Source organism: Castor canadensis, chromosome 2 (genome assembly GCF_047511655.1).
Source record: "Castor canadensis chromosome 2, mCasCan1.hap1v2, whole genome shotgun sequence".
Classification (NCBI taxonomy): Eukaryota; Metazoa; Chordata; class Mammalia; order Rodentia; family Castoridae; genus Castor; species Castor canadensis.
Window position 1 is genome coordinate 37091698 of NC_133387.1, and position 121896 is coordinate 37213593.

General features: G+C 37.5%; 1 protein-coding gene and 1 pseudogene across 1 annotated transcript; both read right to left on the bottom strand.

The window, feature by feature from the left end:
* Positions 1-56367: 56367 nt before the first annotated feature.
* LOC141420307 (ubiquitin-conjugating enzyme E2 C pseudogene) lies at positions 56368-67479 on the bottom strand (annotated as a pseudogene).
* A 145-nt stretch (positions 67480-67624) lies between these two features.
* On the bottom strand, positions 67625-106686 carry Tes (testin LIM domain protein). The gene is made up of 7 exons (XM_020168952.2): positions 106453-106686; positions 83950-84035; positions 73349-73601; positions 72142-72477; positions 70858-71073; positions 70338-70496; positions 67625-68877 (listed from the first exon to the last, which is right to left on the bottom strand). Exons 1-7 carry the CDS (start codon positions 106477-106479, stop codon positions 68689-68691), a joined length of 1266 nt encoding a protein of 421 aa, XP_020024541.2. The 5' UTR covers positions 106480-106686; the 3' UTR covers positions 67625-68688.
* Between the last annotated feature and the right edge of the window lie 15210 nt (positions 106687-121896).

Here is a 121896-nt window from a genome sequence, read left to right on the forward strand (position 1 = left end):
TGGTGGGAATGTAAGCTAGTACAACCACTATGGAAAACAGTGTGGAGGCTTCTTAAAAATCTAAACAGAGATCTGCCATATGATCCAGAAATACCATGCTTAGGGATATACTCAAGAAATGTAAGTCAGGTTATAACAAAGGCACCTGTACACCCATGTTTGTTGCAGCATTATTCACAATAGCCAAGCTATGGAAACAGCCAAGCTACACTACTACTGATGAATGGATTAAGAAAATGTGGTACTTATATACAATAGAATTTTATTCAGCCACAAAGAAGAATGAATTTTGTTGTTTGCAGGTGAATGGATTATCTTAAGTGAAGTTAGCCAGGTTCAGAAGGCCAAAAGCCACATGTTTTCTCTTGTATGTGGAATATAGACCTAGTACAAATGCAGCAATATTAGGAAAAATAGGTCATGCTAAGGGGAGGTCACATACGAGAGGGGGAGGGTAAAACAAGGAAGTTAAGATAAATATGATTGATGTCTCTATACAAGAATGAATATAGAATTTTTAAACTGGTTGAAACAACCATAAGAAAGGGACAAAAGTAGAAAGAAGAAAAATAGAGGAGATGAAGCAAAGTGGGTTGTGATACATATATACATGGAAGTGCCATGAGGAAATTCCCTGTGCAAACAAACCAAAAATATCATTTCTTTTTTCTTTCTGTTGCAAAATCAGAGAACAGGAGGACAGAACAGGTCTTGCTTAGGGAGTTTTGATAATAGTGGGAGGGGGGAGGAGGTGGGGAAAAGGTGTAAGAGGATGAATATAGTGCAAATACTGTGTACCATGAATGTAAATGGAAAAAAAGATTCTTTTGAAAGTATTCCAGGAATGAGGGTTGGAGAGGATAAAGGAGAATGGTGGAGGGAGAAAATTCAAGTTTGATGTATTTTAAGAATCTTTGGAAATGACACAATGTTCCCCTACCCAGCACAACAGCAAAATTTAAAAAAATTCTGTATTCATTCTTGTTTAGGAAGTACATTAACCATATCCACCTTCTTAACTTCCATCACCCTCCCCTTCTTGTATGTGACCTCCCTCAGGGTGACCTGTTTTTTTTTTTAATAGATAATATTGCTGTCTTTGCATTAGGTCTATATTCCGTATATGAGAGAAAACATGACTTTTGGCCGTGGGGACCTGGCTAACTTCACTTAAGATAATGTTCTCCAGTTCCATCAATTTACCTGCAAATGACAAAATTTTATTCTTTGTGGCTGAATAAAATTCCATTGTGTACAAATACCACATTTTCTTGATCCATTCATCAGCAGTGGGGCATCTTGGCTGTTTCCATAACTTGGCTATTGTAAATAGTGCTGCAACACACATGGGTGTGCAGGTGCCTCTGAATATCCTGAGGGATATTCCTTTGGGTATATCCCTAGGTGTGGTATTCCTGGATCATATGGCAGATCTATGTTTAGTTTTTTAAGAAGCCTCCATACTGTTTTCCATAGTGGTTGTACTAGCCTACATTCCCACCAGCAGTGTATGAGGGTTCCTTTTTCTCCACATCCTTGCCAACATTTGTTCTATTTGGCTGTTTTTGCAGGTGATACTGTAATGTCATTCATGTCTTAAATATCTTTTAACAAAATTTGACTTGAGGCATGGCTCAAGTGGTAGAGCATCTGCCTAGCCAGTGTGAGGCTCTAAGGTCAACTTCTAGGTTGCTAATAAAAATCAATAAAAAAATTTTAGAATAATTGTCTTAAAATTGAACTTAGCTGTCTTTTCTGATACAATCAACTTATTTCTTTCCCTTTGTTTTTCAATTTGTATTACCTTTGACAGTCTCAAATATCCTACATTGACTTCTGGGTCAATAGAAGAGCTGAGAATTAACTATTGTAAAAAATATATTTCTTCTAAAATCATTTAATAATTTGGAGATGTCACTCATTTACTTGATAAGTGTTGTTGAGTGCCTACTTGTGTTACATACTATGCTACATGCTAGAGAGACAGTATCAGACAAAACAGAGTTCATACTTTCAGGGAGCTTCCATGCTGGTGGGAAGAGACAGATGATAAGTATTGTGACAGATTTCAATATGAAGGAAAATGAGGTAGAAAATACATGACAGGAGCAATGGGAATGGCTGCTATTTTAAATAGAGTGATCTGAGACAGTCTCTTTGAGAAGGTAACCTTAGCGCAGATACCTACAAGAAATGCGGAATTTATTATCTGGGAATAAATCAAAGGGGTGTTTTAGGAAATAAGTGGTCAATTTTGCTAGATCTGAAGAAATATAGGGAGAGAAGTAAGATTAAGTTCAGAGTGATAGTCAAGGCCAAGATTGTTTCAGGCCTTCCAATCAGACAACCAGTAGTGAATCTCAATGACATGGGAAATGCTTAGGGGATTTTGTATGGAAGAGTAATATGATCTGATTTATGTCTTTGAAGGATTGTTCTGCATTGTATTGGAAAAATAAGACTATAAGGAGTAAGGGTAGAATCAAGGAGATTAATTAAAAAGCTTTTGCAAATAATTCAGGTATCAGAGGACTTGCAAGAATTAGGTGGTAGTAATATATTTTGAACCAATTAAGTTGGTAAATTTAACAGGGTTCTCTAACAAATTGGATGTGTAAAACAAGAGAGATGTGGAATAAAAGAGGTCATGGAGAGCTTCAAGAAATGTAGTCTGAGCAAGATGAATAGAGTTGCAATCTATCAGGAAAGGAAAGAGGGTAACCATAAGGAGGATTAGGGTTGGGTAGCTTGGGGAGAATCAAGACAGGTTAAATTGAAATATTAATCAAGCACCCATGTAGACATGTTGGGTAAACATTGAGGTGTATGGTAGCATGACCTATTTTAATGTTGAATAGTAAATTGTATATTTGAACACTTGTGAAGTAAATAATTTGAGTTTGGGTTTTTTTGCTGCCAAGAAGCTATTTTCTCCACATTCAAAGGCCTTGTTGTACACAGAATCTGGGTAATCTAGAAGACAATTGATTGGTTTACTTAAATCATCATAGGTTCATTCTATGTCGAGCATGACTACAATCTTTCCCTTTATATAAATAAAATTCAACTTTGTTGATGGGGAAATAGCTCTCCATGGAAAACTTTTGTTTTTAGAATAGTCCTATGGAAGTCATATATTGTTACTGACCAAAACCTACTTCTATGTATACAGCTAAGCTATCTTTACCATCCTCCTTTGCTATGTAAATGAATTCTAGCCAATTAAATGTGAGATATAGGTAAGTATGTAGCTGCCAGGGCAAACCATATAAATTATTCTCATAATCCCATATGCATTTCTTTTCCCATGTGCCAATTAGATGTAGAAGATCTGTGGCTTAATGGAAGAATAGAGCAATGATGCTGGGCTTGATGGTTCATGACTGTATTGACTGTATTCCCAGTTATTCAGGAGGCAGTCATAGGAGTATCCCAGTCTGAGACTAGACCAAGCAAAAATATTAGGCCCTATCTGAAAAATGAAAGGACTGGGGCATGGCTCAAGTAGTAGAGTGCTTGCTTGGCAAGCGCAAGGCCCTGAAAAAAAGAAGAGAGCAAAAAGATGGAAGGTCCCTGGATAACCACAGTAAGAATAAACTTTCATTATGTTAAAACAATGATTTTTTTCTTTATTATTTGTTACAGTAGTTTGACTCATTTGTTTTTGTCTATTTCAAAGACCCTATTTTACCCATACCATTTCAATTGTTTAGAACCTCCTCTCCCCTATTATTTATTTGGCAAATTTGTACTTCTTTTTCAGAGTAAATATAATTTACTAAGAGAGATATTGCCTATTCTACAAATGTGTCCTGATTACACCTGCTATGTGTTCATTGATTTTATAATTTCTAATTACACAGCTATACTAGAGATTATCTGTTTAATGTCTTATCTCCCCCAACTACCATACTCACATATCATATCAGCTTTGTTAGTCACAATATCTAGAGCATCAGTCTTAACTTTTTCCCTAACTTCTGGTGCAGCATCCTCAGATTCCAAATGCAACAATTCCTTTCGTAAATTTTACCTTTCTCATAGATTCAGCCACTCTCAATCCAAACTCATCAACTAGACTTGAATGATTCAGCTCAGGCTTAGCTGGAGTCTTGTTTTCCTTAGTATAAATATTCTCCAATGATCAGGAGATAATTCCCACACAATCCTTAACATTTTTTCTCTTTTGCTTCTCTGATGAAAGCAGTCACCAAGTTTGTATGTCTGCCTTTTCTCTTATCTCCATTTATTTTTTATTTGACTGCATGCCTTCTAGATATGGTCATCTCAAACATGGCATTATCAGTGTTTGGGGCTGCACAGCTCTTTGTCCTAGAGGACTGTTCTGTGCATTGTAGGACACTTAGCAGCATCCCCAGCTTTTACCTAGCAGATATCAGCGACATCCAGAGTTGTGAAAACTAAAAATGTCTGCAAACATTAGCAAATGACTTCTGGAAAGCTAAATCACCATCAGCTGAGAGCCATTGTTCTAGAACAGAAGCTTACTTATTCTGATCCAAGTACATCACATGACTTCTTGATTAGTCTTACTTCTTGCAGGCATTTCCATCTCACCCTCAGTCACTCAATGTATTTATTATTAAATATGTATTGTATGCTATGGGATATCATAAGAAGCCTGAATGACAGTCTCTGCTTTCAGGGAGTCTTTCATAGAGTATGTGCACTAGCTAAAGATCTCACAGAAGCTCCTCGTTCTTCCTAGAGTTTAATGTATTAACCATGTCACTTAACTCAAAATTTTTCAGTGGTGTTACAGCTCCCTAAAACTTACTTTGTAATTCTCAGTTGGCCTTCCCTGCAGTGACCCCAGTATCAAACTTTCAAATGAATGCTCCTAACTTTTCAGCACATTTCCTACCAGTGTGCTTGTACCTGAAAATGTGCTCTTGTCTTTACTAGCCCTAGCCTTCTGCCCATCCTTCTTGACCCAAGTCAAACCCTAATTCCTATACTTTCTTCCTTTAGGGACTTTTTTTTTGTAACCACTATTCATTTTGTTAGCATTTACTGGTCATGATATTGACTTGGCACTTATCTTGACTTACCCTACATTATGTGTTACCAGTTCCTATTCACATATCATCCCAATTACATTATAAATGCAGAAGCCAGAGTAAAATATAAACCTTTTTTGGTCTGAATCCCCTATCACGCTTATTGATTAACAGGTAGAGCTTCAGTGTGGATTGCTATATTATTATTTTTAAAACACCCACATATGTCAGCAGATACTCCATGTCAATGTCACATATATTGAGAAATTTAGCAGCATTTGTAGTTTTAATCCCAGTTTATAATACAGGCATAGAAAGAGGGAATGTAGAGAAAAAGAAAACATCCCACCCTGGAGCCTGGGAATGTTTTGAGTTTGACATCACAATTATTATCAGGGGAAAATGAATTTTTCTTAAAGTGTGAATTCAAAATTCCATGGGCTCTTGCCAGGCAGGGGCAGACTTTGGTTCAGCTGCAATAATTGTGTTAGAGCCAAACTGTGTTAGCTAAGATAAGAGACCATAGAACCTAAATATACAATTTAGAAAAAGCAGATTTTTTAAAAAGGAAAAGTGTGAGGTACCCAAGAAGTCGCATTCACTGTCAGAAAGAAGTTTAGTGCTCTGATAAACTGAAATCTCACCTGACTCTGTGTGATAGAAGATCACAAATTATTTCAAAAGCTATAGCCTTCATAGTAAGTCATTAATCAAAACCTCCAAAGGGATGTTCAGAGAAACAGTTATCTTTACTTTAAAAATTAAATTTTATGTTTAAGTTTATACCTGAATATCAGACTTTTAAAAATGTGCACTCATTTCTCATATTTTTGTGAAGGGCAATTTTTTCTTGTTAGTAAGGAGATGGGGAGAAATAGTAGTTCTTAAAATAATGTTAAGAAGATTAGTAGATACACTTAAAGTAATTTCGAAGGAAAATGTATGGGGACTGAAACTAAGACTTAGCCATTATTCCCCTTGCTTCCAACCTCCTTTTTATGTCCTTCCAGTGAGATTAGTTACCTAATTAGATTCTGAGAAGGAAATCTTACTTTTCCTTGTCTTGACTTTCCCACCCATCACAGGGAGCTGTTTGTTTCATAGCTACTGTTAAACAAAAATTATGGGAGTCCATCGTGCTGGGCTAAGCTTCTGTACTAGGTCCCAACAGACCAGAGCAGACCAAAACAAATCACTCACGTTAAATGCCACATAATCAGACTAAAACTTTAAGAAAACTACTAGATCTCAAAACAGAACAATTTCCCAAGAAAACAGGAATGTTCAATGTACCTGAGTCAGCATAATAAAGAAATTGCTTCTAATTTAACCTTTATTAAAAAAGAAATGTAAAGTAACCTGATAATGAGTTTTTTTCTTACTGTTCAGTTTTCATTTTCCTACCTTACAAATCCTACCATTCAGCTGTTGTCTAGTGGGGCTGTCATTCTACATTGTAGAATGCAGGCTGCCCTGATTAATTAATATTGAAGAACAGTCAAATAAATCTATAACTAAATTTTTTATAATTTTGTCTTTTGACATCACTGTGGATTGGAAAGAAAGCCTTCTACACAATGGATTTTAATGAATTTGGGGAATTTGATGAAAAACATCAAATGGCTCTGTATATTATTATTTTGTAATTTGCCAAGAGTGTCAGAGAAAAGTCCATGTCTGCCCATTCATTCATCACCCACAAATCAAAGGAAGCTTCTTAAATGCCTAGCTATGGGTGTAACAAAGGGTGAGGGTACGATTCAATTGCTTACATTGAGAAGAGTACACTGTGTACTATCTGTGATCATTCCAGACCTTCGAAAGTTTTAAAGCACAACAAAGTGCTTTCAGTTTGGATCTGTTGCTGGTAGTATTGAGGTAAACAAGTTTGTCCCATTAGTTGTTTACTGTTAGCCCCAAATATAGTAGTTTACCTAATCCCTGTTTGGTTTTGTGATTAATGGACTTAGAAATATGAAAGTCATGTTTACAGCAGATTTTTTTTATCCTTCTCACACTTTCTCTTACTGCCCGCTTTGATTGTTCAATCACCTCTGCTTTTGATCTGGTCTACTTCTACTAATTCAACACCTGGTAACCCAGGGTGGTCTGCTTGAAGTCTGAATCATTCAACAAGTACTTATCGAGCAACCACAAAAAGCCAGATGCTGGACTGGTTACTAAGGGCGCAGAATTCAATAGTCCTATGAGAACTGCCTTCCATGAGCATAGCCCCAGTGACTTAAGGAACTGCCATTTGTCCCACATCAAGACCCTCCCATCATTTCTTACTGTCACCACTCTGAGAACTAAGTCTCTAAGTCTCTAATCACAATGGACCTTGGGGACATTCAAACCACACCCAAACCATAACACACATGAAGACTGAAATAGTAAGGAAACTAGAAGAACCTCAGTGAAGGCCATGATTGAGAATTTCAATCTTCAGAAAGAAGCAAAACTGGAGGATGGAAATAGGATGGAAACGTGGGTATGGAAAAGGAGAATTTATAGAACTAAAACAAATGCAGTAATATTATTGGATATGGGTCACACACTAAGGGGGGAATGTGCATGGAGGAATAGGGAAAGGGAAGGAAACTAAAACTTGAATGTGGTTGATGTGCTCACTGTAGAGGAGCAACTATGTAATCTTAAACTGGCAGAGGCCACTATGGGAAGGGGACCAGTAAGTAGTGAAGATGTCTTGTAGAGATGAACCAGTGTGTGTTGTAATACACATGTGCATGGAATCAATGCTAGGAATCTCTCTGTATAGCTGTATTTATCTCAAACTAGCAAAAATGCTGTGTCTTTCTTATTATCTCAAGTTTTCTCTTCAACAAAATTGGAAAACGAGGGCAGAGCAGGTTCTTCCCAGAAATGGGGGGTAAGGAGAGTATAGGTGGCCCAAACAATGTATACACACATAAGTAAATGTAAAAATGATAATAATAATAAAAAAAATGCAAAGCAATGGGGAAAAATTTGAGGAATAATCCTATGGTTTCAATTTTCAGATTTTTCCTATCAGATCCTTTGCTTCTTTGTATTCTGAGCTCTTTTAGGGGGGCTTAGAAGAAAATAACAATTAAGACATGAAAATGCAACTACAGGTTTCTATTTATGTTTCTAAGCATTGGAGAAACTCCATATTTCACGGAATTAACTTGGCAAATTTCCTTACTGCACATGAAATCTGTTCCTAGAAATACTACTGCTTACTCCAGGTGGCTCTCTTTAGTTACTAATGTAGAAACCGGGCAAGTTGCTCAACATTTCTCCTCTATTTCTTTATCTAAAATAGGAATAAAAATGTTATCCCTATTGTACGGTTTCTGTGATTGGGTTAAGTGCAATGATATATGTAACCTGGTGTTTACCAGTGCTTTGCACTTAGTTAAGCACCACATGCATGCCAATCATTATTGGTAGCAGGATTGTTAACATCGTTTTAAGAATGCAGTCTACTTCCACTGCCATTTCTTCACATCTTTGCTATTTCTGAATACTTGGTGTCTCCCAGCTTCCTACAGCTAATGAGACACCTAGGTCAGGTCTCTTTCATAGCATTCATACTCTCAAATTATCTTTTTTGTTATCACTTCACCCTTGTTCATTCTATCAACTCCATCCACAATGCTTTTTACTGACATTTTAATTAGATACTAGGATGGCAACAATCCACTTAAACTAGTTCACATTAAAGCTTGAATATCTAAATTGTTCAGTAATTTTGACCTCTTTCAAATAATACTTCAGAAAGATATAAAGAAAAAAGTAGAAGTAAAAGTACAAATGTATAAATTCAGAAAGTATAAAAGAAGTTAATATGGAAAGAAAAAAGAAAGAATGAACTATTTCTGGAAGATTTTCAAGAAATAATAGAAGACTGGAAAAGAGTACATCAGAATATTGTAAAAATAAATTGAAATACATTTATGGGATTGTTTTGCAGTAGTGTTTGATTTGTACTCTGTGAGTGCTGCAATGTACTGAATCAGTACATTTAACGGGTCTTGAGACTTACTATTTTAATTCCAAAACTTACAAAATAAAGTGGGGAGGAGGATCGGACTCTCATATTTTCATGCAAGCCTTTCTAAATTGCCAAATGTGTGGGATGAAGGTATATAGTAGAAAGATGAAATATGCAGGCCTACCAGAACTGGAATTAAATTGTGATTCTGACATTTATTTGCTATATTACCTTAGGCACTTAAATTTTTTGACCCTCAATTCCTTTCTTTAAAATAGTGACAATATTGCGTACTCCCTGTTGTACATTTATTAATATTTTAGAATTTTACTATGAATTTGACAAACTTCACAGAAGTTATCTGCCATCATTCAAGTAATAATCAACTATCATAGTATTGGAAGTAGATATATTTGATAATTTGTTAGACTCTAGTTAGCCCATATACAATGTCACAATATCTACCTTCTGAAACCCCATGATGCCTGGTGAATTTTGTGTCTAATACAGTCCTCGAAATGTAGTATATTTAATAAATGCTTGCTAATTTATGAATATTGACCCAATGATTTCTTTATTGACAAGTAGCATCTATTATCTAGTATCTTTGTAGGTAAGGACTTTTTTTTAACCATAAAAGTTTTAGTGACAATGAATAAAAGTAAAATTTGTAGTATTATGATAAAATGAAAGTTAAAATGTTTTAAAGCTTTTCCTTTTTACTTTTCTGGCTCTGTGGGTTGCAAAAAACCTAAACTTATGAATTGTACAAGGGAGAATTTTCTCAACCTTGTATAGCCTGTCTTTTGGGATCTCTTTGTCTCTCTAGGCAGTTCCCTTGAGTGGAGCTTTAAAAACTTCCTAACTAGGCTTAGGGGAAACTCAATATCTTTGCCTCCTCCTTGGAAAGTACAGCTTGCACCCAATGCTCTGATTTCCCTTTATTTACAGAAAGTGACAGCCATTGTCATTAGAAACCTCCAAGGAAGCCTCAGACATTATTGATTGTAGAATACCTGCAAAGGTCTTGCTGTGATTCTCTGAAAGCCTTTCTCTTCTGACGGAGGTGATAGGAAACCCTTCTTCATAGTTGGAAGAGGTAAAAGGAAGTGGAGACACTAGTTGATTTAACTTCTCCAGTCTCTTTGTTCCTGAAGTTGATGGTCATTTCCTCTGAGGTAAGGGGTGCAAATGAATGTTATCCTTAAGGGATTCTATACTCCCTTCTTTCAGCAATGAAGGTATGTCACTACCAGGGAAACACTCACCTTCAGGCTCATACACTTTGAAGATAGTGTTAAGAATCCAAAGTGATAAATACAAAATTAGGAATGAATGTGCATATTTATTTAGAGGGTAAAAAGAAATCAGAACTTCTTATAAATTTTAAAAAGCTTACATATACCATAAACCTCACAAAAAAATTAAAAACGTTTTTTATTAATTAACTACTTGAAATACCTCTGAAATGCTCTTTTCCTTCTGATTTTTACCTGCATATTCTTTTATTTCATGGTATGCCAGTGATTTACAATGTAGAAATGTCCTTTTCAGTAGATATAGTAGGAAGATAGTTCAATTTTTGCTCTGACATGCTTAATTAAAGTTTTGTCTTTAATTTAGAAGTTTTTCCACCTTCCTATTGGAACTGCTATATAAACTTCTGGAATCATAAAATTTGGGAAAATCACTATTAAGAGTCTTTCATATGAGCTGTAAGATTTCAGGATGTTTCAAGTTTTCTGGTGCAGTGACTAATATTCAATACTCTTTTCACTGACAATATTCATTGTCTAGGGAAGGCCCTATGCAAGTGAGGGGCACTGAAGTTTAATTTTCATTAATTTGCAGTAAATACTACTGATGTTAGAAGATCTGCTTCTTTCATGATTTGCTTTGTTTCTTAAATGGGCATAAGATTTATTACTCAGGCACTTTAAGAAATGATGTAGTCAAGCTTCTGTAGGCCTATTTGTGTGGTAATGCTGGTTCAGAAACTAATAGGGACCACGTTAGTATTTTGAATTATTTTATTAAACATTTCTTGTTTTTAATTTAGTGAGCTTAGCATATATTTGCGTATCTATAGTTAGTAGAATAGATTCATAACTTCATTATGCCTGCTTACTTTATACTTTAGTGGGGAATTTGCAGACAGAGAGAGAAATATGTGCCCTTGGAAGCCTTTCAGAAAACTTCTCATGGAAGTGCTCACAATAGTTCCCGGTAGAAATTTCACGTAACATTAACTTGATGATTTCCCATATTATGATACCTTTTTTCTGGTGTTTTATTTAAAATTGATAGAGATAAGGTAGAGACAGAAATATTGGCTATCCTTCCCTTTTTCATTTTGCTTAGCCTAATATTTTTTAGTGCTGTCTTATTGTTTTCTAATCTTATGCAAAGTTCCTGAGTGGATTTGTTTGAAATCCGTCAAATGGGTCTTTCACAGTATGATTCATTTTAATTTTAGCTCATCGCAAAAATGTTTTCATTAATAATGGCAACTTTCTTTGAAATCTATACACTGAAAACACTGAATAAAATGTGTTCAGAGACATTGTTAGGCAAATAATAGATTATTTAAGAATGTCCCCCTGACTTTTGCCAAACCAGAGAATAGTGATTGTGGGTTTTGAAAAGCTCTCAGAAATAGTTGGTGGAAGTGATAATTGGCACAGCCTTTGTGTAGTTGCCAGGATTTCTTCACCAAAACACAGAACATATTTAATAAAAATATGTTGACAAAATAACCACAATAACAATAGACAGTGTATGACATGAGAAGTTTTTTGATATGATGCATATAATATCTTACATGAAAATAAAGGCTTTAGGGTTTTTCATGATTTTTTCTTTTAACATTTTTTTTTTTTAAACTACAGCCAAGAGTTGTATTATAAATAATTGAAAGTTTAAGGGTCACTTTTTCTCACTTAATCCTTAATTGGTTTTTGACTCTTACTCTACAGGTAATCCATAAAATCACACATTCTTTACATTTTTTATGATAATTAAAGCAACAATGAACCAGACTTTAGTAAAATCTAATTCAGCTGATTCTACTGTGCTCAAATAATTATTTCCATGACTCCAAAAGAAGTAAGCATCAGGCCCGAAGACCAAACCTTGCCATGAGAAGAAGTTGGAATTCCTTTAATCACAACAAATAAATTTGAAGTTCTCCAGTAAAGAGAGCAGGATACAGTGAATTTTTTTTTAATCAGAGATCATCTTTTTTTTCTCAGAAATTGTAGAAATTTTATGAGTTTGTTTAATATTTGAGATAATTCATTGACTATTTGAATGGTTTAATAGCCCTTATTTGATGCCAATGCAACCTTATTGTGTAGATTTAGCATCACTTTGTTTTCATAAGATAAAAAGAAAAAAATGGGGGTACAATTATGCTTTTAAAATTTTTTGATTAAAGATTGTAAGACTTTAAAAATTGAAACTATTTCTTACAAACACTTTAAACTGTGAAAGATGAAAGCTAAACAAAGAACAACACAGGTATGAAGCATGTATTTATTTAAAAAGAAAAAGGTCTATAAAACACTACCATGTAGGTGCACAGAGTGGCGGGGTGAGCTACTCAGTGTGGTGTGCTGGAGAGCAGCAGGGTGCAGATCTTTGTGACTATGACCCAGAGGGTCAGTGTGAGTGAGGTCCTTCTTGCAAGACACTAACATGGGTATACAGTGGAACCAACGCTTACTCTCTACCTGGATGTCAGGGGCAGAGATGGCAGGGAGAAAATGGGCACACAGCCTTTCTTTTTCCCAACACCTAACTTAGCAGCAAAAGTTAAAAATTCCTATCAGCAACTCAGCAAGAAAATAATACAACTTCTTCCCATAAAAATTGGAAAGCAATGATCCAAGAGAGAGTTAAAAGAAAAAAAAATCTTCATTTAAAATATTATGTCACACCTCTATCCTAAACAGCAAATGGCTTCTCATATTCCTCCAAGTGTCTTTCTGGGCTCTCTCTGTCCTGGCTTCCACTGCCTCTGATAACCTCAATGCCCACCAATATTCCCCTACCTCCTTACCAGTCATGTTGGCCTCTCAACTCAGAACACTTACACCACGTGACTTAAGTAGGTTTTGTTACTCATTTGTAATTGTCTTGTTCCTACTAGAAGGTAGTATTCATGGGCTCCGCACTTTATGTATTTTGTTTACTCCTATAAGCTGAAAGAGGTGCATGACACACAATTGACAATAAAAAATAGACATGTTGAATGAGTCAGTGCATTCCAGTGTGGCAAGAGTTATAGCCTGATCCTATCCTTCAGGAAAAATTCTTTGCAAATATTGTAAGTTCAGAAAGCTATGACATTCTTCACCAAAGTCTTTCACAGGGAGAAAGGTGGATAGGGTATGCTTGGAAGGTCAACAGAAAACACCTTTGATTGCATCCATGAAATGAGGATGCCAAGGGGAAATTTAGAGGAGTAGAATGTACCCCTGGCTTGTGTGCAGGGGAACTACTTTTATTCTCTGAAATACTTTAATCGTATTTCAGAATGAAAACAAAGATGTGGCTTCACTTAAGCCTACACTTCCTGTCCTTCCTAAGCCTCAATACACAGAAAATGGGAAGAAATTGATACCCAGTTTTCTAAATTAGACCCAATGCATCCTACAAAGAGATGGGGAAGAAAACTCTCAGACAGATTTTACCATACTCCAGTTCTTCTGTTAAGAATGACCAAGATGTAGAAATGTGACCTATCAATCAATCTGTAGATAGACTGAAATATAGATGAGGACCACGGCAAGCAAAAGACAAAATGATGAACTCAATCTGCAGCAGATAACTTCATGTTAGTGCCTTAAGTTTATTTTTAGAAACTTGCAAAATATGAATTAAAAAATAAACATGACATATCACAATAGATTAATAGTACAAGGAAGTTTGCTAAGCTAAATAAACAGTTTTTTAACCATAATGCTATGGCATAATGAATAAAGTAGAAAAAGAAAAACCAAAAATATAGACTATTGGAAATCTAAATTCTGGTACAATGGAAAAATTTAGATAACCACAATGTGCACAGGGATTAAAACAATTAGAGAGAGGCCAGATGTGGTGGCTCAGGTGTGTAATTCCAGCTACTTGGGAGGCAGAGATTGGAGAAACACAGTTGGAAACCAGAACAGGAAAAAAGTTAGTAAGACCCCATCTCAATCAAAAAGCCAGACATGGTGGTATGTGCCTGTGATCCCAGCTGTTCAGGAGACTGCAGGTAGGAGGGCTGCAGTCTGAGGCCCACCTGGGCAAAAAAAATGACCAGTTTTCAGTTATTTGAAAAATAACTGAAGCAAAAAGGATTCAAGTATGATTCAAGCAATAGAGCAACTGCCTAGGAAGTGTGAAGCCTTGAGTTCAAAACTCAGTACCATCAAAAAATCCCTAAAAAACAAAAACAGAAACAAAAAACCACATGATTAGAGAGGCTGGGAATGGTGGTTTATATCTGTAATCCCAACTACTTAGGAGGTATAGATTGGGAGGATCTTGATTGGGGGCCAGTCTAGGCAAAAAAGTTTGTGAGAACCCATCTCAACAAACAAGCATTGTTTTTTTTTTTTTTTTCAGTACTGGGGCTTGAACTCAGGGTTTTCACCTTGAGCTACTCCACCAACCCTTTTTTTTTTTTTTTTTGTGATAGGATCTTATAAACTATTTGCCCAGGCTGGCTTTGAACTGTGATCCTCCTGATCTCTGCTTCCTGAGTAGCTAGGATTACAGGCGAGATCCACTGGTGCCTGGCTTAACAAACAAGCTTGATGTGGTGGTGCATGTGAGCAATCCAAGCTACACAGAAAGCATAAATAGGAGGATTGAGGTCTGCAGCTGGCCTGGGCAAAGACATGAGTCCTGATCTGAAAAATAACTAAAGCAAAAAGGGCTAGAAATATGGCTCAAGTGATAGAGCATCTGCCTAGCAAGCATGAGGCCCAGAATTAAAAATCCTCAGTACAAAACAAAACAGCAACAACAACAAAACCAGTACAGCTGTCCCTAGAGATACCTGTTTATAGCACATCCATGTTTTGCATAGTTTGGTTATCAGAATAGCCAAACTATGGAATCAGTCTAGGTGTGTATCAACTGAGGAATGCATAAGAAAATGTGGTATATATACACAGTTGGGTATTTTTCAGCCATATGGAAGAATGAAATAATGTCATTTGCAAGAAAATGGATGAAGATCATCATGTTATGTGAAATAAGCCATAAGTGGAAACTAGGCATAAAAGAAGGGGGATCTATAAGAGTTGGCAACTAACAGGAAGGGGGAGGGTAAAAGGAGAGGTTGAAGAAGGGTCAATAAAATCAAAGTACTTCAGACACACAAATGAATGTAGAATAATAATAATAAAATCCATTAAAATTATTTAAAAGGGCAAGAGAAAATAAGAAAGAATCATAGGGAATGTGAATTTCATCAAAGTACATTATATGCATGTACGGAAATATAATGAAACCCCTTTGTACAATATGCTAATTTGAAAGAGAGAGAGAAAGAAAGAAAAGAGAAGAAAGAAAGAAAGAAAAGCACTAGCCAGTCATGGTGGCTCACATCTGTAACTCCAGCTACTTGGGAGGCAGAAGTCAGGAGAATCACAAGACCCCATCTAAATCATAAGGTAGGTATAGTGGCACACACCTGTAAAAATGGATCACAGTCCAAGGTAGGCCCTGGGCAAAGACTCAGGACCCTATCTGGTAATAACTAAAACAAAGGGCTGGGGGTGTACCTCAAGTGGTAGGATCACTTTCCTAGCAATCACATGGCCCTGAGTTTAAACCCCATAACCACCAAAAAAAAAAAAAAAAAGTTTGGAGAAAAGATGATAGGCATGGAGGATAAACAAATGATATTCAGTATAAAGGTTCTGTGTGTCACTAAAGCAGAAATGTCAACAAAGGGATAGAAAGAGGAAAATTTCCTCTGAAATGAAGAATGAACTCTGCAGAGCATGAAAAAATATTTAAAAAGAATAACTAATAGTTAGACTACATATGTTACATGAAATAATTAAACTTCAAGAAACATGAAAACTCCATGGACATCAAGAAAACAAAGGAAATTGAGGCAAGAGCAGGAATCAGGAGTGCGTTTATCTTCTCTACAGTAACATTCCATTCCAGTAGCAAGAGGAGTTAAGTCTCTGAGGTCAGAGACTTTAACCAGAAATTTTATACTCTCCCAAGATATTATTCATGTAATTTTTACAAATAACAGGCAAATTATCAAACATGGGAAGATGCAGGTAAGATAGAAACCATGAGTCTTTGAAAAAACCTACATGACACATCTTAATGAAGTGAGAAGTTAATTCTTTGAAACAATTCATAGTAAACCCTGGGTATCTGTGAGTCTCTGGTTCCAAGAAGATCATGGTGGAGGAAAAATCCATGCATGCTTATATGCAGAGAGTTCAGTGCTGTACTGCAGATACTGATTCATTTTTCCTGTAATGCAGCCCAACTTTTGCTAAAAACATGCCACCTTTTAACAAATCTAAATAATCACTTTATCATTACAATTATGCACATTTACTGTAACCTTGCTTTTGGTCACTGTTTGCTTTTTTGGGAGGCAGACTTTCACAAAGTGAATAGCAGGGAAGCACTCTGCAGATCTCGCAATGATTTAAACACCCTTGACAACAGAGGGACTGACTGTAAGAGTTTCTCCACGTCAACTGAGCAGGGTAATGCATGTGGAAATTTAGTATTTTTGTTATTGAAACAAGAATTCTGATTTTTCTTTTTACTCTTTTTTGACCACCTTAGTCAAAATCATGCATAATAAATCTGTGAATAAGGCAGGCTTACTATAATCTATTTCTCAGAAACATACCTTAACTAGAAGCCTGCTTCAATACCAGACAAAGGCATCTCTAATTGTATGAATAAAGCAAATACCTGCCTCTGTCCTGCACTTGTGGTTATCTTTAGCAAGTCCTTCTGTGACACATTGAGCACCAGCTGACCTCAACAAATGCTTTTAAAGTTGAAATTTATTAAATAACTAGAATACAAGTTGTTTTATGTATTTCAGCAATAAATTTGCAAATGTAGCAGACTTAAAACTGGTTGTACTAATGTTAAAAGATAGTCAATATTTTACTTGTGGAACCAAGTTCTGAAAAATTATCCAGATTTAAAGGAAGGTACTGTAAGGCAGTACCTTGCAAGGTAAGAGGTACTATTGTAGCAGGGAGGAGGGGGGATGACATATCAGGGAGATAAAACTTAAAGAATGTGGATGTAAGGAAAGTCACATAGCACTGAGGGTGAAATAGCCAATAGAGATGCATACAATCATATATGGGTTAAACTTTGCTTCTTGATTCTGTAACCTGCTTGCAAGGGTATGTAAGGCAAAGTCCCTTTGTTCTCGGGGCTCAGCCTTTGGATTGGAATCTGCAGAGCTGCTGCCAGCACATTAATAAATATTGCTTCCTGAAAAGCCTCAGTGTCCCATTTTCCTGCTTGAATATCCTGCAACATTCCTGGTGGCTTGTCTGGGATTCGAAGACAGTATTTTCACCTCCTTGTCAGTGCGACTTGGCATCACCAGCCCATTAGGAGAACATCCTGCTAGGCACCAGCAGACCTGTTGATCCAACAGAACTATTTGCCTCTCCCAGTGTACCAGAAAGCAAATCTTGGTTGCACAAAGGAACCCAGAGAACTGGGAGCCCTGCCATTCAGACTGGTAAGAACCTAGGTTCAAACAATATGCCTGCCTTTAGGAGGCAGAAGGGGAGACTGATCACCTCCCAGAGACACTCAAGTACTCCAATCAAGGGTGAAACCACATCTCTCAGGTTCAGGGAGTGGGGTGGAAATGTGTGAGCATATATGTGCATGTGTTTAAGAGTCTGAGACGTGACCTGGCTATGAAACAAGTGTGGAGTCCCAATCTGTGGGTCTGTGGCAAACTCATATGGTCTAGGGAGAGCCCTAACAGGGCCTCTGGTCCGGGGATTGTACGGACACACTACAGCTAAGAATTGCCTAAGTCCCCACAAGGGGAGCAGCCAGAGAGGGACAAAGTGAGGATCCTGTGTAGATGCAGTTCCTGGCCAGGTGAACCATGTCCAGGTCACCAATAAGGGGCACAGCTCATTGGTTTTCCCTGTGTGTCGGAGAGGAGGACCCTTTACCTCTCCTCCAAACCCTCTACCCCTCCATGTCTGTCTTGACATCTGGTAATGGGAAAAAAAGGGGAAAAATCAGAATAAGAAACACCCCCTTGGAGTGCATGGGTAAACACTTTAAAAAGGGATTGAGTGAAGACTATGGAGTTAAGTGAACCCCTACCAAGCTTAAAGCCCTTTGTGAAGTAGATTGGCCTGCTTTTGGTGTAGGGCCCCTAGAAGAGTCACTAGACAAACTGTAGTTAATGAAGTTTATAGGGTAATTGTGGGGAAGCCTGGGCACTCAGATCAGTTTCCCTATATTGATTGCTGGCAAGATGCTGTCCTCAGCTGACCCACATGGCTAAGATGGTCGCAACTTCCAAGAATAAGGAGAAAACAAAGGAGCCTGTACTGGCCGAGGAACCTGAGGAAATACCACCACCCTATGTGGCACTTTATCCACCTCTGCCACCAGTGCCCAGTTCCACACCCCCACCCCCAACATTGGATGGGGAAGCTTGAGGGACAATTACACCTCTAAAATCTGGCCCAAAAGCCTCTGGGGCCTCAGCTCCCCTGAGTCCTATGGACCCCATACCCACTCTGAGTCTGTCAGTTCTCACCCCACATCCTCCATTCAATCAAGAATATCCAATTAGTCCTGGTGGGTACCCTTCCTCTCTTCAGACTCCCACTGCCCTGCAGATGCCCCTGAGGGAGGTCCAAGGACCTATATATTATGACCAGGATGGTCAAATACAAGGAGGAAGGTGAACATTCATCTACCAGCCCTTTACCATTGCAGATCTCCTAAACTGGAAACATCATACTCCCTCCTTCACAGAAAAGCCTCAGATTCTGATTGATTTAGTAGAGTCCACCAACCCACCTAGACAGACTACCAACAGTTCCTTCTGACTCTATTTAATACTGAAGAGTGACACCATATAACGTTGGCAGCTCTAAAGTGGTTGGAAGATCATGCCCTGAGGGCACTCTAAATGCCCAAGCATACACTCAAACTCAATTCCATGAAGGGGACACCCACTGGGACCCTAATGATGACCAAGACTACCAATGCCTTGAATGAGATCAGGAAGCATTATTGGGAGGCATGAAGGAAGGAGGGAAAAAGGCCATGAGAAAAACATCAGAGGTCCTCCAAAGGCCAGACAAGAGTCCCAGGCAGTTCGATGAGCGTTTGTGTGCAGCTTTCCATTTGTACACCCCTTTGATCTAGAAGCCACTGAAAACCAGCAGATGATTAATGCTGCTTTTGTTAGCCAGGCCCAGGGGACATAAAGCAAAAATCGCAGAAACTGGAGGGGTTCACTAGAATGAATGCCAGCCAGCTTCTGGAGGTGGCCACAAAAGTTGGTGTCAATTGAGATCAGGAGGCAAAACAGGAGGCTGACAGGAAGATGAAAAAAAAAGATAGACCTCCTTGCAGCAGCCCTTGTTGAACAGTCAAGTGGGCCCTGGTGGGCTCCTCCAGGCAGGGCAGAGGCAGACGCAGAGGCAGAGGCAATCACTGTGGATGGCAACCAGTGCCCCTGGGACTCCCTCACCCCAGGGAGGAACTAGGATGAAATCAGTGTGCCTACTGTTATCAGGAAGGGCACTGGGAAAATGAATGTCCCAGACCAGAGGCAGAAGCCAAATTGTTGAGGGTAGGTATCAGCCCACCCATGGGGAGGCCAGCCCCTGGGAGGAAACCATCATTGGGCAGGTAGCCCTGGAGAACTATGAGGACGACTAGGAGAGACCAGGTTCTATTCTACTGGGTCCCCAGGAGCCTATGGTCTGAATAAGGGTAGGGGGCCCACCCACTGACCTCATGGTGGACACGGGCACAGAACATTAAGTTGTGAGCCAACTAGTGGGCTCCCCTTCACAAAAGCATACAACTATCATTGGGGCTACAGGAGACCAGGTCTACCACCCCTTCTTAGTGTCCAGACAATGCAGTCTTGGGAGTCATAAAGTAAGGCATAAATTCCTTTACCTCCCTGATTGCCTGGTGGGCTTCATAGGCAGCGACTTATGCAAACTGAGGGCACAGATAACTTTTGATTCAGGTGGCAGCAGCATTGAAGTTAAGAGGACCTGGCACAAAGACTCTAATCCTCACGGTCACACAAGAAGAGGAATGGCAGCCTTGTGTGCCCCTGAGGGAAGGGCTCCTGAGATCCTGAGATTCCCTTCAAGATTTCAGGTGTATGGGATGAAGATAACCCCCAGGTCTGGCCCAAAACATACTCCCAGTATTGGTGAAACTAAAGCCAGGAACCACCCCTGTCAGCCAAAAGCAGTACTTCATTCCCTGCAAGGCCCAGGTAGGAATTCAAAAACACTTTGACAGACTCCTAAAATAGGGGCTCTCTGACTTTGGCAGTCATCCTGAAACAGCCCCTTATTACCAGTCCAGAAACCAGGGATTTTAGGCCATTTCAGGACCTCCAACAGTAAATTCAGCAACTGTCACTTTGCACCCTGTAGTTCCAGATCCTTACATGCTTTTAGGCTTTGTCCCATCTGAGGCAAAGTTTTTTACTTGCCTAGATCTTAAGGACACATTTTTCTGCATCCACCTAGCACCACAGAGTCAGTCTATCTTTGCCTTCCACTGGGAAAACCCCAATACTGGAGAAAAGTGGCAACTAACCTACTCGATTGCCACAAGGTTTCAAAAACTCCCCCACTATCTTTGCAACTGCCTGGGCATTCAACCTCAAAGCTTTGTCAGCCAACCAGCACAGCTGCACACTCCTCCAGTACATAGATATACATAGATGAGCTCCTGCTGGCTGGACCAACTCAGGAGGACTGTATGGAAGGGACTTGCTCCCTTCTTTCTCTTTTATGGGAGGCAGGATACAAAGTCTCTTGGAAAAAGGCCCAGATTTGCCCAAACACCATCAAATACCTCAGCTTTCATCTATTGCAGGGATAGCACAGGCTAGGCCCTGAGAGGAAACAAGCTGTCTGTTCCTTTCCAGCCCCCAAGACCCACCAGAAAATCAGAGAGCTTTTGGGAGCCACAGGTTTCTGCTGGATCTGGATCTTTAACTACTCCCTCTTAGCCAAACCCCTCTACAAAGCCACAAATGGGGAAGAATGAAAACCCTTAATATGGAGAAAGGAACAGGAAAAAGCCTTTAGAGGAATCAAGAAAGCACTCACAAATGCCCTTGCTCTAGGCCTGTCAGATGTGATAAAGCCCTTTTTCATGTATGTCCATGAGCAAAAGGGAGCAGCTGTTGGAGTCCTGACTTAGCTACTAGGCTCCTGGCATTGTCCGATGGCTTGGTTGTCCAAACAGTTTGAAGCCACTGCCTGAGGCTGGCCACCTTTTTATGTGTCCTAACAGTCACTGCTGCCCTGGTGGCTGAGGCAGACAAGTTTGCCCTGGGACAAGAACTCACTGTCCGAGTTCCCCTCTCTGTCCTAAGTCTCATGGAATATAAGGGAAATTATTGGCTGACCAATTCTCAGATGGTCAAATACCAGAGTATGCTATGTGAAAACCTACACATCCAACTAGAGGTTGTTAAGACTCTAAACCTGGCCACCCTATTGCTGGTTGATTCAGGCTCCCCAGGGCATAACTGCTTAGAGGTTATGGATGAGGTTTTCTCGAGCCAGCCAGATCTAACAGATCACCCTACTGGACATCCAGACATTGAATATTTCACAGATAGCAACAGCTTTGTCCAGGACCACATGTGCTTTGCTGGGTATGTGGTGGTAACTCTGGACTCAGTCATTGAAGCCCTCTCACTGCTGGTTGGATCTTCTGCACAAAAGGCTGAACTTGTCACCCTCATATGGGCACTCCAGCTCATGGCAGGGGTACACGTAAACATCTACACTGACTCCAAATATGCCTTTACAACCATTCACATCCATGGGGCCCTATATAAGAAGAGGGGCCTCATTAACTTGGGAGGAAAAAGTATCAAGTATAAGCAGGAAATCCTCAAACTGCTAGATGCTGTATGGGCCCCTAAATGGGTGGAAGTTACACACTGATGAGGACACCAAATGGGAGATTCAATTGTTCGGGTAAACTGGAAAGCTGAGAGGGAAGCCAAACAAGCAGCTCTCATGAGGCAGCCAGCCCCAACTGCCCTGATCACTGCCTTGTTCCCCTGGCCCTTAACTGAATGGGACCCAAAGTACACACCGCAAGAACAGGCCTGGTTTAAGAATGAGGAGAAAAATTTTCTACCAGATGGATGGTGGAAGTTTGCTGATGGCTGCATTGCCATCCCTGAGTCACTGGCTCCTACATTTGTCAAGCAGTTCCACGAAGGAACTCATTCAGGGCAAACAGTCCTTGAGACCACCCTGGCCCAGTACTTTTTTGTCCCCAAACTCTCCAGCATAAGAAAGGCAGTATGGGAAAGATGTAGCCTATATGCCAAAAACAACACCCAGCAAGGGCCAAGGGCATCTCCCCAGGTGCAGAGTGTTGGTGGAACTCCTCTTAAAAACTTGATTGTGGACTTCACTAAAATACCATGAGCTTGAGGATACAAATATCTATTTGGTGTTCATCTGAACTTTCTCAAGATGGGTGGAAGCCTTCCCCATGCAGACTAAAAAGACTCAAGAGGTGGCCAGATGTCTGCTAAAGGAAATCAACCCTCAGTTTGGAATACCTGTGTCTATTGGATTGGATAATGGGCTAGCTTTTGTGGCCAAAGTGGTACAGCTGATGGCTAAGGGCTTAGAGATCACCTGGAAGTTGCATACAGCCTACCGTCCCCAGAGTTCAGGAAAAGTGGAACATATAAATAGAACTCTAAAATCACAGTTGAGAAAAACTATGTCAGGAGACCCATCTGCTGTGGGATCAATTACTACCCATAGCATTACTGAGGATTAGGTCTAGTCCTATGAAGTGGACAAGGATTTTACCTTTTGAAGTCCTTTATGGACACCAACCCCCCTTAATCAAGGGCATATAGGGGTAACTCAAAGAAATAGGGGACCTCACTTTGAGATAGCAGATACAGGCCCTTGGGTTGACTCTTCAAAAATTAATGACTGGGTCTGGTAGAGACAGACTTCCTGTTAGCCTGACAACTCCCACACACACTTACAGGCCAGGGGATGCCATCTGGGTAAAGAAATGGAATGTCCAACCATTAAAACTCCATTGGAGGAGCCCTCTTGTTGTTATTTTGTCTACCCCCACCACAGTTAAGGTAGTGGAGATCGTTCCCTGGATCCACCACAGCCAAGTGAAGCCAGCTTCTATCAAGTGAGAGTGCATCTCTGAACCAACTTCACCATGCAAGATCACCCTTCAGAACACCTGCACCCTTCCTCAGCAGGACCCTACTTCCTAGAAAACAACAGGGGCCCACAAACAATGGGGCAACAACTCTGCTCTAGTAACTCTGGAAGCACAGCAGAAGGTTGAAGTGTTATCTTCTTCCCCATTCAGGGATGGGTCTTTTCCATATTTTCCTATTATTAAACTTAATCAGTCTCTTGCTTGGGAACCCCCAGATCTCAAACTGTGACCTATGTATGCATACTATCCAGGTAGGAAGTATAGTCACCAGGACTTTGCTTTTCCATACTTACTATTCCTGTGCAGGCACTGTCATCGGGTCATGCACTTACAACCATACCACCTATTCATTGTGTTCTGATGGTAGTCAGCATGCCTGCTTCAACCCTAACTACTGCCCTCAAGAGCAGAGGCTGGAAGTCCTAAGCTTTCACAGCACTGGAGACCTCATTAACTATACCAGGGTTAGTGACCCTAACAAACCTGTACGTATATGCTGCAATAGCTAAAAATACCACTATGTGGGGCCACTATGGAGGCCTAGGCTATGCATCTTATGAGCAGCTCTACTGCCCTTATTGGAACTGTGTGGTATGGGCAACTTGGCAGAGAAAGGGGGCTACTACTCCTCTCCAGAAAGGGGAAGAAACCTCTAACTGAGCTCTTCCTCACGTTCAGATTCTTCAAGTTTTATCTCCCTGCTGTCATTCCCCCCGCCCACTACATTATACCCAGCTTTGATGCTTGAACATGCCTAGGGTCAAAGAGTATCATCTTGATTTAGGGGTCTGTATTTCCACAGCATCATTACATGGGAGGCTGTTTTCATGTCTATAGTGGTCTCCATAATGGTTCTAATTGACTGTAATATCAAGGGAACCAAGAAGGGCAATATTAAACATACTCCTGAGATAAGAATCATTGCCCCTACTAGAGTCTTGAATCTACCCAAGGCAGAGAATCAACCTCCAAACAGGTCATTGGGATTCCAGCCTTTTCAACTTTGGACGGGGACATGGGCAATCTTTCTCATTTTGTCTGTGATTTTTTTTTTGTGACCTTTTCTTTATCATCAATCTGTAAGCAGCAGTTGCTTAGGTTAAATTTTTCACAAACTCCTTCCTCAGAAGCAAGCAGGTAGTCTAGAGCTAAGTGGTTTTGATAGATAGCATCATGCACTTAGTGCTTTGTTCTGCCAGCAAATTGAGAGTTCTTGTGGTTTCATTAGCTAAAATTTGAACAGCCTGTAGCCTGATGATGAGGTTAAGCTACAAATCAGGATGTGATAGCCCCAGGATCCATCTTCTGCCCAAGTGGGAGGACCATAATACTGGATGATTCGCTTGGGAGGCCATTTGTTATCTTTCCAGTTGCCACTTTGTAAGGCACTCTGCTTTTGTCTACTTAACTTCTCTTTATATATGGAAAACTCCCAGCTTTTCAGCTTGTCTGAGGGGGAGCAAGAAGAAGGATGGCTTGATTGTGCCCAATATGCAAGACCCAAACCAGCTACTGGGTAGCACCATATAAGTTGCTTCCCACAGATCCAATATAGCCCCCAATCTGTGTTTGTGGTAAGATTGTTTTAAGCTTTCCAGAGATTAGAGAAGTTGGCTAGTGTGTGGGGCTGGAGATCTGTGTGGTTTTTGCTCCATACCCTTGGGTCTTTTGGGTGGTGCCATTGTAAAACTTTTGTCCTAAACAATTTAAGTCCCCCACAAGGGTGGAGAACTGGCCTTTTGGGCTAGAAATACAGTAATTTCCAATAATGGAAGTTTTTAGATGTCTTTCCTGTGTTTTGGGAAAGTGGTCTTATTAAAGGGCTCCCATGGGTCCAGCTCCTTTGCTTCCCCTGGCCAGGGGTGTCCTATGTTGGTTCCTCCACAAACATAGCATGAAGTGACATTCAGTGTCTGGGCTATAGACTCAGCTAGTGAGAAGAATAAATTTTTGGTCTTGACAGATATAGGAAACTCACTTTTCATTTCTTCATAAAAGAAACAGAAGACTGGTAAGAAGAACTCTAATGGGTAATTGTGATGAGCCTAAAGTGTAGCAGAGTACCAGGGTCAAGACCCTTTCCATTAATTAAAATGCTAATTGCTTGCCCAATTCCCCAATTGGGTTTACTGAGATTGAAAATGGTAAAATTTTCAGGGTTACAAGTGCTAAGAGTGCAGTATAGCCTCACATAGCACAGAGGGTGAAATAGCCAATAGACCCACATACAATCACATATGGGTTAAATTTTGCTACCTGCTTCTGTAACCTGCTTGCAAGGGTATGTAAGGCAAAGTCCTTTTGGTTTCGGGGCTCAGTGTTTGGATGGAAATCCGCTGAGCCACTGCCGGCACTCTAATAAATATTGCTTCCTGAAAAGTCTTGGTGTCTCATTTCCCTGCTTAAATATCCTGCAACACTATATCTTAATTTTGATTTACAGAACTCTTACTTTCTAAATTCTAACACAGATTCTAAGAAAAATAAAACACTAAAATAGCAGCAACTTGGAAATCACAAAGTAGACATTTGGGAAAGTAGTTCTCAGACAGTTTTATCTGCAACTTTCTTAGGTATATTTTTATAATTATCTCCATTTTCTTTTCCTCTTTTTATTCACCTCTCCCAAAGATCACAAACTGTACCACCTTTATATAAAGAAAATAAACTACTGTTATGCTTGCATTGCCAGATTCTTGACTTTACAGATTTCATATATTAGATAAGTGGTCAAGGAGCCATCCTGACCTTCTCCCAGCTACCAAGTCACACCCTGGAACTCAGCCTTGTGGGTCTCCATCACTCACTTAGCCATTGTCCATAAAACCCTGTTTGTATACCAAACTCTGAATTAGTCTGACCACAGGTCCACAGCTGAAGACTGCTTAATTGGAGAGGAAGTGAGAATAAGATCACTGTCTACATTCAGTTTCTACATGTATTTTACTGGCAGCTTATTTACCATAGTCTTAATTGTCTGTTTTTTTATCACCTAAAATTAACAAAGTTAAAGAAAATAAATACAACATTTGATGAACTCATTTCAAATTCCTACTCTGTAAAAATACACTCCAATGTACTTTCTTTAACTTTCTATGTAATTTAGTGAGGTGGATATTGCCTAATTGTTTATAGTAGGAAATTGGGGCAAAGTGGGGTTAGAGGACTTGCTTAAGGACGTGAAGCATATAAATGGGACTCATACTTTGATCCCAAACCTCCTCTCTTTAATTTCACCCTATAGAAGTGGCAGCCAATGCCCCACAAAGAATAACCAAATGCCATGTTTCTCAGCCCTGTCCACTGAGGACTCATGGGCAACCAGAGAATTTGGCATATATTATCAATTTCTTGGCCTCATCACAAGGGGCCTGATTTAATTGGTTGGGGAGGGCAAAGGAAAGACAAATGATGAGTCTAATATCTAGGCAGAGTGAAAACTCAATGATCTATTATTTCTTATACTTACTAAGTTCAACTGTTTTAAAAACAAATAAATCCAGGATCACTAAGGGCTGCATATAACTAGTCCTTTGGTGTGATAAGCACCTCTACAGTCCAGGCTTGTATGATTTTTTTCAAAGCCTCTACTTGTAAAAGCCCAGACGTTTCTTTGGCAGCTTAACTGTTCCTGGAATGCGACCTTGGAGTTTCTACATAACTCATTAATAGCTAGAATATGACCCAGAAACAAATTGTAACACACTGTATTAAAACACACTGTATTTTATTTTAGTTCAAAAATATTTACTCTAAATTTTAAGAACCAAATGAAGAAAGTGACCCTTCAAATCCTGTCTAGCACCAAGGTTCAGATCTTTATAGCAAGTGCGGGAGTTAGGGGTATCTCCAGAACTAAGGATCACTGAGAATTGAGCAAAGTGAGGGTGAAATCCTTGGTAATGACACAGGTACTGTGTTAGAATGGGTCTTGTCATTGCACAAGATGTGGCGGTCATGGAGGAATTCTCCTGGGCTTCCTGGATGCCAGCATTAAAGATAGTCGAGAACAAAGTCACACTGTCTAAGCTACACTGAATAAGACTTATGAGCCAACAGGAAAGCTGTTCACAGAGCATTTATAGAATTAGAAGAGAGGAAAACTCATGGATTATTAAATAAAATCTGCTCACTTTACAGAAGAGAAAAAAAGACCAGAAGAGAAAAGTGACTTGTAGTACGTGCAAACTGAGTCTAGGGTGCTAGTCTTCAAGTTCAGTGAACTTTTATCCCCCTACACCCATGGGCAATGTTTGCACATAGCCAAGTCTTTCATTTGCCTCATATTCAAGTTTTCTTGTTCTTACATTGTTTTCTTCACCAGCTGATTCTTAAGGTGTTGAAATCTCAGTCCCATGCATTGGGAAAAAACTACATTGAATAAAAGCATAACCATAAACTAATGGGCTCTTTTCTGAGCTTACAATGTGCATGACCTTGTTGGGTTTTACTCACACTCTTTTAGGGGGGAATCAATATCCCCTGAGTTATTTCTAACAGAACTAAAGTTCTAGAGGAAAGGACTGGTGTTTCTGTGTGAACAATTTGTTCTTTCAACGATCTCCCCAAGAGTTTCTGGAATGTGAAGACTGCTTTCCTCTGAAGAAACCGCTGGCCTACATACTTTTATTACAAAAAAATTGTTACAAGGGATACTGCTGTAACAAGCAATGTAAGAACTTGGACTACTTCCTACTTATCTTTCTGTCTGTACTTTACCCACATGCCTGAGGAGAGAGGTACAGTTTTGGAGACAGCTTCTGGGCTCATTAAAATAAATAAATCAAGTAAATTAACAAATAAGTATGTTGAAGAATAGACATTAAATTGTAAACCAAGTGCTTCCATAATGGGCTCTTTTCAGTTGCATGGCTTTCTTTGAAAATGTCCTTTATTTCTAATTCTTTGTACATTTTCATTTTAACACTTGTATTCAATCAAGTCACTTATTTTCTTTTGTATCATTTTGCTTTTCCAACATTTTTCTCTATTACTGGGTTGTTTGCATTGATAATATGACTTTCAACTTATTTTGGTCTCTAAGGGAGACTGGGAATGAGCAGACTATCAACAACCCCTTCAAACTTGGAGGAGTTGAGAAAGCATAAGTCTTAGGGTCCAACATATCTGTGTTCCACTCTACTTCAAACTCAATGGAAGAAACATGATATTTTCACTTACCATCAGACATTATGTTCTGCTTCCCTACATTATAATCACGTTACAGCCCCTATCATTTAATTTGAATGGATCATTTTTGTGAAGAACACATGAGCCCCTGGTTTATTGTTTTTATTTGAGGTGAGAATAATGGTGTTCTAGTTCAATATAGAATAGAATTGTGTTCTATTCCCCCTCCAAAAAAATGAGAAGGAAACATCAGAAAGAAAAGTAGGAGATGCATTTATTTTTATAATTTATTCTCTTTTTAAATTTAATTGAAGAAAATATATACAAAGAATAGTACATACGTTGCAAGTGTACAGTTCCATGAATTTTCACAAGCTGATCTCTCCTGTGCAACCAGCCCCCAGATCAAGATAAAAAAACATCATTAATTCATCAAGAGTCCAGAACCCTCTTGTAAGCCTGTGTGTTCTAAGGGATACCACTGTCCTGCTTTCCAATACCATAAACAGATTTGCACTTTATATAAATGGAATCATTCAGTGTGTATTCTCTTGTGCCAAGCTTCTTTCGCCCAGCATTTATGTCGAGTTTTACATTTTTATGCTGTTAGTTTGCTTTCTTTTGGTACTATAGCAATCCACTCTGTGGACATAGTCATAGTATTAAAAATTTTAAAGAAAACATAATGTTTGCAGGTTTGAATCCATTTTTGACTACCAATCTTTACTGGCTAGAAAGTTGGAAAATATTTTCATGCTTAATCTATATCCTATTTCTTTTGATTGGTTTTACTTTAGGTTTTCTCCTTGTCTTCTATGTTCACATTTGACTGTTTTTGTGTGTGTGTATAACTTACAGGTATTGTTTCTTTAAAGGTTTTGTTGGCTCATGAGAAAAATCCAATCATAGTTCCCTTCTTGTTTTCCTTGGTCATTCTGTCTTGAATTCCTCTGTTATTATGGACACACACACACACACACATACACACACACACAATTCTCATGCTTTTATAATACTTCTAACTTTTATGCCAGTGTAAACTAGAGGGGATTTATAGGACTGTTAATGGAACTTATTGAAAAATGTATTATGCATTTCTTATTTATATTTTATGAAAATACTGCAAAGTATTAGTGAAGAAGTTGAATATTACATTCAATAAAGCTGCAAACCACTGCAATTTAAAAATATAGAAAGTTGAGTTTGCTTTGGTGAACCAATTTTTTTTTTTTTTGCTGTCATGTTTTTATGCCCATAATGGTCATACACTTCCTTCTGTTCAAGTCTTTTAAAATTATTTATTTTTTAATTTTTATGATATCATTGTAGTACTGGGGGTATTTTGTGACATTTACAAAAGTATAATATATCTTAGTTAAATTCACCCCTTCCATTTTCCTTTATTCCCCTTTCACCTCCTTCATTCTTAGAATAGTTTTAACAAGCCTCATTTTTCCATTTTCGTACACGAGTACATAATATATCTACCATATTTACCCTTCCTCACCTCTTCCTTATATCCTCCCCTCTCCCACTAGCACCAACCCTCAGACAGGACTTGTTAGGTCTTATTAATGATGATATCTGCAAACTCTTGACAATCATTACCACCAAGACACTGTTTGCATACGTAATAGAAATTAAAACCTCTAAAATATAACAGATAAAATAATGTTTGAAAATTTTAGCAGCTTTTGTCTTTTTTTCACTAACAACTATGATATTTAAATTTTCTTTGAGAGACTGTTTTTATATCAGTATTTCAAAAAAATAACAAAGCACTATTTTAGTAGTGGAGGACCTACTATGTAGCCAGCATGTATGATCATTTAAAAGGGCACTGAACTGAAAATAGAAAGAAACATCAATGCACATGAAGCCAGAAATGTGGCACCACTGGCAGAAGCAACCCCTTTCTTAGCATTACCCTCAATCCCTGCTCCTAAGGTCATCTTAAGCTGAGTACCAAATCCTTTAAAATGTCATGGTCCCTGAATTGCACTGAATTGTGGCCCCCAAAAGACAGGACCATGGCCTAGTGATTACAACTGGGAATGTTGCCTTGTTAGAAAATAATGTGATTAAATTAAGTATTGTGAGATGAGTAGATCATCCTGGGTTATCTGGGTGGGCCCTAAATTCAATGACAAATGTCTTGATAAGAAATACACAGGGTTCATGTCTTAGTCAGTTCAGGCTGCTATAACTGAATATATAGATGAGGTGGAATATAAACAACAGGAATTCATTTCTTATGATTCTGGAGGTTGGAAGTCTGAGATTGGGGTGCCAGGATGGTCCATTTTCAAGATGCAGACTGCCAAATTCTTGTATCCTCACATGGCTAAATATGAGTCAGCTAGCTTCCCAGCCCTTTCTTAGAAGAACACTAATCTCATTCATGAGCGCTCCACCCTAATGACTTAATTACCTCTCAAAGAGTCCACCTCTTAATGTCCTCACATTGTCTTCATGTATATTGATGTTTCTTTCTGTTCTAAGTCCATGTGCCCTTGTAAATCATATCCATGCTGGCTACATGGTAGCTTCTCCAATGTGCAGGCTTATGCTAAAAGAGAGCTTTGTTACTATTTTGACATATTGATAAAAGTTTTGGGAAGAATACACACATTCAATCTGTAATTGCAAGCTTGACAGAATAAGAGGAGGTGATGTAACCTTGGAGGCAAGAGCTGGAGTGATACAGCCACAAGGCCACAGTGAAGGAATGCCAACAGCTGCCAAGAAGCTAGAAGGGGCAAAATTCTCCTTTAGAGCTTCCACTGGAAATGCAGCCCTTGCTGACACCTTGATGTCAGACTTCTGGTTTGTTGTTTTAAGTCACCAAGTTTGTGGCAATTTGTTACAGCAGAACAGGAAGTAAACACAAGACCCCCATCTACAGTGCGCAGCGGGTATGTGGGTACTGGTTATTGCATCCCATCTGAGCAGTGTCAGGAGTAGAACTCACAGGACTCCCTGCCTGAGTGGCACATTGAGCTATGTGCTAAGGAGGCCCATATGAGGCTCTGATGTTCCTGGCCTTGCCAGCAGCCCAGGGCTGAGGGAGACAGTGTATTTCAGGACATCTACTCAGTCCCTCTGGATGTAAACACTTTCATCACATCAGGTTGCAACTAGCATTGAGCTCCTTCCTCTGACTGTGATTTAATCTCACTGGCTTACTGTCTGTTGCAAAGGCAAATTATTCTTTATTAAAAATATCCATAGTTTTGGTAGAAAAAATATAAATTCATGGTAAATTAGTACTGAGAACATCACCCATCAGAAAATATTTCCAACTTTTATTTTGGTTTTACTGAAAGCATTCCTTAAGCATAATGTAAACAACCCTGAAGAAGTAAAAGAGTGGTAGAAACCCTTCACTCTTTTTTCTGTTTGTGTTTGGAACTATCCTAAATTCATGTATTAGTCTATTGGAGTTGCTTATTTTCTTTATCTATTTCTTTCTTTTCTTTCCTTCCTCCTTTCCTCCCTTCCTTCCTTCCTTTTTTTTTTTCCTTTTGCTGTGCTGGGGATCAAACTTAGAGTTTTGTGCTTGCTAGGCAAGCACTCTACCACTGAGCTATGTCCCCAGGCCTGGGATTCATTTTTAGTAAATCCCTGACACAATTACTGTTGAGAGATAATAAAAGCTATGAGAAATTTTCTTTAACACACTGAGATCAGTTTGCTATGACTCCTTCCTCTGCAAACTCAGTTAATATTCCTTGCCTTTGTGTGTCAAATCTGAGCATGATCTCAGAGTTTTTGTCTTCTAAATCTACTGAAAAAAGAAATAACTGGATATTCCAATATTATTTGAAGAAGGATTTTGTTTTGTTCAGAGAGATCATGTCTACCATCCAAGAGGGTGGTCTTCAGTAATCTGAACAGAAGATAGACTTAAGTTGCTGTTAATTTTCTTAAAACAGCTATATTTTAAGTGATTTCTGTTATGTCAACAAATGGATAAATCAAAAGACAGTTTTCTAAAGAAGTATAAATGGCCAAGAAATATAAGAAGATATATTTAACATCATTAGCCATCAGGGAAATGCAGATCAAACCTACGAGATTCTATTTCATCCCAATCAGAATGGTTGTCATCAAGAAAATAAACAATAAATGCTAGTGAAGATGTGGGGAAAAGATTGGTGGGAATGTAAATTAGTGCAGCCACAATGGAATTCAGTATGGAGGTTGCTCAGAAAACTAAAACTAGAACTACGCTGTGATCCTGCTATATCACTCCTGAGCATATAACTGAAGGAATGTAAGTCAACATATAATAGAGACAACTGTATACCCATGTTTATTGTGGCACTATTCACAATAGCCAAGCTATGGAAACAGCCTAGGTGCCCATCGATGGATGAATGAATAATGGAAATATGGTATATTTATCCAATGGAATTTTATCCAGCCATAAAGAAGAATGAAATTAAGTTGTATTCAGGAAAATGGATGTAACTGAATGTTAATTGAAATAAGTCAGACTCAGAGAGACAAGTATCACATGTTTTCTCTTATTTGCATAATCTAGATTTTAAAAATAAGACTTGAAAGTAAAAGGGCAACCACTTGGGAGGAGGAAAGGACTCAGTGGGGGTGGGGGACAACAAGAGAAGGTAATGGAAGGGTGAATATGATTTTGATTATTATACACATGTATGAAAATGTTACGGTGAAGCTTATTGAAATGTCCAAAAGGGGGCAAGAAGTAAAAGAAAAAAAGAAAAATTATTTTGGTAGTTTATATTGCAAAGTATTGTATAAGGAAAAAAAGTACTGTTCAAAGGAGACTATGGTGGTTTTCTTAAAGTATTTGCAGACTGTGTATCCTGAGCATTTTGATACATTATGTAAAGCAGAATTATCTCACCCACAAAGGAGCTGAAATTGGGCTTTGTGACCATGTTGAAATACTTACATACTATGCCGTATTCATGCACAACCATGGCTGTTCCTAACCTCTGGTTATAATCTTAAGGAATTGGGACAGGGGTTTTCCTAGGATGACCAATGGTCATAATTTATTGAAAAAAATAATGCAAACAAAATACTAAAATAGATATTTTGAAAATTTGCAATTAGTTACAGACTAGCTTTTAGTGCTTTTGAACTATAGTGATGGTCTTCCTGTCCTGTGGCAGAGAGGGAGAAAGGTAAGGTCCCCTTTTTCTAGACCAGAGTATGGTAATGTTGAACAGAACACAGGTCGGGCATGAGCAGTGCCACATTCACTTGGGAAGCTTCTGGGGTGATAGTAGAAGTGACAGCAGGCATGCCAGCAGCACAGTGGCCATTTGTCCCAGAACTGCCACATATGAACAGTACTGATGGAGTCCTCTCCTCCAAGAAATACTGTCTGGATTGTGCTTGGGAAGTATCAGGCCTGACCTTTTGGGTATAAGTAGGCCCTGCAGCATCTTATGATCCTGGAGGAAGTCAGCAGTCTGGTTTATCTAGGAAGGTGGACTTGCTGTTCTCTTGCCCAATTTCTGTGATACGTAATGTGACCAAAGCTCAAAATATCATCATTACTTCATTTTATAGGTAAATAAACAATGCTCAGAAAGGAACAGTACCTTGTCCAAGATCCAAGTTTATAAAGAGCAGAGTTAGAATCAAACACAGGCAGTCTGGCTAGACACTCAGCTTGTAATTTGATTAGCATTTAAACCCAGTAAGGAAGAACTGCTCTGCTTTTATTCCAACAATTGCTCCAAGAAGTGGAAATAAACTGTGTATGAGATATTTATGTGTTAGTGTGAGTTAGTATCATTGGGTGACAGGAGGCTATTTATGACATTTTATAACAAACAAGAGTCAAGCAAGAATATCTAACATTTGACCTTGGAAAAGTTGAAACTTACTATGTACACAAGACTGAGACAATATTTATTTCTACGAAAATATTTTGAGTCTGTTCATTATTATGCCCTGAGTTTTGGAAAATCCAATGTTTACTTAACCTAGCTGGTATAATCTATTTGGGCATTAATGTTCTCCATTTTACAATGAAATTAGTTTTCGGCAAAAGGGAAGTCTTTACTAAGGCAAATGTTGCTTTCACTATAGTGTTGTTTTTCTTAACCAAACTAGTATCCAAGTTGGCCCCTGAGACACAAGGTCTTGTAGATCATGAAGTTTAAGAAGGTTAAAGACATGCGACTGATTTTTCTTGAGGACTTAGTTGAAGCCTCAACTAATGTGTTACAATTTTCAATTAATTTTTGAGAACATACACAAATTTTTCTTCATAACCATTACTGTTTATAGCTCATTTGTGACTATCTGTAAAATCCACTGAGGATTGATTATTTAATATACTTGAATTTCTCTTTTTAAACAATTATAAATAATTTATGTAGGTTTTATATATATTTTATGAAGCCCAAGCTTAGATTATAAGCTTGCTCTGGAAACTAGTTTGAGTGATGAGAAAAGCTGTTAATTAAAAACATCACCAAGTAGAGAGAATATCTGTTACAAAGAGATTTTTCAAATTGCCGGACACCAATATCCCTTCTTTCAAGAACCCCAGGAATGTCTCTACCAGACAAATCTTCTTGGATGTGACATTGGCATTTTGATGAAATGTGTCTGAAGCAGAACTCATCATGTTCTTTTCTCAAACCCCCTTCCTTTCAGGCCTGTGAGTTCCATTTGTTCACCAAGCACTGCAGCTAAAAACCAAGAATCATCATTGATTTATATTTGGTACCTGTTGACTTTGTTGCAATAAATTCCTACAAGTGAAATTGCTGAGTTTTTTTTTTTTTTTTTACTTTTTATTTTGAAATAAGTTCAGCTTACTGAAAAGCTGCAAAAAAGAACAAAAATTTTCTGTGTGCCCTTCATCCAAATTGGTTGCCAATTTCTAACATTTCTCATATTCACTTTATTATTTTTTCTCTCTCTCTAATGCTTGAACCACTCCTCCAGCCCTCTCTCTTTCTGTCTCTCTTTCTCTCTCTATATATATGCATATATATGTATGCATATGATATACATAATCTTAATGGATCATAAAAATACATGTTATATGCTTATACATTTGTAATTTTTTCCATTTATTTGAGAGGATGTTATAGACCTCATATTCCTTTTCTCTTAAATATTTTGGTGCTACTTTCTAAGAATAAGAATATTCTCTTGCATAATTACAGTAAAATTCTCACAGTCTTTTTTTGTGTTTCATCTTTTTATTTTTTATCATTTTCACATTTACTCACATATGTACACATTGATTGGGTCACCTCCACCCACCACCCTGCCAGCCCCCCAACACATCGCTTCCAGGCAGAACCTGTTCTGCCCTCTTCTTCCCTGTTTTGTTGAAGAGAAAACATAAGAGATAATAAGAAAGGCAGTGTTTTTGTTAGTTTGAGATAAAGATAGCTACACAGAGAGATTTCTAGTGTTGCTTCCATGAACATGTGTATTGCAACCCACATTGATTCATCTCTATCAGACCTCTTTGCTACTTCCTGGTCTTCTTTCCATAGAGGCATCAGCCAATTTAAGATTACTATATTCACTCCTCTACATTGAGCACATCAACCACATTCAAGTTTTAGGTTTCCTTCCCTTTCCCTATTCCTCCCGTGCACATTCTCCCTTTAGTGTTTAAGCATGTTCAATAATATTACTGCATTTGTTTTAGGTCTGTAATCTGCATATGAGGGAGAACATGCAGTTTTTGGCCTTCTGAGCCTGGCTAACTTTGCCTAAGAGGATGTTCTCCAGTTCCATTGATTTACTTGCGAATGACAAAATTTCATTCTTCCTGGTGGCTGAATGAAATGCCATTGTGTATAAATTTCTTAATTCATTCATCAGTAGTGGGACATCAAGGCTGTTTCCATAGCTTGGCTTTAGTGAATAGTGCTGCAATAAACATGGGTGTGAGGTGTTTTTGTAATAACCTCAGTTGCATTCCTTTGGGTACATCCCTAGGAGTGGTATTGCTGGATTATATGGCAGATCTATGTTTAGTTTTTTTTTTTATTTTGTTATTTATTGTTGAAATTCAGGTTTAAAACTAAGATTTCCAAAATCTCATACAGAAATTCTAAAGCTGCCTGAGAGTAGAAATATAGGAAGACTTCCATTTTCTTCATAGTACTTGAAATTTTATGATTCTCATCTGGGAGATAAGGTAAAGAAATTAACTATTTTGGAAAGATCTGTAGCTTTGTAAAATGAAGGCATTACCAGATTTTTCTTGAAATTATTGGTATATTAAGAACTAAGACATCCTGTGTTTCTTTATATACTACATTTCATCAAATCTAACATGTTATAGATTATAAGATGAAATTATCTTTCATATTAATAAAAAAGAAACATGCCTAAGATAACATGAAGCTGGGATATCAAAGGATTTGCTCCTAAATACAAGATTTACTGAGAAACAACCTACCACACAGAGATGGCAAAGTGGCTGGATGTAGTGGCTCACATCTGTGGTCCTAGCTAGTTGGAGGTGGAGGCTGGAAAGAATCACAGTTCGAGGCTAGCCCAGACAAAAAGTTAGCAAGACCCCATCTTAACCAGTAAAAGCTAGGTGTGGTGGTGTGTGCCTGTTTTCCTAGCTACAGGCTTAGCATGAATAGAAGGATTGTAGTCCAGGCCAGCCTGGGCATAAATGCACAACCTTAATCAGAAAATTAACCTAAAGCAAATAGGACTGGAGGAAAGGCTTAAGTGGTAAAGCATCTGCCTAGTAAGCAGGAGGTCCTGAGTTCAAACTTAAGTACTGCCAAAAAAAGAGAGAGAGACCAAGAAAGATTGCTTCATTTCGGCACTGAGTAGGATATTAGAAGAAAAAATTTCCCCTGAGAATATAAAGTCCACAATGGTTTTCCAGTAGGTTTACAGTCTGAATTATCAGTATGGTCCTCAGAAGCATCAAACAGAAATTTCTTTTTTTTTTCTCTTTGACATTACTGGGGTTTGAACTCAGGGATTTGTACTTGCTAGGCAGAAGCTGTACTCCTTGAGCCATGCCCCCAGCCCTTTTTGCTTTAGTTTTTTTTTTTTTATTATTATTTTATTATTCATATGTGCATACAAGGCTTGGGTCATTTCTCCCCCTTGCCCCCACCCCCTCCCTTACCACCCACTCTGCCCCCTCCCTCTATCCCCCACCCCCTCAATACCCAGCAGAAACTATTTTGCCCTTATTTCTAATTTTGTTGTAGAGAGAGTATAAGTAATAATAGGAAGGAACAAGGGTTTTTGCTGGTTGAGATAAGGATAGCTATATAGGGCGTTGACTCACATTAATTTCCTGTGCGTGTGTGTTACCTTCTAGGTTAATTCTTTTTGATCTAACCTTTTATCTAGTTCCTGGTCCCCTTTTCCTATTGGCCTCAGTTGCTTTTAAGCTATCTGCTTTATTTTCTCTGCATTAAGGGCAACAAATGCTAGCTAATTTTTTAGGTGTCTTACCTATCCTCACCCCTCCCTTGTGTGCTCTCGCTTTTATCGTGCTCAAAGTCCAATCCCATTGTTGTATTTGCCCTTGATCTAATGTCCACATATGAGGGAGAACATACGATTTTTGTTCTTTTGGGCCAGGCTAACCTCACTCAGAATGATGTTCTCCAATTCCATCCATTTACCAGCGAATGATAACATTTCGTTCTTCTTCATGGCTGCATAAAATTCCATTGTGGATAGATACCACATTTTCTTAATCCATTCGTCAGTGGTGGGGCATCTTGGCTGTTTCCATAACTTGGCTATTGTGAATAGTGCCACAATAAACATGGGTGTGCAGGTGCCTCTGGAGTAACCTGTGTCACAGTCTTTTGGGTATATCCCCAAGAGTGGTATTGCTGGATCAAATGGTAGATCAATGTTTAGCTTTTTAAGTAGCGTCCAAATTTTTTTCCAGAGTGGTTGTACTAGTTTACATTCCCACCAACAGTGTAAGAGGGTTCCTTTTTCCCCGCATCCTCGCCAACACCTGTTGTTGGTGGTGTTGCTAATGATGACTGTTCTAACAGGGGTGAGGTGGAATCTTAGTGTGGTTTTAATTTGCATTTCCTTTATTGCTAGAGATGGTGAGCATTTTTTCGTGTGTTTTTTGGCCATTTGAATTTCTTCTTTTGAGAAAGTTCTGTTTAGTTCACTTGACCATTTCTTTATTGGTTCATTAGTAGTTTTGGGAGAATTTAGTTTTTTTGAGCTTCCTGTATATTCTGGTTATCAGTCCTTTGTCTGATGTATAGCTAGCAAAGATTTTCTCGCACTCTGTGGGTTGTCTCTTCAATTTAGAAATCATTACTTTTGTTGTGCAGAAGCTTTTTAAATTTCATGTAGTCCCATTTGTCCATCTTTTGTCTTAGTTGCTGGACTACTTGAGTTCTATTGAGGAAGTCTTTGCCTACACCTATTGCTTCTAGAGTATTCCCTGCTCTTTCCTGTATTAACTGCAGTGTTTTGGGTCTGATAGTAAAGTCCTTAATCCACTTTTTGTGTTGATACTAGTATAGGGTGATAGACATTGATCTAGTTCCAGTTTTCTGCAGCAGATAACCACTTTTCCCAGCAACATTTGTTGAAGAGGTTGTCTTTTTTCCATCATGTGTTTTTGGTGACTTTGTCAAAAATAAGGTGGGCATAGGTGTGTGGATTCATATTTGGGTCCTCTATTCCATTACACTGGTCTTCATATCTGTTTATGTGTCAGTACCATGCTGTTTTTATTGCTATGGCTATGTAGTATAGTTTGAAGTTGGGTATTGTGATACCTCTAGGATTGCCCTTTTTGCTGAGTATTGCCTTGGTTGTTTGCAGTCTTTTGTGTTTCCAAAGGAACTTTAGAGTAGATTTTTCAATCTCTGTGATGAATGTCATTGGGATTTTGATGAGAATTGCATTAAATGTGTAGATTGCTTTTGGGCGTATAGACATTTTTTCAATGTTGATTCTGCCAATCCATGAGTATGGGCCATCTCTCCATCTTCTGTAGTCTTCTTTGATCTCTTTCTTCAGTGGTTTGTAGTTCTCCTTGTAGAGGTCATTTACATCCTGTGTTAAGTTTATTCCTAGGTATTTGATTTTTTTGAGGCCATTGTAAATGGAATTGTTTTCCTATATTCTTTCTCAATTTGTTCATTATTGGTGTATAGAAAGCCAACTGATTTTTGTAAGTTGATTTTGTATTCTACTACATTGCTGAAGGTGTTTATGGTATCTAAGAGTTTTTGGGTAGACTTTTTTGGGTCTTTGAGGCACAGGATCATGTCATCTGTAAACAGGGATACTTTGACTATTTCTTTATCTATTTGTATTCCTTTTATTTCTTCTTCTTTGTCTATTGCTCTGGCTAGGAATTCCAGTACTATGTTGAATAGGAGTGGGGAGAGTGGGCATCCTTGTCTCATTCCTGACATTAGGGGGAAATGGTTTCAGTTTTTCCCTATTAAGTATGATGTTGGCTTTAGGTTTGTCATATATAGACTTTATAATGTTGAGGTACAGTCCTTTTATTTCTAGTTTTCTTAGAGCTTTTATCATGAAGTGGTGTTGAATCTTATCAAAGGCTTTTTCTGCATCTATTGAGATGATCAAGTAGTTTTTGTCTTTGCTTCTATTAATGTGCTATATTACATTTATTGATTTGCATATGTTTAACCATCTCTGTATCCCTGGGATGAAGCTGACTTGGTCATGGTGAATGATCTTTCTGATATGTTGTTGGATTTGGTTTCCCATTATTTTATTGAGGATTTTGGGAGATTGGCCCATAGTTCTCCTTTTTGGATGTGTCCTTGTCCGGTTTGGGGACAAGTGTAATATTGGCTTCATAGAGTAAGTTAGGCAGTGTTCCTTCCCTTTCTATTTCATGGAAAAGTTTAAGGAGTTTGGTATTAGCTCTTGTTTAAAGGTCTGGTAGAATTCAGCAGAGAATCTGTCAGGTCCTGAACTTTTTTTTTGGGGAGACTCTATTGCTGCTTCAATTTCATTATGTGTTATAGATCTGTTTAGGTGATTAATATTCTTTTGGTTCAGTTTTGGATGGTCTTAAGTATCTAGAAATTTGTCCATTTCTTCAAGATTTTCCAGTTTTTTGGAATATGGGTTCTTAAAGTAGTCTCCTATGATTACTTGGATTTCTTTGGTGTTTGTTATCTCCCCTTTTTCATTTCTGATTTTACTAATTTGGGTCTTTTCCCTCCTCATTTTAGTCAGATTTACCAGGGGCTTGACAATCTGTTTATTTTTTCAATTAACCAGCTTTTTGCTTCATTGATTCTTTGTATTGTTTTTTTGGTCTGTATTTTGTTAATTTCCACCATTACTTTTATTATTTCTCTCCTGCTTGTTTTAGGTTTGCTTGTTCTTATTTTTCTAGGAGTTTGTGATGTAGCATTGGGTCATTTATTTGCGATCTTACTATCCTTTTAATATGTGCACTCCTGGTTGTAAACTTTCCTCTTAGGACTGCCTTTGCTGTGTCCCATATGTTCTGGTAGGTGATGTTTTCATTTTCATTAACTTCCAGAAACCTTTTGATTTCCTCTCTTATTTTTTCTATGACCCACTGATGGTTGAACAATGTGTTATTCAGCCTCCAATTATTTGTGAATTTTCTGCTGTTGTTTTTGTTGTTGAATTCTAGTTTTAATGCACTGTGATCAGATAGAATGCAGGGGTTATTTCTATTTTCTTATTTTTGCTGAGGCTTGCTTTATGCCCTAAGATATGATTTATTTTGGAGAAAGTTTCATGGACTACTGAGAAGAATGTATGTTGTGCTCTTGTTGGATGAAATATTCTGTAGACATCAGTTAGGTCCATTTGATCTATGCTGTCATTTAGTTATAGGATTTTTTGTTTGGATGACCTATCTCTTGGTGATAGAGGGGTATTAAAGTGTGTCCCACTACCACTGTGCTGGAGTCTATATGTACTTTTAAGTCCTTTAGTGTATGTTTGAGGAAATTGGGTGCACTGACATTGGGCACATATAGATTGGTAATTGTTATTTCCTTTTGATGTATTACCCCTTTTATTAGTATATAGTGTCCTTCTTTGTCTCGTTTGACCAATATGAGTTTGACATCTACTTTGTCTGATATAAGTATTGCTACACTTGCCTGTTTTGGGGGGCCATTGGCTTGGTAGATCCTCCAACCTTTCACCCTAAGCCAGTGTTTATTTTTGTCAAAAGATGGGTCTGTTGTAAACAACAGATTGTCAGATCTTCTTTTTTAACACAGCTCCCCACATAGTGTCTTTTGATGGGGGAGTTGAGTTCATTGACATTCAGTATTAATATTGATAGGTATGTGGTGATTCCTGCAATTTAGTTTAAGGATTTGATTGTATGTAGCCAAATCAACACTACTCTCTGATTCCTTGTCTTTTTTTCTCCTGAGGTTTGATACATTCCATCCTCTTGTGGTTTTGTTTGCTTTCAATTCTGTTGCAGAATTCCTTGTAGAATCTTCTGTAGTGGTGGCTTGGTGATCATATATTGTGTTAGTTTCAGTTTATCATGGAAGAATTTTATTGCTCCATCAATTTTGAATGATAGTTTTCCTGGGTAGAGTATCCTAGAGCTGAAATTATTTTCATTCAGCGCCTGAAATACAGCACACCATGCCCCTCTTGCTTTTAAGGTTTCCATTGAGAAATCTGTTATTTTGATGGGTTTACATTTATGTTATTTGTTTTTCCTCTCTTACAGCCTTCAATATTCTTGCTCTGTTTCTGTGCTTGTAGCTTTAATGATAATATGCCATGGGGATGTTCTATTTTGATCAAGTCTGTTTGGTGTTCTGGAGGCTTCCTGTATCTGAATGAGCAAAAGTTTCTCAAGATTTGTGAAATTTCTGTTATTATTTTATTGAACATATTATGTATACATTTGGCATGAACCTCTTCTCCTTCTCCAATGCCAATGATTCTCAGGTTTGGTCTTTTGATGGAGTCGCTGAATTCTTACATTTTCCTTTCACAGCTCTTGAGTTGTTTGACTAAGATCTCTTTTTTTTTTTTTGTCTTTAATTTATATCCTATCTTGAGCTCTGAGATTCTGTCTTACATTTGCTCTAGTCTGTTGGAGTGGCCTTCCATTGTGTTTTTTTGTTTGACTAAAGGGACTTTTTATTTCCAGGATTTCTGTTTTGACTCTTTTTTTCTGAGGTTTTCTATATCTTTGTTCAACTCCTCTTTTATATTTTGTGTTGTCATCTTTAATTAATATGTCTCTCTTTTAATAGTGTCCTTCATTTCACTTTGGTGTTTGTTGAAGTTCTCTCAGAGTTCATTTATTTGTTTTATATCTTTATTTTTGGTGTCTTGAAATTTCTTGAGTGCATCTGGTACATTCTGGTGAACCATGTCTAGTATTTCTCAGTGATTTTTTTCCAAGATTCCTTCTCTGAGGGTTTTTTTGTGGGCACCACTGGGCTCCTTAGTGACTTTTAACATTGTTTTGTTGAGGTCAGGAACTGGGTATCCATTTTCTTCATTTCCCTCTGAACCCTGTATTGAATTGTTTTTTTGAGGAGAGTGGTTTCCATCCCTTCTTCTTCTTCACATCACCCTACTTAATGCTGTGCAAGTATGTTCTTGATAGGCTAGTTGGTGGTTTTAATTACTTGTTTTCTTTACCTTGACTTGAATTTTGTGTGTGACTGACTTGGTTATTAGCTAGGTTGATGTTCTCTTTTGTCCTTGTCCTGGACAAGGACAAATTCATTAGCAGTAACAAATTCACAGGTTCAATGCAAGACCAGTTGTTTACATGTTATACAGAAAATCCCTTGGTGATAATATCTATAAACAGTGCGAGTTGGGAGGGGTAATGGTTATTAGGCTAGATATAGAAATTTGGGGAATTGGTAAATGTGGCACTAAAAGGGGGGGTGGGAAAAGTGACTGGTGGTGGGGGAAGAGTTATGGGGGCTGCTGAGTTTTGTGTGTGTTTGGGTGTATTTCTGTTGTTGTAGTGGAGGGTGCTCTGTCAGGGATTACAGGGGCTGGGTTGTGTACAGTTGGTACAGTAGGCTAGTCAGAGGGTGGTGAGTATTTAGCAGGAAGGGATAGTGTGGTGACAGGTTGGAGAAGGATAGGAGGGAGAGGTGAAGACAGGGAGAGAGTGGATGAGAGTGATGAGAAGGGGCAGAAAGAGTATTTGGGAGGGAGAACAATGGGTTGTAGCATAAGAAAAGGAGGGAAAGTGAAGGGGGTAAGAATAGGATTAAGAAAATAGTGATGATGAAGTTAATAATACAGAAAACACACACAAACACAACAAAAACACAAGGTACAGGAACAACAAAAAGTTCAGTCTTTGATAAAAGGTCTGGAGTTATTCCTTAGTCATCCAATCTTGGTATTGGTATACAAACAGGAGCTCTGGTGTGGTCTTACCAGGTGAGACTGGCTTGTGAGTAGTCTTTGGTTCCTGCAGTCAAAAGGGTTAGTTGCAATTGGGAGGTGAGGTTGTTCTGCCAGTTCATTCAGCGTGGTCTGAGCTGTTGTTCCTTTCACTGGGCAGCAGCTGAATTGCCCTTCAGTTGCAACTCTGTTTGGTCAGCTCCTTCCCCAGCAAGGTGGGGCAAGTCAGTTTTTAATACTGCCCTCTGTCCCATGAGATCAGCTCCAGGATCCACCTCCTGCCCTGCTTTGGAGGTTGCCTCCACTCTTAGTCTTATGCCTCTCCAGACCTCTGTGTGGTGTTAGTGGCTTGTCGCCCCACCCCCACTCTCAGCCTTTGTTGCTTTACCCTTTTCATTCACTGAGAGTTTGGTAATGAAAACATGGCTCCTTGCCCTACCCCCATTCTCTGGTACAGGTTCAGTGTTTTACCCCCACCTCTGCTGTAGGGGTTAGATTACAGTTTGCTGCTTAGGCTTTTCAGTTTTGCTGGGAGGGGGTTCCGTCTGCCCAAGAGCTGAACTGGATTATGTTCCCAAGGGGTGGGAAGGGGATTCATACGTGGTACATGATGCTCACCTGTTCATTCTGCAGATTCATGCAGCTTTGGAACTGGCTGGTGGGGAGAAATGGCACAGCATAGGGAGGCTTTCCATGGGTTAGGGGTCCAGGATGTTGCAGTGTTTGATTCTGATTGATGCTCTGTCTCCTGCTTGTTGGGAGGGGGAAAAAAATGACAAGGGGGCATTTTTTCCAGCACAGGACATGCCTTACTGGCTGTGTCATGCAGGACTTTCACAGCTGTTAGGTGCAATTACAGGCTAATTTAAGGGTCTTTCAATTTATGTGCACCTAATGTGATGGTGCACCAAGTGTAGCTCTGACATCTTATGGTGGTTCCTGGAGTCATGGAGCTTAGGATTTCTGCTTCCCTACCACCCACCATCTAGGATCCTCCTCTCACAGTCTAAAGAATTAACATTGATACAGTGCTATGTAATTCATAGTACCTATTCAAATTATTCCAATGGTCTCTTTTATGTCTTTTATAGCATATGTTTTGTTGACTCAAGATGTAATGAAGAATCACACTTGCATTTAGTGTTCCTATCTTTTTGGTCTGTCTTATTCTGAGATGGCTCTTTGACCTTTCTTGGCTTTTATGACATTGATTATTTTTGAGAATATATCCATTGATCTTTGAAGAACATTTTTCAGGTTAATTTCCATTTATTCTTTATAGGTCATGATGCATTAGTGGTGTCCTGTCTTTATTCATCACATAAGAAGTCCCTTGATGTTAATTTGTCTCATTTTTGATGTTGTTACCTTTGATCTCTTGGTTAATTCATCATTTACTTTTCTCGTCCTCATTCCCTTATTTCCTCTCCATGTCAAGTAGTCTCTTGGTGCTGTTAATTCTGAAAATCTACCTACTTCAGACTTCTCCATTCCCATGGACTTTGCTTAGATAATTGCTTCCCAACTTAGTCTCATTTACAATCCCACTTTCATGCAAATCTGGGTATGAATCTCACTGACTTCCAGTGATTAACACATTGAAGTAATTGCTTATAGTAATATTTCCAAATTACCTTGTGTGCAACACTAGCTCTTTAAAATAACCTGTGCAAAAAATTTCCTTTGTCAAATAAACATGATAAATTCTATCTTTACTACCATTCTTGTATAGTCATATATATTAACATATTGAAGACTTAGAAATTATGCATACAAAAAAATTCCACATTTTCAGGCATACTTGAACAAGAAACCTTTTGGTCTTCAGTTGACTATAAATAAGAAGATAAGTGGTCTATGGAGTCAGGGAAACATGGGAGAGTAGAAGATTTTACCATTTGATTTCATGAAGGAGAAGAGTTAGGAAAACAAAAGAGAGACTATATTCTGAAGGAAGAGAGGAAAGGCATCAGGAACCTTGAAGAAGGGACTTGATTGCTGAAAATCACAGAGAAAGAGAAGGGCAACAGAATAAAGTAGGAAATAGCCTTCATCCACAACTCCTTCTCCCTGGGGTAGGGGATGTCAAAGCTACCTAGGTGAGAGTGACAGACCTAACTGTGGGACAAGCCCACACCTCCCACAAACTTTAAACCCAGTGCAGGAATTTGATGCAACAGTGACTTCCCTTTCATGACAGGCTAGCATCAGAAAAGAAAAACATTTTTTTCACTTTCCATATTACAGAGAGATGCTTTTATTTTGGAGAGATGCCATTGTGAGAGAGGGCATACTGTTTAAGACTGAGATACTCTGAGTACTTGCAAACAAGGAAAAACTTACAGCTCAGTAGGCCTTGGGATACTCTGCCACAATATCTCAGTTGGAGAAAGCTACAAAAGGTGGTCAAAGAGAGGAAGAGGGTCTGACATAGACTGGTTAAGAGGTTTCAGCAGTGAGGAGTTTGGAGGTCAAGAGTGGTAGCTCTGCCCTTCCTGGCAAAATCAAGCTCCATTGACTGAGGATCAATGAAGAAACAGCACCAAGCATGTGGCTGCTGGAGAGCTTGGCTTCCAGGAGCTGCCTCTTGGTTGTGGCAGTTTGCAGCCAAGTGGGGCTGAGATCTTTGAGCTCATTATTTTGAGATCACATGATTTCTCCCATTCCTCTTCTGTCCACAGAGTGGGGAACTGTTGGGTGGGTTCAGAAAAAACTGAGACTGGCTTTAGGGAGCAGGTAGCTAGTTGTGTGTGTTTGCTGCCAGGGAATAGCAATTTTTCCCATCCTTGTCCCTCCTGTAGGGTGGTGAACTGCTGGGCAGTGTCTGAAAACCTTAGGAAAAGCACCAAAGTCCCTCAGTTCTGCACCACCAAAGAAGAATTCAGTGCTCTGTTTGCTCCCCCTGACTATCTGGTCATTCAGAGGACACCTCTAGGTTGGATGCTTGCTGCTCCTGGGGGCACAAACTGGGGTGGGGGACAGTCTATGCAGTAAGTGGGAACCTACTTGATCCATAAGCTACAAAGTTCCTTGTGAGCAGCATTGGTTCCCAGTACACAAAGAAGCAAAGCCTCTAAGGTAAAAGAAGCACAAAAGCAGACAATTGACCAGTCCTGCCTTTCAACTTACATGTAGCACCAACCCATACATTTGGAACTTCAAGAGATCCCACTTCCTTTTCCTCTGAGTGGCGGTGAGGATCAGTCCTGGTGCACTGAGTACATGGGTAAATGTTTGACTACTGAGCTACACTCCCAGTAATATGGTGAGAAACTATGCTTTAACCCTGCCACTAAACAGTCCTATTCAGACACTGAGAATACTTAAATTGAAAGACTACAGGTGATTAAAACTTCCAACCAATGACTAGGTCTCAGATTCACAAATCTTAATGTAGAAACACAAGTGATATGTAAAATTAAGGCAACATGAATTCTTGAAAAGTCAACTCTGCAGTAACAAACACTAGCAAAAATGTGGATGAAATCTCAAAGAATTTTTTTTTTAATGATCAAGCATCTCAGTCCAATACTGGGTAAAGAGGGACTATATGAGCTACAGTTGAAATTATTTAGCCCATGTATAGAGAGGATTATTTTGTGGGATGTTCAGCTAAATGGATGAATCAAGACTGATTTCTTTACACAAATCTATGAGCTTTCCACACTTTGGAGATGTACTATAAAACTTAGATGATAAAATATTTTCTGATGTCAATTAAATATCATTTCCAATCTATAAACATTCACTGCAGCTAGAGATAGTGAGTTCAGCTAAAGGATAACTTAGTTTAGCACTGTGAGAGGTGTGATGAATTTTGTATGAAAAGTATGAAACCTAGAAAAGTTATATCTGTAACTATCCCTAAACCTAAAATTGTATATAATTCTGGTACTGAGAGGAGAAAAAGCTTATTGTCAACAATTTGGAAAATAAAAACATATCTTCCAAAATGAAAATATATATATTTTTTGCTGCTTTCCATGCATCTTTGTACTTATTTTGAACAAAAACAATCATTGTTTTGTATCATATTTGCTTCACCTTAAAGCACTGTCATTAAATTTTTTCTGAAAATATGAATAAAAGAATGATGAATGAAATTAACAATGATGTGAATAAATACCTGAATGAATTCCAAGTAAACAAAAATAAAGAGCTGAATGAAATAAAGAAGACAGTGCAGAACATGAAAGAGTAATTCAATAAAGAAACAAAATCCTGCAACATTAAATTGGAATACTAGAAATGGAAAGCTCAATGAGACAAATTTAAAAAGTCAGTTAAAATCTCACTAGAAGGGTGGATTAAATTGAAGATGGAGAGTTTGAAGATAATATAGAGGAATCAAAACATTCAAACAAAGATAAAAGGGAAAAAAGTATTAGTGCAATATGCCAGACTTCTGGGACACCATTAGAAGACTAAACTTACAAATCATGCACATAGAAGGAGAACAGGTATAAGCTAAATGCATAGAAAACATATTCAATAAAATAACAGCAGAAAATTTCTCACTTCTTGAGAAAGAGATGGCCATCCAGGTGTAGGATGATTTTAGGACATGAAACAGACAAGACTAGAAAAGAATCTCTCTAAGGCATATTATAGTTAAAACACTAAGTATACAAAACAAGGAAAGAATATTGAAAACTACAAGAGAGAAACACCAAGTCACATATAAAGGCAAACCCATCAGAGTAATAGCAGATTCGTCAACAGGAACTTTTAAAAACAAGGAGGCCATAGAATAATGTATTTCAAAGCTAGAACAAAAACAATTGTCAACTTTGATTACTGTATCCAGTAAAGGTATCCTTTATAATTGAAGGAGAAATAAAAACCTTCTGTCATGAGCAAAAATTAAAGGAATTCATGACCACTAACCTAGCACTACAGAATCTTACCCACAGAAGAGGAAAATAAATGTAACCATGAAAATACAGGAAAGAATAAATCTTTTTAGGTAAGTAGATAAGCAAATGAAGATCAGGAAAGAATTAAACACTACAGAAACAACAAAATGACAGGAAAATATAAAACACCTAATGTTAATGGGCTCAATTCTCTAATCAAAAGACAGATTGGAGGACTGAATTTAAAAACAATAACCATTTGTTACCTAAATTAAACACACCCCCCCCTGGCAAAGACACAGGTTTAAAGTGAAAGAATGGAAAATGATACTCTAGGCAAATGGAGCACAAAAGCAAGCAGCAGTGGCTATTCTCACATCTGACAAAGAAGATTTCAAATAAAAACTAGTCAGAAGAGACAAAAACAGTCACAGTCACTTCATATTAATAAGGAGATCAATGTGACAGTTGTAAATACATCTGCACTGACCATCAGCACATCCAATTTACTAAAAAACTACTAGTGGACATAAAAACATAGACAGACCACAACACACAATAACACAACAATAATGGAAGATGTCAATAACCCACTCTCACAAAATGATAGGTCATCCAGACAAAAAAGTCAACAAAGAAATGTCAGAATTAAACAAACTACAGATCAAATGGCCATCACATACATCTACATTCCACCCAACAGCTGCAGAATATACATTTTCCTCAGCAGCCCATGGAACTTTATCAAAACAGATCATATTTTATGATATAAAGCAAGCCTTAACAAATACAAGAAAATTGAAATACCTTCCTGTATTTTACCTGGCCAAAATGGAATGAAACTAGAAATCAACAGCAAAAGAAACTATAGAAAATATTCAAACATACAGAGACTGAAAAAAAAATTTTTTTGAACAATCAATGGGTCGGTCATCAAAGAAAATAAGGTAGAAAATAAAAGTATTTAGTCAAGTCAAAATGAAAACACAAATTACTAGAACTTTTGGGAAACAGCAAAGAGTGCAGAAAGGATAGTTTACATTAAATACTCAGAGTGATCTCAAATGAATCACATTATAATGCAGCTCAAGCTCTTAGAAAAAAAAAAAAACAAGCCCAACCCCAAAGCAGTAGATGGAAAGAAGTAATAAAGATTAGGGCAGAAATAAATGAAAGAGATAATGTAAAAATACAAAAAAAATCAATAAAACAAAGAGTTGGTTCTTTGAAACATAAACAAGATTGACAAACCCTTGGCCAAACTCACCAAAAGAAAGAGAGAAGACACAAATTAATAAAATTAGAATAGAAAGGAGGATAACACAAAAAATGGCAACAAAATTCAGAGGATCATCAGGGAATACATTGAAAACATATCTTAATAAACTGGAAAATATAGAGAAATGGATGAATGTCTAGATACCTATGACCTACTGAAAATGAAGTAAGAAAATATAAACCACTTAACTAGACCTATAATGAACAATGACATTTAAGTAGTAGTAAAGAGTATTCCAACAAAGAAAAGCACAGGACCAGATGGTTTCACTGCTGAATTCTATCAGACTTTTAAGAAAGAACTAACATCAATGCTCTTCAAACTATTCCATAACACTGAAAGGGAAGTAATGTTACCAAATTCATTCTACAAAGCCCTGATACCAAAACCAGATAAAGACACACACAAAAAAGAAAATTATAGAAAAATTTCCTTGATGAATATAGATGCAAAAGTTCTCAATAAAATATATGCAAACTGAATTTACCAACACATTAATGATATACCATGATACAGTTAGTTTCATTAAAGAGATGCAAGGATGGCTCAATATATATAAATCAATAAATATAATACAGCATATAAGTAGAATAAAGGACAAAAATAATATGATTATCTCCATAGATACAGAAACAAACCTATGACAAAATTCAGCATCCCTTCATGATAAAAATCTCTGAAGAAAGTTGGAATAGAAGGAATGTACACTAAATGGGGAAAATATCCTCTAAAATCAGAACGAGACAAGAGTGTATACTCTTTCCACTCTTATTCAAGTACAGTGCTTGAATTCCTCTCAGGAAAATAAGGCAAGAAAAATAATTAAGTTATCCTTATGGTCCTATATTTAAAACACCACCAAAACACTTAGCTCTGATAAACACTTTTGGAAAAATATCAGGATACAAATTTAACATGTACAAATCTGTACCTTTTCTATATGTCAACAATGAACAGGCTGAGAAAGAAATCAGGAAAACAATGCCATTCACAATAGCCTTAAAAAGTACCTAGACATAACCAAAACTTTTTAAGACCTCTATTGTGAAAATTATAAAACACTGAATAAGAAATTGGAGAAGACGTCAAAAGATAGACCTATGTTCAATGGACTGGCAGAATTAGTATTGTGAAAATAGCTATACTACTGAAAGCAAACTAGATCCAACGCAATTTCCATCAAACTTCCAATGTCTTTCTTCACAGAAACAGACAAATCAATCTTAAAATTCATGTGAGAGCATAAAAGACCCTGAATAGCCAAAGCAATTACAACAAAAAAAGCAATGCCGGAGGTATCATGATACCTACTTTCAAATTATACTAGAGCCACAGTAAAGAGAAAGAAACAAACAAAACCCCACTAGCACAAAAACAGCCATGTAGACAAATGGAATAGAAAGAACGGGAAATAAATCCACACAACTACAGCAATCTGAATTTTAACAAAGTTGCCAAAAACACATTGGAGAAAAGAGAGAAAACAGTGCGGAGAAAGCTGCATGTATGGAAGTAAGATAATAAACCTCTTCTTCATAGACAGCCATCTTTTCACTCAATGTCATATGGTAGAGTGATGAAAAGTCTCTCTTGGGCCTCCTTTACAAGAGCACTAATGCTCTTTCTGAGGGTCCCACCTCTATAACCTACTCACTTCCTGAAGGCCTCACCTGTTCATACCATTACCTTGGGGGTGAGGATTTTAACATAAGAATTTGGGGAGGATATAAACATTCAGACCACATCCATGATAATGACTTATTTGCATGTCTGCCTCTTCCCCCACATGCTAAACATCTTAAATTCTTGAGCTTCTTACATACCTTGTAAATATCACTGCATTTGATAAGCTATGAGTGTTGACTGGTGAAAAAATGAATAAGCACAGACATCAGGTACTCTGAGACTACTGAGACTGTTAACTGATGAATTTATTGATACCAGTTATACCTGGTGTGACTATATCAGATTATTGATACTAGAGGGATTTTTGTATCACGCCAAACTTATAAATATATAAAAATAGGTTATTTTCATGTCCTTTTTCTAATACCACTCACCCATGCTTAAGAATATGTGTCATAAGTTGGTTAAGTAATATACCTGACATTTTTCTTCCATTTCAATTACTTTGTGAGATTCAAGAATTAAGAATGTATGATTACTTCATTGCTTAGGAACCAGAGAAGACTTTGTGGCATATGTACATTCTACATTTCTGAAACGTGATTAATTCTAACTTGGGAGAATACGTGAGCTTCATACATTAAGCTTTTAGGACAAATTTCAAGCTTATTGTCACACATTTTCTTGTTTTTCTGCTCATTCAAAAATACCTTTCATTGAATTTTAAATTTTTCATATATTTGAGTATTTTATTAGATACAAAAAGGAAAAACGTAGCATTTCATTAATGCAGCATATCTAATTTCTCTGAAATAAAATTTAGTGCTTGACAGCTAGTTTTAATTTGTTTTGCATATTACTGATAACCAAATCCATACTTTCAACTTAGTGTAAACAGGTAAAGAACACAGTAGGAAACAATGTTCTCATGACAATTCCATGACTTTTATAAACAGACCTTATCTTGTAATGTTTTTTAGCTTTGTGACTAAAGATGTGATTTGTCTGACATTTTTGTTCGTTCAGAGAACTGACGGAAGCCTTTGCCTAGGGCACCTGTGTATTCTCAAGGGCGTGTCTTTCCAGCTCAGCTCATCACAGCACTGATGACTTTTATTACCTTTGCAGGAAAGCTGGGTCCTAAAAATCTAAAAGGGTCAAGATATAGAAAGGGTCAGAAGCCTCAAAGCTTGAGCATGTAATTCAGTTCCTGTCCCTGTGGAGACAATATTATGGGAGCAAACTTTCCTGTAGCAGGAGAGACACTTCTTTTTTCCGTATTGCACTCCAATTTCTTGAGAATGTGTTTGAAGTCAAATGCTGAACTAAATTTTAGATTTCTGTCTTCTATTTCAAATACATTCCATACAGATTATGGCACAAGATTAGGGCATATTACCCAACCTCCCTGCCCACTATGATTCATAAGGAAACCCCTTTTACTGGCTGCCAACAAATCAAGAGCTTGAGAGACCAGGATTTGAGGGAGCACAGAGTTAGAGTGAACTTGGACCAGGCAGAAAGACAACATGCATTCCAGGTTGGCAAAAAGACATAGTTTACAATTGCAAGACAAGGTGGAGCTGTTAGAGCCAAAGAACAGTTAAGAAGGCTGATAAATACTTAACAAATGAGGCCAAAAAGTATACAATTAATCTCTTTCTCTCTCCGTCTCTCTCTCTCTTCTCTAATGAAGTATTAACTGTCAGTGTGCCAAAGTCCATTATCCATTGTTAATGGGCAAGCCATTTAAATATCTCTGTGATTGCATAGTACTAATGCAACACTCCAATCACAGCTAACCTTGTAATGTAGAAGTTTGTGGTGGCTTGAAGCAGCATTACCATACAAGGCAGCTTTGAATTCCTCACGGTAACCTTTTATTACTGTTTTTAAGTTTCCCAAGCACTGCCAAACATCTTGAACTTTGTGGAATGATTATAAACTTCATAAAGATAAACCTTTGGTTCCACTTTGAAATTCTGTTAAAGAATGCCAAAATTGTAATAAAATTGCATTTCTTTCAAAAATTAAAGACTAGGAATACCTTTTGATTATTTAACCATAGGAAAGATTTGTTGGCATCATCGACAATTGATAATCAGGCATCACTGCAACAGCCATGTTGATTTTCAGATTAAAAAACAAATTACACAACTCCCAAATAATGCTCCTACTGAAATGCAGGCCATGTGCAGATGTTTGCAGATTCCTTGGATGTTTAGAAAGCTACCCTTTTAAAGCCTCCAAAGCATTTGTTAGAAACTCTTGGTAATGTAAGTATGTTTCCTTTGGCACCTAAGCAGAGTGTTTTTTGCTTTCAGCCCAAAATCTGATGGATTTGGTTGAGAAGCAGAGGGTTTTATCTCTACTAGGCTAGCCCAGTGCTGTGGCTGGCTCCATGGCTCGAAATTCAGTCCATGGTGAGCAAATCTTGAAGGAGAGAAGAGCTTCCTGTGAAGCTTCCTGTGAACATGCAAAAGCATGTTTCAGTGAAAGAGTAAAACGCAAAAGGTACTACTTTTGTGTGGTTCTGACATAGTGAGCATCCAGTTTATATGGAAGAGAAAAAGGCACATAATACAGTGTAGCAGTTTGAGGACAGTGAATGGAGGTTTAAACTTTGGGGCCTGATTGTCAGGGTAGGAATTGTAGTCCTTTTGCTTCCTAGCTTTGTGACTTTGGCCCACTGTCATCAGCTACTTTATTGATAGAAGAATGTAATACAAGTATCTCAAAGGGTTTTTTTGAGGATTAAGTGATTACAGCTAAAACTGTCTAGAGATTCTGCTTAGAAGAACATTAAAGCAGTTTTTAAAGGGAAAAAATGACTAAAATGAACTTTATTCAAAAAGAAGTTTCAAGCCAAGGCAATACTCAGTCAAAAGAACAATGTAGGAGGTATCACAATACCTGACTTCAAACTATATTACAAAGCAATAACAATAAAAACAGCATGGTACTGGCACAAAAACAGACATGAAGACCAGTGGAACAGAATAGAGGACCCAGATATGAAGCCACACAGCTATAACCAACTTGTCTTTGACAAAAGAGCTAAAAATATACGATGGAGAAATAGCAGCCTCTTCAACAAAAACTGCTGGGAAAACTGGTTAGCAGTCTGCAAAAAACTGAAACTAGATCCATGTATATCACCCTATACCAAGATTAACTCAAAATGGATCAAGGATCTTAATATCAGACCCCAAACTCTTAAGTTCATACAGGAAAGAGTAGGAAATACTCTGGAGTTAGTAGGTATAGGTAAGAACTTTCTCAATGAAACCCCAGCAGCACAGCAACTAAGAGATAGCATAGATAAATGGGATCTCATAAAGCTAAAAAGCTTCTGTTCATCAAAAGAAATGGTCTCTAAACTGAAGAGAACACCCACAGAGTGGGAGAAAATATTTGCCAATTATACATCAGACAAAGGACTGATAACCAGAATATACAGGGAACTTAAAAAACTAAATTCTCCCAAAACTAATGAACCAATAAAGAAATGGGCAAGTGAACTAAACAGAACTTTCTCAAAAGAAGAAATTCAAATGGCCAGAAAACACATGAAAAAATGCTCACCATCTCTAGCAATAAAGGAAATGCAAATTAAAACCACGCTAAGATTCCACCTCACCCCTGTTAGAATAGCCATCATCAGCAACACCGCCAACAACAGGTGTTGGCGAGGATGCGGGAAAAAAGGAACCCTCTTACACTGTTGGTGGGAATGTAAACTAGTACAACCACTCTGGAAAAAAATTTGGAGGCTACTTAAAAAGCTGGACATCGATCTACCATTTGATCCAGTAATACCACTCTTGGGGATATACCCAAAAGACTGTTACTCCAGAGGCACCTGCACATCCATGTTTATTGCGGCACTATTCACAATAGCCAAGTTATGGAAACAGCCAAGATGCCCCAGCACAGACGAATGGATTAAGAAAATGTGGTATCTATACACAATGGAATTCTATGCAGCCATGAAGAAGAACGAAATGTTATCATTCGCTGGTAAATGGATGGAACTGGAGAACATCATTCTGAGTGAGGTTAGCCTGGCCCAAAAGACCAAAAATCGTATGTTCTCCCTCATATGTGGACATTAGATCAAGGGCAAACACAACAAGGGGATTGGACTATGAGCACATGATAAACGCGAGAGCACACAAGGGAGGGGTGAGGATAGGTAAGACACCTAAAAAACTAGCTAGCATTTGTTGCCCTTAATGCAGAGAAACTAAAGCAGATACCTTAAAAGCAACTGAGGCCAATAGGAAAAGGGGACCAGGAACTAGAAAAAAGGTTAGATCAAAAAGAATTAACCTAGAAGGTAACACCCACGCACAGGAAATCAATGTGAGTCAATGCCCTGTATAGCTATCCTTATCTCAACCAGCAAAACCCCTTGTTCCTTCCTATTAATGCTTATACTGTCTCTACAACAAAATTAGAGATAAGGGGAAAATAGTTTCTGCTGGGTATTGAGGGGGGGGGAGCGGGAGGGGGTGGAGTGGGTGGTAAGGGAGGGGGTGGGGGCAGGGGGGAGAAATGAACCAAGCCTTGTATGCACATATGAATAATAAAAGAAAAAAAAAAAAGAAGTTTCAAGCCAGATATGGTGGTACACATCTATAATCCCAGCACTCAGGAGGCTGAGGGAGGACAATTAAGAGTTTGAGGTCAGCCTGGGCTACATCTTGAGACCCTGTCTGAGAAAAAAAAAGTTTTAGTCAGTCAGTCAAATTTGCTTTCATATTATAACACTTATTTCAATACACACACACACACACACACACACACACACATACATACACATACACACACAAAAAAGGAGGTCATTCTAATATTCTTAACTCTCCCTTTGATAAAATCCATAGCAGGAGAGTAGTCAGTCAAAGGCTCTATTATTATCCTCCAAAGATCTTTTGGATGGAGATAAGTAATGCTGGGTTCATTTTATAAGAAGCAAGACTCATCCTTACCCTTCCATGAGATAATGAATCTTCTCTCTGGGATGCAGCCCCTGTGAGGCAGGGACTACATCTGCCAGGCTTGCCATTTCATGTTGCCATGAGAGTGGACAGATGGGAATGCTTAAAACTACATAGGGTATGTCTTGATGGCAAATATGGTGCACAGTGTCATGTGATGGAAAATCAGTTTAGAGTGAAAGTACTGCATGTTGATGCGATCCTGTGTTTTCCTCCAGCTCCCCTCTTCCCCACTCCCATTTCACATCCATTAGCAGAACTTGAGTTGGAATAAGGAAAGAGACAATGTGTATGGAAAAAATAATAATGTATTATAAGCATTTGTCAAGCAGGGTGGCCAATAAACTTGCCTACTCACTTAAAGTTCACTCTTTTAAATGCTTAAGTACTTCGAAAGTATCATCCCTAAATTATAGTGCTTATGACTAAAAGGAAATAATTTGTTTGAACATTTGATTAAAAAATGGTAAGAAATAATGTAAATTACTAATTATGATTTTGATCACATACTAATTATTGACAAACTTCAGGAATAATCACTAGATTTTTATTTCTGCTATTGTGTTCATTACAGTGGCTTCCTGGTTTGTTTTAAAATGCCTATCTTTTATGAGATACAAGACTGTGAACTTAAAGGCAAGCCCTACTCTGTATGAAACTGTATGTTGATGGTATTTGGGAGCTCATGTGTAATTAATTCCTTAAATAAATACCCACTATGACATAGAACGAGGAGAATGAGAAAGTTAGACTCCAGATGATGAATGACAAGGTTCTAAAAGAATGTGGGGCCAGAGCTAGAGGCATAGTATAAGTGGTAGATGATAGAGTACTTGCCTAGCATGTGCAAGGCTCTGGGTTCAATCCTAGTGACACACACACACACCCCAGGAATATGTGGGGCCAGAAATATTCTCATGGGTATTTTTGAAAATGTAATATGCCATATCCCATATGAGGCAAAGCCCACAGATGCTGAGCAGTGAGTGGCAGGGTTCAAGCTCCAATCCAGTTCTTAGGAGTCAGTGATGCACTTTTGCCACTGCACTGCCACCATGGGGAGCCAAACCTTCATGTAAGTATCCCACTTGTATAAAGAGATGGTGCTCAATGAAATATGTTTTCTTCCTTCAGTTGTTAAGTGGCAACTAAACATAATTATGAGGTCTCCTGGCAAATGTGTATTTTAAACTGAGAACATTAATATGAGAAAAATACAACAAAATTCCAATTTTGCCCTGAACAATTGTTAAGATCTTTTTAACAATTTCAGACTTAGGGAAAAAATACAAGCCATAGGAGAAAGAATTTTCTTACTGTTCACCCAGATTCCTAACATTTCTTCTCTATGTTACTTTTCCTAACATATCTGTGAATAAATTGCAGGTATGATGTTCCATTACTCACAAATACTTCAATGTATACCTCTAAAAGCAGGGTTATTCTCTATGCAACCACAGCAGAAAGCAATATGAAAATGATGCTTTCATAGCATATATGGACCTTACTATGCATTACGATTTAAGTCAACAAATACTAGAAGAGAATAAAATTTTCTTCAGAAAGAGCAGCAAGTCAATACATTTTCTCTTGTCTTTTCACAAATAGAAAGTGCTGGTGGTCAAAGGAGTTACTACTACCCTGGATGGGACTATGCCACTTTGGATACAGGTTTTTAAAAAATGAACGAAAATAATTTAAGATTTTTTTCTCTGTATCAGTTTGCTTTTGTTAATGATTTTCTTCTCTGTCAATAAGATGGGGCTCTAAGAATTCTATCCTTTCTTTTGTACTTTTTCGGGGGGGGTTTGGCAATATTGGTATATTGGGTATTGAACTCAGGCTTCATGCTTGCTAGGCAAGCACTTTACCACTTGAGGTCTACCACCTTTTGTTAGTTTTTTTTCATATAGAGTCCGTGCTTTTGCCCATGATATCCTTGGACCATTGTGATCCTGCTACCAGCGCCTCCTAAGTAGCTGGGGTTATAGATGTGCACCACCAGGCCTGCTCTTCCTCCCTCATCCTCTCTTTTTCTTTCTTTCTTTCTTTCTTTTTCTGTCTTTCCTTCTTTCTTCCTTTCTTTTCTCTCTCTTTCTTCCTTCCTTTCTTTGCTCTCTTTCTCACAACCTCCCTTTCTGTCTCCTTCCCCTCCCTCCTTCCCTCCTTCCTTCCTTCCTTCTTTCCTTTTTTGAGACAGGGTTTCACTGCTACCCTTGCAAGTCTCAACTCACAATCTTCCTGCTGTGCTTCACGAGTAGCTGGGATTACAAGTGTGCACCACAATGCCTACCAGTCTCAAATTATATTGTTGCAGTGCTTCTGTTTATCCATCCGCTCATCTAGGAAAACAGCGACAATGACCTCTTTCCAGTCATGACGATGCATACCTGCAAACCCAGTTAGTCAGGAGGCAGAGATTGGGAAGATCATGGTTTGAGAACAGTCTCTAAGAAGTTAGCAAGATCTTTGCTGCATCCAACAAGCTGGTATGGTGGCATGCACCTGTAATTCCAGCTATATGAGAGGCATAAGTATGGAGATCATAGACTGAGGTTGTCCCCAAGCCAAAAAAAAAAAAAATAAAAAATACCTCACAAGACCCCCATCTGAAAAATACTTAAACCAAAAAGAGGCTGGGGGCATAGGCCAAGTAGAGCACCTTCTTAGCAAGTGTGAGGCCCTAAGTTCAAAACTCCAGTGATAAAGAAAATTATCTCTTCTATTAGAGAAGATTTTTCAGTATTATAGTCACTTAAGAATAATTTCCACCATCTTCTCTCTGAGACAGGCCTTTATTTCCTTCATGCTCTTTCACCTGCCTGTCTCCTTCATGACACTATGAAGAACTCAGAACAGAGGCCTTGCTTTATTGACTCAGGTTCCCCAGCATCACAACAGAACCCCTGGCCTAATTAAGGAACATTTGTAGAATGAATAAATGATCTACTTTATTAATCTACAGTAGTTAGGGATGGCTAATTTTCATGATAGATAACCTGAATATCTGTGCTTAAAACAACGTATGAACATCTCTTGCTCACCTCATGCTGTGCTAACAGTGTAGAGGAAAGATGCTCCTTTATTTCTTGGCACCACCAGCTTCTGGGGACTCTTGAGTTGTAATGTTCAAGCCTTACTTCTGACCATGTTTACTGGCAAAAACTCTAACAGAAATCAACACAACTGCAATGGATGCTGGGAAATATGAGTGCACTGGAAATAAGTTTAGTGATCATCTGGCATGCTATTCTTCTAATTATCCACTTATTTTCATTTATAAGAGTTGTCCTGTAAGTATCTTTCTGTCCCCACCTCCCTTCTTCCAACTGTGTGTACCGCTCAAACCTTATCTGGTAAATTTTTTGTTGTATATGACTATCCCTGGAGTAGTTTGTCCATGTGAGAGACAACTGGAAATAATCAATTTTCTTTCTTGGCTATTTGTAATTGGAACCACGTGGCTAGAGAATCTTTATATGATGGAATTTGTAACATGTGAACTCAGAAATTTTAGGGCACCTGTCTTTCTAATCATGTGTACTGAGGGCAGATAGGAAATGCCTACAGAGAAAGAAACATGGAGAGAGTTTTAATAAGCATTGTTGAAGGCAATGTAATATTCCTATGCTCAAGTACAGCAACAATATTAGAAAACTAACAGTAAAGATTGAGCTCTTTCTGAGTACACAGAATGGCTTCCAAACCTTGTAGAGCAAGGAAGAGCCATGCATTAGCTTTTTGGAGATACTTACAAGTAATAGAGGTGTGGAAGAATCCATCAGCTTCAAGAAACTACAAGCATTTGGGTATGATTAGAGGACAATGTGTATGTACAGAAGTTATAGGAGAAGAGGCTATATTACTGTTAGATTCTCGCCATAGAAATGCCATCTTAGTTCTGCCCTCTGGCAGAAGAGTAGAAAATGGATCAGAACAATGTTTCTCAAACTGTGGACCTAGAGCATCAGCATCTCCTGGGAGCTTGTTAGGATCCAAATCCTCAAGTCATACCAAAGAACTACTGAATCAGAAAGTCAGAGAAGTGGGATCTAGTCATCTGTATTTAACAAGCCCTCAAGGTAACTATGATGCATACTAAACTTTGAGAATCATTGAATTGGAACAAGGGTGACAGACAGGAAGACCTGAGAGAAATTTTTTTATTGTTGTGCTGGATGGGGGTACACTGTAGTATTTACAAAAGTTCTTACAATATAGCAAATATATCATACTTGAGTTCATCCCCTCCACCATTCTCCTTTATCCTCCCTCCCCTCATTCCTGGAATAGTTTCAACAGGTATCATTTATAATTTATCTGGTAAGATATGACAAGGTTATGAAATGAAGTGTTGGTTATGGTCATGGAGAGGTAGATAAAGACAGATTCAAATAATTAATTGTTTCAGATGGCCAGGTAATCAGATGGCAAGGACACTAAGGAATAAGTTATCATTTTTGAGAGGGGGAGAAGAGTAGTTCTTGATAAAGAAAATAACAATGACCTATGACTTGAAAATGGAGCAACAAGAGATGATGGGAAGGAGGAGCAAGTCCAGCAAAGTCTAGTAACCAGATACCTCAAAGATATCACCCTGTTCTCTTGTTCTGATTCCACATCATTGCTGGTGCTTAAGAAAGATGTTCCCAAATGATGTGCCTGACTCATCTCACAAGCCAATAGAACCCTCAGGCTTCAGAATTATACATAGATGGTTGTAAGAACACTTTCTAGGTGAAGACTCTGAATCTAAAAAATTACTCACTATGGCTGTCTTTGCTACTTGCCAACTCAACAGCCAAATCTTCTTCCTACATCAGAAAGTTAATTTTGCTGTGGGTGGCTATTTGAATGTAAGCTATGATTGGCTACAGCAACCACAGCCACTCTGTTTTCTTTTCCCTTTGATGGGTTTGGGCATGTGACCTAGTTCTAGCAAAAGAAATGGAAGGGTGGGTAAGATTTTCTCCTTGTCTTCTCTTTTCTCCTGTATTACTTCTGATCCGTCACATGAAGGAGTAGTGCTCAAATGAAGGGACAAACCCGAACAGGCAGAGGCAGATTAAAATGAACATGTCTGAGCCAAATCTAGACTAGCCTACAGTTTGTCTTTAAGCCTCTCTTGGCTATGTTTTTAGTTACTCATTGCCTAAGCATTCTTGATTACTCACATTTCTCTAGGAAACTACTAGGACTAACTTCAGCACACCTCTCAGTCCTATTTACTTCATCAGGTGTCTAGTTTACAGCCTCATTTGGAAACCTAATATCCATTCTGCTTTGTGATTCTCCTTATCTGACCCTCTCCCTTCCCAAACTAACTCTGCCTTTATATCCTCTGATATCCAACTGCTGTGATTGCAAACTCCCTTGTACTCAAAACCTCTTCGTCTCTTTGCTGAAACTGATACCTGGGTATCCCTGAAGTCTCTGTTGTTCTGTGTTTCTAAAAATTATTTTTATTAGTGCATAATAATTGTACAAGTGAGAGAGGTTTCATGGTGATAGTTTCATACATGCACATAATCTACTTTGATTATATTTATCCCCTCTATTACTATCCCCTTCCTCTCAACAGTTCCCTTTTTAATTTTCTTGCAATTTTCAAAAAATGGGTTTCATTATCATTTTTGAACTTTCAAGTAGAGGGTGGTTATTTTTTTTCTCCCATGTAGGCATTCCACAGTTCCTGTGAGGTGTGTGTCTTCTTCATTCTTTATTGTTATTTCCACTAGTTTCTTTTTGTTTCCTAACAATCACAGCTATTTGAAGTATACTACATTGTGTTTGACTTCACCATCCATTTCTACCTTTAGTTCCCTTCTTCTATCAAACTCCAGGCATTCCTTCACATTCTTTGGTAACACTAGCCCCTACCTCATTCTTCCTTGCTTTCCATGTTCTTTAAAAGAACAACAAAAAAACCCAAATGTATTTATTTAATATACTTCACAAGGGCTCAACTAGAGACTTAATTAAAAAACACAGAAAAATAAGAGATAAAACCAACACAACAGCTCAAGATATAGAGTCCTATACCAAAATCAGGAAGGGACAGACTGTCTAAGGTAAAAATAGATGACACAAGGAAAGATAACCCAGGTTAAGGCTCTGGGCTGGAGACTTGCCTTGAGTAGGTTTCTTGAGGGTGCTTCATAAAAGCTGTGGGTTTTTTCTATAGCTTGGCAGCATGTGTGTTCAAAGGGCTGTCCATCCTAGTAGGCTTGAATGGAAAGTAGCATAGTCCTGACATCATACAGAGCAGACTTCTTGTCCTTGAAGATGTTCAGGCAGATGTTACACTGGGGATCCATTCTGGGGTGACAGCGGAGAGGGAGAAATGTTACCATGGTGTGTTGTAAGAATAGCCACTAAGGAAAGTTTATACACAGGTTTCCATATACTGTACCAGCTGCTCCACGGTTGATCCAGGGTTGATCTACCCACTTCTAAAGATTGTCTGACTGGAGGAAAGCAGATATTCCTTTGTCACCAGATATTAGGATGTCATCAACTACTGCTATAACCTCTTGCCTACAGGACCCTGGTGGCAGGGTCCCTATTATTAGTCTTGATGACTCAGCATATTCATTGATATCCACCCAATACTTGGACTCATTATTTTCTAGACTCCTTAGATCCAACATTTTTTCCTCCATCTTACTCAGCTGTAACTGAAGTGAAGGAAATCCATGGGACTTGGCTAGAAGGTATCCGTTTAGACTCCTAAACCCAGTCTCCTCTGAACTAAACCATGGCGATTTCATAGTCAACATTTCTGGAGAAATTGACTCCTATATCTGCATTCAAATAATGGCTGATGGTGGTAATAACTGGGAACAAGTTGCTTTTGTTATTGTCTGAAGGTCAAGATATCCTGACAAGTATCACTGAAGAAAAAAATCAATAGCAGCCTTTATAAATGTCATTCAAAATGCCATTTGAAACAAGTATAAAAGGTTAATTGACATTTTGAGTATTTCAAAATACATTATCAGATTAAATAGAAGCTACAATGATATGTTCCCCATGAAAGGACAAAATAGCCAAAACTATTTAAACATCTGGTAAACAAGTGAAAATAGATTCTATTAATCAGGCCAGAATGTCAGGTTGTGTGTTCAAATACCCACATACCTCAGTGCAGTGCATCCTTTTCATATACATGAACATTCAAAAACATCATCACAGCTGTCATCGAGTACTTAAAGAGGTCAAGAAGGGGCAGAGAGTATCTGGTAAGAAATAGTGGTAAAGTGGTTTTTTATGGAGACATTGATGGAGTCATAAGGTTTCTAAGGAATTAAGTAAATACCCAGAAGACAAGTTCAGATATGCCAGCACATCTTGAGACAAACGCTTAGTCTTAGGTGGCGGTGTCTCTTGGTAACCATAGAAATTGCTTAAGCATGAGTCAATAATGAATTGCCTTTGGTGAAATTGGGTTGAAATATTCATAGTCAGATTTGGAAATCTATGCTTAAAGACATCAGAGTCACATAAATTTTAGCTAGTATTGATTAAATAAAGAAGAATCCTCAGTCTCTCATCTCTGGAAGAAAATAAAGATACCATGCAACAAATATAAAGGCCAGTAAGTCTCAAGAGCAACTAATTTCTTAAATGGGATTAACAAAAATCCAATTTCTCAAAATTATAACTTTACCTAAGGGTTATATGCAAAATTCTTGCATAGAGGTGAATAGGATATATGCAGATAAGCAGTTATTATAATTATACTAATGTGGTCTGATTCTTCCAATAAGGATAATAAATGCATTGTCTCAAAATACTTCAGTAACTAACGATGTGTCAAAACCTTTTCAATTCTTGGGTTTCAGGAGAGAAGTGTTTCCTCTCTTTCCTCATTCAACATCTGTTTGCAAGTTCTCATTGCTGTTCAGGAGACAGGAAAAGCAGAAGCCACTGCTATACCTTTTAATATCCATGATGGTAGCTTCTGAAGAAATGGGAAGAAAATCTGTTATTTTCTGTGGTGCCATAAGTGGTTCCATATTCTGTCATTTTCTCCCTCCCAGTGTGAGGGTCTCTCGACTGCTAACTACACAAACATGTTCTTAAATGTCTAGTATGTTAGACATAGAAAGTATAAGTTTTGCCTCTGAGAAATAGGACTTGCATGGGATTCTCATGAGAGAAATTTCTTATAATTGACCAATAGGAAATAATTAGAATAAAAAATTGTTCTAAACTGGGTGTGGTGGTACACACCGCTAGCCCATCTACTTAGGAAGCAAAGGCAGGAGGATCATGAGTTCAAGGTTAGCCCAGGCAAAGGGAGCAAAGATCTGGGGATGTAGTTCAAGTGGTAGAACTCTTGCCAAGCATGTAAGAGGTACTAGTTTCCCCATCACTGGAAACAAAACAAAAACAAAATCTTATGTTGTTTGACATTCCCCATTTTTGGAGTAAAAAAATGCACAAATTTAGATGAAAACATTACTTCCCCAAATTTTTCCCACTGCAAGGAAGGATTTAAGTTTGGCTTCTGTAACAAGTAAACCATTATTTAGGAGACAATGAAGAATATAAAATGTTGGAGTGATATAACCTGAATGTTAGAGGAAAAAATTCAAATTTACCATCTAACTCTCTTCTTATAATGCTAAGTATTTGAAAGGCCATTTAAACACACACACACAAACTGGTTAACAATAAAAATGTTCAGGACCTCTCAGTTAAGAGTCCATGCTAAATCATACAAGGGAACAGCCAAATCTAGTGACTCTGTCTCCCACATAGGGCAGTTTATTTCTTCTAGGAAATCACCTAATACATGAGAAATCATTCTCTTGGGTAGCAAATAATGAACTCAATGTCTTGGGTTTCTGTACCCCAATCTAGCCTGAATTTGTCATAGCTTAAAGCTTGAGGCCCAGGATGGCAGACCCAAGATTTGGCTGTTTAAGTGTGAAAGAGATTCTGCTCCAATTTATTTTCACTTAGACATGTATGGGAAAGTAAGATGTTCAACTTTGTGGACAAAATGCTCTGTAAAATATACCTGTTATCATATAAGTCAAAGGAAAAAATAATAAGCAACCATATAGTGGTATTTGTAGACAAGGATGGATATTGTGATATTAGTGCTTAAAATTGTATGCAGAATTAGATTTCTTCTTTTGAGACAATATTCAAACTTCAAAAGGTACCTTTCCATGGTTAGAGAAAACATAGTGCAGAGAAAATAAATGTGTTTATCTATACACATTAAATGTGTGAATATGCTCCGTGTAGGAGAGAGACACAAGGAAACTTGCTGAAAACTGTTAAAACACCACCAGTTGGGGGAAAAGGACAAGGAAATGCAGTGGGCAGGGGATACATTACATTGACTTAAGTACAACGCATGTACAAGTACAAATACTAAGACTAAGGCAAAAATCTCAGTGAACTAACAGACACCTTAATAACGAAGGACAAGAATGAAAACCAGGTCATGCCAAGGGGAGGTCACTAACGGGAAAGAGAGGGTAAAAAGTAGGTGAATATGGTGATGTATTTTCTATACAAGAATGAATATAAAAATTTTAAACCTGCTGAAATCACCATAAGAAGACTAAGATAGAAAGGAGAAATATGGAGGGGATGAACCAATTTGGGTTATAGTACATATATACATGAAAATCTTACGGTGAAAATCCCTGTATGGCTATCTTAAACAAAAGTGTCTTTTTTTTTCAAAAAATGGAGAACAGGGAGGTAAAAGAGGTACTGTCTGGGTGTTGGTACCAGTGGGAGGGGGAGGATGTAAGGAAAGGGTGCAGGAGGTGAATATGGTGGAGATATTATGTACTCATGTATGACAATAGAAAAATGAGAACTGTGAAACTATTCTAAGAATGGGGGGAGGAGGGATAAAGGAGAATGATGGAGTGGGTGAATCTAAGATATATTGCAAGTACTTTTGTAAATGTCACAATGTACCTCTAGCACAATATAATAAAAAAATTTACAAATGTTTGTATGTGTAATATAAACAGAAGTACTATCCAACAGACACTTTAGAAAAAAAAAAAGCAAAATTATCCTGGATATGTGTCAGGAAAAAAACTACAATTCCTACTAAAGAAATACTTCAGATGGAAGGAAAAAAACAAACAAAACAAAAGAAACACCCTCAGAGTCTGCTAATATTAGAAGAGAATCTACTGCTATTCCCCACTTGCTTCCTTTTTCACAATAGGTTGCCACAAAAAAATTCTTAGGAAACTAGGAGTTGTGTAAGAATATCAAGTACAAGAGTCTTCCCAAATGTCTATTAAAATGACATTTTTCTAAAAGAAAAAAGCTCCTGCATGACCTAAAAATAAATGTCCTAACTTAAAGAGTCATAACCTGTGTGGATATGGCAGCTTATGCCTGAAATCCTAGGCTACTTGCAAGGCTGAGATCTGGAGAATGACAGTATAAGGCCAGCACAGGCAAAAAATCAGTGAGACCCCATCTCAACAAATAAGCTGGTTGTGGTCAGCTTATTTGTCAGTTATCCCAGCTACATGGGAAGCCTAAATAGGAATATCTCAGCCTATTCTGGCCCCAGGCAAAAATTCAAGCCCCTATTCCAAAAATAACTAAAAAAGCAAAAAGGACTGGGGGCATGGCTCAAGTAGTAGAGCACCTGCTTAACAAGCTTGAGGCCATGAGTTCAATCCCCAGTGCCATAAGTAAATAAATAAATGCATAAATAAATATTAATCCTTCCCTATAATGAAGTCTAGTTTCTGTCCGATCAGAAGCAGCCTTTATTTTTGTCTGGGTTGTTTTTCTCCTTGGAGACATCGCCCCCTGCTGTAACAGATGTTTAGCTGCAGAAGGACTTTTCACTTAAATGAAAAGGATGTGAAAAAAGACAATTATTAAAGTAAAAGAGACTTTATTTTGAATAATAATATACATATCATTCATTCCATTTAATGTTCATAGTGCATAGCTAAGTATGGAAGTTTGTAGGAAAATAAACATGAGAAATAACATAAAGATGGAAGAATGTGGACAAAGAAGACATTCTACATATCTATGAAAATGCTTTAGAAGAATTAAAGGCAGTATTCATTAGATAAGATTGAAAATCATGCAAAATACTTATTCAAACTATGACAGGCAAGTGCAATTAGTAAAAGTTATAGCTCCCTGGGTACAAAAACTATATATATTCTTTGGATTAAAAACAATATAAATGAATGGCTTGGTTTTTATGTCCCAAGACAAAACTCTATAAAAATAAAAAGTGCAAATATTGTTATGCCACGTGTGATAGTAAAATATTCAAGGCCACAGGTGGAGGTCACCAGCTTGCAAAAGAGAATACTTAAGAGGTAGGGTGAATAAAATACAGAGAAATACAATATACAAATTCCACCTCTGCCTGAATCAGGACTTAGCAAATGCAGAGGTGTTAAAACAGCTCTACAAAATGCATTGTATTTCTATGTTCTCTGGTAACAATTCACTGAGTTCATTATAAGTTCAATGAGTAAGATGAGGAATAAATGTGGAGTGCTGACATGAGGGTAAAATAATTTCCTTTTCATTTTGTACATAAGGAAAAAAAAAGTATAGAACTAGGGATGCTCATCTTCCATTCAGAACACTAACTTTTAAGTGTTTTATATATACTACATTTGGCACCAGCATAGAGATATGAAGATTACTTAAACACAAGCTTCCTACTTGAAGATTTCATATTTGGAAAACTACAGAAAGCTAAAATTCTTTGCTGTTTTTAAAATCAAATGCTTAAAGCAGGCTTTTAAAGTTGAGACAAAAACTGATTAAAAAAAAAACCAGACAAAGGTATTGAACAAAATCTTCTGGTTGCCTTTATGGGTTCTTTTCCTTTTATTTTTTCAAATTGCATTTTATCATAGAAATGCAGGCTGCTTTGGATAGCTATGGCTCAATGCTGTGTGGTACTCTCCTAGGACATCATCTTCTTACACTCCACTGAACAGAAAACCATCCCTTCCATAGGCATGAACTTTTGCCCAATAAGACATTTGCTGCAGCAGGAGCACAGGAAGCACTCTGTGGACGCATGCCAGCTGAAGTTGTTGTAGCTCACTCGCTGCACTTCTGGATCAATTGCATTGTGGCATCCTTGACATACCTGCTCAGGAATAATACAAGCAAGAGAATAGGGTGAGAGATCAAACCATGGCATAGCATTTTAACCTATGGACAAATTTAACATGTTTCTTTATATGGTAAATTAAAACCAAGAATGGCATAAAAAAATACAGAAGTGGAAATGTCTTCCTAGTGAACTTTTTTAGCCAACAATCATTAATGGGGGCCTATATGCTAAGCACCAAACAGGTGCTTTGAAGGCCAAACAGGTGGTTTGATGCTTGTAAGATATCCCTGTGGTGTTTAAGGTAGAAAGTCTTGACAGAAAATTCCAAAGCAGTGCATTTGGTCTCAGCATATTTTAACAGATTACACATCAGTAATTAAAAAGTTTATAAGATGATTTTCTTCACTCATTAAAACTTTGAAACAATAATTTTACCAGACACATGAGATTATTAATACCACTAGTTTCTAGGCACTAGCAAATTAAAGTCATGTTCAAAGTAATTAAGCACTCAAATAAAAATACAGTGTTTGAGAATTAGTTTGCACTATAAAAATAAGTTGTAATTAACTGGCTTCTGTTCTGTCATAAGATCAGTCATATTTATGTATAATCTAATATTATAGAACACTAATACTTACATTCCCTGCACCATTCAGTATTCTATATGTATTATACTCAAAGGTACAAAGGATGCACAGACATACATACTTAATTGAACATGTATACAATGAAAATAAAAAATCATCTGTATTACAGTAGAAAAAAGAAAACGAACACATTGATACCTCCAAAATACTATAAAAGTAGGTATTATATTCCTTAGCCAGGAGTCTCCCCTACTTGATAGCTGAGGGAAACCTGTAACTAGTATGCTTTTCCTACATACATAGAAGTAAAAGATACTTCTGGTACTCCTGGCTTATAAGCTCTACCATACATGGTCAATTTTTTTATCTTTTATCTATATTACCAATCTCTTGGCTATTATACAATAGCAGTTTTGTGTAAGCAATAAAAAATATACTCTCACATTAAGTACCTGAATGTTTGGACCACACAATGAATCTAAATGTACAGGTCAAATTTTGTTATACTAAATCAATTCAGCGAAGGTTTGAGCACTATACAATTTCCATGTAGTAAAAATAAAATCCTAGTAGGTGGTCCAGTAACATGAACAGAAACCACACACATTCGAATACAGCTATAGTTACAAACAACCCCTGAAAACATTACTTAGAATTTTTTCTTAGTGAGAGTTCTATTATCAAGCAGAATTTAAAATCTATATTGTAAACATAAGGTAGAATGAGCCACCTTGTGGTAATAGTGTCTTTGAATTGCCTGAATTTTAACACCCTATGGTGGGAATCACTTGCTTTTTAGTAAGATGAATGCCTTCTCCTTCCCATTTGTAAGAGGCTTGAAGAGAGGCATAAACTCAGTCAGAAAGCACACTGAGACAACTGCGTCCCTACAACACTTCTCACCACAGCATGGTTCTTCACATAGCAGGGCTTGCAAACAGGCTTGTCATTGACCATCACATATATTTCGCCTGCGAGGATGTTGTCACAGTCAAAGCAGCAGAAGTGTTTCAGATGCCAATTCTGGTTTTCTGCTTGAGTATACTCATTGCTGAATATCAGCTGGCAAGAGGAGTAAAATAAGATGAATCAGACATTTTTCTTTGTGCCACAGATTACAAAGCAAGGTTCTTTATAGACAATAAGGTATTACAATCTACAAGCAGATCAATCAGGAAATGGTAACATTAATTAAACTTGAATTTATGTTATCATTTAGTTCAAATCAATCTTTTATTTCTGGACAGTCATTAGCAAACACACTAAGACACACAACCAAAATAAAAAAAAATCAAAATTTTCTTTCAGGAGACTTCTTTGGATATAAATAAAAACTAATGTTTGGTTAATTTCTGTTGCCTTCTGGGTAAGGTGCCCATATTGATATACAAGACAGATCATGTGGGTGGCCCAGAGAACAAACCTCATCACAGCCAGCACATCGGGGCTTCTCACTGTCACAGTAATGTCTGCCACAGTACAGCTTCCCATTCTTCCAGAAGTATATCATGTCAACCAGGAGTTCACCACAGATGCTGCAGACAAAACAAGCTGGGTGCCACAGTTTATTATAGCCAGCCCTTTCAGCATAGATGGCTGGGTCTCCTTCCTTCATACTTAGCTTGCAGCAGTAGCAGGACTAAAAGAGAAGCATCCAAAACAATCCAGTCATCAAAAGACTCGAATATCACCGGCTTCAGGAGGAATTCAGAGAGACAACTTCAAGACAAATTATTTTCTACAAAAATTATTACTTTGTACATCTAGATGGTAAGGTATTAATACTCCTATGAAACAGAACCTCAGTTTTCTCCAGGCTATTTGAACTCACTTCTTTCCCTCGTGTAAGACAGGATTGTCTCCAGAATGGAAGTCACTTATGGGAAAAGGTTAATAGTAATTTTCATCTCAATTTTATATGAGTTCTCTCAAAAATGATTACTTTAGAGCTTATTAGTAATTTTTCTGCAGGACTAAGCCAACTAATAAGTTGAACTATATCATAGTAAGTTTAGTTTTTATACTTTGTCCATTTCTGTCATAATTGTCTTTGACCTTTGAGTCATTAGAAAAATATTTCACCAACTACTCAGGAGACAGAGAGAGTAGGATTTTAGTTGGAGGTCAGCTGAAGTAAAAGTGTGAGACCCTCTCTGAAAAAAAACAAACTAAAAGCAAAAGGACTGGGAGTGTGCCTCAGGTGGTAGAGCACTTGCTTAGCAAGCATAGGTCCTAAATTCAATCCCTAGTACTCAAAAGAAAAAAAATAACAAGATAAAGACTTTAACCTCATTATCTTTAGGAGACTTTATAAAAAATGCTTGCCAATGTAGTCACATAAATTTAAGTCTCAATTTTAGGTAATCTAAGTATGCCTTATTCTGATTTTTAGGAAGAAATAAGCAAACACCAAAGTTATGTTGAGAAACAGATAGTAGTTTGGTATGTTTTCTTCAAGCAGGATACCAATGCCAACTACTGTGTATACATAAAGTTCACAATTATCTGTGGCAACAAATAATCAGAAAATTTGGCTGTAGACAGAATTTTCAAACATAATGACTCTCTCAGATAAGTCTAAACTGAATTTTCACTCAGTTTCTTTCCTTTACCTATTCCTATTGGAAGCAGAGCAAAAAAGTTCTAAGAAAGAAAAAGAATCTGTAAACACACACAAACTGGCCCAACCGCTGACCACTCTACTTACGTATTGGGCTTTTTTGTGCTCAGCAGACTTGTTCTCCACAGCTCGTACTGCTGCTGGGGTGTTTCTATCCCCCACTGGGATATATACTTTGTCAGGGCCTTGAGCATCCATCTCACAGGGAAGTTTGACATCTCCTACTCCCAGAGCCTCATTCTTATATTTCTTCACAAACTGCTCCATCTCCTTCACCTCTTTGGGAGACAACTCATGGCATTTTGCAGGGTCCTGGTCATGTGCAGGGAGCTGCTTTGCCAGCTGCTTCTTCCGGTACTGGGCCCCCTCGGAGCCTGCCACTGGCTGTTTCTCCTTAGGCAGCATCTGCATGTATTGTCTGGCCTAAAGCACAGGGGACCAATGTCAACTGGGAGAAGTCCTAGCTATCAGGGAGTACAATCTTTCATAATGAACATCAGAAGCCAATTAATTACTTAAGAAAGGAGTTTTATCCATTAATAACAATTCATTCTTATCCTATAAACACCTTGAGATAATAACACAAATAACACATTAAAAATGGCACATTAAGTAGATTTAGTCACATGATCGACTCATTTTTCTCTATGAAATTAATTTTTTTCAGTTTGTAAAAACATTTGGATTACTACTATTTACTTGTGCTCAGCCAAAACATATGTAGTTGGAAAAGATCACAAATTTTTAGGTGAAGTTAGAAAAGCCTATGGATCAGTAACATTTTCATCATATAAAAATACCATGCCAAGATTCACTTTAATGATCTAATTAATCTTCCTAAAGATACCAAATACTTAATCTAGTTGTCATAATAGTGGAAGAAGCTTGATACAAAATTGCATTTTTGGCCTTATATAGTAACAGGAATACAATGTTGAATATTTTTTGTTGAGTTCTAAACAATGGCAGAAATTCTACTCTTTGTTCTCTACCATCTTAAGAAAAATCTTTTCACAAGTAAAACAGAAGAATTACTAGATTGACACAAAACATCCGATTTTCATGTACTTATTAAAAATTTTAGACCATTCCCTATAGTCAGAAAAACTCAATGAAGAATTTAGTATTATTTTCAAAAGATTCTAATAGGAGCTAGAAGTCAAAGTTAAGGGGAACCCCAGAAAAATAATAGATGTGGAGGTATATGAGGATGATTATGTCATGAAAGGAAGTGCTCTAAATATATGGTCATAGGATCTTCAATAAAGGGACCCTTCCTCCCCTTATTATTTACCAATGCCTGATTCTGGACAGGAGGAGCCCATTCATAGGTAACGGTATTGATGGAGACATTCTTCTTCGCAGCAACTGGATTGGTCAATATCATAACATTGCGTTTATACATGGGAATTCCATCTGATTTTAACTTTGCAATCAGGGTGGTGTACTTGGTGTCTTCAAATAGTTTCCCCACTTTTCGATCCTCTTCATTGCTAAGGAGGACATCATGTTCTTCTTGGCCACACTTGCAGTTACGACATATTTTTCTATAATTTAGGAAATAAACAGGAAATTATTATCCACATCCAATCAATAATAATTAGGTATATGTATACATTTATATTTTACAAAATACTTTTAAACATACTTTCTATGTTACTGTATGCAAAGGCATATAACTGAAGAAGAGGAATGAGTATCCATAAATGTAAGCAAGAGGCAACACAAAACAAACCCTTGCTTTATAAGACTTTGAAAAATTAGGTTATGGTTAAAAAGCACATGCTTAGGGGAATGTGTGCTGAAGGTAATCCCACCTGTACTTCTTGCTCTCACTAAAATACACACACATATACATCCATCCACCAAAAGACTACCATAGCAAGAGATTTCATATTCTATTCCATGTTAACACTTTATTGCTTTTCCCCAAGTTCTTTTTTTTAAGTGAAAGATAAGTAGATTCATCTAACTTTTTCCCATCAAAGACTATAATTCTACATTTAGGTTTATAGCCTTTCTCATTTCCTTTCCTGTCTCATTTCCAATTTCTTTTCTCTGTTCCATTTCCTCTTTGTCCTTTTATATTTTCTTTCTCCTTTTCCTTCCTCTCTCTTTTCTCTTTTCTTCTCTTTTTACCTTTCCAAAAACTTATTGACCACCTACTATGTATTTCAGTATTATAAAAAAACTTAGCCTTCATGATACTTCTTACAGTTCAGGGACACTGACCCCTTCCCTCAATCTGTCTAGCACCAGACATGCAGATTTAGTCAGACATTTCACCCATGCCACCCAATTTTTGCCGATGTGCCAAGCAGTGTTCTTGATAGATATGAGGACATGGTAAAAAAAAAAATGGGTGCAGTCTCTGATTTTCTAGAACTTATGGTGAAGAGACAGACATTAAGCAAATCACATACACACACACACACCCCTTATAATTACACTTGTAATAGGAAAGAAAAGGAACAGACTTCCTTGAGAAGTATAATTTTGACTTGAACCTGGTAAGAAAAGGATTCCATAAGAAAATGACACTTAGGTTGGGAGTTGAAGGATGCATGAAATATAAGTGTGAATGTGTATGTGTGTGCATATTTGAGGAGGAAGGAGAAGTCTCTTTACAGTGTGGTTAGAAAGAGGCATATCTGCAGATATGCCTCTTTCTTGTTTTCTTTGAGAAAACAACTGTTCCCTTAGTTTCATAACCACAGAAGGTTGATATAACTGTAATGAGGTAAGTAAGTGGACGGTGAAAAGGTTGGAGAGGTAGGTAGGCATGAGATCATGTGGGGTCTTTGTAGGATACACCAGAGAATTTGGCTTTCATTATAAAAGCAATCAGAAGGCACAGAATTATTAAGTATGATATATATCAAGATATTTATCATATAAGGGCTTGAACTCAGGGCGTTGTGCTTGCCAGGCAGGCACTACTGCTTGCACCATACCTCCAGTCTAAATCTATAATTTTAAACATTGTAAGCCTACCATGTGGAGAATGGATTAGGAGTAGAACATATTTGGAAGTAGGGGAGCCAATTAATTGTGCATTCAGCTTTCCATGGTGTGGTTCTTAGTAACAAGGACACTGTAGCTACTTTATAAATAGAACTCACATGTTGGCTGGTTATTATTGTGGTCCTGGTAAGATGTGTTATAACTTGGACTAGAGTATTTCACAGTGAAGACAAAAGGGAACAGATTGCAGACCTTCTTGAATATAAACCTAACTAAACTTTGTGGTTGACTTGAGCACTATAATAGTTTCTCCAAAAAATGAGCACAATTTTTTGGGATGAGTAAATAAATTGGTAGAAGGAATGTCCAATTTATTAGGACAACAAATATAGCTAGGCATGGTGACGCATGCCTGTAATCCCAGCTACTTGGGAAGTGGAGGCAGGAGAATCAAGAGTTCCAGGTCAGTGTGGGTAATGGTAGCACCAAGACCGTGTCTCAAAAATGAAAAACAACAAAAACAAAAAAGAAAAGGAAAGAAAGGAAAACAGACAGACAAAAGGGCTAGGGCTGGGGGTAGCATAGCTCAAGCAATACGGCACGTGAAATGTGAACACTGGGCTCAACTTCCAGTACTACAAAACAAAAACAAAAAAGGCAATGCATACAAGAGACACAGATTTGAGGTACAGGGTGGGGAACGTTGATGAAAGACTTCAAAACTAAACTACTCTTTAAATGTGAAATGCCTGTGAGATGGGAAAGATACCAAATACAGATAATAGGATACATAAATCTAGTATTAATATCTAGCTTGGTAGAAAATTTGGGAATCAGAAAACAATACATAACACATATGAACTGAACAAAGATCATTTTTCCCACCTGGTGAAAGTGTAGAAAAAAAAGTGAGGACTCTGAAAAAGTGTCTGGCAGAGGAACCAAAGCTGGAAAAAGTGACAGAGGAAGACAGAGAAGCATGGAAACTGTGGTATTAAAAACTTTCAGCTGGGCTGAGATGTAGCTCAGTTATAGACCACTTGCCTAGTGTGCATGAGGCCCTGGGTTTACTCCCAGTGCTAATAAAGAAAAGACGAAAACAAAAATAAACAAACAAAAAACCCTTTAAGCTGGAACAAAACTACAGGGCAATGGATCAGAGCATTTAGAATATGCTCTAAGGTCCTTATATTGCTGAGTAAGATAACAGAGATGTGAATTAACATTAGATGTTAAGTATGCATACTAAAATGCCTAGATAACTAAAGAACTTTACAGCTTAAATGCTCAAATTAGAAAAGAGGAAATAAAAATTACTAATATGCAACCCATGACATTGGGAAAGAGGCCAGGTAACCTAAATTATAAGAAAAATAAGGATAATCACAAAAATGAATGAAGTAAATGTTTGCTTTTCAATCAATATATGTGGAAAAGGCATTTGAAATATTTCAATGTCTCTTATGATCAAATTTTGTTTAGTAATCTCATCAAAAGAATAAAGAGGATTCCAGAAAGAGTTTCTGGGTGGAAAAAACATGTATCAAAGCAAAACAAACAAAAACAACAAAAAATCCAAACATTACACTTAGTACATTAATTTTAAGATGTAAAGCAAGAAACTAACCTTGCTATTTCCAATTCTATTCATATTGTCCTGTAGGAATTATTCAGAGCAGTGAGAAAAATAAAGAAACAGAAATTATAAGGATTTATCAGAAAGAAACTAAGCTGTAGTTATTAAGATACTATGACCGACCATACAGAAGTACAAAGTATTAGCATTAAGAAGAGTTTAACAAGTTTTCTGGATTTATAATTAATATAAATCATGGGCTTCTCTCCCAGAAACAGAAAAAAATTAAAAGCTTAAACAAATCTCTGTGCCAAATAACAAATTATCTAGTAATTATATATTTTTGTGCCCTGAGTTTTCTTAAACCTTTTCAGAATATGTATCTAACTTAGGGAAGGGGGAGGGAGAGAGGGGAAAAGAGGGAGCAAAGGAGAGGAGAAAAAAAAAACTATTTTCCTTGAATACACATTGCGCATAAAGGAAACTTTATTTGGCAAAAACCAGTGGAGAACTGAGAACTGGCATATTTTATTATAGGTATAAAAGATTCTTTCTTACATCTGAGTTATCTCATACTCTCATCTAGTAGAAAGGAATACATTAACCTACTATGCAGTGTGGTCTTTATTCTTGTCCTTCAGTTACCAAAAACAATGGAATTATTTACAAAACTATCACACTGCTGTTGGCTCAAGCTTAAGAGTATGCCTTCGTGAGGAGGAAAGAGGTTGGGTGGGAATTTAGCTCTTAATTGTTCTATAGCAAGCATCCTGATTATCCACAAAGTGCCCCAAGGTCATGGATATGTGATGAATCCTGGACTTTGGAAACATTTATGGACCAATTCTACACCAGTACATATGCACTGTTGTAAAATAGTTAAGAGTTGAATTTTAGAATTTGAAAAATGAACAGTAAAAGACAAAGTAAGGGAAAACAAAGCCTGCCGATTTCTAAAGCATGAACTGTGATAAGCTATAATATGGTTAAATTGTATTTCCTGTGAAAGTACTAAAGGCTTAAATAACCCATGACATAAAATTCACCTTTACAATTATTTTACTGTTTATTTTGGCTGTCCTTGGGAAGACACACATTAGAGAAAGCCTGTTTGCCTGTACCACCAACACACCTTTACTCAGCAAGTAAAATCAGGTTCAAACAACACATCAGCAGCAGCAATGAGGGGGAAAGAAATAACCAAAAAACAGTACTGCCCCCAATTATCAATTTTCTAAGTAGAAAAAAACCTATGATTGATTCATTAACAACTTTAAATCCAGACTATAACATACCTCTTCTGTATCCTCGTTTCTATATGGTACCTAGCTTTTAGTTAAGAATGTGACTCAGAAAGGGTGGGAAGTCCTTTCTGTTGGAGCTGTTCTCACTGCAGCAGCTGGAGTGACCACATCTTTCTAGCTCCCTTACACTACAGCTTCACTTCTACAGTGAGAATAGCCAGTTACAAACCACCATGCAGGAAAAAACCCCATAGAATCAGAACAGGTGCCAGGAACTATCCACTGTGGAAATCCATGCATTTACTGCTTATCTGGTTTAAATTTGTTTTTAAATTTTTAGGGAGAGGTTTTCGTCTACAGTGTGGGAAAAGTGGAAGAGGGGATTCAGAATCAGGCTTGTTTAAAACCATCTTTTATTTAACTTTTTAAGAAGACGTGGAACCTCTACAGTATTGGGGGAGGAGGGTAGTTTTATACTAAAAAGTTAGTAGTACAAAAATAGTTTAGTGTCTAATATACATACATATGCAAACATTAATATGCAGGACGAGCCAAAACTCTATACTCAAAACTTGAAGTAACAACTTGAGAATTCTTGAGTTAAATTCCAGGGAGAGAGAACCAAACTACCAAAAGCATTGCCATAGAAAAATATAGATTTAGTTTCAAGCTGAAAGCAATCAAGAAACTATCCTTCATCTGCCCTAAAGAGTTTTTTTTATCTCACTGTTCATAAAAATTGTTATTTTTCCATGGCAAGCAGCAGAAACTGGAGTGCTTTGACATGCTGCCAGCATTCATAGTGATTTAAAGGCAAGACTATGGCACTGCTACAAACAATAATTTAAAAGGGCTGGAAGCTGCCCTTTTATAACAGGGATATACATATATGGACTTGAGCATGGGCCTCTGTTATAGAATTCTCCATTTATGGTGAAAAATTTTTAGTTTTCTATCAGTTCTAAATCAGTCAGAAATTCTGAGCAGACGTATGCTATAGTCAAGTAATACTTTTTTGTGAAATGTAACTTTTATTGAAAGGATTTAATACAGGTCAGGCAAAATAATAATTCTGTTACTAATATGACAAGTGATCGATGGCTGCAATGGTATTACTATACCTTTAATAAGAAATACTTGGCTAAAAACTCCTTGAAATCTTGGGTTTGTGACTAGAAATACTTATCTCTAAATATTACTTGGAAGAATGCCCAGCAGATAGTTCTTTTGGGTAGTCATCAAGCTTCCTCAACCTTTTTTTTTGTTTTCTTCTAGTTTTATAATCACTGGCATGTTGAAGAAGGGGAGAGCTCACAGTTAAAGGACCCCACTGTTCACATGATGTCTATTTTACAAAAATCATACTTCAGAGAAGGCAGCCTGTTGCAGTTGAAAGTTCTAAGGTTATGAAGGTGAAGAGGTATATTATAGTTTCCAATCTGCCATGCAAAAAGGTGAAAAGTTTTGGCAAACTTTGATTTCAAATTCAGCTCTGCCATCTTTAAATCATGATTCTGCTAAGTTATTTTACTTTACTAAGTCTGGTTTCTCATCTATAAAGCGGGTATTAGGAGGATTAGGTACAATCAGATACAGAAAGTGCTGTGGTAAGCACAATTAATTCTAAGACAGCTGGTAAGACCTTTGCCTCTGGTATTATTCCCATGATAACATTACTTTATATGGTGAATGGGAGAATATTCAGGTGTGTATAATATAATCAAGTCCTTAAAAAGCAATGAATTTTCTCTGGGTGGAAGCAGAAGAGAAAGTCAGAGAGCTTAAAAGAGCAGAGAGGATTCTAAGCAGTGTTGCTGGCTTTGAAAATGGAAGGGACTGCAAGTCAAAGAATGTAAGTGGCTCTCTGAAGTTGAGAGTAATCCTCAGCTGATAAGACAGCAAGGAGACAAGGAACTCAGTTCTCCAACCACAAAGAATCAAACTCTACCAATAGGAATTAACTTGAAAACAGATTCTTTCCCTGAAATTCAGGGGGGGGGGGCGGGGGGGAAACTAGCCTGATCAATACCTTGGTTTTCAGTCTTTTGTGTGTGTGTGTGTGTGTGTGTGTGTGTGTGTGTGTGTTAGTATGGTTGAATTCAAGGCCTCACACTTGCAAAGCAAGCTCACTACCACTTGAGTCATGTCTCCAGCTTGATTTCCTTTTTGAGTGGCAAAGAAGTCATCTAAGCATTCCCTTCCTTCTCAGCCAGACTTCTAACCTAAAGAATAAATGCATACTGAGTTAATTAGGTGTTTTAACCAACTAGGTTTATAGTAGTTTGTTATGCAGCAAAAACTGTAAGTGCTTACTCATATATGATACACAGAAATTGTTCATAAATTGTATTTCTATTAATAACTCATGGGCATAAGTAAGTCATTTTAACTTTTTTTGGGTTTTAGTTCTTTGATCTATAAAATGAGGTTTGTCTAAAGGGGTTACAAATTCTACTCCAAACTTCCATAATTTTAAGAATTCATTTTTAGCTTTCCTCAACTATTCATGATACACTCTCAACTGGTGTCTTCTTTTTACCTTTCTGGAGCTATTCTTCACCCTTCAGTGCTTTGAGCTAGGCCCTAGGAGGCTGCTCACATCAGTGAACTCCCTCGCTCCCACAGGTACAAGCTAGGGGTCAAAACAATGAAGAGTGAAATCTATGTATTTATTTCCTGACTTCCTACAAGTATACAGCATGCATGCAAAAGGGAAAATAATCTCTAAATTGGGAATGTGTAGAAGCAGGGGAAGGAGGTGTTATAGATTAAGATGTATCTTCCTCAAATTCATATGCTAAAGTCCTAATTCCTAATGTGACTATATTTGGACCTAAGGCTTTTAGAAGGTATTAAGGCTTAACAAAGTAATAAGAAAAGGGTCTTAATCTGATAGGACTGGTGGCCTTATAAGAAGAGGATGATCTCTTCTCCCCAACCCCCAGGCATCTCTCTTTTTCTCTCTCTTTTACATAAATGCACAAACGTACTGAAGAAAGCAATCTGAGAACACACAAGAAAGCAGCTGTTTCTACATTCCAAAAAGAGGACCCTCACCAGAACCTAGCCATGCTGTCACCTAATCTTGGACTTTCCAATACCCAGAAGTGTGGGAAAATAAATTTGTGTTGAAGTCATCATGGCAGCCTGAGCAGAGTAATACAGGAGGTAGTGCTTGGTTTGTTGGAGGTAAGGTCTTTCTAATCAAGGATATATGTAATAAGAAATTCAGAGAATTTCAGAGAATAGCACGGATCAAGCGGTTGGAGCACATGATGCTTTGGAAAGGAAGTAAGAGAGGCTGAAAAAACAAGCAGAGGCCAAATGTTGAGGTCTGCCATCAAAGGCTAAAGAGTTTACCTGAAGGAGTAAGTCTAGTGGGAACTGAGGGTTTTTAAGCTATCAGGAAGTATGTAATAGTACTCATTTCCCCATTCTCAACATATCATTCTTATTGTTATGTGGAAGGCAAACTGGTAAAGAGGTAGAGAATAATTTAACTCTGAGGTATTTTTTTTGGCGGGGGAGGGATACTAGGGTTTGAACTCAGGGCCACTCCACTAGTCACTTTTTTGTGATGGGTTTTTTTCGAGATAGGGTCTTGTGAACTATTTTTCCTGGCTGGCTTTGAACTGCGATCCTCATGATTTCTGCCTCCTGAGTAGCTAGGAGTGAGCCGTAGGCACCTGGCTTAACTCTGAGTTTTTAAATGTGTCTGTAAAGCTCTAAGAGTCCTAGAAGGTTCACCAGGAAGCTGAAGGAGGAGGCTAAGAAGGCAGCGGGGACCCCTGTAGCCCTAGAGTACAGCTATAATATTCCTTACACATTTCATTACACAATATTCGTTAGACAATTAGTCTAGAATGTTTTGCTTCAAAGACTGAACTGAAAAATGGATGAATCTGGGGAGTCATAGGCAACAGCCTTTGGTCTTTCAGTCACAGTGAAAAAGGTAGGGAAGGATCAAGAATTCTAACTAACAGAGAAATGTGTCTGGACTCCTGCCAGGAAGATGACAGAATAACTAAGAAATACCATCTGGATGGACTATATCAATGGTTGCTAGGATCGAGGCCAAAGCCTTAGTTTTTATGGTGCTCAGACTCTCAGACTATACCCAGTTTTTTAAATGAGTCTGTGTGATAAAAACTAAAATTAAAAAGTGCTGTTCACGTCATGGAGCTCTGCTACTGCCTATTTTTTAATCTGAAAACACTGTCTGCAAGAGGAAAGTAATAGAGAATAAACAAAAGCTTCCTATAAACTGATCTGCTTTAGAGAAAAAGTAACTATCTTTGAATAGACTTAAAAAATCTCATTAGCAGTTTTTGCATAGTTGAGCTAAAAAGATTATATTAAGATTGCAAAGTAAAAACTATTCCCAGCAGAGGGCGCTGCAGTCCTCCGCAAAGTCAACTGGTAGGCACAAGAGGAAGGGGTGCTTAGAGGTAGAGTGTCCTTGGGTTCTGCATTCAATCAACAGCAGATGGAAGATACTTTCTCAAAAAGCTTAATCTGTACTGAGCATGTACAGACCTTAAAAAAATTGTCATTCTTCTCTAACAGTACACCATAACAACAACTATTTAACATATCATTTATTTACATTGTATCAGGTATTATACGCAATCTAAAGAAGTATAGGGGTAGACTATATGCAAATACTACTATTTTGTAAGAGACTTGAGCATCTGTGGATTTTGACATCTGCAGGGATTAGACAGTAAGGAATAACTGTATTCTAATCCATGAAACCTATTACATGTTTGAACCTGACAGGCATATGGACCAGCTGCTATGTGCCTTGAAAAGGAAGAGCTATTTAAGTCCAGAATTTAGAAAACTCCCTAGAAAATTCTAAGTCTTCTAAAAGTAAAGAATTATATCATCATTTCTGGCAGGACTGGATTTTCTATAGCTATCACTTTTTTAAGTGATTTTACATTTCTTAAGATTTATTAAATACACTAGCTTTTAAAGGAGACTAATATACTAGATTTTATTCCTTTATTTTTTTGGTGGTATTGGGTTTGAACTCAGGACCTCACAATTGCTAGGCAGGCACTCTTACCACTTGAGCCACACCACCACCTAGATTTTATTCTTATATCCTCCTTTAACTAATATTATTGACAGCCAAAATGGCTGATGGAATTATTTATTGTAGAATTTCCTATGGAAATCTATAACACAGAAGTAGCTGTTAAGTGACGTTCCTTATTACAAGGCAGCTACCATCCTACTATTGTATAATTGATCAATTTTTTCTTCTAACAATAATATGCCAATTCTAACTTTGAACTACCTATCATGATGATCTTAACAACTATTAAGAACAAATATGTTTTTCATAAAGACAGGTTTCAAATACTGGATTTAGATGGACATGATACATAAGAAATATAAACAAGATCTAGTCAAAATTCACTTTTGATCCACTACCACTTACCTTGCAGATACATGTACTTTATTCAAACCAATACATTGGCAAAAAATGATTTTTTTCTTGACAAAAAAACCTGGAGTGATCAAAAGTTTTTCAGTAAAAAATTTACTACTTTCTGACAATTAGGATATGAATGTTCAATTAAGCATTCATATTTATAATTTAGCGCAAATACAGATGAGATGTGAGAAGTGAGCAACTGTTACGAATTACCATTACATTATTTACGGAAGCTAAAATTGTGATTAAATTATTATTCTTATAACTAGATCTTTATTTATAATCAAGTAGCATCTGACTCTGAAAACCGAAATGTTAAAAAAAATTAATTTTTCAAGAAAAACATGAATCATCATTACATTAATAAACAATCCACAAATTCATTACCACAAACTAATTTGCCACTCAAAAAATGCATATTTAGTAGTTTAGGTTCATAGGAAATCTGAAAGGAAGAAAATAAAACAAGAAATCCTAAATATAGTTGTTACAGCCCAACCCACTCAGTCAAACTTAATGATAGGAAGACTGAACAGCTTTACTCTTTATTCATTTCCTAGAAAATAACAGACCTGCAACTTAGCAACTATGCTTGAGAACATGTAAAAGATCAGCGCTATCTGAGGAATTACTGCCAAAGGGCGTAAGTTTTTAAAACACATTACCTCCAGAAGTGCAGTTCAAATCCTTCACATTTTTCTTTGCATTTTAAACAGGGGGCTCCAAATCCTTGCTCATGACCTAAGCCCATCTGTTAAAAGAAATACAACGCGGATCTATTATTATGTATTTTAAAAATCTAAAAAATTCAATAAATTGCACTTTTAATTCCACTTAACACCCCTGTTGATATAACTTTCAAACAAATCTTTTAGAGTATCACATTGTTTAGCCAATGATGACACCCAGGCATATAAATGGCATCTCCAAGTACATACATAACATATTTTATATCCTCATTTCTTTTTATCATGGAAAGGACAGCATCAAAATACAACTGCATGGAAGACTACAAATACTATAAGTCACAAAAAGTCATGAATTTATGTATTTGGTTATTACCTGCCCTGGATACATTCAGATTGGGGAGCAGTCAGAGAGCAGAGCTTAGAAAGCAATCCTGAACCTAAATGACATATTCTGTAGCAAACAAAAAATGTACTCAAGATTTTAGGAATTACAATTAAAATATTATTTTTTATATTATAGTAAATATAATAACAGCAACTACAAACATTTCTTGAATGCCAGTATGTTACTCATTATCTCATTAAAATCTGAGACAACCTCATAAAATTCTTCTAAAGTAAATAATACTATTCTCCATTTTAGAGATGACTGAACTGAAACCCAGACAGAGTTTAGAACTTGCTTAAGTTTAAAGTGCCGATAAATGGTAGAGAAGAGATGAACATGCAGGTCTTTCTGACTCCAAGCCTGAGAGCTCACACCCTGGGTTGAGGCCTTTATTAAAGTAAACCATTCTTTTTTCTTTATTATATTAAACAGTAACAAGGATCTTTGGTAACTTGTTGAGACATGGCCTGATAAGCAGAAGGGGTGGGGTAAAGACAGGAAGGACACAAAACAATGTAAGCTCTTCTACCCAATTACTTACAATAAAAAAGATGAACTAGTTTTGCATCAGCATATCAGCAAACCATCAGTGAGCGGATTATTCCATATTTTAAATGTCACATCAGTGACTGTGACAAATTAGTCACCAGCTAGTGACTGGAGTAGTAAATCAATGCTTTGTGTAGCTGATGCATGCTTTAATATTTGCATATAGTGCAGCAGCAAAGAAGTCTAGGGAAGCTTTTTGCCCTGTCGGCTATAGTATTACGATTTTTTGGGTGTAGTGGCATCTTGTGAAACCCTCAAGAGGGTAATGCTGGGGAGAAAATGTGAATTAAATTACATAGGTGGATGTTTTTATGTCCTCTACCCCACTCCTAGAACCAGCGCAACTCTTCAGCTATGCCAGTCCCTATTCACCAGCTTTGTACTAGTCTTCATCTCAGTCAAGTATGGCTTTACTTGGTGACAGTGGTCATAGCTAAACTACCTGGCATATTTGCTTTTGACAATAACAAAAGTGATCTTGGATTTTGTTTGGTTTTATTTCCTAAAAATGTATGTAGTGTCAGAACTTCACATTTTATATACTAGTATCTGGCTATTAGTATTTTACAGGGACTATATATATATATACATATATATACATATATATATATTATTGTAATCAATGTGAATGTTTTTTCAAATCTGAGCCTATAGTGTTTACTTTGTGAACAAATGTGCATTGTATATATTTTGTATAGTTACATTGCACTGAAATATTAGTTTGTTTCATATAAGTAAAGTATGTATTGGGTATCTTTGCTAGCTGATTTTTTAATCTTTTTTAAAAGGTTTAAACTTAAAAAAAAAAACAAAACCTTAAACTAGCCTTTATTACATGGTCACAAATAAAGTTGCAGTTAGAAGGAATGGACAGTGATTCCATATGTTTCTTTGGATAGAAACATAAGACTAAGATTTGTTTCTGTTTTTTTCCTCATTAAAGTATCTTATTAATGCTTTATGAAATATAAAAAGATGGACAAATCAAGATCTTTTTCAACAGCTCCCTTTTGTAATTTTACCAAGTTTTGTTTATCACTACCAACAAAAACCACATTATAATTTGTTACTTGAAAGATCAGCCTGATAAGCTCTGAAGTTTAAATGAAGCCCTTCCTTTTTTCCAGAGGAAAATGACCACATCCTCTTACCACAACTGAGGGCATATTCAAAACCCACTGGTCCACCAGGCTGCTTGGGAAAATGCGTGTTTATTTTTAAGTCAGACCATCACAAGCATACTCTCAAAAGTATATAAAGCAGCCCAGCATTAACTAAACTTCATCACCCTTACCGTATCTATGTTACCAATTTTCAAAAAGTTTGAATTCTCTAAATTGGATACTGAACATCATCAACATGATTTTTTTTTTCAGAATCAAAGTGTTTGTCATTGATGACCACAGTTCATAGTACAAAAACACAGTGAGTTAAACAAAGTAAAGGGAGACTGGTTATTCAAGTTTTCTGGTCTTTTGTAAGGAACACAACTTTCTCTGTTATAATATCCATAGTAAAATGAAGAGAAAATTGGGGAGAAAAAAGGTATATTCTTTTTCAAGAACTCTTCCATTATAGAAGAGTTAATAATTCTGAATACTTCAATCTCCAATGCTGCCAAAAAAAAAAAAATTCTGAATTTACCTGAATTTGCTTCATACTATAATGCATTTCCTGCTAAAGTCTGATCTCAAATTAGTTATGACTACATAATTGAGCCTTAATCACATAGCTTATGCCACATAGTTTAGCTTAAACCAGTGACTTTTAAATTTTTATATATAAATCACAGTAAGAACTATACTTTATCTTGTGAACGTCTACATATACAAATTTATGTATGTATAGAAAGTGTCTAAAATCCTGAGATTTACTAGTTTAAGTAGTATTTAGAACTAAGTTTTACTTTTTTTCTCTAAATAAAACAACTACTTAAATTCTTGCCTGCTTTCAAATCTAAGTTGCTTGATGTTAACAACATTGGGCTTAATAAAATACCATCAACATACAGGAAGGCAACTTGAAGGTTCAAGTAATATAAGGAGAATCTCCATTAGTCTATAGAACTTTACATTAAAGAACTCACTGCTGACGAAGACAACCTTGTGAAGGGGCAATGTGTTTCTTTTCTTACAATAGTTACTAGTTAATTTATTAGGATTATTAGAACTGGTAGTATTTTCATGAATATGTGCAATTCTAAAGCACATTCTTCCTCTGGACAAGACTAGAAGACTAGGCACCCCTTGGGTGAGATATCAGAGAGGAGAAACAATTTGCTCCTGACTGCACAGTCAGTCAATGGGAAAGGAGATCTGTGGGGGGCTCTAAATGGAGACAACTTTGTGAAAGCCTAATAGAAGAAATACCTAAATCAGTTAGGGAGGTTGAGAAAGCTTTTTTGAACAAGGGATGCTTAAATTGAGAGTGAAAGAATAAGCAACATCTAGAAGCAGAAAGTAAATTCAAGGCCAAGGGACACCATGTGCAAAGGTGGTGGCAGAAGAGAACAAGGGGGGAGGAAGAACTAAGAATGATAAGGGGCAGCCTTTGTAGGCAGATCTTTTGTTTTCTTTTCCTATTTGCAAAGAAGGAAATAACATATACACACATCTACCTCATCCCCTCCACCTCACCCAGCCAAAAGCATTCAATATGTCTGGGGCTATCATGTTTGTTTTATAAAAGAAGACATTTCTAGAGATGGCAGGATTCTGGTAAGGAGGAATCCGTAGAGAAAAGCCAAACAAAAATGCTGACAGCACAGGAGAGGGAGGGAAGCAAGGACACCTCCTCAGCTCTGCTTGGCTAACCTCACAGGCCCCCATAAGTCCTGGTTCCACCTGGAGAAAAGCACCAATTTAAGAAACTGGTTCTGTAGGCAGCCCTTGAAAGCTAAGAAAGATTTGCTCCAAGGTTCTTCCACCTTGTTCTGTCTAACTCCCTACAGATTCTTTCCAGCAGTTTCTAACTGCCTGGACAAAGTGCATGCACTTTCCAAATGCACGCACTTTATCTTCCTTCCCCACATGCTCAGACAGGAGTGAAGGACTCTGAAAATGTCACACACAGCAAGCATATGAAAGAGAGCAGAAAGAGGTCACAGCAATATGATACCCTCTGTCTGTTATAACCTGAGGGAAGAGGCCCTAATTAAAAACAAAAACACAAATAAAGATACCTAGTTTTCAAAACCACTGTTAGCAGCTAAAACATTTAGGGAAAGTTTCAAACAGGCAATGAACTTATTTTCCTAGGGGCATTTCAATAAGAGAAATTATTTTACAGCTACAAGTGTATATCCACCAAGCTTAAACCTCACTGACACCCAGCTGAAGATCTCTATATTAAGCCACATTGTTGGGTGAAAACTTCCAAAGACTAATCCTCTTTATCAACTCTGTTAGGATAAAAAAGCACAATGCCACTCTTAAAGATGTGATTCACACTCTACTATTTCCCTGTTCAGGTGATGTGCTTGCTTCCAGACTGAATTATAATCTAGGATGCAACTGTAAATTCACATTCATGAATACACATACACACACAACCTCGTAACAGCTATACCTCTGTTGTTATGAGGCAATTTTATTCTGCTCTGTTCCCACCCTAGTTAAGGATCTAAATATTTGCTAATCTCCTGTGTACAAGTGAAACTGCATCTGATGAAATAAAACATCTAATTCTACTGTGTAGTAGTGTCCGTTTCAGAGCCAGAACTACCCTGGCAGCTTGTAGCAGCTTCTCAAGGTCAATTCTATACTTTTTTGGGCAGAGTGTCAGAATTTGGGGTTCCCAAATTCTTTTTAGTTTCACTTCAAAGATCTGGATCCCCATATGTTCTAAGGGCTTCACTGATTTCTTTCTCTCATTTACTTTGCGTTGAGGATTCCCTGACCCAGGATTCAGAATTTTCTTAACACCTGCTCTTTACCCTCAGCACAGACCACACCATCTGGCTAGGGTCCCTCTCCTTTCCTCAAAATCATGGCTATTATTCTTGTACACCTAAAACTTATAGATAAGTTTCTGTGCTTGAGAAATCTTGGTGATGAATAATAAGCAAGGGTTCTTTAATGATACCAAGGGTATGCGGCTGGGGGAAGGGAGGTATATGGGAAGGGTTGGAGCAGAGGAAGAGGAGCAGCAGAGCAGATGTCCTCCCCCTCATTAGCTAAGGCAAACTGGCTGTTTAGAAAGTGAAATGCAGATGCTTAGATTAACATGAACATTAAGACACGTGTGCTTGTATGTAATACACAAGCTGTGAGAATTAGCTATCAGGTATTAAGGAAATGATTAAAACTTACAGTTACAAATACCAGCGAACAAACAGAACAGAGAACTGTGAAAATGTAGAAAGATCACTAGTGGAGAATCAGGAAAACTGTGATCTGGTCCCAGAGTATTATGGCTAAGTTTGTTGATTTGGAAGTAATTTTCCTTCTCTGGTCTTCATTTAGTTAATAAAGGAATCAAATTAGATTGCCTCTAAGAAAAACTTTAGTTCTAAAATTAAGATTATCTATCATGTATCAAGTAACTTTCATCTTAGTTTAGTTGTTATTCAACCTGGTCAAAGTTTAATCACTAGCTAGAAAGTGATTATTTGAGAAAGCCAGTATATTAGTGGCTCTTGTAAGTCAGAATCATTTGGAACCCAGTTCGGAGGAACAATCTGTAAAGTACACATAGGAAACAAAAAAACCTCAGCTGTGAGGGATACAACTTGGTTCTGCTGTATGTAATCATTTCAGCACCAATGTGAGATGGTATTCCCTGCAGAGTCAACACTTGGTGCCTAAAAACACATGTTTTTTGTAAACACACAAGTCCCAAGGCTGTCTACTTCATATAATTTTAGTAACACATTCTGGCCAGGGTCAATACAAGGATATGACAGAGTAATTTTTCTTCTTCAGTGTCCAAGAAAACAGGTCCTCTGGATTGACTATATTCGGAGAAATCACAGTCAGCTTTTGGAAATACCTATCAAGGTCTTCTGAAAAAATAAAATGACTCCATAATATTTATCCTGATTAAATATCCCTTACTACAGGCTTCAGAAACTGAACTTACATTCCCATGATCTGAAAAACACCTCCCATTTCCTCTGCTTATTTCAGAGGAAGAAATGGAAATGGAATCAATTTCTCCATGTTCATAATTTCAAGCAAGCAGGCTGGCAACATTTCAGGTAACCCTTCTGACCCAGAAGAGGGTATTGCATGTCAGATATTTAAAGAAAAAAGAAGGGATGGGAGAAAGGGTATGAAACATCTGGTATTTCAAATATGGTCTGTGTTGATCTGGAGACAATTTGGATCTGGAAGATATTATGCAGTACTCAGGGTGAGATCATCTGATTCATGCTGTTTTCATAATCAGATTTCCCTCCAGAGCAAAGAATCATATGTGGTAACTAAATAAGCAAGTGTTACTAAGACTTCTTTAATCACCTTGGAATGAAGCTTTCCAATGTAGATTATATGAAATATACATGTTCTCTTGCTCTGTAAGTGTGCATACATATATACTTATCCACCTATCATATATATACATGTATGTACATGTACACTCATATTACACTCATAAAAAAGCATTTTAGATCTTGCTCAAATAAATGAATATCCTGAACAAAAGCAGTTATATTTGTAAATGCCTCTCAGCACATGGCTCGCTTAGAAACTGAGTGTAATCTGTGAAGTTCTTCATCCCCGTGCCCCTCCACCCCTCAATATATGATTAAGCTCTGGCACAAGATCTTAAATTTTTTATTTCATTGCCTGTTTCCCAATCTCTACCAAAGTTTGTACTACCAAAAAATGGGGGGGGGGGGAAGACAGGATACAGAAAATTGAACTTAAATATAAAAGCAGAGCTACCTTTCAATGTTTATAGTTAGCCAACTTTCTTAGGAAAGAATACAAAGAAATAATTATGATTAAAATTAATCTTTCCTAATAAAACTGTCTACTTCAGACTTGAATCTTACTCACATCTGAAATAAATGAGAGGAAGAATGAAGAAAAAGTTGTTACCACCCACTTAAGACACCCAAGTGGGGTGTAGGCATGCTTATTATGCTCCAAGTCCTAAAAACTAGTCTCCTTCCTCATTTGCACTCTAGTGTTCATGTTCAGACTCTCATTGTGTCAACCTGGGACCATACATTCCTTTTGTATAACATCAAGTTGCTGTTTCCAAAGTTACTTTAATAAGACCTAAAGGTGATCATATCAAGACCCTTGTTAATGCTCTTAATGAACTCAATGAATGCCACTTTTCTCAGCACAACAGAGAAGGTCCTTTAGATGCTACCTAGCACTACCTCCCTCCTACCACTCACCTTCCTCATACTCCTCCCCTCTAGCAGGATCTCTGCTTTTAGGGTAGGTTTTACCTTTGCCTGTGTCTCTATCCCCTCTTCTCCATCTGCCCAAATCCCATTCTCTACTGGACCTATGGGCCCAATTCTAATGTCAGTTACTGTGTAATAATCTTTCTTCAACTAACCTCAGCAAAATTCTTCTGTATTTCCATAGGTCTGGTATATACTCTGTTATTCTGTCCTTTTTTTTTTTAACTGCATGATGATTATTGGTACAATTTACCACTGACCATGATCTTCTTGCTCCTATCTGAATTCCTGATTCCAACCATAGAGCCTGAGATTTACAGCAATGCCAGGAGGTTTCTGTTTTAATTATCAAATAATCTTTAACACAGCTTTCTTTACTTCAAGGAACTCCCAACTGTTTTTCACAAAGGACTCTGGAAAGGGTGGTGGTGATTATAGCAGCACTCACTGCCAGACATGGTTCTAAGTCTTTCACATGGATTATCTCATTTTATCTATTTAACAATCCTAAGAGAGTGTGAGGTAATACAACTGTCCATTTTGTTGTTTTTTTGGGAGATACTGGGGTTTGCATTCAGGGCCTTGCATTTGGCAAGTGTTCTGCCTCTTGAGCCATGCCCCCAGGCCTTTTTGCTTTAGTTTTTAAATAGGTCTTATGTGTTTTCCCTGGAGCTGGCCTCAGGTAGCAGCTGGGATAATTATCCATATTTTTATTCACATAAAGGAAGTGAAAGCAGAGAGTAGTACCTATTCTTAGCCACAAGTGCCTAAAGATAGGTCATGACATAGGAAGATCCTGTATTAAGAAAGCCATTATTTAGAAAAATCAGTTTTTAAAAAAATAGTATGAAATAGAATTTTTAAATAGACCAAAAGATTATAACTTAAGAATAGAATAATCAATTAAAAATCCTTAGCTGTCAATACTACATATCTGGATGCAAATGGAAAAAATACCTTCACTGTAGATCCCAGGGCTCATTTCTATCCCTTCAGCTTTTCAGTGCAGGCAGTCCTACATAAATCTCTATCATGAAATCTATTATGGGCCAAATGGTCTGAAATCTTTTTGTTCACAGAGTAGTAGATCATAACATAACATAGACTATTTTGTTAGGAAGGAAAAACAAACCAGACACCTTTCAGCCTAAATATTTTATAATAAATTCTATTCAGGAGGTACTGAGTCAATCTTCTTGGAACTTTGATGAATTAAAGTAAACCAAGGCAGTACAGTGTTGAAGTTACTAGCAGAGGTTATCACCAGGCAAGTGATACAAAGGTGTCTATCTGGAGCCAGGTGTAGGTGGCTCATGCCCAATCCTAGCTACTTAGGAGGCTGAGATCAGGAGGACTGTGGTTCTGGGCTACCCTGAGAAACAGTTTATGAGATCCCATCTCCAAAATAACCAGAGCAAACTGGGTTGGAGGTGTGTGGCTTAGGCAGAAGAGCATCTGCTTTGCAAGCTGGAATCCCTAAGTTGAAACCCCAGCCCCATCAAAAAAAAAAAAGAAAAAAAAATTTATCTACTTAGGCCTGAGATGTAGTCAGGTAGTAGCAGATTGTTGACATTTATACAAACTCAGTATATGTGGTAACATGATTTAAAGAAGAGCAGAGGCAGATCCTGCTGCTTTTCCAGGGAACAATAATGAATTTTAGATTGGGTAAAATACCTTGAAGCATTTCTACAGTCACAATATATACATCATCTCAATCTATAACAATCTAAAGAATCTTGCCTGATTACTCAGCTGACAAGTGACCAAGCTAAGAGTTGAACCTTGCATTTCTACTCCAAATCCTGGGTTCTTAACTATAAAGCCACCTTTTAATTTTCCTCCAAAATGAGACTTTGAAGATAAGAAATAATCTTAAGGGTAACATTCTTCTTCCATAACTTCTCTGGAACCATAAATCTGAAAGATGCCTACTACCTACTCACCAGCCAAAAGCTCCTCCTTCCCAGATAAATCTGAGACTGATTTTAAGGAACCTGACTGCCCACTCACTAGCTGTATAACACTAAGGCTTCTCAGAGGATTAGTTTACATTGGATTAATTCAAAAGAATAGGGTGTGAGTTAAAATTCTGTAGGGTCCTAAGGAAAAAGGCCTTTTTCAATTTTATAACGAGGAAAAAATTTAAGTAACATGAAACAAAGAAATACAAGCAAATTATAACTCAATGTTAAAAGACCTTCATTCAAAACATGTAGACTTATCACTAATACCTGAACTTATCTGCTATAGTATATGGAAAATTCTATGCATTAAGTGGTAGTCAGGGGCAATATAATGAGGCAAAAACTGATATATTCTTTTCATTTTTTTTCAAATCACTATACTTCAAGATGTGCAATAGAAATTTCTATATTAATTACAAACTACCTTAAAACTTCAGGGTTGAAAATAAGAAAGATTCATCATCTCATAGTTTCTGTGGGTTAGGAATTGGGTATGGGTGAACTAGATGGATGACTCAGGGTATCCTACAAACTTGCAGCCAGGGTTAGCACAGGCTGCAGTCATCTCCAGGCTCAACTAAGGAAAGACCACTTTCAAGCTCTCTTACCTGAGCTTTTCCTTATGAAGCTGGTTTTCTCTAGAGTGAGTGATCTCAAAGAGAGTATACAGATCAAGATGGAAGCTGCGGTCCTTAACCTTGGAAGTGACACCATCACTTCCACCAGATTTCATTCTTTGTCAGCAACTGTCCAGGTTCACCCCACACTCAAGGGAAGGGGAACACATAAGGACACAAATAAAAGTAGGTGAAAATCATTGTGGACCATCCTTAGAAGCTGCTTTCTACTACATCCTCTTTTCTGTGTGTGTTGTTTGGTGGGACTGGGGTTTGAATTCAGGGCTTCATGCTTGCAAAGCAGGCACTCTACCACTTGAGCCACACCTCCAGTCTATTTTGCTCTGGTTATTTTGGAGATGGAGGGGTCTCACGAACTATTTGCCTAGGCTGGCCTTGAACTGTGATCCTCCTGATCTCAGCCTCCCAAGTGTTACCATTAGGCATGAGTCACTGGTGCCTGGCTTCTGTTTTAGTTTTAAATTCAAAGATTTCTAACAAGCCAGACATGTTATAAATGGAGAAGGGCTTAAGGAGTGATTATCTACCACCTTGTCTTTTTTCTTATATAGTTAATATTTAAATCTCTTCACTAAATAGGCATACTAAAATAGGACCTTGCTTTTTCTTCTGTTTGTTAGCTGTTCACTGAGAAAAGACCAGTAGACCATCTTCCAGAAGTTAGGACAGAAGATGATTTTTACTTTCTAAATCTCATTCTCTTTCTCAACATATACATACTTCTACACACTTGTGTATGCACATTCATACACTCATAATCACAGACCAGATTATAAATGCTATATAAAACACCAGGCTTGATAAGCAGAAAATTTTCAAAAACATATTTATGAGAAAATTTCCACAATTTTTATAGTACACCATGGTCTTCCTTAAGAACAAAGAAAAACAGAACAAGGTTTATGTAAACTTTATTATATAAACCCAGCCAGAGCAACAAATACAGAACTTCTGCACTATTAGGATGTTAACTGCTTGATTCAAATTAGGGGGTATTTATAGTTAGCATTCTTACCCTCCCAATACTACTTACCTATGCAAAACTTAATTTATTCTCACAGTAGTGGTAGGGGTGATGTAATTGTTCTTTTTTAGGGCTTCCACTTATTTTAGGTAAGCAAATGACAAAAAGAAATGTATTCTGTCTGCCTATTTTATGCTGGTTCCATATAAACATTTTCAAACTGACTACTATGAAATTATTTTTATGCCATGTCTGCCCCAATAGAGTATCTGTTCTATGAACAGTGCTCATAAAAGACCTTCCCCTGAATCTGTTAGCTTGAGAAAGACAATGCAAACTATAAAAATGTCATACTTAGTGGGCTATGATTGTTGCTGAAAGAGCTTCTTAATTATTCCACTGCAGGACTCTGAGATGATGCATTTACATTCACATCCTTGAAACCTCCTACTTATTAGCTATAAAAGGGATTTTAAAACCTGATCCCAAAAGGTATCTGTAGAAAGGAATTTGGATCACAGAAAACATTCCTAATTTGGTCTTCTATCACTATCTACACTGTTGGTTTTAAGGAATGGGTCACAGAGACAGCTGTACATAAAGGCCTTTATAAGACACTGTACTCCAAAACTTGAATACTGCAAACATTCTTGACATGTCTATAGCCATAATATAATTTCTTCAAGACTAACACATTTTAACATATTCGTGAGAACACAGCGAAAGTGACTACATAATTGATTGGTTTACTGCCAGTTATTCCCTACTATCTGACTAGAAAACATGCAGAAAAAGGGGAGTACTGATGTACAGATGTGTTTCCATAGAACAGAGAAAAGGGACAGGATTGTATTGTTAGCTATGAGATCCCTAAGAGAAGGCTACTCAGTGGAGCAGGAAAATCCAAGGGAATTAAAGAAAATAAAGCCTAAAGGACAAAGGACATAGAAAATGGGAGAAAATATGCCAAAAACCCCCATCTTCTCATTCTTCAAGTTTGCTCAAGACTGACATGAATACTTAGAACAAAAACAAGGTCTTACAGCTCAGAGAGGGGTCTCAGAAACCAGGAAAGGAGGGAACAGATGCAAGAACCCTACTGCTTATGCTTGCTAATTTATTTATTGTCCAGCCTTTCCACATCATCCCTTACTCCGGAAAAATTAAATTATGTTTAACAGCTTTAACTGGTGTTTGCTCCATCTTCTGAATTTTGATAGATTAGAAAAGTGGTTGGGGGGGGGGTTACAGGTGTGGCTTAGAGGTAGCATGCTTGCCTACACCAAGGCTTGGGTTCCATCCCCAGCAGAAAGAGAGAAAAGGGGGTGGGGCATGCCTTTATTGACTATAGGATGAGGACTTCCCCACTAAAGAAGATACAGACATCACTGGACAACTTTCAGAACATGCATACATGACCTCTTTACAAAAAGGATAAAATTTTATTTGCATGCTAACTCAATTTTCCTTTATCTTGATGGAATAACAAGAAATAAAAATTAAACTTGTCTACATTAGGCTGGGGAATGGCTCAAGTGGTAGAGTGCTTGCCTAGTCTATGCAAGGCCCTGGGTTCAATCCTCATTAGAAAACACACACATACACACACAATACACACACACACACACACACATACACACACATATACATGCACACACACACCCCTAGATTAGAAAGAGGGCCTAATAAAATTAGAGAAGCTACAGTACACTGATGTTCTTACGCTTTCATATGATTAGAGGGGTATGAGGTAATTCAGAGTGGGGAAAGCTATCTCTAAGACTCCTACCACAATTCTCACTAATAGGAGGTTGTGAAGACTCCATCCCAGAAACAGAGGTGCCAGTTATGATCTGTTGCCTAACAAACCACCTTTAAACAGAATCGCTTAAGACAACAACCACTTCTATTTTGTAGTTTCTGATCATAATATTCTGCTCATGCATCTACAGTTTGTTGCCATGGATTAGGTTCAGCTGGATGGATCTTCTGGACTGGGCTGGGCTTGACTGGCCACATCAGCAGTCACATCTCAGATCATCTAGGGACAGCTGATTTAGGGAAGCCTCTGCTAAGATGTTTGATCTCTGTTCCATGTGGACTCTCATCTTCCAAACAGGCTGGCCTGTGCTACTTCACAAGGTAGAAGCAAGAAAGTTCACTTGAGGTCCAAGCTTGAAACTCACACATCATTTCTACCACATTCTATTGGGCCAGGTAAGTCACAAGGCAGTTCAGATTCAAAGGGTAGGAAAACACACTCTATTTTTTATTATCATATATTAATTGTACAAAGGAATTTCATTGTGGTATTTCCATACATGCATATAATTTACTTTGGTCATATTCACCCCTTACTTACTCTTTCTTAAGAGCAAGAATTGACAAATGGGATTGCATCAAATTAAAAAGCTTCTAAACATCAAAGGAATCAATTACCAGAATGAAGAGACATTCTACAGAATGGGAGAAAAATCTTTGCCATCTATTGATCAGACAAAGAATTAATATTCAGAATAGATATAGAGTTCAAAAACCTAAATGCCAAGAGAATAAATAATCCAATTAATAAATGGGCAAGTGAATAGACAATTCTCAAAAGTAGTAAAAATGGCTAATACATACATGGGATGGAAATACTCAAGATCTTTAGCTATAAAGAAAATGCAAATCAAAACAACACTGAGATTCCATCTCACCCCAGTCAGAATGGCTACCATCAAGAAAACAAACAATGCTGGTGCAAATGGAGGGTGAGGGAACCCTTATACTACTGGTAGGAACTTAAAATAGTGCAGCTACTATATAAATCAGTATGGAGGTTCCTCAAAAAAACTAAAAATAGAAGTAACATATGATCCTGTTCTACCATTCTTGGGCATATATCCCAAAGGAATGTAATTCAATATACAGTAGAGATCTCTGCACACCCGTGTTTATAATAGCACTACTCACGACAGCCAAGCTATGGAATCAGCCTAGGTAACACTATGAGTTATGGATCCCAACACCCCAACTTGCAGTTGCTGATACTTAAAAGGAATTGCACTGTTCCCTTAAGTGAACTCTGTTCATGATTTCCATCTGAACAGAGCAAAGGAACCCTCAGCAATTGATGGCATAAGGATGATAAAAGATATGGCAACAAGGTGATGTTGACACCAGTTGGACTAGATTGAAGTTTATCTTAGCAAATGGGCACAATGTATTAAATAAGAATTAAAGTTAGGGCAGAGGAATAACAGATTCTCAGCAGTGGGCTAGGCTCCTGTACTAGCTCAGAGACACACTTCCTGAATTCAGACTTGTACAAATCACTGTAACTCATCTGTTCTGGCTTTATTTTACAAGAGTCAAACAGAAAATGTGAACAGTATGAATACCAAGCAAGGATTTACTGCCTTTTCACAGCCATATACCTTCAGTACATGTTATTTACTCTTCCTGAGGAATGCCTTCTTTGCCTAATGAAATTGTCTCTATTCCATAGGAGTTGTTTCCTCAATAAAATACTCCCAGTCTACCCAATTAAAGTTAATTACTTATGCTTCTGGGACTCTGTAATGGTTGTTTTCCTATTATTGCAGTGCTATTCAAAACCTAACAGTTGGCAAACTGAGTTGCCAGTCCATAATGAAACATAAACTGAGAGTAAGCAATTAGAAACTATTAAGTATTTAATAAAAATAATTTTGCATCAGTTACCTTTAATAACTTTTAAAAAACTGTGTCTGTACTTGTCTTTTTATTAATTCCTTTTGTTTTGTTTTTTTAAAATATCATGCCATGATAGATTTTTTTCTTAAATAGTGGTTCCTCATAACAGACAGAATACTGTATAATAGCACTTATTTCATCCTGTTCAGCATTATAGTTGATATAATATTTAGCCTGCATTTTCTTTCCTCCTTCCCGCCTTCCTTCCCGCCTCCCCTACACACTTTTTTCCTTCCAAGGCTGAAATCATGGTATTTTGGAGGATACAAGCTCAATGGGTGATACAGATAGAAACTGAGTTTAGATTTTGAGTCTTAAATTTAAACTACACTTTTAACATTCTCTATGAAAGACAAAGACTAACTTTTGGTTGAGCCCCAGTTATTTTTATGGCAGGCCAATATCCTATAAAGGAAAAAACCCCTTACCACTGTGACTCATTCTAGCAATGTCGGCATGATAATGTGTTCATATAAAAACAAATCTACCTTAATATCTGCATGAGCATTTTGCAATGAAACATGATATCACTTTATCATCAAACCGAGTAAGGACAGTACTTGTAGTTTTGACTTATTAATGGACTCCCTGTCAAGGCATTCAAGGTTTTCAGCCCCCCTCTTTTTTTTTTTTTTTTGCTACATTCACTGTTCAGATAACAAGTTGTCCAACAGACACCCTGAAACTCCTTTTTACAGTTTTTTTGAGGTGACCAGACCATAACCATAATAAACACTGGCCGAATTACTCATGGTTTGAGGATGAGTCAGCACTTCAGAGATTAAATAATACTTATACAGTAGTAGTCTTGCTATCATTTAGCAAAGAGGATCCCAGCAATCTCCAGTGATTGGCATCTTATAAGAGTTATCTGCCTTCTAGCCTTGCCCAAACCCAAGCAGACCCCATTCTCAGTAGACAAAGGAAGGATCAGAGAAATTGGCAATTCTAAATCATGTTCTTTTACTCTTGTGAACATGATCATATAAAAGCAGTGATACACAGAAAATTATAGTCATACATATTTTTATCTAATTCCCCATTATTTAAGTAGGAAGTTAGGCAGACAGAACACTTAGGAAAATATGCTACTGTAGTTTTTTTTATAGGAAAATCAAAGATTATAGTTGTACAGCTGAAAAGTATAACCTCAAAATTTAATCCTCCAATAACAGTGCTTGAAGTAAACTTTAATACCTGGATATTTACTCAAAGAACAGTACTGAAGTTGTCAATTACCAAATTATTTTTCCTTAAAATCTGGAAAATTAGGATTTGAAACCTGGTTTTAATTTTATTAGTCTTTGGATTCTCTGTTTTCTCTTCCTTAAAAAAGTTTTATCTTAAAAATCATAATTCAAATAATTTCTCAGAGCATTTCACAATCTTGTAAGCAGTGAAGTAACTTCTTATATGTACTGCATATTAATGATCCGATAAACAGACTCTTAAAAATCATAATTTCTGTTAACATGGCAACAGTTACCAAACAAAAATTTGCAATGACTGAAAATAAGAAATTCAAGAATGACTCTTTTGTAAGGCATTTGTAATCAAGAAGAGAGCTTATATTGTGTACTTTGTAAGTATAAGGCTGTAATTATTGTAGCTTTATCCACTAATGATCATTTTCACTTCTAACACATAAAAACTGTTTTCTCATTTCTTTTCCATTTTTCATTACTTAAAGATAAAGGAAATAAAAAGTCCAAATTACAAAGTTACAAAACCCAGTTGTGCTTACTTTCACTTATTTTATCATTTACTTTATTTTTTGCTCTATCATTCCTCACAGAAGTGTAAATTCTGTATTTTTTGTTCATTACTATACTCCCGCAGTCTGGAGCAGTGCTGGGTACATTTTTTAAAGTGCGATTTTAGGAGAAATGTCTTGTTTGGAAGCTATAACTTTTTAGAGAAAATAAAAAGTTATAAAAATAAAAAAAGTAATAAAAAATAAAAAGCTCTATTTTTCACTTTTCCAAATTAAAAACCAAGGAGAGTAATATATCAATTCTAGCATTGACCCAAACCACATAGTAGCTTCTTTTGCATTTAAAGCTTCATAATGCAGATTTAAACTAAGTAAACTTTACATCTTCAACTATCCCACAAATATTAAGACCTAATCAATTAAGTACAAGCATGCTGAAAAATAGCTAAGATTTACGGGGAAAATTACTAAGTTTGTCCCGTAGATTTTATCATGAAATTCAATATATAACATTTATATAACAGATTTTCATTTATACATGGATGTATATATATTTACATGCATATTTTTATGTTCATGGATTGTGTGGTTTTTCAGCACCATGGAACATTACATTTGTAGACTGCTCAGATAATTTTCCATGGTCAAAAAGAGTCCCATTATTTAGAGAAACCTTAAAAATCATTTGGTTCTCCTACTGATTTTAACAGTTATAGAAACTGAAATCCAATGTGGCCAGCATCACAAAAATAGTGGACCCAGCTCTATTAACTGTTAGCCTAGGGCAATGTTAAAGATATATTGATAAAGGAAGTGAGAATGTGAGACTGCTGAGATACCACAGGTATCTTTCCATATATACAGATGTTTACATATCCTGGATACCTAATGACCTTTCCTAATTTCTAAACATATTATGGTGGCTGGGTTTGTAAAAAAGTACTTTGATTCAAGTTAGCATATAGTCAAATTATATTCCTACTTCCAGTTCTCCAAGGACACAGGAAGTAGCCTTATTTTCCTAATTTATCATTCTTTTCCCACTAAAAAAGCCCTACTCAATAACCCTCCTTCGTACACTGGTGGACCATGATGTTCATACCATGTGCATAATGAGTATTTTCATAAGACTCATGAAATATCTGATCATGCTGGTGTTTTCCAGTAAATGTTTTTGTATGCAGGATAAACATTACAGTAAGTTCTCCTCTCAGCATTAAGAATCCCTTTTTTTTTTAAGCTGCTATATTCTTAGCTGTCTGGTCTACCATGCCAGTGGTGCTGTGAGAATTTTGCCACTAGGAGAACAGGTTTAGCCTACCCATGTTACGTGTGAGGCTTTCTAACAATGTGGAGTTCAGAGGGTAGAACACATCCTCCAGAATGTACCCATGAGTGCCCTCTACAGTTTCAGATGCCACTGGAACTCACAAAAGAGAGACAACTGCAGGATCACTACTGCTCAGGACCATATTAAATAGACACAATACAGCATTATCCTTGGCTCCTAATAGAAACTGGAAGTTGGAAGAATCCTGAAAGTTATCATCCACAATACTATTGGAGCTTAAGCAATGTCTCTGCCTGCAAAAGTGTTTAGGAAATTCCTCTGGACAATGCTTTCACTTTTTTAAACTTTGACTCTATCTAAAAAGAGAGTCAATGACAACTTACACTAAAGGGCATACATACAACATAGACAAAGTAAAAAGAAGACTTTTTACTTTGGATGATTGTTTTATTGGATTAGAAACTACTTCCTCAAATATAATTCCTTTAAACAAACAAATGAAAATGTTGAAATGTACTTTATTTCTCTTTTTATAATATAGTTATACTCTCACTATATTTAGTGAATACGAAGGAGTTATAATACTCAGAGACTAGGTGGCATGATAGAAGAAGCACAGATTGTACAGATTATGGTTCAAGTTCATAGCAAGGTTCTCCAGTTTCAGATTACGCTATTTGGATCTCAGTCTCTTCATCCCAAACATGGGGCTCCAGTCTATTTCAAAAGGTGTGGGCAGCAAACAAAACTATGTAAATAGTATAAAATACAAGCTCATCTCTCAAGAAACTTATAATTTAGATAAAAAGTTGAAAGTACAAAGGACGTTTTAATTCACAGGTAGAGAGTGATATACATTGTAAAATTTACAAATAACATGCTTTGGGAATGTAGAGGGAAAGCTCTTCCAACTAGGTGGTAACATGGAGAAAGATTTCCTACAAGAGTGTGCACTGTGATAAGACAGACCTTGACAAATGGGTAAGATTTAGTACTGGAGATGGAATATGAGCACTTGCACAAGCAATGCTACAGGGTGAAGTGATGGTATGCAAGTAATAGCCAATAGTTAAAAATTCCTATCGCTACTTCAGGATAGCATAATGAAACAAAATTAATAGGAAAATCTACTACAGTTTTATTCACACTAATCAGGACAAGTAAGAGAAAATAACTTTTCATATTCAGTCAATGTAAGGAACCACATTATGGGTTAGAAGAGATAAAAGTCTAGCTAAGAACCACTTTACTGTCTGTCTTCTGCAATTGTCCTGCTATACAGAACTGCCTCTACAGCAAAGCTCTGGAGGTACCGTGCCTTCCCTTTATCCCTGGCCTTGTCAAACACTCTTGCAGCAAAAGTGGTTTCAACTATTCTTATATCAAGAATAGCTTCCAACAGACCACGAGTAGGTGTAAGCATCCGACCAGTCATCATGTACCTGCCTTTTTCACTTCACCCAGGGGCTACCTATGAGATAAGGTTCATTCTAACTTCGAACAGAAATAAACTTTGCGGTTAAAGTGTTTTTCCAACTGTAATCACTTGGATTCACTATGTTTTCTTGGCTGATGACTGGTGCTTTTAAGACAAATCTGGATGTAGAGAGAGGGGATTTTTAGTGATCTTTAATCTTTAAAAATGCATCTCATTTTCAAAAGTAAAATTAAAGAAAAAAGAAAAACGTTCTAAGAAAGTCTAAGATGTTAGGATTGATCAAAAGAGAAGGCAAAAAAATGAATACAGTAAAATTAAAGCCTACAGCAATTCCAGGCAGTACAATGAAAATTACTGCAGTTTTTTTCTATCTCTGGTATGTGTTCAAAGGGAAAAAATTGATTCTCATGGGAGAGTAACACAGAAAGGAAAGAGGAAAACAGCTGGCTATGGGCCATGATTTACCATTGACCACAAAATGAGAGTCTGTTTTTGCTTCTTAAAGGCCATTTTTTGTATGTGTTTTTGTCTGCTTGTTCTAAGCAGTCACAGAATCTACTTACATGAAGTCAATTACATGAGAGACTTAAGACACAAGGAAGAAGTCCAGATGAGTAACCCAGAAGATAAGGAATGGACACAAAATTCAAATTCTGCTCCAAAATATTATTAAAACAATAACTCTGTATAACCAAATTAACTCCTACATCCTAGCAACAGCTCACTTACTTCAAACAAAACAAAATATAGCAAAGTCTAGTTATTAAAACCCCTCTGTGATAGTAGGGTTTAACTGGTAATCAAGCCAAATTTGTACAAATGATGTGGACTAGTTCTGGTTTTACATACCAAGGATCCTATAACAGTATCACTTACCCATGTCATTGTGTAGTAAAGACAACCCTCTAATTCTTTTCATAGGAAATGTAAATGAAAAACTAACATTTTTTATATTCCTGGGGAAGGTTTCTTATGAAATCAACAATGTAAGTGCTTTAGATGGAAAAAAGCTTCACATTTTAAAACACAGTCAAATTTTATCTTTGTTTCAACTTCCAACCTGCCTTTTTAAAAGGAACATTCAGACTCTTCCCCCTCTTGTATACCCAAGTCAAAAAAGAAGTGAGACTTGAAAACTATGTAGGTATCAAAACAGAGTAAGAAGGTTCTGCTGGTAGGTCAATGTTACTTCATGTGCACTAGAAAACAATTTCTAAAGGGAATGTAAGTTTATTTTTGATATTATGGCTAAGACTGCAAGTATATTCCTGGGATCTTCAAACTTTTATACTGGGAAACATCTTATCCAATTCACTGAAAATCAGATCTATCATTGATAGGTCCTACAAAGATAGGGTGAGGATATGATTGGTAGTCAAAAACTGTATACTTTTGGGGTCTTTTAACCATTTCTGATTTATTAGACGAAGACTATATTCTAAGAATCACCAAGAATGACAACATAGAGAAATAAGGCTTTGTTAATATTATGGGATTATCTATTTTTCTTTAAATTTATGAAATCCCTTTTCTTGGAGTGGAGGTGAAAAGGAGGAAGATTTCAGAGAAGGTTGGGATTCTTGGTCAAAAAGATATCCTTTTAAAGTAAAGGGGAGATGGAGGATGAACACTACACATATGTCAAAAGCACTACCTATTTATAACCCACATTTTGAAACTTTAGGAAACTGCTTATAAATAATATCTAGATTTTTCCCTTTCATCCACATGTAATCCGTAACTTTGGACTTTTCCTCTCAGAATTATTTGTCTCAGAATTTTTAAAACACTTTTGGGTGTTTTTTTAAAGACTATTTTAAAAAGCAATTTTAGGCTCACAGCAAATTGAGCAGGAAATATAAAAGTCCCAAATGCCCTCTTCCAGACATGTACAGCCTCCTGTACCAACAGCTCATGTCAGAGTAGTACATTTATAAAACTGACAAAACACAATGACACATCATTACCTCCAAAGTTCATATTTTACATTAGGATTCACTTTTGACACTGTACATTCCATGGTTTTTTGACAAATGTATAAAGACATGTATCCACCATTATAGTACCATATAAAAGTGTCCTTGCTCTAAAAATCTTGTGCTTCCCCTATTCATCTTCTCCTCCCCCTAAAGGATGTCAACCTTTTCAAAGTAGTTCAAATCAGTACTTACAAGCAATGACCTCCGCCCCCCTCCAATTTTAGACAAGTACTGAACTAAGTAGCTCTTAGATGAAGACAAAATGAGTGTGCAGTGTTCATCAACAGAAGAGGAACTACACAACAAAAAGTGCTTTGGTAAGATAACCAAAAAAATTAGTGTTACTGAAGAGAATAACAGATATCAAACGGAAAGAGACCAGAAACCAATTACACTTTACATTTCCTGTTCTTGACTTCCCTGCTAGGTGCAGAGTTGAGTCAGGAGGGACCAAGGAACTGTTTTCTCCTTGACAGTTTTTTATTGGTCAAAGGCTTCCTAACCAAAATAACTTGCACTTACATGGTTTCAAAATTTCAATTCTGGGCATAAAAATTAATGCTCAATCACAGAGTGTCTTTTAGAGGAGATCATAACATTATGGGGCACTACAGGAGAGCAAGCAGAGAAATTAAGTGTTCTGTGCTCTTCCCTTTGTCACTCCCTCCCCGTTAGATAAGGGCGCTAGCTTCAATCCACTGCAGAGCGAGTAAGTCCCGGAACAGACCTCTCACACAGAACGCCGCACTAGAATGTGACATCAGCGTTCTTCCTGAGTCACAGTCGGGTCCCCACCCCTTTCCCCTGGGCGACCCGAGTGACACTCTCCTGAGCCTGGGGGCGCCTCGGGTGGGGCTGTCCACCCGAGGTCAGGCTGGAAGTGTCCCCGGTCCCCGTGCTGCCACACAGCAGGAGTGACAGTCGCTGTTGGCGGCCTGCTGCCCAACAGGGAGGGCGCTTTCTAGAGTGATAACGCCCCGTGGGAGGCAGAGCTCTGGCAGTGCGGTGACAAGTGACACAACACTGCCCCTGCAGAAGCTCTGGCCCCGGGTGAAGGAAGTGTGCGGATCCGAGGTCGGGCTGGCAAATCCACACCGGCGCCCAAACCACTCAGGCTTGGTACTGTTGCTTCCCGACACAGGAAGCGCCCCGGTCTCGCCCCAGCTCGCCCTAACCTCGTCCTATTCTTCCCGGGGGAGCTTCGCGCAGCTCAACCGTCGGGCGCGGTGACCCGGGACAGCCTCGTCCCGCGCGCGCTCCGACTCTGCCGGGTTTGGCGAGTTGGCGGGGCCGCGGCCCGGGCCGGGCACGTCCTTTACTCACCCAGGGTGGGGGGCGGGAACCCGGCCCCCGGGTCCTGGGGTTGCGGCTCGCCCCCCGCCGTCCAAGCGCCCCACTCGCCGGCCCGACCAGGGGGCGGCGCCACCCGCGCAGGTGAAGCCACCCGTGGTCCACAGCCAGCGCCCCCCTTACCTTCTTCATTTTGGATTCCAGGTCCATGTTGGTGCGTCAGAGGGACTCTGTCCTCCCGTCCGAGATCTCACGCTCAGGCCTGGCTGGCCTCCCTCTCCGCTGCGGGCCTGGGGAACTGGCGGGGACGCCAGCACGGCTGCCGCAGCCACGCACCCAGCGCCGTCGAACTTCCGCCGCCCCGTTCGCCGCCGCAGCGGGCCTGCGGCAAGGACCGGGAACAAAGAGGCCCCGGCAGCCAATGACAGCCGGGCAGCGCCGCGCCGCCACCAATCACCGAGCGCCGCACGCACCTTCGCGGCCCGAGCGCAGCGCTGGCAAGGTGAGGGGCGGGGCCGCGTCCGGGGCGGCGCCCCCAGGGGCGCGCGGGGGGACTGGGACCTGGCCGCTCCCTTCCCCTCCCTCGGCCCAGCGCCGCGGACACCTGCTGTACCTGAGGCTGAGACACAGCCCTTTCGATTTGTACCGTGTTTATCTGGACCCGTTGAATCGAGTCAGGAGGAGTAGTGATCCCCATCCTAACTTTCTTGGTTTCTTGTCAGGGCAAAGAGGAAAACAAGATGGTGGAGATTGTTAGGGATTCCAGTGATGGGATTTGGGCCCTGATTCGCTGTTGAGTTGTGGAGATGTCTTTTTCTCCAGTGTTTTTCTCCATCGTCACTTCCACAATGAAGGGTGTCAAAGAAGATTGCTATCTGGTTCCCTGAGCATCCGGTGATGCAGAAGTGCGGATGATGTCCATCACTTCAGAAGCAGGTGGTGTCATTTCTTTGGAAGTAGACGCCTTTTCATCCTTGGCCATGTAAAATGCTGCGTGTCATCCCCTGTGGCTCATGCGTCAATGAAGATGAATTTTACCCGGTGCACCAGAATCGGATTTATTTCATGCCCGCATCCAGGAGCAATTGCAACGAATACCATAAGATCGGGACGTCTGGAATGAATCTTAGGGATTATTTAGTATCTCATGTTCAGTAAAACATGCTGATAGGCTTGGGCCCCTAGAGTTTGCCCAGTGTACACACTAATGAACGGGTGGGTCTAGCTGACAGGACCATTTCTTCTCTTTCAGGGTGCTTAACAAATGAAAAAATGTCTGGCAAAGCAGTTTAAGGTATCGAATGAACATTGTAGCATAAATTTGGGGCCTTTACTTAGTGGAATAGTAGAGAAGACATCAAGAAAATGGTCTGAAAACTTTTTTTTTTTTTTGGAAATTCAGTGATATCTACTTGGAATCCTCATTCTGCCAATTATGTACATTATTTTAGATTATTTACAAATTTTTTATAGAAATAAAATTGAAGAAAACAGATCAGAGTGTTTTAGTCAGTGTCTCCACAAAACTCATGGAAATGTCAGCCAAACAAATGGCCAACTCTGATGTTTCAATCAAGAGAAGAAATCAATATACTGGATAATAAAGAATGTTGTTAAGATCTTTATCCTTAGAAAATTAGGTAAAAATACCAGGTGATTTACACAGACATTTCTTGATATGGTTCACATAACTGTTCAGACTAAATTCAATCTCTAGGTTATCAAATTACAGTCTGGATGGAGGAAATGTATTAAACATTTATGTACCCAGTACTCTAATGAAAACGGGAGAGATATAAACATACATAAGACATTTCCTTTTTCCCTCAAATTGTTTAAAGATTGGTAAAGTTGGTTGCAGATGGGGTAGCAAGCCTGTACTAGTAAGGAAGTGATATAGATAGAGGGAAGCACAAATGAAAAACAGGAAGAGGGTAGTAGTGGTGTTTGCAAAACCTTTCAAGAAGAATATTCCTTGGCTGAGTCATGGAAGATGAATTGGTGTCTTACAGAACTCTCTTGTTTTTAAGTAAAAGGAGCCCTGTTAAACTAGTTTAATAATTTTTTTAAGGTGGCAGTTTAAGGATGCAGAGGGTTCTTATAAAACTCGACAGCCAGAATGCATCTGGGACTGGAACCAGGCACTGTAGAACATCTACAACCAAGAGAACTGCTACTTCTCTGGGACCATATAAACACCAATCTTGCTGCTCTGCCTGCATCAGTTTTAGTTCTTTCTCTTTGTAAACTATGTTTTGTACATGTAGACATCCAATAAAGGCAGTCTCAGATCATGAGCTGACATCCTCTCAGGTTAAGCAAAAAGCTTAGAATGAATTCCAACCCCTCCAACAGAAAGATTCTTGTAATCCCAGTTTGGGTAAGCTTGAACTTCTGATCCAATTGGGCTAGTGTCAATGCAGAGGCATGTAGGAAAGACTGAAGTCCAAACTGATAGGTAGAGCATATCTCACAGAAAAGAAGTGACAAAAATTTTCCAAATGTTCTATAGACATCTATCTCTATTTCAAGTATTTCATAAGGAGATAATCAAAGAAGGGGCTCAGTAGGTAAGAGAAGGAAATTGACATTTTTTTTTGTAGATGGAATACTATAGAACATTTCAAAGACAATTTACTCTTGAAATCCCACTTGAGAAAAAGATGTAGATAGTCCATTTATTGGAAGGAATGGAAGTAGATGGTAAATGGGACAAATCTGACGAAGGGACAATTAGGAGAGTCTAGCTAAAGCTGCATGAACTATAATGAGGGCCCAAGGAGCAATGGGTATGCAGAGTTAGAATTACTGATGATATTAGAGAGGTTGGAAATACTGGACTTGACTGATTCTGGATATGAAATCTGTTAGGACTCTATTTTTGTCTCTCTCAGGATTCTATTTGCTGTAAGAGATAGAACTTACTCCTTATGCCTTCCTTCTGTAGGAGATGGAAGAGGAGAAGGAAGTTTGCCTGAAAAAGTTCATTAATTTAGTTCATTTAATTTAGTTTCAATTGGAACTGAGTCAGCTGAACAAAAAAAACATCTGGGCTGAAGATGCAGATGATTATATATACACAGTCCCACATGCACACATACATAAGTATATATGTTCATATGTTTCTATAAATGCACACACATTAAACATACTATTATCAGAAAAAAAGAATTATTGGAATGTTTTCTATACTAGATGAAGTAAGATTTCAAAATAAGGAAGACTACACCTTTCTCTTCAATTATTAATGTGGTCCCAGGAGGCCTCTTTAGAGAATTTCATCATTTATTAACATTTGTCATATGAACTCCTATTGAGTCTGGTATAGCTATTATTGCTCATTAGTGGCTTGTGTAAAATTACAGGTTGTCCTAAAGGAATATTTTAATAGAAAACAGGTACCAACATGTCTCAGAGTAAATTGCTTGTAATTTTTTTAATTGACCAAACATTGGTTTAAGTAAGTAATGGATCAGCCATGTGATAGATTTAGCATAGCTACTAACCAAAGATCTTGAGAATTTTTGTAATAGAAGATATTGTGCTATAGGAACAAACAGAATACACAATTGCATTACAATATGTCCATAGCTATGCATAAATACCATGCACAGAAAAGGAACATGAAATACACTAAAATGACAATAATGGCTTGTCTTTGATTGATGAGTCCACAGGGATTTCTTCCTTCCTCTGAAAAACATTCCATGATATAGTCCTTAATGGAAAAACTTTACTTTAAGAATATATTCAAAGCATTAAGGCAAAGTTGTGGCAGTGTAATTTTCAGTCTCTCTAAAACTCACATTAAAAAGCAAAATAAAGAATAGATCAACTAAGTTAGCAAAACCAAAAGTCCTGGGACAACCTTTATAATATGAGGTAGCAAGATACTCATAAACCCCAAAACACGAAAGTTGAAGACAAACCACCAACAGGCAGAATATATATGTGTAAACAATTCTGTTGCAGGGAGGGGAGGAAATAGTAGGGAGGCATCTGATGGACAAGAGGTGTCTGTAATGCTCTCCTCTGGTTATTTACTATACAGGATCTTAGACCAGTTTTATAATATTAGCAGTCAAAGTAAGAATTCAAGGGGTTGAAGTCATCTAACTCTTTACTTGTCTCAAAACTGATGTTCAGGACTCCTTCCTAAGATAGGAAGAATAAGAAACTCCTTCCTGAGAAATCAACATTAAGTAGATGGTAGAGAAGAGACAATGGAAAGTAGAAGTCTAGACAATATGGCAGCCACAAACTGCATGTGGTTATTTAAGTTTTATTTTAAATGTTTAATAAAATTAATAAATTCAAATGTTAACTTCTTAGTCATGCTAGTCACACTTAAGTGCTCATCAGCTATAGGGAAATAGGGGCAGGAAATCCCTGAAAGACTGCTACATGCTTTTAACATTTCATAAAATCAAGGGAAAATTGAACTCTCTGAAGTTGGATAAGGTTTTCAAAATACTGACTCATTGCAAAAGATTAAGAAAATTAGTATCACATGAAAATAAGCAGCAATGAATTATCAAGGTCAAATGCCATACAAAGTTACCCTAGGGGGAAAAATAATGAAAAAGGAAAAACATGCCTGCAGGTAATGAGTGAGCATCAGAAAGACATAGCCTCAGAACAAAACTGTGAGCTACTTTTTAAGAGAATATAAAAGACATGGAAAGATTAATATATACAAAGAACCACACAAATCAGAATTAGAATAACTCAGAAGTGTGACACTTTGGGAAAGAATCGAATAAAATTATACACAAATGGAGAATAAAGTAGAAAGAATACAAGAGTGAAAAACTGATAATGTCTAAGAGCAACAGAACATAAAAAGAGGGTTTTGTACCTTAAAAAAGTATTCTAGAGAAAGTAACAAATATTGAAAACAGTCTACAAAAATGGAACACTTGGATGATTTGGAGTCCCAGAAGAGAAAAACCAAAAGAACAAATACCAAAAGCTGTAATTAAAACTTTCCTGAATTAAAAAAAAACTCAAAACTGGATATTGAAATATTACACTGAATACCTGAAAACATCAATTCAGACAAACAAATATATTGTAGCAAAATGACTGAATTTTGAAGGATAGGTAAAAAATGCTTTGGGTGTCTGCGCTTTTAAAATGTCATTTATTAGAAAGGAAATTATATTACCATCAATCAACCCTTTAGATCAGAATAAAACGGAGCATAATAAGATATTCAAGAAAGATACTGTGAGTCAAGCATTTTATATGAAATAAATTTCAAGTATAAAAGACACAAACTTTTATTACCATGCAAGAACTTGGTAAATATCTTTCCCATGAGCTCTTTCTGAGGAATCTGTAGAAGAACGAGCTCAGACAACCAAGCTTACTGGAAAGCTGGTGACATAGGAGGTAAGCATTAAATATATAGACTTCTATGGGCCAAGACGATACCAGGGACAAGAAGACAAGATTGTAATGTACATTAGCTGTATGACCTGACAATGTAGATCTAATATAAAGTGGAAGGAGAGAATATAAATTTTTAGCATATTTTCAGTGTTTATCTTTATGGCTGTAATAGCCCATGATTTTACAGCTTGGCTATAGTAAACAGAGATGCAATGAACATGCATGTGCAGGTATCTTTCTTGTTGATTTACATTCTCATTCTGATATATGCCCAAAAGTGGTATAGTAGAATTGTATGGTATTTAGAGTTTTTGTTTTTTGAGGAACCTCCATACTGATTTCCATAGCAGCTGCGAAAAATTTACACTTCTACCAACAGTGTATAAGGGTTTCTTTTTTCCTCCTATATCCTCACCAGCATTTGTTGTTATTTGTTTTCTTGATAATTACAATTCTGGATGGAGTGAGATGGAATCTCAGTGTAGTTTTGATTTGTGTTTCTTTTATGACTAAGGATATTGAACAGTTCTTTATATATTTACAAGCCTTTGTTCTTCTGAGAACTGCTGTTCAATTCATTTGACCACTTATTAATTGGATTATTTGTTCTTTTTCTGTTTAATCTTTTGAGCCTTTGTATACTCTGAATATTAATTCTTTAACTGTTGATTACCGAGTGAAGATTTTCTCCCATTCTATAGGCTGTCTCTTGATTCTGTAATTGTTTCCTTTGATGTATAGAAACTTTGCAATTTGATTCAATGTCATTTGTCTATTCTTATTCTTATTTCCTGAACAATTGAAAATTGGGAGACTGGACATCATTGTCTAATTCATGACTTTAGAGGAAATGATTTCAGTTTTTCCCCATTTAGTATTATGTTGAGTACAGGTTTGTCATACATATCCTTTATTTTGTTGAAGTGTATTCCTTCTATTCCTAATTTCTTCAAAGGTTTATCATGAAAGGGTGTTGAATTTTGTCAAAGGCTTTTCTGAGTCAATAGAGATGATTTTGTCCTTTCCTCTGTTTATATGCTATATTACATTTATTGATTTACTTATGTTGAACCATACTTACATCCCAGGAATGAAACCAACTTGATCATGGTATATGATCCTTTTAATGTGTTGTTGAATTCAGTTTGCAAATATTTTATCTAGAATTTTGCATCTATGTTCATCAAAGTGATTGGTCTATTTTTTTTTTTTTGGTATGTGCTTGTCTGATTTTGGTATGAGTCTAATACTGGCTTCGTAGAATGAGTTTGATAGCATTCCTTCCCTTTCTATTTAGTGGAATAGTTTGAGGACCATTAGTGTTGGTTCTTCTTTAAAGGTCTGGTAGAATTCAGCAGTGAATCCATCAGATGCTGTGCTCTTCTTTGTTGGGAGATGTTTTAGCTGCTTTAATCTCATTACTTGTTATAGATCTGTTCAATTTTAATTGGTCAAATGTATGTAGAAATTTATCTATTTCTTTTATATCTTCCAGTTTACTAGAACATAAGTTTTCAAGGTTTCCCCTCATATTCCACTGCATTTCATTGTTATTAGCTGGGATATTCCCCTTCTTATCTCTGATTTTAATAGTTTGAATCTTTCCCTCATTCTTTTGATCATTTTGGCTAAGATTTTATTGATCTTATTTCTCTTTTCCAGAATTGACTTTTTATGTCACTGATTCTTTGTATTATCTTTAAAATTTTTTTTTCCTTCTGTTATTTTCTGTTTTTAATTTGTATCATTTTTACACATTTACTCACATGTATATACATTGTTTGAGCCACACACCCCCTTTCTGGGTGTATTGTCTTTTTAGTCTTCATTTCATTGATCTCTGCCCTGATTTTTATTATTTCTTTTCACCTGCTAATTTTGGGCTTGACTCCCTCTTGTATTCCTAAAAGCTTGAAATGCATCAGTAGGCTCTTTGAGATCTCTCTCTTATTAGATGTAGACAATTCATATCTATAAATTATCCTCTTTGCACTATCTTTGCTGTATCCCAAAGGCTCTGGTAAGTTGTATTTTCATTTTCATTAGATTCTAGGAACTTCTGAATATCTCTTCTTATTTCTTCAATGACTCACTGGTCATTCAACAATGTATTGTCTAGCCAGGAGCTGGTGGCTCATGCCTGTAATCTTATCTACTCAGGAGGCAGAGATCAGGAGGATTATTGTTTGAAGCTAGTCCAGCAAACAGTTTTCGAGACCCTATCTTGAAAAAAAATCACAAAAACGGGCTGATGGAGTGGCTCAAGGTATAAGCCCTGAGTTCAAACCCAAGTACCACAAAGTAATAATAATAATATATTGTCCAGTCTCCATTTGTTTGAATATTTTCTATAGTTTATTTTTCTATTAAATTCTAGTTTCATTCCATTATGGTCTGATAGAATACAGGGAGTTATTTCAATTTTCTTATATTTGCTAAGTCTTGCTGTGTGTTGTAAAATATGATCTATTTCGGAGAAAGTTCCATGAGCTGCTGAGATTGTGTATTGTGCAGCTGTTGGATGAAATATTCTGTAGTTATCTGTTAAGTTTATAGTGTCAAGTAATTCTGAAGTTTCTTTGTTGAATTTTGGTCTGGATGACCTCTCTGTTGGTACAATTGGGATATCAAATCTCCCACTATTGTGTTGGGTTTTATCTGTGCTTATAAATTCAGTAGTATCTGTTTAATGAAATTGGGTACACCAATATTTGGTATACGTATGCTAAAATTGTTATCTCCTCTTGATAAATAATTCCTTTTATTAATATGAAGTGACATTTTTGTTTCTTCTGAGTAATTTTGGCTTGAAGTCTGTTTTATCTGATATGAGTACAATTACTCCTGCCTGTTTCCTGGGGTCATTTTTTTTTTAACATCCTTTTACCCTAAGCTCTGTGTTTGTCTTTGTCAGTGAGATGTGTTTCTTATATGCAACAAATGGTCAGGTCTTGATTTTTAGTCCAACCTGCCATTTGATTAGAGAATTGAGACCATTAACATTCAATGTTAATATTGAAATTTCTTCTATACCCGTGATTTATAGGTTTGGTCTTTCAACGGTGTCCCATAGGTCGTGCATTGTCTACTTGTATTTTCTTAGTATTTTTTCTTTGTCTTTGTCTAAGTGATCTACTTCCTATATTTTATTTTCAATCCTTGATACTCTATTTTTTACTTGTTTTATTCTATTAGTAAGAATTTTCTTTCAATTGAGGTTTTATTTGGGTTGTTGAGATTTTCATTTCCAGTATTTCTATTTGATTTTTTTTCAGAATTTTCATATCTTTACCGAACTCCCCCTTCGCTTCCTATATTGTCTTCCTTATTTCATTCCATTGGTTTTTAAAATTCTCTTTGATTTCGTTAAGGTACTTACATGTGTCCTCTTTAATTTTGTTGATCACTTTTATCATTGTTCTTTTGAGTTCATTGTTTGAAATTTCATAATTTCATCTGCTTCACTATTGTTTAAGTCCTTTATTGTGGATTTTTTGGCTCTTGAAGAAGACATATTGCTTTGTATTTTCATATTACTTGTGTTTCTATGTTGAAATTTATACTACACATCTAAGGCCAAGTTGTTGGTTGGAAGTTTTAATTACTTGAATTCTTTCAGTTGAAATAGTCTTAATGTTCAGACAGGACAATGTAGTGGCTGGATTGATGTGCTATTTCACTTCCCTTGATTGGGAATATGGCTCAGAAATCAAGCCTTCATCCACTGCTCAAGGCATTGGGCTTGATCTCCAGCACTACTCGGATTGAGGTAAGCTAGCTAAAGCCTCTTTTAGAAAGGTTGGTTGACTGCTTTTGTATTGCTTTCATTATAGAGTCTTCCCTTCTTTGTGCCCTAGGAACCTCTATTGGCTGCAAGGAGCTTTACAGCTTGTGGGCCAGGCAGGTTCACATTTGCTCTATGCGCTCCCTGGTTTGCATTACCAGGGGCAGCAAGCATCCAAGCCTTAGGGTAACCCCTGAATGTGACACAAGAGTGGGGTAGAAAACACAGCATTGAATTCTGCCATAGCTGGGAATGGACTGATGGACCCACTCAGTCCACGTGCTGGTCTCAATGCTTATAGACACCATCCAGCAGTTCACCTCTCTTTTTAGAGAAGGAGGCTGTGTAAATTTCATGATCAGAGTGTGGTTCTGGATACTCAGTCCTGTTCTGCACCTGCTAGGATATAGTTTATGGAGGTGGGAGGAGGCATGCTTTGGGGCCCTATACAACCTTGTGGGTATAAAAGGGTGGGGGTATCATATGATTCAAAGGATCTTGGGAACAGGGCTCTGAACTACTCTGCAGTCTACAGTCACAGCCAGAGGCAGGCCGGGAGGCTGAATACTTTGCCAGGACGGGTTGGAAGCTTCCTTGTCACCATAGCCTCAGGAGATGGGGGTCACTCCAAGCCAGGAAGGATGAGCCTTTGACAACAAAAGCCTGATGATTTTCAGAGCCTCTGCTGTGTACCCCACTGGTCACTGCTGGCTGCCCCTGGCTACCCCAGGCTGTTGCTGCATGTCACCACAGGAAGCCCTGGGCCACCACTGCTGTGTGCTGCCAAGGAGCATCGAAAATGCTGTTGCTGTACTGCTGGTGCTTAGGCTACTGACTCCCTAGCTGCAGGTGCCCAAGATGTATCTTCTGGTGCCCTATATTGCCAGTGCCTTACACGATCAGCATCCAAGTTGCTGGCAGAGTTCCTCACAGCTTAAACTTCTCTGCAAGTCCCCGTCAGACACTCTTGCTCTCTTCCATCACCTTTTATAGCCATCTCCCACCCAGACTCTGTGGCAGCGTATCCCAAGACTCACTGAGCCACGAACTTTCCTTGTTTTAAGACCCTGAGAGTATCTCAGTTTCAAAGAATAAGCCATCTTTCAAAATAGTGCCTACTGTCACCCTTGGAGATAAGAGGAGTGACTAAATGTCTTCCTTCACCAAGGCTAACCTTCCACACAGGAGTAGTCACTGTCTTACAAATCCCCTCACTGGATTTAAGGCTTGCTGGATGTGTGGATTTATCTTGCAACTAGAATGGTGTGGTCTGTCACCCAGGCCATCTATTTTGCCTTGTCATGAAGTCTTCAGCTTCCCCTCTCTCTTCCCCGGGAAACCAGGGACAGACTTGGAACTCCTTGCTCCTTTTTTTTTTTTCCTTTCTGGTTGGTTCAGTTTTCTGTTTTCTTGCTACCTCTTTTATGGTTCCTGATGCTGGTCCTCTAGTTTCTCCTGTTGCCAAATTCTTCTCATTTATGGTGTCAAAAAAGGTGGACACTTCTAATCTGCGATCTTGCTCCAACCCTCTCACGATAAGGCTATTTATGGGGCCAGAGGTGGATATGATTAAGATGAGTCATTCAAGAGATTTCTTTTGAGTACTCATCTAACTTTCCAGAATAAGGGGTCCAGAAGAGCTGGTGGGGATACTCAATTCTAAACAGAAAATAAATACCAGTTATGATCATTCCTTGACTTCTTGATACAGTAACTTGCCCCTTTTCCCCCACACATTCATTTCTGGAGTGTAGATAGTTCAAATGCCTCTGCATGTTGTTCTGACTCTGTCCCTTTTTGTGTTAACTATGATAATTATTTAAGAAACCATGTGAGTTTCTTATGTATCAATGTGTAATCCATTCTCTTAGGTCTCCTTGAGATTATCTTTTCTCTAATGTGTGAAACATTCATGGGCTAGCACATTTAATATGAGAATTTAAAAATAAATTATTTTAAATGCATGTTATCTATGAGACACACTCTTGAGTTACCTTTCCTAGCTTCTAGTAACATTTTCCATATTTTAAACTCTCACTGATAGTTTCCTTGAGTTCCTTTAACTTCGTATAACTCTCTCCTAGAAAGCATTGAGATATTTACAGAATATCCTCAAGAGCCTTTGAATTTCTCCTCACTTTTTTCCAAAGTCAATGCTATATGTTTGTCTGTTTAGCAACACTCTATTTTCAGTACCTGAAAGATGTTGTAATATTTATTGCTTTATGATAAACCACTCCAAAGTTAGTGGCATAAAACAGCCATAAATATAGGTTTAGAAATTGTGTGTGCCAGGAATTAGGGCAGAGCACAATGGAATAGTAATGTTCCATGATGCATAGGGCTTTAGCTGTAAGTCTTAAAGGCTGGGGATGACACATGGATAGAGGCCAGAATCATCTAGTAGTGGTTTCTCACATCTGCTTAATGCCATCTCTCAACCAGCTTTATCAGCAAGGATCTTTATACATGGTTTTTGCATGTGTTAGTTCTTCATGGACCAATTTAGACTTCCTCACATTATAGGATCTGGGTTATAAGAATACATATCCAGATAGCAAGGTTGAAGTTTTTCTGAACTAGTATTGTGTGCCACGGAGGATCAAGTAACTTATAGACCTGGGTTGTTCAACCCTGTACATTTGAAATGAAAGAAGACTTGTGACTGGCTCCTAGAAGATAATCTTTAAGTCCTTGGGACAGTTTGTCTGAAATGAGCCTTAGGCCCCACCACATAGTTTATACTAACAGTGTGATTTATGTAAGGGCCTTGGGCCATTCTACGTCAGTTTGACTTCCCGAGGGGACAGATTTAGTAAATGAGTAAATGAGTTTGGTCATACAGGTACTCTCTGTGGATATGAATGACCTCCAGGGGAAAAAATCCTGGACACCAAGGCTCAGGTGAGTTTTCTTGGTGAAAATACTGAAGTACATTGCTATGTGTATGTGTTGTTTTTCTTTGCTTTTTTTTTTTTTTTTTTGGTTGGGGATAGTAATGGGGATTGAACTCAGGGTCTTGTGCTTGCTAGGCAGGACTCTACTACTTGAGCCACTCCCCAGCCCTTTTCCTTTTAGTTTGTTTTTCGCAGAGAGTGTTGTGCTTTTGCCAGATTGACCTAAGATCAAGATCCTCCTAGTTATGCCTCAGAGTAACTGGGATGACAGGTATAAACTGTCACACCTGGCTTTCTTTGCTGATTTTAAGCTGTATCCTTCCACTATAAAATCATAGCCATCAATGTAATAATTTTCCTGAATTCCATGAGTCATTCAATGACTCATTCATTGAAACTCACAGAGGACATGAGAGTCTCTGACACAGGAAAGACTTGTTTCTTTTCCTTGTTGTCTGGAGCTTTAGTTGGTGACTCAATGTTTGGGGGCTAGAATTATCTTTACACGTCTAGCTGACTAAAACTATCACCAAGCATATCTTGGCCCCTCGATGTAGTCTTTTGTCATAGGCTAGATTGAACTTCCTCATAGCATGGCAGTTGAGTTCCAAGAGTAAATATTCCAGGAAAGCAAGGTGGCAGTGTATAGCATTTTTCTAAGCTGGTCTCATAAATCTCACGCGATCCTTTGTGTTAGACTTTTTTGGTTGAGACAGTGACAAAGTTCCACTCAGAACCAAGGGAGCATAGTTTACACTGTACAATAGGAAGCATCAATATCACATAGTAATAATGTATAATTGGGCACATTTGCAGATATTTTATTCCACACTTGCCAAGTAGGATGTATTTCTATTTTTTAACCCTAGTTTTTTTTTCTTAGCAATAAGTTTGGGTCTTTAGTTCCTCTATCTTTAATTATGTTTTAAACTGAGGCCACTATCTCTGTCAGAGATAAGAGAAACCTTCACCCTACACCCTAGGGCTGATCCTAGGTTGTGTTTTAAAAGTAGGGTTTTGGAGAAGGAATCAGGCAGAAAATGCTTAAGAGATAATTTGATGACTCAAGGAAGATTAAATTATCCTCACTTCTCTGACTCCTGAAAAATCACTCTAAGCCAACATACTCTATTTAGTGTAGGACAAAGTATGCACAGCCTTTATATTTTCGTAGGACACATGCTTTTTATCCTTCCACTAATTTGTATTTCTCATCATTGGTAGAAAGGGCTTCTCTTAACAAAACTGTTGATACATCATGAAGGACTTATTTTTCTTTTTTAATGAGTAAGCTTGGATCACAGCTCCTCTCAGGCTTACAACTTATGGACGGTTGCAAGAAGTCACGTCTTCCAGTACTCTAAAATTTGCTATGAAATTCTCTTGAGTAACAGCTTTGGTGTATGTGGCTGTTCCTAAACAGAAAACTGTAAAGAGATTTAATCAATTATTTTAATATTTTCAAAGGGTCGTCATGTTATCATAGCTTCCTACCTCAAACAGAAACATATTTTAAGGTTATTACTTTGCAAAACCCCACTATAATATTTGATTTTCTCACTTTTATTTAATTAAACACGACAGGACACAATTTGAACTCGGTTAAACCAGTTGGGGTTATTGGTTTCATGTGACAGTGAAAAAAGGGTAGATTACTGAAGAGAGACTTGAATACCACTGGAACTAAAAATTTCTCTTTCTCTCTCTCTCTCCTTCTCTCTCTCTTACTTGCCACACTCCAGATTTATTCTCTCAGTCTACCTCATCCATGTCATTGTGTTCCTGGTGGGTGAAGGCCTCAGAGATAGAGTACATTGGACCTCTACCCAGTGTTTCTAAGTTTCCATCACTAGAACAGAAAGAGTTCAGAGACAAGACAAAGTAAGAAAGAGGGAGGAAATTTTATTACAGAACAAAAATACCTACTCAAGGGGTGAGTACTGGCTTCTTGAGAGGGTTATACCACCAGGATATTGGGTAGCTTGTTTTATGGGCAAAACTCAATGAAGGATAGCTGTGTGTGTGTAGGGGGGAGAATTATTCATAAGTTAAGGATGGAAAAAGGCAGGGAATTTCAGGAATAGGTTGGGATTTTTCTGGAATATGGTTTACTTCCCCCTTTCTGTCCCTTTATGGGGTTTATGAAGGTGTCATGGCATCAGATGCATGATGGAAACAGGCAGTTTTGCAAGGCTAATGATTTAGAGATGCTATTATAATGAAGTAAAGCACAGTTAGTGGTCATCTTGGTTGGCCATCTTGGTCCCAGCTACTCTGAGTGGTGTTGTTTGTAACTGCTGCAGTGGTCACATAATGTCCTGCTATAACACAGCTCTGCAGTTGCTTCACCCTCTAGCCACCATGCAGTTTGTATCTCTTTTTCTTTCTATGCCAATCTAACCTACTTCAGTAGGAGACTTGGCTACAGGCATTTCCAGGTTGCATCTTCCATACCAGACAAAATAGGCTTCTTTACAAATTCAAGTTTGAAAAAAATCCTGCTAATCATCTATCATTAAACAAGTTTTCTCATTAAAGTAAGGAGTCATATGGCATTATTATTCACTTTTGCACTTTATAATCTTGAGGCAAATAATGGGACAAAATATTCATTTTCTACTCTGAGAACAAAATCTTTTGTGTGTGTTTTGGTTGAAAAAAGCTCCATAGTACTGTGCTAACTATACTAAGTTTGATTTTTAATCTAAATGCAGAGCACAAAATAATCCCCTTTGAATTGCTGAGTTAATTTAAAAATGATATAAACAGCAGAAAGGAAAGATACAGTCTGTTTCTCCCATAAGTAAATATTAAATATTCACAGCAATGCTAAGTGTATGCTCAGTACTTTTTTGGCAAGCAAAGAAAATGTGATTTAAAAATAAAATTGTGAAATAAAAGTATTAGATATTATGACATTGGAGTTTATTGAGGTAATTGCCTAGGAATCCTTGTGTGTTTCATGTTATTTTTAAAACAAATATTTCCTTGCAGGCAAATGCAGTGAATATTGAGTAGTACTTGTGGAATTACTGTCTGACCACATGCTCCCTGGGTAGAATGATACCTGCTAGAAATAAGAAATAAAGGCTTCGAAAGTTTTAGTCAGTAATCAAAATAGCTGTGAAAGAATTGTGGTGTGATTAAAGAACCATGAGTATGATGCAATTTTAAACAAATGTCATTAAGACTTACATTCTTTTAACTATTATAGAAACTTGCTTTCCAAATAATGTAATTATGATTTGTCCAAGAGGGAGACAGTGTGGTGTTTTAGCGAAGTTAACTTGAATGCAAAACATAAGTGCCATGTAATATTTCTATAAGACTCAAAGTTCACAAATATTTAAGTTCTATATTATTATAACACAAATTTTTTTCTTAATTGAGTATTACTACCTATAGTATAATAGTAATTGTACTTGGTAATAAAATAGTCTTGTATCTATTAACTTACCATTTTTTAACTTTAAAAATTTAGAAGAGTTCTCATTTTAAAAACTGCCTTTCTGTGAGCATATTATCTCCTGAGAGCTCAATATCTTGTAGTTA

Excerpts from the sequence above, each read along its gene's own strand:
- Tes (XM_020168952.2), bottom strand. The coding sequence starts at position 106,479 with ATGGACCTGGAATCCAAAATGAAGAAG. Across the intron at positions 73,602-83,949 it reads TTTGAACTGCACTTCTGGAG|AAAAATATGTCGTAACTGCA; the intron begins GTAATGTGTTTT and ends CCTAAATTATAG. Across the intron at positions 72,478-73,348 it reads CTGTCCAGAATCAGGCATTG|GCCAGACAATACATGCAGAT; the intron begins GTAAATAATAAG and ends CCTGTGCTTTAG.